This window comes from Adiantum capillus-veneris, chromosome 17 (assembly GCF_014529385.1).
Source record: "Adiantum capillus-veneris isolate H3 chromosome 17, ASM1452938v2, whole genome shotgun sequence".
Taxonomy (NCBI): Eukaryota; Viridiplantae; Streptophyta; class Polypodiopsida; order Polypodiales; family Pteridaceae; genus Adiantum; species Adiantum capillus-veneris.
Window position 1 is genome coordinate 10,675,898 of NC_140947.1, and position 144,179 is coordinate 10,820,076.

The 144,179-nt window shown below is 40.1% G+C and overlaps 2 protein-coding genes, 1 long non-coding RNA gene and 1 pseudogene across 3 annotated transcripts; 2 read left to right on the forward strand and 2 right to left on the reverse strand.

Moving 5' to 3' along the window:
* Nucleotides 1-29,259: 29,259 nt before the first annotated feature.
* LOC147436797 (uncharacterized) lies at nucleotides 29,260-47,767 on the forward strand. Its single transcript, XR_015184763.1, has 3 exons — nucleotides 29,260-29,744; nucleotides 30,271-30,368; nucleotides 47,220-47,767. It is a non-coding gene; the product is annotated as an uncharacterized LOC147436797 (long non-coding RNA).
* Nucleotides 47,768-48,116: 349 nt separating this feature from the next.
* On the reverse strand, nucleotides 48,117-68,267 carry LOC147436798 (NAC domain-containing protein 7-like). Its single transcript, XM_086486213.1, has 5 exons — nucleotides 67,969-68,267; nucleotides 67,628-67,793; nucleotides 67,111-67,354; nucleotides 49,348-49,643; nucleotides 48,117-49,247 (listed from the first exon to the last, which is right to left on the reverse strand). The coding sequence occupies exons 3-5, from the start codon at nucleotides 67,274-67,276 to the stop codon at nucleotides 48,303-48,305; spliced, it is 1,407 nt and encodes a 468-aa protein (XP_086342339.1). The 5' UTR covers nucleotides 67,277-67,354; nucleotides 67,628-67,793; nucleotides 67,969-68,267; the 3' UTR covers nucleotides 48,117-48,302.
* On the forward strand, nucleotides 62,377-62,772 carry LOC147436799 (small ribosomal subunit protein uS19 pseudogene; annotated as a pseudogene).
* A 33,574-nt stretch (nucleotides 68,268-101,841) lies between the features above and the next one.
* LOC147436800 (uncharacterized) lies at nucleotides 101,842-102,384 on the reverse strand. Its single transcript, XM_086486477.1, has one exon. The coding sequence runs from the start codon at nucleotides 102,382-102,384 to the stop codon at nucleotides 101,842-101,844; it is 543 nt and encodes a 180-aa protein (XP_086342603.1).
* Nucleotides 102,385-144,179: the final 41,795 nt, after the last annotated feature.

Sequence of the window (144,179 nt, forward strand, 5' to 3'; positions counted from 1 at the left end):
TCCCCTTAACCCCCTACCAATTAGAAACTTAATCCCAAACCTTACAAGGCCCCAAAGAAGTCCAATATTTTCCTAATGAGTTCAAAAATTATCCATTTGAAGATGCTAGATAGATGCAAGGAATACAACTTAAGGATAGTATGAACCTTGTCAATGCTTACAATGCTGCACTAGAGTAAGCAAATGTAAATGATTTCTAAATGAACAATGTGTTTTTCTTATAATACTAATCCTCTTTTGTGCACAAATTTAAATAATATGCATGCTTAGAATCATGTTTGTGATGACGACGTCACTCAAACACCAAGTAGAATTTATCACTCTACTTTGGGAGTATGATATGGGCTAAAGAGCAGACATGCATGCGGCAGCTACATCTCCCAAGCACCAAATGGACTAGTCATCCATTCTAGAATGATGTCGTAGGGTGAAAAGGGATCCTCTACCCGCTAAGAAACGTAGACTAATGACCAAGAATTTATCCCTTCTACCTCATAGTCGAGGACGACTATGATTTCAAGAGAGAGGTAATGTAATAAAATCTAATATCTAACCAACCCAGATGACTTTCTCATGTTGAAATCATCATTTAATGTGGGAGAATAAACGGGAACAAGGGTTAGAATATATACATGTGCTTATGGATCTGTCTCAACAGGGGGCAAGGTTAAAGGGGTACAAATGAGAGATGGTTTGTTAAAGAGAAATGCTACCTAATGGAGCTTAAAGACCTTATGATTATCTCCATTAAAGACCTCCAAAATTTATTGTTAAAAAGTCCTTTGATCTTAGGCAATCTAGGGCTGACCTTGAGGTGGAAATCCTACCCAAGCATGCGGTGCTTGTCGGTGTGCTAAGTGTTAGTGGGAACCTTGCCCAAAAGCTTAAGGTGTTTCTCACATGCTTAAATGACTAAGGTTCTTGAAGTGTTCAATTCAAAGATAAACTCTCAAGAGGCATCAACATTCCCATGCTTGATTGACTAAGTGTTTGACGTTGTCAGGAGTTTTTTGGAGCAAGGGATTGCGCATATGTACATACCCATGCATGGTGCATCAAATAAAGAATTTCCCATTTTCCTTAGCCAGGTGGTTATGTGGGGCCCACATGTGTACAGGTAGGACACCATGTACATAGTGCATCGATTTTCATCGTTACTAGTACCATTGTGTTTTTCTACAATAAGGAGGAGTTGGTAGCGCGTAAAACTTCTCGAGGAAGCTATCCGCGGGCCGACGACGTGAGGTCAGCAGGTGCGTCAGATGGCATCTAGTGGCGTCAGGAGGGCGAACGAGGTCAATATTTGCACGCAAATGAGGACGGACACAACGTGGGTGTTTGCTTGTGAGAATTATGCAGAAAGGTCATCATGAGGACCTTTTTTTGGGGCCACTTCACGTGGTGGCGAGGTGCATTATTGGAAAAAAGCTGAGTGCCAGGTGTGCGAATGATGCAAAAAGGTGACAATTATGCACTGCGAGGTCAGTTTTTGGCCTGTTCAGGGTCCGTTTGAAAAAAACTGAGAGAAGACCAGAAAAAACGTGGAGAAGAGAGGAGGAACAGCCGCAGGTGTGTTTTTGCCCATTTTGGAGCCTGTTTTGGCCGAAAACTGCTCATCCGAGGTCGGATTTGAGCACTTTGACATTGTAGACTGGGGTTTTGGGCCGTTCCGGACGCGATGGCGCTGTCCATTTTGCCAAATTCCTCACTCTTTTCCTGCTGTTTTTCTGTGTAAGTTCCTCCTATGAGCGAAGTTTCTGCTCCAGTTTGTGATTGTATCTGGTTTCTTTCACCCATAGTGTGTGAGCTATTTGCCCCATTGGTGTTGGCCCAAGCTCAATTGTATCTAAACATCAGAAATTCTCCTCTTTTGAGCTGAGTTTTTTGGGTGTGTGTGTGTGTGTGTGTGTCTGTGTGGAGTGGGCAAGTGGATAGTCTCTCTCCTCTCACTCCAGAGGTGTGTTCCCTGTCTCGGCCAGGTGTGTTGTCTAAGCCGAGTGGTGCCCCATAGTGTGTGTGTGTATCTTCCCAAGAGTGTGTGACGGGTTGTTATAGAGGCGCTGTGTGTGTTTTCATCCCGCTCACATTCTTTTGGCGCCCCCACGGAGGATCTTCTTCGAGTACCTTCTGCTTCGAGCTTCAAGCTTCGAGCTTCGGGATTACAGGTTGCAGGTTGCAGATTACAGGTTACAGGTTACAGGTTACAGGAACAGGGACAGGGACAGGTACAGGTGATTCACACAGGTACAGGTAGCTGGAGTACAGTGATGTCACTTGCAGTTGTTGTGGGAATGCATCACTTGGCGCCTATTTGAGCGCATTGTCTGTTGGATTGTACGTTACTTGTGGAAACTGCCATTGTACGCCTTTGTGGAGCCATATATGGTTTTATTTGGCAGTCCCAGCCATTTCTGAGACTTGGTCTGGAAGATAGTCATTTCTGAGACTTGACTATACGCGATTTGCATTAGCTTTCGTGTGAGGGTCGATAGCGTGAGGTTTTTATTGAGCTGGGGGATTCTCAAATGTGGAGATCCTTTCGGTGATACAGGTAGCTGGAGCACCCTTTTCGTGACCTCGCCATAGGCTATGTACTAGTGAGTCCTACTTGATGCTCGGGTTCTATTGTTGACAGTTTATGCATACATAGACAGTCTATATTTTGGGTTCCTACTGCTCTACTTCTGGGGAAACTCTGTCGAAATTTTCCCAAGTTATGATGGCTGGTTTTTTGGTATTTTGAGCCATTTATGCTGTTATGCTGCTGAAATTTTGGCAAAATCAGAGGTTGAGTCAGGTGTGCCTTCTTGGGAGCTTCATGGTTGGCTTTAATGGATGATCAAAATGGCCCTCAGTTCACTCCTTTTCATTTAACGCAAAGAATTCAGATTAATGTTCATGTGTCCAGGAAGATCTTTTTCCAGCAGCGCATAGTCTTTATGTTTGGGCCAAGAAGATTGAGAGAGATCCTGGAATGTCCTTTGCCTGTTGTCATTCCGATGATCAACTATGAAAACTCATTTGATGTGCATGTGTTTGTCCTTATCTAAAGTTGAGCTCCATTGAAGTTTCTGGGGATTGGGAAGTGAAAAGTTTTGGGTTCTTGCACGTGTGTTCGAAGGGGTTCTCAAAGCATCATAATTTGGGTAGCCATGGCTTTCTCTTATCCCGAGTTTCATGGAAGAAGTGATGAAGATGTGGAAGAATTTTTGGAAAAGATGGAGGTTGCCTGCATTAGCAACCAGATTCATGACCCTACGCAAATGTTACGCCTTCTCCAAATTTGTCTGAAGAGTGATGCACGAGCTTGGTCCAAAGCATTTGAAGAGGAGTTGCGTATGGCTGATCCACCTATAAGATTGAGTTGGGACAATCTAAGGCATGGATTGGAAGTGGAGTTTGTGAAGATAGAAGACCCTGACAAAGTGTGGCAAGAAGTACAAGGTTTGGTGCAGAAGGAAGGTGAGCCAGTAGATGCGTACATACGTAAGTTTTCATTGGCATGGGAGCGAATGTGCAAGGCTTTAGCACCACAGGTACCCCCGCCTGACATGATGAAGAAGGACAGGTTCTTGGCTGGTCTTTGGGAGAATATACGTTGGAGAGTAGAGCTAAAGAAGCCTAGGACATATGAAGATGCACTAGAGGTAGCAAGGAACAAAGAGTGGAAGCTGAGGAAAATGAGCCAGTTAGGGGTGGAGTCTTTGCCAATGAGGTCTGAATTTCAGCCTGTAGAGTCTTTACAAGGGCGCATGTCAGGGGTTCATCATGAACCAGTGGTTCCTGTTACTACTCAGGTTATGCCAGCAGTGGTCACTACAGCAGTGCAAGATGATGGCCTAAGGCAAGACATGAGGCAAGTGGTTGATCTGATGAAGAATCTCAGCCTAAACATGCTAGGTCAAGTGGGAAATAATCGAGGTCGAGGGCGGTTTGCAAATCAGCCAGGAGGTGAAGAAAGACCTAGGAATGGTGCTGGACAAAGTAATAGTAGGTTTTGGAGGCAGACGCCCACATGTTATAATTGTGGAGAGTTGGGTCACATCAGCCCGCAATGTGATAAGCCACCAAGGATGGGGGGAGACATGTATCCATTGCCAAGACAGGTGCTAACTAGATCAAATGATTATGGCATCGAAATTAAGGGAGACGAAGGAACCAGTGGACTGACCCAGGAGGAAAAAGGGAAGACAAAAGTGCTAAGTGTAGTCACCTTGGAGAAGGCATCAAAGCTAGAGGATACATTAGTGATGCCTATTGGGAAGAGGACCACAGAGGATAAGGAAGGAAGAAGTGCCCCAGGTCCTAGTAAGAAGAAAGGAAAGAGCCATGAAGGCGAGGATGTCAAGGCCAAGAGGAAAAGGAGAGCTCGTCGAAAGTTTCATGTTTCAGATTTTCCACTAGGGGATGGGCAATTAAGCTATGACTTGAAGGAGGATCTGACGAGCAGGAAGGCAGATGTTACTTTTGGGCAGCTTATAGAGATGGTGCCTAAGCTAAAGCGACAGTGGAAGAGGATGGTTAACCCAATGGAGAAAGAGCCAGAGAGAGGTTCAGTGAAGGTGTTGGCAATGGACGAGCTACCAGACATTTGTCCAATAGTAGATGTGTGGCATAAAAGGAAAAATTTGGGACAAGGTTATGTGGATGGCGGAGCCCAAATATGCGTCATAACACACTCATGCGTTGAGAAGATGGGTCTCACAGTGGCTGGGGTGTCAGGTTTTCGGATCAGATTGGCAAACCATCAAAAAGTAAAATGCTTGGGTGTTGTAAAGAGCTTAGAAGTGGAGGCATATGATGCAAAGACAGTGGTTGATTTTCATGTGATGCCAGCAGGGTTGGGAGCATATCCTATTATACTGGGCAGACCATGGTTACGTGCAGTGGGAGCTGTTCAAGATTGGCGACATGGTACAATTAGCCTCTATGGAAAGACAGGTACCAAGAAGCTTTATAATATGGACACAAGGAAACGATTAGAGGATCTTTATGAAGATGAGGATGAGTCTAGTGATGAAGACTCTTCCCCGGTGACAGATGAGGACAGTGATAGCACTACCAGCAGTGATGAGGATGCTGATGTTGCATTTCTTTTGATGGATAAAGAAATCCAGGAGTGTGGTTTAGTCGCATTTGCGAAGGAAGTTGAAGATGAAAGTGAAGGGCCTTGTGAAGTGATTGAAGGGCTGATGCAAACCAAGGTTGAACTGTCAAAGAAGCAGGAATTGATGACACAAATGATCAGTGGTGGAGACCTCTCAGCTATGGAGAAGGGAATATATTTGCACATGCCGGTCTATGCCAAAGTATTTGATGCTTTTCTTGATGCAAGATTGATATATGGAATCTCTACACGTTTTCCTTGGGAATCAGGTGGAACCTTGATTAAGCTTTTCATGCAGCGAATGCAAAGTGTTTCTGTGTGGGATCCAGGTGGAACTCATATCTCTTTTTGTTGCTGCTGAGCATGAATGCTCTAGCAGGCTAGGGGATGGGCAAATTATGTCAGGAGTTTTTTGGAGCAAGGGATTGCGCATATGTACATATACATGCATGGTGCATCAAATAAAGGATTGCCCATTTTCCAGAGCCAGGTGGTTACGTGGGGCCCACATGTGTACAGGTAGGACAGCATGTACATAGTGCATCGATTTTCACTATTACCAGTACCAGTGTGTTTTTTCTACAATAAGGAGGAGTTGGTAGCGCGTAAAACTTCTCGAGGAAGCTATCCGCGGGCCGACGACGTGAGGTCAGCAGGTGCGTCAGATGGCATCTAGTGGCGTCAGGAGGGCGAACGAGGTCAATATTTGCACGCAGATGAGGACGGACACAACGTGGGTGTTTGCTTGTGAAAATTATGCAGAAAGGTCATCATGAGGACCTTTTTTTGGGGCCACTTCACGTGGTGGCGAGATGCATTATTGGAAAAAAGCTGAGTGCCAGGTGTGCGGATGACGCAAAAAGGTGACAACTATGCACTGCGAGGTCAGTTTTTGGCCTGTTCGGGGTCCGTTTGAGGTCATCTAAAAGGCCAAGGGTGCCCAACTAATAAAGCTAAGTGTGGGAACTGAAAAAACTGAGAGAAGACCAGAAAAAACGTGGAGAAGAGAGGAGTGGTGCCGCAGGTGTGTTTTTGCCCATTTTGGAGCCTGTTTTGGCCGAAAACTGCTCATCCGAGGTCGGATGTGAGCACTTTGACATTGTAGACTGGGGTTTTGGGCCGTTCCGGACGCGATGGCGCTGTCCATTTTGCCAAATTCCTCACTCTTTTCCTGCTGTTTTTCTGTGTAAGTTCCTCCTATGAGCGAAGTTTCTGCTCCAGTTTGTGATTGTATCTGGTTTCTTTCACCCATAGTGTGTGAGCTATTTGCCCCATTGGTGTTGGCCCAAGCTCAATTGTATCTAAACATCAGAAATTCTCCTCTTTTGAGCTGAGTTTTTTGGGTGTGTGTGTGTGTGTGTGTGTGTGTCTGTGTGGAGTGGGCAAGTGGATAGTCTCTCTCCTCTCACTCCAGAGGTGTGTTCCCTGTCTCGGCCAGGTGTGTTGTCTAAGCCGAGTGATGCCCCATAGTGTGTGTGTGTATCTTCCCAAGAGTGTGTGACGGGTTGTTATAGAGGCGCTGTGTGTGTTTTCATCCCGCTCACATTCTTTTGGTGCCCCCACTGAGGAGCAGGAAATGTTGGTGAAGGATGAGGAGACTTGTGATGCGGCGAGTCTCATATCTCTCTTTGCTGCTGCTGATCATGAATGATCTAGCAGGCTAGGGGATGGGCAAATTATGTCAGGAGTTTTTTGGAGCAAGGGATTGCGCATATGTACATACCCATGCATGGTGCATCAAATAAAGAATTGCCCATTTTTCTTAGCCAGGTGGTTATGTGGGGCCCACATGTGTACAGGTAGGACACCATGTACATAGTGCATCGATTTTCATCGTTACTAGTACCATTGTGTTTTTCTACAATAAGGAGGAGTTGGTAGCGCGTAAAACTTCTCGAGGAAGCTATCCGCGGGCCGACGACGTGAGGTCAGCAGGTGCGTCAGATGGCATCTAGTGGCGTCAGGAGGGCGAACGAGGTCAATATTTGCACGCAGATGAGGACGGACACAACGTGGGTGTTTGCTTGTGAGAATTATGCAGAAAGGTCATCATGAGGACCTTTTTTTGGGGCCACTTCACGTGGTGGCGAGGTGCATTATTGGAAAAAAGCTGAGTGCCAGGTGTGCGAATGATGCAAAAAGGTGACAATTATGCACTGCGAGGTCAGTTTTTGGCCTGTTCGGGGTCCGTTTGAGGTCATCTAAAAGGCCAAGGGTGCCCAACTAATAAAGCTAAGTGTGGGAACTGAAAAAAACTGAGAGAAGACCAGAAAAAACGTGGAGAAGAGAGGAGGAACAGCCGCAGGTGTGTTTTTGCCCATTTTGGAGCCTGTTTTGGCCGAAAACTGCTCATCCGAGGTCGGATTTGAGCACTTTGACATTGTAGACTGGGGTTTTGGGCCGTTCCGGACGCGATGGCGCTGTCCATTTTGCCAAATTCCTCACTCTTTTCCTGCTGTTTTTCTGTGTAAGTTCCTCCTATGAGCGAAGTTTCTGCTCCAGTTTGTGATTGTATCTGGTTTCTTTCACCCATAGTGTGTGAGCTATTTGCCCCATTGGTGTTGGCCCAAGCTCAATTGTATCTAAACATCAGAAATTCTCCTCTTTTGAGCTGAGTTTTTTGGGTGTGTGTGTGTGTGTGTGTGTGTGTCTGTGTGGAGTGGGCAAGTGGATAGTCTCTCTCCTCTCACTCCAGAGGTGTGTTCCCTGTCTCGGCCAGGTGTGTTGTCTAAGCCGAGTGGTGCCCCATAGTGTGTGTGTGTGTATCTTCCCAAGAGTGTGTGACGGGTTGTTATAGAGGCGCTGTGTGTGTTTTCATCCCGCTCACAACGTATTCAATTCAAACCAAATGACTTCAAAAGCATGTTCAAATGATCCTCCACATGTGTGTTAGGTTTTGGATCGTGCTAGCTATGGTGGATGAAAGAGAAACATGGTGCAAGTGTGTGAGTGTGTGTAAGCAAGCTTATCACTCAAGTGAATTAGGTTCCAAGATAGATTAGTTTGGACTCATGAACACAATCTTGAGTATTGACTTAGCTTAGCACAAGCTCACCATAGACAAGCATGTAGTGCAAAAATGAGTTGTTGTTTATTGATTCAAGAAATGAGCTTTAAGTAGCTCTATAGCCTTGCTCCACAGTATGTGGGATAAATCCACTCTCCTCTCCTTGACTCACACCTTAGGACAAAGCTCACACTTTACAATCCTCCCCTTGAGGTTTGGACTAAGACAAGATACTGAAGATGCACGATCCACACAGGCTAACGAAATCCACACAGTATGGTCAGGATGGTAAAATCCACAAAGGATGGTGATGTCCACACAGGATGATAAGCTGGTATCCACACAGGAAAAAGTCATCCCCTACAAGTAGAGAGTCTGCATCTTCAAAATGGGTCTTCCCAAACCCTACCTTCGTCTTCTTCATTTTTGTCTTATACTATGTGAGCTAATCCTCTGTCAGGTCTCTTGCCTTCGTTGCTTCTGCTGTTGCTTCTACCGTTGTTGCTTTCTCCACTGCTACTGCCTCCACTTGAGTAGCACCGAGAAGGAGGGTGTCCCTTCCTACCACATTTGTTGCAAGGTTTGTTTGTGTAGCAATCTTTCGCTACGTGTCCCATTCTTCCACATTCATAACACTTTCGTCCGTTTGTCGATGTTGATGGCGAATATCTTCCCCTTGAAGATGTTGCGATGAAAACTCCTTCTGATGGGGTAAGTGAACCTCTTTGCTTTCTTTCTTCTGCTTGGACTGAGTTGATGACATCTTGAAATGGTGGTGCCGGTTCTTTTTCTTCAAGAATTGTGACTAAGTGGCCATAAGAAGGTGGAAGGGCACTTAAAAGTATAGCCACTTTGTCATCTTCTGGTACTTCAACTTGGATGTAAGTGAGCTGCGTGACAATGCTCTTAAGCCTGTTCACTAGGCTAGCAATGTCCTCCCCTTGAAGCATAGTAACTTTGTAAAGTTGTCTTTTAAGACTAACTTTGCTTCTTTTGGCTCGAGCTCCAAAATTACTTTCTAGGACATGCCAGGATTCATGTGCATGCTTACATTCATCTATGAAATGCACATAGTTATCATGCAAAGAAGTGATGATAATTCCCAATGCTTGTTCGTCTTTGGCCAAATTTTGTGCACTTGCTATGAGTGTAGATGCCCTAGTGTGTACTCCATCGGGTTCGGCTTGTTGCTCTAATGCAGTGCTAATGATAGACCACAAACATTTTTTCATAAGATAGCCTCTTAACTTCGTTTGCCAAGTGTGAAATCCCTCCCCATTGAATTTTGTTATTCGCTTGTCCCCCATTTGTGCCAATAGAGGGGTCTTAGCTTAGGAGACTCTCCTAGCCAGTGTCTACCTCTTTACACGATGCACAATTTATGATAGAAATTTAATTTGAAAAATTATGCTTGGTTGCAATAATTTTAAGGGTTCATTGTAAGAGAGAGAGAGAGATAGAGAGTGAGAGAAATCCCCCTTTTAGTGAAGCTCCTCTTCACCGTCGGTGAAGCCCCTCTTCACAGATAGGGAAGATAACCTTTGTTTTTGCTTTTGATGCTTGAAATAACTCCCACTTTGAAGCTGTTGAAGTGGGTATTCTTTTGAGAGCCTTGGAGAATCTTGATGAAGCCTTAATAGTTTGAATTCTTCGACTTTATGCCTGGATGAGCATTCGGTGCTGCAGTGGGAACAGACTCTAGTGGCCTTGGAGGCTTTTAACTTCTTGGAGGTTGGGAGCAGCATGGGAATGGGGTTTTGAGTCGGCTTAAGGCTTCGAGCTTTTGTGGCCGCGGGATATGGGGCTAAAGCCAGTTAGCTAAGGCCTTTGAGGCAAGGGGAATTTTGGGCATGCGGGGCAGCCTGTCGGGCAAGTGGGGCAGGCGCGGGCAGGGCGGGTGGCGGGCAGCGCTCCCGGGCAAGCGCGGGCAGCAGGGCAGGAGGTTCGTGCAGGGCGCCGGTCGGCAGTGAACAAATGAGCATCCGTTCCCTAATGGTGTCAAGAGCCGCCGGATGCCGTAAGCAAAAATCAGTTGGCCGGCCGGGATCCGTTCGGACCCGAAAAGTCCATGCAAGACAGTTTGGCGCAATTTTTCAAATTCGCCAGGGTGCCCAAAGTGTGGGTGGCTCTTTGCCTTTAAAAGGGTCAAAGGACCCCCAAAAAAAGGAGGTTCCCACGTGCTGCTTTGAGGGCTTTTGAAAACTCCTCCAAAAAATTCTTTTGTGCATTAAATGCTTCCCTCTCACACACACACAACTCTTGAGTTGCTGCAGGACATAAATTCTAAAGAGCAAGTGGAACTACTAATCTTGCAAAATTAAGTGGACAATTAGGTACAAATTAGAAACCCGATTATAGCAAACAAATAGTCATCGGATAGCTCTCGAGACGGGCTACACACACACACTAATTGAAAATGCCAATTAACCTAAAATAAGGAGCAGCCGTTGAATGTAAAATTCAAGTTCTTGATGGAAATTGAATGCAATCTAATGCTAACTCTCTCCCTAATCAAGTCTACCTAGCCATGGAGGGTAGTGGCCTCTTGGGTGTGCCAAGGACATGCCCACACATAACTAGGTTAAGGCCTAATTAGTGAGATACAACTAATCATGAAGAATGTTAATGGGCCGTGATAATGAAGTGCAAATCGATCTAATGGAGATGCTAATGATTAACACACACTAATGCATAATGGAAATCCTAGCTAGCACACCATAGCTCTGATACCAAATGTTAGGTTTTGGATCGTGCTAGCTATGGTGGATGAAAGAGAAACATGGTGCAAGTGTGTGAGTGTGTGTAAGCAAGCTTATCACTCAAGTGAATTAGGTTCCAAGATAGATTAGCTTGGACTCATAAACACAATCTTGAGTATTGACTTAGTTTAGCACAAGCTCACCATAGACAAGCATGTAGTGCAAAAATGAGTTGTTGTTTATTGATTCAAGAAATGAGCTTTAAGTAGCTCTACAGCCTTGCTCCACAGTATGTGGGATAAATCCACTCTCCTCTCCTTGACTCACACCTTAGGACAAAGCTCACACTCTACAATGTGGCCCTCATGAGGTGCTTGAATCCTATTGGATAGGTTTTAAAGGGATTCAATGAGAATTTAGATGCATGTTCAAATGATCCTCCTCATGTGGCCCTCATGAGGTGCTTGAATCCTATTGGATAGGTTTTAGAGGGATTCAATGAGAATTTAGATGCATACAAATAAATAATTAAGTTCTTTCTCTCAAGGAGGAAAAAGAGGACACATATCCAAATGAAATAATTAAATAATACAAGAGAGAGAAGGGGGGGGGGGGGGGGGGGGGGGTGACCAAGCTTGAGAGGGGGGTGTATACCCACACACAAAAACACTCTCTCTCCCTCTCTCATTCTGAGAAGTGTAAAGTGCAAGAGCTTCATCTCCTTCTCCAAGCTTGTTGAGAAGTGGGGAGCCTACAGCAACACTCTTGGCTATAATATGAAAATCCAACCAAGCGCCATGCTTCAATGCTTAAGCTTTCCATCTTCTTCATCTTCATTACTATGCTATTATGCTATGCTAAGAAATAATAGTGATGATAAGTGAGGAACTATTTCTTTCTCCTATGGATGATTCTTCTTCCTCTTCCCTACCCTCATTCTCTGCTAGCTCTCTCTACCTTTGAAGGTGTTTGAGGCCTTGGGACTGAGACTTGGGATAGTTAACACTTTTTGCAAAGTTTATGTTATGATCATGATACATGAATCTTTCCATCTTCATAGCATTCACCAAGGTCACAAAGAACACAAAGATTTTATTGTACCAAGTCTCTCTTGATGGGAGAATCTATAATACAAACACCTTTTGGAGGGGGAACGATGGCTCCAAGTAAATCCAGTCCTCAACTATTGTCATGTTCTCTAATACTTTCTCTCTTGCAAAAGTATTGTTCATGCCGAGTTAATTAAGTACTATGTTCATGTTGCTACCATCAATTAAGTTCACACTCTATGTTCTCAAAGTAATATCACAAAAATGCTCAGTATAATTCTCTTAATTCCGCTATTCTCAAAGTTCTTAGGCCATTTCCATTACACAAATTACAGATACATTGTTTCCTATGCAACAACAACCTCACAAAGTCCATAGACTCCTAGCCATACCTAGTGTCATTCAAGAAGAAAGTGACTTAAAGTCATGTGGAAGTGGGCATACTCACTTCTTGTTGGAGAGAATGTTTACAGAGGGACTACCTGATCCTATTAAAGAAAATTGAGATCCCATCTTCCCCACGTCAAGGGACTGAAGTACAAAAGGTGCCATTAAATATTTCCAAATTGATGGATTTCATGGCTTTGGAATTTAGAACCACCACCATGTCCAAAATATGTGGAGACCCCGAGTTATTCTTAGCTCTTTGAGCTTTTCTCAATGGAGAACTGAAAGTTGGGATACCACAATTTGCACAGATAGATGGAGCTAGGGAGATGCCAAAAGCGTAGGAATACTTAGATCCACAACCCAACCTAGATGATAACTCTATTGTAGAAATACCTGTTAACAAGTTGGGACAATACTTTGAAGGCGATGAATCCAATGCGACCATACCAATCACTACCAAGGGATTAACTTTGAAGGGAATCCTTGATAGTGGTGTTGGGGTTAGAATTGTGACTAAAAATTGATGGGAAATTATGGGAAGACCTCACCTTGGGACCACGTACAAACATAGTAGTAAAGATGGCCAATGGGACTATTGTTAAACCTATTGGGATGCTGGAAGATCTCAAGATCAAGGTCTTTGGACACAAAATGAGGAATACCTTCATTGTTATGGATTTCTCCAAGCACACTATGTCATCTGAGATGGTCTTGGGACATCCTTTCATGAGGGAAGCAAAAATGGTGCATGACTTGTTTAAAAACCATGTCTACTTGCAGTTCCAAGATTTTGTCATTCAAGTGGATCTTATAACTGGTCAAGCACACCATACTATAAAGAGTAGATTGGTCCAACAAATAAGGAAAACAATGCAAAATTGATTTGACCTTTGTTAGTGCCTGATTTATCAGGGCTTTCAGGGCAGTCAGGCTATTACTTTTTGAACTGTAACTAAAACCTTTATCTTTGAACCTTAGGGATAAGTGAACATGGGTATTTTATATTTTGGGGAAGTTAGTTGTGTGTCTTGTGAATTCTCAGGACGAGAAGCAGTTATGTCTATGCCTGTTGATGCAGTTGGCTCTCTCCTGCATTAGTTCTGTGTTTTTTGCTGTATTACTGAATAATGATGATGAATGACACACTATTTTCTCTCTATCTATGATGTTATGTACCTGTTTCCTTTGCAGTATGGTGTTTGAAGTATGCAGTTTCCTGCTTCCTGTTTGATATGAAGTGTATGTTTACTGCATTGGTTATTTGTTATGGCAATGTGTGCCTAGCATTTGGCGATCCTGCTATTGGTTCGAATTTCGCCTAAAACCATATGGGTGCTAAGGAATGAATCACAGCGGCGACCTATTCCCTGATAGTGACCATTTGCGGGATTTTGCGAACTGGAAAACACCGGGGGAAGAGTCTGAGGAGTATGCATCACAATTCTTGAAAGAATTCTACCCACAAATGCCCAGCGAAGTCAGAATTCTCATTCTCGAAAAGGTAGTTACAAAACTGTTACCCTTTGGAGCCTGTAATTTACCTTCAAACTACAATGTGCATAATCAAAGAATGCTAGTACAGTATTCTAGACAAGGGAGAAGCAGGAATGCATGAGTGAATCAGGGCAGGGGTCCAATGTACCACAACATTATGGAACAAGGCTTATATTAAGAAGGGAGTTCTCTGCAAGAGGAAGACAAGGAGAAGAGTCAGGTAATGATGACCAAGAAGAACCAATAGGGGAACTTACTGCAAGGGCAGAAATTGTTGGGGAGGGGACTGAACTGCATGAACCTGAAAACAGGCTGCAGAAACCCTACCTGCAAACCAAGAAGGCCAACAAACAACTTATCCCACATCAGACCCACTTTTGGGACCATTGGTCAATGTATTGTTAGCCCAAACAGTTTTGCAGTCTCTGTACAGTTTCTGTGCAAATTATGTGCAGTTTGTTGCAGAATGCAGTTTCAATTTTTCAGTTTGCAGAATGCACTTTCAATCTTTCAATTTACATACTACAGTTTCAGGTATTTCAGTTTGCAATGCAGTTTAAGCAGTTTCAGCAATTTCAGGGTTTAAAGAGGTACAAATTCTCTCTATTCTTTTGATGGGTGATTAATGGCAAAGAAGAAGAAGAAAAAGTGTGCTATTTGTCAAAAAGATGGGCACTGTGCAAAGCAATGTCCTTACATGTGTAAGCCCTGCCAAAAGGAAGAGATATGTGTCAAATATTGTATGCATAAACTGTGCAAGAAGTTGTATCGAATTGTCAGATCTTTTCGAGATGCATCAGATCATGAGGAACTATGTGATGCACAAGAGGATTTGGATGATTTTTCTAATCTTCTTGACAAGGCAGAAGACTGGCATGAAGTTCGTGAAGGAAAAAGAAGAAAGTCGTGCCCTAGTATGCGCAGGATACAGGTGTTACAAGAAGCAATCGAAGGCTTGACAGAGAAGTATGAAGATCAGTTTCAGGAGGAAGACGAAAGTGATGATGACTGGGGAGTTACAACACCAATGTTCCCCTTGGTTGGGAACAATCAGGTACAATCATGTTTAACTTCTCCAAATGCACTTGTTGCAAGTCCCAAATCAATGAAAGAAGCTCAAGCACAAAGCCAACCTGAAGAAGTTAAGAAGGTGATGTTGGAAAGGGCAGAAGAAAAGGAGCATCCCGAGAGCCAAAGAAGCCAAAAGGAGCACTTAGTATCCCAAAACCACACTCCAGATAGACTCAAGGGTTTGCACAATGTTGAAGTACCAACAGTTTTTCAGGCACTTGTTGTTTCAAAACCTGAAGTTTCAAAGCCTGAATCTGATTTTTCAGCACCTGAAGTTTTTCAACCTGATTTTGATGTTCTTGAATATGGGATCAAAGTTGTAGATACTCAGATTATTGAAGAAAAGAAGTTGATTCAGGAAGGAGAGTTTGTTCAATGCAAGGGATATATAGTCCAAAAGATGATGAAGGAAGAAGGAGGAAGCCAGGAGCAACTCATGAGCCAAAGGAGCCAAGAGTATTGCCAGCTATCCCCAAACCTCACATCGAAGAGACTCACCTCTTTGCAGGAAGAGAAGGAAAGTTGCCCAAAAGAAGAATTACTGATTGAGAAGAAGGGAATACAATTGGGAGTGAGCGAAAGAAGACACCAATATCCCATACAAACCCATATACCAACATTTGACATCAATCTTGAAGATGTTGAAATTCAGGGAGACATCAGATTTCAGCGTAATGCAATGGAAGAGTTGAAGATAGATAAAGACATAATGTGTGCTAATGATGAGGATGATGTGATGAATCAGTTTTTGATGAATCTTGATGAGGAATATTTGACAGGTGACAGTCCAGAAGGTGTTTGTGTTGATGGAGAAGAGTTTTTTGGAGTTTTGAAGAGTGAAAGCCAATTTCCGAGAGTGGATATGAATTATTCAGGTTGTGAAGACAAGGATCTTCAATTTCAGATCCCTGAATTACCAGTTTTGATACCAAAGGTTCTTGATTTACAAAGTTTCAGAATTCAGGTCCCTGATCCGCAGATTACTGATTTGCAAAGAAGTTATGTGCCTGAACTTGCTGAATTTCAAAGTCTTGTTCTTTCCCAAGTGAAGATGATCAATAATCTCTCATTAGAGCTAGAGAATGAGAGACATTCAAGTATGGTTGCGGAAAATGAAGCGCTTTCCAAAATCAATCAGCTTCAAGAAGAAAAGACATCATTGATGGCGGAGATTTCTCAGGTTCAAACTGAAGCCCACTTGCATATTTCTTACTGTTGTGAAGCTCATGATGCTCTTCAGAAAGCTGTTTTGGATAAGGATAATCAAATTGAGGACTTGAAGCTTCAACTTACTCAAATCAAGAATGTGGAGTTTTCTTCAAATCTTGATGTTACAGAAGGTTTCTTGAATGATGATGTTGTTATCAATGATCTTTATGATGTTGGTGCTTTTACAAATTCAGTCATGGATATTGGAAGTCCATTTTTTTTCAGTGAAGTTTAGTTTATTGATGATATTCTTGATGATTTATACCAAGTTTCTGATGTCAATGGTTTTGTTGATGCTGAGGAGATGATTTTGACCGATGATTATGCAAGTCTTTTGGAAGTTCTTGATTCTTGGAGATTGTTCTACATTTCTATGTAATGTTGTTGATGAACACTACAAGAGGCTATTCATATTAGCGACGCTCAAAAAAAAAATTCCCGGCGTCGCTATGAGCGTCGCAAATTTACAAAGAAATTTGCGACGCTTATAGCGACGCTCATAGCGATGTCGGCTGGGCTAAAAAATAACCGAGCGCGCCCAAAAACTCAGATCTCAGATCTGAGTTTTTCGGCGCCCTCAAGCAAGGAGCAGGTAACGCTCTCCCTCTCTCTCTCTCTCTCTCTCTCTCTCTCTTTTTCTTCTCCACACACACACACACACACACACACACACACACACACGAGGAGAGGAAGGAGAGCCAGGTATGCTCCTTCCCTCTCCTCATTCTCATGTTCCCTTCCCCTCTTTCTCTCTCCCTCTCTCTCTCTCTCTCACACACACATAGTGTTTTTGAGAGAGAGAGAGAGAGAGAGAGAGAGTACAAACAAAAACAAAAACGCACACACACATACATAAACAAAGAATGCACACACACATTGAGAGAGGAAAAGAGAGAGAGAGCATGCATAAACAAAAAACGCACGCATTGAGAGAGGAAAAGAGAGAGAGAACATGCATAAACAAAAAACGCACACATTGAGAGAGGAAAAGAGAGAGAAAACATGAATACGATCCAAAAAAACGCACACATTGAGAGAGAAAGAGAGAGAAACTAATTTAACGTCGTAGGAAACTAATTAAAATTAAAAGACCTAAAAATCTAGCCGACAAGGAGTTGAACTCAAGACCTATTATTCAAGAGGGAAATGGCATAATCAATCTATCATACTTGGCATGGGTGATAGAAAGGTTATACCATTTATCTCTTTTTATTGGCACACACATCCACACACGCGCACACACACAAGAAGAAGAGAGTTATAACGTCGTAGGAAACTATCTTAAAAGACGTTAAAGATTAGGTTATATGTAGACTTACATTAAATTAGATTTAGGTTTATTTTTAACTAGATTTACGTTTATTTACGCTAGATTTAGATTTACGTTATATTAGATTAGATTTAGGTCTCCATAGACTGCGATGCTTGCATGAAGCGGGTGAAGAAAGCCCTCAATGGAATATAGGGTATTGATGCCTTCACTCATGGTGGGCTCCGTCGATCCAAAAGTACTGGTGAAATGTCTTCAGAAGATAGGGAAGAAGGTGGATCTTCAGGACGGCAAGAGTCACTACATCTCCGACACAATGACCATCTAGACAACCTCTAGTCATTCAACAACAACTTCAAAGTTAGTAACAAGAGCAAGAACGGTCTAAAGGGCCAATTGCTGTCGTCAGATGTGGATGGAGATGAGGCAGCGTCACCGCCGGAAGTTAACTCTCACATCTTTAGTGATGAGAATGCCAACTCTTGCCGAGTTATGTGAAAAATTATGTGTTAAATCAGTTTTAAGGTTCTTATAATCCCTGTTAGTTTAGTTCTTTGTTTTTAATATAACATAATTTATGTTAGATTTAGATTTATGTTATATTAGATTAGACTTATGTTTATTTAGGTTTACCCACACACACACACACACACACACACAAGAAGAAGAGAGTTTTAACGTCGTAGGAAACTATCCCAAAAGACGTTAAAGATTAGGTTAGATGTAGACTTACGTTAAATTAGATTTAGGTTTATTTTTAGTTAGATTTACGCTTATTTACGTTAGATTGAGTCCACGCAAGAATTACTTACGGTTTAGGGTTTAGAGTTAGACGAACAGTGAAAAGATCTACTGTGAAAAGATGTTAAGATGCTGTGAAGTGCTACAGCTAGAGAAGAGGCAAAGGGGTTTTGTCCACTACATGCAGTATCATGTAGACGTGGGTGTGTAGATTTCTTGTACCCACAAATATAGGTATTGACCAATAAAGACGAGATTATAACCCGGTGGTTCTGATCTCCGTGCACCTCTAGACCGAGGTGTGCGGGGATTGGACATGACTAGAGACTGTGAGGTAAAGAGAGAGAGAGAGAGAGAGAGAGAGAGAGAGAGAGAGAGAGAGAGAGAGAGAGAGAGAGAGAGAGAGAGATAAGACGAAGAATGAAAATAGAATATTAAATTTGTTGTCCAGGTTATAAGTTTTTTATATATCCTCATTATGAGTAGTGACAAGGATGTGGGACCGTCCAACCGAAACACCTATCTCTCAACGAGGGTCTTATGTCCTTGTAATCAATGCAAGAATGCTGTGCGACGGACAAGACGTGTTTCTTTGCAACACGTTCGCGAATTTGGCGAGTTCGATCCATCTATTATAGATCGAGTTGTTGCCAATTATAACTCGTCGGACTCTGACGCTGGCCAACAAGCAGCAATCTTGCAACCCAATAGACGTGTTCGCAGGCGCTTTGGTCAAGCAGCATATGTGAGGCCACAAGATGTAGCCTCTGACAGCTCGGGGGATGATCATGCAGAGCACATTCCCAACGAGGCAATGTTTGAGCCCGAGATTGATGAAATGATCGAGATGATCATGGATTCAGAAAGGCTTATCTATGATGATATGAAAAGTGAAGCCGATACGCCATTGTATAATGGAGCACGTATGTCTAGATTGAAAGCACTCCTGGTTCTTCTCAACATGCAGGCAAAGTTTGGATGGAGTGACACTAGCATCACAGCGCTTTTCAGGTGATCTATTACAATTAGTTTACTTTAATAAAACTCTAAATGTATAATGATCTGATAGATTTTTACACGACTGTATCATATTTTTATGTTGTGTAGATTGCTGAAAGAGCACATACTACCAGCTGACAATGTGATGCCAGATTCCCGAGATGAAGCAAGAAAGATTTTGCGAAACTTGGGGATGGATTACAATTCTATCCACGCTTGTCCTAATGACTGCATTCTTTTCAGAGGGGAATACATAGACATGGAGAAGTGTCCGAAATGTGATTCCGAAAGATATCGAGTAGATCTCCACGGGACAAAAATTCCACAAAAGGTTTTGCGACATTTTCCTCTGCTTCCTCGCATCAAGCATTTCTTCGAATGTAAGTCCATGGCCGCCCTAGCATCATGGCATGAGGAGAATAAATCTTCAGATGGTGTGCTACGAATTCCTGCAGATTGCGCAGCCTGGAAACATATAGATGGAACATGGTCGGATTTTGCCAGGGAAGCTCGAAATTTGCGCTTAGGCCTGGCTATGGATGGCGTAAATCCATTTGGTCAAAGATCAACATCTTACAGTGTATGGCCCGTTGTCATCGTCAACTACAACATTCCCCCGTGGTTGACTACGAAGAAGGGGCACCTATGGCTAAGCTTGATTGTGCCAGGGCGATATAAAGTGGGGAATATGGATGTGTATCTTCGTCCACTATTGGAAGAGCTACAACAATTGTGGATTGGCATAGAGGTGGTGGATATGAGCCGACACACAGGACGACGGAATGCTTTGATCAGAGGCATTCTAATGTGGACCATGCATGACTATCCCGGGCTAACAGAATGCTCAGGTGATCTATTGACACTCCTCACTCAGACACTGTAAATCTTGTTTTTTCCCATAGTTGATCTATTATCATGTGTATACATGCAGGGCTTCAAACAAGCGGATACAGAGCATGTGTCACATGTGGACCTAGACTGAATGCACGTAGGGCACCCTCACTAAAGAAGCAAATCTACGAAGGTCATCAAGCGTATCTTCCAGAGAATCATGTGTTACGCGACGGCTTTTTGGGAAGAGAGCCACCAAGGATGTCTGCACAAGCATGGTTAGAGCAGAAGGAGATGTGCGATGACGGATTGCCTCCAGGGATGAAGAGACTATCTCTATGGTACGAGTTACCATACTGGCCCCGACTCATGATCAATCACTTGCTCGATCCAATGCACATATTCAAGAATGTGGGTAATCTACTATGGGACCATCTGACCGGCAAGAAAGATACTTTGGGAGCCAGAGTTGACCTTAGAAATGTGGATCGTATGGAGCAATATTGGCCGCAAACAGCGTCTGATGGATCGATAAAACTCCCTAAAGCACCATGGATTTTCACAGGAGCCCAAGAACGCAAAGTAAAAGAGACCATTCGATCTTTGCGGACCCCCACTGGCGTAATGCACTCGCTCCGAACGTGTTTTACTAAAGAAGGAAAGCTTACCGGTTTGAAGTCACACTATTGGCATAAAATGTGTCAGGTACGTTCATAGTGGAATTTAATATCATTGCATAAAATGTGGACTTTAATATCATTGCTGCACATACTTTACAGTTTATTTTACCGGTTGCCATTGAGGGATGTTTGTCTCTCGACATCCGTAACACAATCTACAAACTTGCAAAGCTGGTGCAATGGATCTCACAAAAGGAGATCAACGTAGACTCCATACCATTCGCCAAACTAAATGCTGCGGAGCTTGTGTGCATGTTTGAGAAACATTTTCCTACTACAATGCTAACCATTCAGGTGCATCTTCTTGTTCACATAGTTGATGAGGTGGAAATAGCTGGCACAGTTCATTCTAGATGGATGTTCTTCTTAGAACGTTTCATGAAAACGCTTAAGGGATATGTGCGTCAAAAGGCATGTCCAGAGGGTAGCATGGCAGAAGGTTGGTTGGTATCAGAGTCCCTAGTGTACATTGGAGAGTGGCTAGACGGATTTGATAAAGCCCGGGACACGCTATGGCGAACCATAGATGATGAGCGCATATCTGGGATTGTCATGTGCAATCTCGGTGTTGAGAAGAAGATGACGGAAGATCTAGAGGCTAAAATCAACCGATTTTGCGTGCTTCACAATCCAGTGATGCAAAAGTGGATTTCACAATATGAGGATGCAAAGCAAGAGCGACAAAGGGCACGAATCGAGTGGAGACGGGGAAGACGACCACCGATGCACTATCCAACGGTTCTGGAGAGCCTACCAACCTTCATGAGCTTAAGATGGTTGCACAACCAATTGAAAAGCGCACAACAATGCGGTGACGAAGTGACTGAGGAAGAGTGGGAGTACTCTCGGGGTGCGCGACCAAGGTAAGTTTGCAATGTACGACTAGCAAGTGACTTTATTTATAAACGTTTGAACGGCCACTCATAATCTTTTTTCGTTGTAGTATAAGTCATACACAGCAGCATGGTGTAAAGGTCGACATTTTAGGGTGGAACGAATCGACAAAAAGCGTTTTACTCAAGATTGTGGAATCATGGCAAAATTTGAACAGTCTAGTCGACGACGTTCCTCTGATGCAGATCCTGTGGTGGCGGAACTCACTTACTTCGGCACGCTGCAAGAGATTTTGAGGATCGATTACAGAGGATTTTTTGTCGACTTGTTCGACGTACAATGGTTCAAGATAATCATGGAGGGTCGCAACGCTACTGTGCGTAGAGGAGAGTCTGGTTTTCTTGAGGTGGATTCTACTAAGAAATGGACTGACCTAAGAGACACTTTCGTACTACCCGAGCATTGTGAACAAGTAAGTATGTAAATAGTTAACATCCCCCTTTTACAAGTTATGTGCTTGAAAGCTCTCATGTAAGTTATGTGGCTCTGGCAGGTAATATTTCATCCTACAAAGTCTACATCAAACTGGTGGTACGTCATAGAGGTAGCCCCTCGTAGTGCAAGGACGTATGAAGGCTACCATGTGCCAATCACAACGGCATCAATGGAGGAGATCAGAGAAGATGCTCAATCAGAAGCCGCTGCGGTGGTGCCAGACGAGCATCAAGATGCTACTACTCTATATGGGGTGCATGCAGAGGAGCTACAAAATGAAACAGAGGATATGTGTTTAAACGGAGAGCTCTATATAGATATAGGAAGTTATGCTGAGTTATGCGAGGATGAGAGAGAGATCTCTTAAAGCCACAAATATTGTATTTGAACAATTTTGCTCCGTGTTGTAAAAGCTCTGGCTCTCTAAGTACCTTCCATGGTGTATAACGCTCTTTTCTACTCGCACTCACATCTTTTGATTGAAAATTATGAGTTTTCGACTTGCCTCTTCTATCACTCAATTCATTGCGTCATTGTATTTATATGCGTCATTACGTCATTGTATTTAATGGTCTTTGCGTCATTGTCTACTCTATTCATTCAATATTAAGTTTAAATATTCATGTGTTTAATGCAGGTATGGATGATGAGGAGTTTCTTTCTTCTTTGTCACCGCAGCAGAGACAGTGGTACGTGGAGCGTCATCACTCTGGCGCATCATCGCGCGTTCCTACTCCATCCACATCTCCCTCTCTTTCGGAGCATTCGGCGCGCTCCGAAGCTTCGGCGTCGACGAGACGAGCTTCACACTCGTCTAGACACCGGCGCTCTAGTGGTGGCGGTGGCGGTTGTTGTGGGGATTCCGCCACTGATGCCTCCACACCGCCTCGTGTTCGACGAGGCTCTTTACCCTCCCCTTCTTTGCCCGCCCCCACACCAGCCACAGCATCGCCATCTACACCAGGTTTTGCACGGCTGACTGTTCCTAGAAGCTACACACCTCTACCTACTCCGCCAGGAGCCACTCCACTCGACACTCCTCGCTTCGGGGCCCAGACGCCGGTGGAGACACCTGACGTCCGTACCCCCATCGACACGCCGCTAGAGAGCCCTGTCGGGACACCCAGGTTCACGCGTCACCGGCCAGAGGGCTTGTCTTACTCCATCGACTTCAGCGGCGGCATCATCATGGATGATGACGGCAAGAAGGTGATCTCGCGCATGCATGGTCTTTTCTCTCAGCTGTTTAGACACTACATACTAAACAAATGGAGTGAAGTACCAAGTGATTTAAAAAACAGAGTCATCAGCATACTTCATGATGAGTTTCCCGTTCCAACACGGGATCAGCGCTTCAATGAAGACCTGATGAAGATTCGAATGCGCGAATACTGCAAACACAAGCGTTCCGAAGTGCAAAAAGCAATCAAGAATGGGTGGAACAGACCAGATTGGCTGGCCAAAGAAGATTGGAAGAATGCGAAGAAAGCAGCGCGCGAGAATCCCGACAAGTGGAAGCAACAAAAGGATGCAGCCAGAGCGCGAGTAGAGGCAGGGAGCTCGCACCACTTGGGGAGCGGTGGATGGGCATGATTTGAGGCCGATTTTGTAAGTGTTTTCACATTGCTTTTTATGTTCGATAGTTTAGGGTTTATGAGTTTTTTAATTCTAACATAATGAAATCTTTGTATGTTTTGACAGTGGTCGATGACAGGACGTGATCCCACACCATACAAGCGCGAGTACGCAGGCAGGAAGGGCTTAAACGCCCTGATGGACATTCTCAGTTCTCGCGACGGCATGGTTAGTATTAGGGTTTACTCTTTTTTATTTTTTGTATTGTTTTATAAATGTCGTTATATGTTTATACTTACTGAAAGCTGTCTTATTGTCTTTTTTTGCAGAATCCGACAGATACGCCGCTTGGACACGATGAGATGTCTGACTAGACGACGTCAGTTTAGCCGTAGCTAGATAGCATTAGTTTAGGGTTTCTCATAGCTTATGTATCATGAGACAGATTTTATACGTCTTTTTGAACCATGTATATCATTACATTTGTCACCGCAGTTCCTTTTGCCAATCAATTCTTTATGCCTATGATGTTGTACAATTGTCATTATTACATTTGCCAATCAATTCATTTTGCCTATGATGTGTACAATTGTCAATTTTGCAAACAATGCGTCTTGTGGGTGACTATTTTGGGTCTATTATCTACCCTTGCACTTTTTTTAAAAAGTGAATCAAGTACAATATGGTTGATGGGTTGAATGCCCTGCCACCAAAAAAAAATTCTCTCGGGCGTCGCTATTTATGGCTCTGTAGCGTCGCTATGAGCGTCGCTATGGTCTTCAGTGTAAACGTCGCTATAACCGTCGCTATGAGCGTCTCAATATAGCGACGCATATAGCGACGCTCTCGTAGCGACGCTCGTAGCGATGGTTTTAGCGACGCCGGGGGTTATAAAAAACCAGTGTATTTCCGTCGCTAACAACGTCACAAGAGCACACAACCTCTTGTAGTGGAAGGAGATGATGTTGATATTCTTATATCTCATTGGTTTTATATCTTCATGCTTAATAAAATAAGGGAAGTTTTTCAAGGAGCAGAAGTCAAAAGTTTTCAGTTTCAGGGAGATATCACTGATTGGACAGTTTTGCAGCTACATAGTGAATTTCTTTCTATTTTCAAGGAGAAATGTGAACAAGCCATCTTGGTGGTGTTTTCTATGTGTAAAGAAGAGTTCACTTTGTTATTTTTAAGCCTTGAATCAAATCAGTTTGATGAAGAAGCAGATCAATTTTGGTTTTTCTTGAATCAAGATTTTCAAGGAAATCAATTGTTTTGGCATGCAGAGTCTAAATCAGGTCTTCGAGTGTTGCATCTACATGCAGAGATATTGGATGTGTTCAAGAGACAGTGTCTAATGGTTGCAAAGATTACCTCCTACCTTGAATCTTTCTTCATTCTTCTTGAAGGGAAAACTGAACCTAAACGTGAACCTGACCCTAAACCTAAACCTGAACTTGTTACTGAATTCGGATATGTATTTGAATATGAAATGGGCCTAAAGATCTGAAATCACTTGAAGAAGAGGAGATTTTTCTATTTTGTAGAAGGTATCTCAATTCAACAGATGTTGAGAAAATGAAGACTGAAGTGATGGAGTACATGAAGGGAGTTTGGGAGAAAATGAAAGTCATGGTGTATGATGTGGTGAGTAAACCATATCAGATGTTTGCAGAGGAGGAGATGAAGGAGGAAAACTTGTTTATGGAGAAGCAGAATGTTGACCTGACACAGCAGTTGGAGACTTTGAAGGAAAAGTTGCAGCAGCAAGGAGCAAATCAACCTGACCAGGTGATTATTACTAAAGATTCTGACATGTTTGCAGGGATTAAGGATGCAGCTACCATTCAGGAGCGTGTTCCTGAAGATTTAGGGGGAGCAGTAATTGTAGGAAAAGATAAAGTTGTTGAAGCTGTGAAGGATCTGGAGGTTGCTAGAGAGGAGCATAGCTTAAAGGATTCAGTTCAGAACATTGTGGCTGAGATACTTTCTCAGGAGACAGAGAGTGCTAAGGAAGCAGTTACAGTTCAAGTGGAGGAAGGTTTTGAAGAGCCTGACAAAGAAGCTGTGACTGCAGCAACAGTTTTACAGGGAATTGAAGGTAAAGATAACCTGGAGGAGGATTTGACTAATCAAGGGATGGGTTCTCACAAGGTTTGAGAAACCTTGCCCACCAGGTGTGCCAGGTGTTAGTGCCTGATTTATCAGGGCTTTCAGGGCAGTCAGGCTATTACTTTTTGAACTGTAACTAAAACCTTTATCTTTGAACCTTAGGGATAAGTGAACATGGGTATTTTATATTTTGGGGAAGTTAGTTGTGTGTCTCGTGAATTCTCAGGATGAGAAGCAGTTATGTCTATGCTTGTTGATGCAGTTGGCTCTCTCCTACATTAGTTCTGTGTTTTCTGCTGTATTATTGAATAATGATGATGAATGACACACTATTTTTCCTCTATCTATGATGTTATGCACCTGTTTCCTTTGCAGTATGGTGTTTGAAGTATGCAGTTGCCTGCTTCCTGTTTGATATGAATTGTATGCTTACTGCATTGAGACTATTTGAGCTTGGTCTTGTCAACCAGTTGGCCTCACAGAGAGTTGAGAGCGAGAGAGAGATGTTACTGTGGCAATGCGAAACAACACCCCAGCTGAGTCCCATGCTATTCATGTCCCCGAGCACGGGATTTTTCGTCTCCCTGGCATCACATTTCTTTACACAGATGGTAGATTATCCCGACGTGTGTCTTGGGGCACGTTTCCTCTTCTGCTCTTTTACACCCTTTAGCCTAGGCCATGCAGGCCCTTTCCCATGTTGTCTGCATCATGGCAGGGGTTAGAACTGGCTCCCTAATATTCTTGAGGCCCTCCCGTGGACCTCTAGCTTGCCCGCAGAGCTTGTGCTTCTTTGCAGCAATCTTTGCATGCCTCACAAGTTGCCAATAGCGCCTCACAGAAGGCGGCCAGTTGCACCTTCCGAACAACCACAAGCTTGTCATAGTTGCGCACTTTCTAGCTAATGCAGGTCAATCAAATCCAACAAGCGCATCTTGATTGGAGTATGCTTCTGCTGCAACATGGGTCTGCTGAATGACTCATGACCTACTGCAGCACACCTACAAGAGTGTTGAAGTCGAGGTGATTCCCGTGGAGTGCATGCAGCCAACGGACATAACCAGAGCTGGGCATGCATCAATTACCCAAGTTGGTCTAAGGCGCCACTAGTTGCTGGGTGGGTGATGCCATGCAGGCAACTGAGAGAGGGAGAGTTAGAGAGAGATGTTGGCGCCAAAAGTAAACGAGGGGGGAGGAGAGTATCTCCCACGTCTTTGCATGGCTTCTGTGAGCCGGAGGGAGGGGTTGATTAATGTGTACTGCAGCGGCCAGTGGACAACGAGAGCGAGTGAATGGCTGCATGGAGAGAGAGAAACAGAGCGGTTGCATGGAGTTGGAGGAGTCAGGGTGGCCAAGTGGTTTAAGGCACCAGACTCCACTTCTGGTTCTCATGAGAGAGCGAGAATGGTTGAGGTTGGTCTGAGTGAGCATCAACAGAGACATAGGGACAACTAGCCGGCTGCATGGTGCGGTATGTAATGGGTGGTAGGGAGAGAGTGGGAGAGAGAGAACTTGATTGTGCCTGTACTGTGTGGCTGTGAGGTTATGAGAAAGAGCTGCTCGTTAACGCACCACAGCCACATGCTGCATGGCAACTAGCCAAAGAGAGAGAGAGAGAGAGAGAGAGAGAGAGAGAGAGAGAGAGAGAGAGAGAGAGAGAGAAAGAGAGAGAGAGAGAGAGAGAGAGAGAGAGAGAGACTATTTGAGCTTGCTCGTTACCTGTCAGCTGCAATAAATCATAAAATATCATTTCTATAACACTACCTCCACTCATCACTTGGGTAACCTATTCATCTGGTATCACTGATTTTCTTGAGACAATGAGGAAAGTAGAAGTTAACATCTCATGCTCATGCTGGACTAACGTTGCAACCTTAGCATGGATTCAACAAGTTGGTGGAGAGAGAGAGAGAGAGAGAGAGAGAGAGAGAGAGAGAGAGAGAGAGAGAGAGAGAGAGAGAGAGAGAATTTCATGCCAGCCTCCCTCTGAACAGATTCCAAATGTGTGTGTATCTCCTTGGGTGCTCAGCCTTTTCTTCACGCGTTGGATTTGGTGCTTTGTAATGTACTAAAATAAGGCAAATCCTATTCCATAATCATAGCTATTCATGGTAGGCTGTCAATTGTGGTTGTTTTTAGCCTTTAACTTGGGGCAAGCTTATCATAGGAATTAGTCTCACTTTGATGGTATGAGTGCCCTACTTGTATTTGAGGGGGTGAGGATAGGCCCTCTCTTTTGTTCTCCTTACAATAAACTATGGAGATTGTATTATAAAGGAATGTAAAAGTACTATGTATGCATGTTGTGATACCTCTTCGCTTTTAATGCTAAAAATAACTACAGACAATGGGTTTGCAATTCGTTTCCTTCTCCTTTGATCGGCTTTAACCATATTACCTATGTATATTAGGGGCATTTTGCACAAGCTAGAGTTTTGCCTGTAAGTTGATGAAAGCACTCTTGGCAAAGTTATATAGAAACGCAAAAGGTCCAAGTGTTCATATAAGCTTGTTGTTTGTGTCAAAAGGGGGGCCGGGAGGGGGGGGGGGGCAACTATGTATAAAACCTATATATCGCATATGCATTCAAAGACTATAGTTATGAAACCCCCAAGCTGTGAAATTTTTAGTAATAAATGGGACCCTTTTCGTGTTCAATTTGAATTTTTCTTTCAAGATCCTATTTTTAACACCCTTTTGCATGTGAGCATGCGAGAAAATGTAGAAAAAAATAATCTCTACTATTGAACACGCGATAGACACTTTTTTTTAAACTTGTAGTGACCCGCCCGAGGTTACTGTCAACATTGAGTATGCCTTGCTATGTGCAAACCCTCTCTTAACTAAGGCAATGATCACACGAGGTATAGTTTTCAATTGTTTCCACACAAAACTATGTCTCATTCGTGGTCACGCGAAGATTGAGTAGGGACTCAAAAGAATTATGCTTATGGCCTTTTTGACTATGCCGAATTTGGTATAGTTACAATTGTGATCGGTTGGTAACTTAATGAGGATGATGGCTTTCAGGTTGCAAGTAGTGACAACATGGTTCAGTTTACAGAGATGTTGCCTGTGACAAATGAAGTGCAAACACGTGGGCCATCAAAGTTGTAAGCTCAAAAGCAACCTACAGCCGACCTTAAAGAGAGTAACCACGCGTTGATACAGGTCGTCCGTAGCACCTGCTAGACCTATAGTTGGCAATCGGAGAGTGCACTATCCAAAACTTGCCTATACAACGTGCGTTCAAGGGGTAATTAAAAAAGTCCTTTTTAAACATGGTCGAAAGAATAAAATGACCTTTTATTATAGGATTGTTTTACACAATGATATATAAAAATGTCTTTTTTATGTTTCGTGTGACCACCGGAAGTTTTGTAGCTGTAAGGATGACGAAAGAATGACACACCCAATTCAATATACGGTGTGAACAGAACTTTAGAAGGTTTGGAGGTAAGGTCAAAAGTCAGCGCATGCCGAGGTGGGGCATATATATACCTTCGCTTCACGAATCACTGCCTCCTGTGGCTAGCCTATCATGAGCCTCACCATACACGCGTGCCAATTCCAGGCAACCACAAGCAACCTCTCTCTCTCTCTCTCTCTCTCTCTCTCTCTCTCACCATGTTACACAACTGTAGGCGCATGCAGCCGTGCGCATGCTTCCTCGGATCCTCATCATCGACTCTGGTCTGGGCTGTAGCTAGGCTTGCGGTGCCTTGCGACTCGCGAGGATCGCCCTTCTCGTTGGCATCTGGATAGACGCCGTTATAATGAGTGCTTTTTTGCGTGTACGTGAGGAACAGATTGGAACACAAGGAAAAGGAAGAAGCTGCTGCAAAGTGATCAGAGCGTAATAGTTATAAATAACGCCCTTGCGTCCAGCGTCCCGTTCTGAGGATCTTTTTTTTTCCTTTCTTTTTTTGGTTGGGGGAGAGAGAGAGAGAGAGAGATGAAAGGGGCTTTCTCAGGTTCTCACATTGTTTCCTGTGTGGGTGTGTGTGTGTGAGAGAGAGAACACAGGATGTGTGTGTGTGTGTGTGTGTGTGTGTGAGAGAGAGAGAGAGAGAGAGAGAGAGAGAGAGAGAGAGAGACTGTAACTATTCGTGTTTACTCGCGCGCTGTGCGCATATTCGCAGCATCGGTGCCCTGCGATGATCGAGCTCAACCTCCAAAGATGGGTAGGCGACTCTCTCTCTCTCTCTCTCTCTCTCTCTCTCTCTCACACACACACACACACACACACACACACACCCGCACGCAGAGAGAAGACATTGGCGTTTGCATACAATTAGACTCTCCATTTTTACACACAAGTAAATTACACAGATGTCATATGCGAGCAAAAAAGCAGGCCTTGACATAAATTGATAATTACATAGCGAGTGAGAGAGTAAACATGGATCTTACATTATTGCTTAATTAGCATATCTGCAAAAGTTTCTTCTTAGTTTTGTGCTGAGATGAAATTAAATTGACACAATCTGTACATTGTTAATATGCATGAATCAGTCTATAGACATTAGTGAATGTGATGTGTGTATTTATGGTTTTTCTGTAAGGAGCATTGTATGGGTTGTTACTGAAAGCCTCTAAAAGCCTCTAAAAGACTTGTAATTTTCTCCTCAAAGGAGATATAAAGGTTGATGTGTCAAGTACTCCCACTTTGTAGTTTGATTAAACTTTTTTTAATCATGGCCCTTGCAGGTAGTTTAATGCATATTTGTTGGACACATTGACACAAAGGTAAATGTGGAGAACCATTTTTGACAACAGAAAATATTGATGGGGAGCTTCATGAAAAGGTATGGGCCTTGCCTTTTCCAATTTGGTTCGACACAATCTACAGCTTTTTGCGGTGTTATTTTTCATTTGGGTTCAACATACAATACTGCTCAAAAGAACTTATTGTAGCATGAATGTTTTAATACACAATGGGTATGAAAAACTACTAGAGAGGCCTTACATTTGGAACATCACATCCAAGCATCATGCTTTGCCATAAAATTTCAAATCTAGCAATATACCCTAAAACAAGGGACATGCAACAGAAATTGTGTTTCACCATTTAATTATGTAACTGCGTTTTTGGATGTAATATACATGCGCAGAGGTTTTTGATAGTCTCACTAGTATTTCTGTGATGAGATGTTTGATTAGTAGACATACATGCTAACAGCTCATGGGATACACCTTCGGAGGCAATGCAAGTTCAATAAGAAGCAAATTTTCATCCACAATTTTGTGAAGAACTAGATTAATAGAATTTATTTTTTCAACAATTTAAAAGAAAGGATCAAATTATATGATGAAATGGTAATTCAGACAGACATAAAGAAAGGTTCAAATTATATGATGTAAAAGGTCCAAAGGAGTTGATTGAGCGTCCGTCCTCTGTGACCCGGGTCATGGATTCGAATGCGGCCAAGCGACTTGGTAGCACTCAGTAACGTCTATCACCGTGCACACAAAAACAAGAAAGGTTCGAATTATCCACCAAATGCACATACAAGACTTTTAGGTTTTGTCTCGAATGCATGCAATTAATAATTATGTGACTATCACATGAGTGCAACAAATTAAGGTTTTATTAAGATATATTTGTTCTCACACTTTTGTATACAAAAGAGTATCGTAAGATGGAGTAAGATGGAATTAGAAAAACAATCTATAGATCGAATAGGAAATGAATGATGCAATTAATTATTTATCAAAAATTCATAATAAAAAGGTTCGGAAAGTCATTGAATGCACGTGATATACACAATTCATGCATAGTCATGACTCCCCTAAAGATTTTATGCATATACAAGACTACGGTGGAGTCCCAAACTCAACAGTATAACTTTTGGATTAATTATATAACAATGTTAATAATCACTTGAAAGCACATGATGCCAGCTTCGGACACCCATGCCTCTTGTGTAAATCCTAATTGCAAATTTTAGGTTAGTATAGGGTAAAGGAGCCACTTTAGAGGCATTTTGTGGAGAAATGGTATTTTTTAGGGAGATTCTTCAAATCCAATCATTTTTCATATTTACACATTGCACAAGATTCCTCATGAAAAGGCAAGTCAAATCAAGATATTTTTTAGATTTTTCTTGAATGCTCCATTAGAAAAAGTTTATGTTTTGAAGCTTTTCGAAGCATTAGACACTCAAGGCCCAGTAGTGATACACTTGTCAACAAATTGCAACATGACACATAAGCAAATTTCTAAGAACATTATAGATTTCTTGTCTCTAAATTGGGGTTGTATATGTGTTCAACCTGTGGGGGAGAGGGGCCGCGCCCGGGGGGGGGGGGGGGGGGATTTCTATCTCTAAACTCACTCATTTACCCTAATCACTCTCAATTTTCTTTTAGGTTTGCAAAGTGAAAAAATGATTGGAAGAGGGTAACTCAAGGATAAAGCTTGCTAAGGCCATAACTAGTAAGGTTTAAAGAGCCTGCCAACAAGAAACAAAGCCCATATCATTCTTCAGAAACTATCCAAAAATATATATTGAGTTAAAATTTATCAAAATACATCTAGTTTGAAACTCTGCAAAAACAATATCTATAAGTTGAACATGATAACCCAAACATTTACACACACCAATTGTAGAATAAGTATTCAAGTTTGGATTTTAACATTACAAGAAGATTCAAACAAGCTTAAGTCATAAACAAGCTACTAACCATAGATTTTCTACCAAACGTCACCAATTTCATCCTTATGTTTCATTAATATTATGTGTCTTTCTCCAAATTTGAAAGGAATCCAACCCTTTCTATTTTGTGCTTTCCCTAAGATTATTGCATTTCAAGGCTATTGGGCCTCACTATTGTAATTATTTCAAGCTCGATGGGTTATAGAATTAGCTCTAGCCAGCTTGAGTTCATCATATACTCAATCGCATTGTTAAACACACATTAGTAGAATTTGTTGGCATGAATAATTTATTATCTAATTTGAAATCGCTAGTCTTTTTGCATACACCCTTGAGCAACATGCATGCTCATTGCTTAGATTCAAGTTAGTTGGAAAAGGGAAATGCCTCCTTGACGTAAGGTTAAGTTTGAGACATTGATCAAGACTTGGGGGCCAAAATGTGTAACCGTAGCACGTGAGCTCATTAGGATTTGTTTCAAGAGTTGCAAACTTACAGTTATAGGCGAGGTTAAAAAATGGATTATTGAATATAGTTGCTTGAATTTTTTGTTTGAAAAGAGAAAACTTAGAAGTTTACTTCAAAAAGCAAGGTATTTTCTTATAAGCTTGTGACCAACCATACTGGTGGTACAGCTAAACAAAGTACATAGAGCAACCCATTGCATAGCGGATGGTGAGTGCATCTGAGGTGAGGGAACCTAGGGTCATAGTGTCATGGGCAGCCAAGATAGCGCATGGACAAGTAGACCACCATGATATAGCCAGACTTTGAGGTGTTAATAGTGTATTGTGATGATATATGTACTTGGGGGGGCGAGGGATCTTTATGTGTAAATTGTGCATATTGCATGCATTCAAAATACTTTTAAAACTCCTTATCTGTGAATTTTTTATAGATAAAACATACTCTTTTCCTATTCAATTTGTAAATTTATTTCCCACATCTATTTTTGGTACCCTTCTGTAAGTGAAAATGTGAGAAAAAGTGAAATTTAATAATCCCTTCTGGTGCACTCATGTAAGTAGATGCTTCAACAAAATTGTTGTTAGCCATCATATAATCCATAACCTTTTCATGTCACACTTTTTTAAATTTATCCTGAGAGGTAAGCCCATTTTTTGAATGTGGTTTATTCTTTTTTTTTCTTTTAAACAACATTTTTCATGAAGATTCATGAAATTCATCACATTGATTGTCTTATTGGGTAACCATAGTTGTGGGTACCGGTTCTTCTCTCATGATATGAAACTATGAGACAACCCTTTACAACTAAAAGCCCATGTAGAAAATACCCATGTGATTATCCATGTGACTCGATGTGATGCTTTACTCTTCTGGCAGATCATGACCTACATGATGATGAAATCATTGCTTACCTACCCCCGACATAAGCACTAAATGAGCCTATATATCCAGCCTTGTATTCACTCATATTAATTCAATTATCAATAGCATTTGATTTCACATGAATGTGCTACTCCAATCTTTACTCTCTCTCTCTCTCTCACACACACACACATACACTCACACACGTGCACACACACAATGAATGTTCCATTAATCTATCCACTCTAATCTTTACATGTGGTATTACATCTTGCATGTGGTGATTAATACTTATTAGTCACTCCTCTTTCATCCTAACCTCTCTATAAGTCTAATTAGTTTTGATTGTCAATTTGAGATTGTACATCTTTTTGGCTTTACTCTTTGAGCCACTACCCCTTATGTTAATTTGCAACCAATTACTGTGTACATGTAGGTTGCATTGCATTGTAGTTACTCCATTGTATGCCGAGGTCACACTTTTGAATCTATTGAATTAAAAGTCACAGATTAATTGGAAGAGCACAATTATGCGTATACATAGCCACATCACTACATTCCATTTGAACCCATACACAAACATTTTGGGCTAAGCACCGCAAATTAATGATCGGATTAATATCAAGATATTAAGCTCAGTTTCTAGTCATTCTATAGTAGGTCAAAAGCACTGTTGTGTGTCTATGCGCACGCGCCTAAGGGAATATAGTTTTAAAGCCTTTTTTGGTGGGGGAAAGCTCCAACTCTACAAGTCTTCAAAGCTACCTACAAGACACATGGAAAAAGACCTTATTTTTAGGGTCAAAGGCACAAGAGAATCGCCCTTCTAATTTGGATGTCTAGCCAAAGTAGATTCCAAGTAGGTGCTAGGTCATTTTGAATAATCCTCTAACATCCATCAAGCGCTGCTACTTTTTATACGGGAAGAGCTCACCACCGAGCCTCTCCTATGTGCTCATAGTGTTGTCCTCAACCATCGCCCTTAGCATGCAAAGCTGCCTCATCAAAACATCTAACATCAATACCCCAACATATACACCCGCCACTGTTGAAAGGTCAAGGGGAACCTCGGGGGGTTCACCATTTAGTACCTCCCTATATAATGTGCATTTGCAAGGTATTAAAAACTCCCTCTTTTAACATGTCTGAATGAATAAAATGATCCCTTATTTTAGGATTTTTTTTAATAAAATGAATATTAAAACCCCTTATTTTAATGTATCTGATCTGTTAAATTTCCTAAAGTTTTTGCATTTTAAAACCCATCCTTTCTAACTCACGTTATATATTAACATGATTACATAGTGCACCCCCCGAGGGGGGAACTAGCAGGCGTAGCATTCTTATTAACATTATTGATAGAACACTAATTACTCAATGAGAGAGAGAGAGAGTATAGAACTAAATGCTAACCTGATTGATAATAAACTGATAACAACACTTGAAGTGTACAAGAACTAGTTACATAGTAGCTGGATATGCCTGGGTGCACCTGTCAAGGGTCACATAAGCATATTTTCCGAGGATCAAGGGGAAACTCCCAAAGGTCAACTCCATAGAATGGGGAAAGGTAGGGATATTGGGAATATCTACAATGTTTTGACTCTTTTACAACTCACCATGCCATGTATCCTCACATGCCCATATGAAAACTAAACGGCTGACGATAGAAGAGGTGGTTCACACACTAGTTGTCGATATAGGCCAAAGGCCACAATCACCAACAAACTTCCCCTTGGACTTTTGACGACACTAGTGACCGGCTACAAAGAGAATTTTGCCACAGAGAACAGACCACAAAGGCTATAAGGATTCAATGGACTATTGTGCCATTAAGGCCAAAGACACCACCCCTTGAGCCACAAGTCTATTAGGACCAAGCTGTCAACACAGATCGAGCTGTCCTCAAAAATGTCTCCAAAAAATGAGGTTGGGGTTCACCTATATTTTGTCTACAAGTTGCCACTATCAATATCAAGTCACTTCACGTTCATGTCTTCTAGAGTACTACTCTCTGGATGTTGTTGCTTCTTCAATACTTCGAAGAGGGATGTCCCATCTTTCACAATGTATACACTATTCAAACCTTGTACAATCCTTTTCTATATGCACAAGATTTTTATAGTTGTAACATTTCTTGATACCTTTATTGGATACAAAACTAGATGTACTTGGAAATTAAAAAATAAATGTAGGGTTGGTGATGGTGATGATGCTCCTTCCCTTAAAGGTGGATTTCTATTTTCCCTCATGGTGCTAGATGGAGCGATCTTACCACTTGAAGACTCTTCAAGGGCAGTGTCTATCTCATCATAGTAGCACAACATTGAATTATTGTCAAACACGAGAATGACTACATACATTGCAAAAGTTGTTGCCTTGGAGTGCAAAAAGTTTTAACTTTGAAATTTTAAAGAAAGAGAGCAAGGGTGAGAGAGAATTCCTTCTTGCCTTGAGATTATTTTGAGAATTGGAGCCTTTTACTGAAGCCCAAAACAAAACCTTTGAAGGCCCATTGAAAGCCTTTGCTTTTAAATCTTAAAAGAAGTCTTTGAATGTTAGGGAACTTCTTGATGTGCCGCTTGTAGGTGAGACAAAAGATCCTTATTAAAACAAGGTGAGGACTCACGATGGCCTGTTGAAGGTAAGGGGGGAGGAAAGATTTATTCAAGAGGGAAATGGCATAACCAATCTACTACACTTGGGTGATAGAAAGGTTATACCATTTTCCTCTTGAATAACAGGTCTTGAGTTCAACTCTCCTCATCGTCTAGATCTCTAAGGTCTCTTGGGATAGTTTCCTACGACGTTAAAATTCTCTCCTTCTTCTTCTTCTCTCTCTCTCTCTCTCTCTCTCTCTCTCTCTCTCTCTCTCTCTCTCCCCACACACACACTCACATGCACACACACATATACATGGAACCTCTCTCTACTCTCTTCTTCTCATTGATAAGTGCCCTTTTAATCTCTCTCTCTCTCTCTCTCCACACTTACTCACACGCACACGTATACACAAATACACAAGCACGTATGCACGTGTTGAAATTGACCTATCTACCATCCCAAAAGCTGATTTACACAAGAAGATGTACTCTTGCTAAATCTAATAGTGGGTTGTCCACAAAATTCCTCTCTTTGTCAACTCTCTCTCTCTCTCTCTCTCTCTCTCTCTCTCTCTCTCTCTCTCTCTCTCTCTCTCTCTCTCTCTCTCTCTCTCTCTCTCTCCGGTTACATACTTGAGTTGCATCGAGATCTACCCCATGGATGTCCGAGCTTTGTCATAAGCAGGCAAGCCCTCCTCTCTTTATAAAATATACTCAATGTTTGAGTTTTTGTTAATGTCTCTGTCATGTGCATGTACATACATACATGCACTCACTAACCAATAAATTGAGAGAGAAGGGACACCAACACAGGTTCGCAATGCCAACAATTTTTCAAGAAATTTCAGAAAGGGTATAGAAGTGTCTCTTTATAGTTATTTTTAAAATTTTGAAAATACACTTGTTTGTTTCCAAAATACATGGACGCCGTTGTGGCAAGCTACAGTAAGTAAAAGTTTGTTAGTATAGTACACCTAATTTGTTCTTGGTAGCCTCTGGGAGAGAACAAATGTGTAATCTTCAGCACCTCAAGGCTCGGCTAAGCTTGAGGTCTTTTTGTAATTTCTTTGAGATTTAAATACATTCACTCACTATTGTGATTTTGGCCAAATTTTTATATTTGAAAATACACTTTCACAAATTGTTAAAAGATATCAATATTGGTCTTTAAAAAAACCCTTTGAAAAAACAAAGGCAATTTTATCTTTAAAAATTAAGTTCTCATAAAACAATAAAATATCCACAACAAGTGTCACATCAAAAAGCTCAATAATTCATGTATCAACCACCTCTTCCAATTTGTGCTCTGTAAACATCCTAGGAGTAGGAGGTTTCTTGAGTGCCAGTTTGAGGGGTGGCTTTGTGGCCTTCTGCCACTAGGTGTGTACCTCGTCGATGTATGAGTCAAAAATTTTGCAAATTTCGGATCCTTCACAATGTTGATCATCATCTTTGTCGCGTCGTCAACCAATTGTTGACGTTCCATCTCTTTAATCTCTGCTTGAGTAGACCGAGGTGGGTTGTACTCTTCGTGATCTCTTCCCGCATCCCCAGATACAGAGAAAGTAGATTGTCCTTTGTTGGAATCCATAAGTGTCGCGAGAAAAGGATCGAATTTCCCGGTAGAAGAGAAATTGGTCGCACTATGATACCACTGTAACAGACACTCCAAGTCAAGATTCTACCACGACACAACAGAGATTCACTTAAAAACGTTCACAATTCACACTTGATTCAACATGGCTCGGCGGGTTCCGTGCCTAGAGATATTGGCCCCAAAGACTGGTGCCCTTTTGGTTTTTGTATTAATCTGTGTTCGAAGTACAAGAGAGTGGGAGGGCTCTCACTCTCAGACTCTGCGTCCAGATGCTCTGAGAAGTGAGGGCTTTGCCCACCAATTTATAAGTTATAAGGGATGCCCAAAAGCAGAGCCCCAAAATCAAAATCCCTTAGGCTATTTAAAATAAAGCAATTGGTTCAAAAGCTACCAAAATCAGCCTACGTAGAATCAGCCAACTGCTTTTTCGTACGCTCTGCCACATCAACAGCTCATTGCAAAAAGCGGGACTTTCGTACAGCAATTAGTGTGGAAAGCGAAAATCCGTACGGTACTGCCTGCTGCCGTGTTTTTTGGGCCGATACCCTACTGGGAATACGTTTGGGTATGCGACATCACCAGTTTATGACAACCACAAGGGCCATGACACCAGATTTCTGGTCAATTGGCACTTGCGACACTAGCTTCAGCCAAGGAGAAGCTTGTGAGTGGAAGGAAGGGGTAAACACTGATCCAAATAAAGAAGTTGGACCCTCGCGTTGGAGTTCAAGTTATACATGTTTGAACTCATGGGACAGAGTTCACTCTGCACATGCATTTGGCAAGGAACCAATCAGACATATCTAAAACACTATGGATGAGTGCAACAGTTTATTTTTGTCAACCAAATTATGGACAGGATGTGTTTCAAAATCCATTTCTAGAAATTTTAGATGTGATGTGTTCACAGTCTACGAATGGGAATTCTTGGATGTAGTGTGGTCTACAATTCGATTTTCTATCGGATAATCAATGCTCAAGATGGTATTCTTCTAACGTAAAAAGTTGAGCGTAGCAAAATCGAGTTGTACCTAGTTGAAGGCGGCCTATTCTGAGGTGTCCATGGTAGATTCTTCATCGACTTGGTCTCACTATTTATGTCACTATGAGTTGTAGAGAGTGTGTTAAAGTTATGGTGTCTCCGAAGTGAATTGCCCAACAATGTGATCCCAGTGATCGCATCTCACGTGAACTTTCCAATGTATTTATTTTACTTAATTGTCAAACTTTTGATAGGGAAATTGGCCAAGGTGACTATAAACGTACGCATATCCTCCATTTTAAAATCATATCAATTCATTGCCAAGGTTAGTTGGTTCAGCACTCTCTCTCTCTCTCTCTCTCTCTCTCTCTCTCTCTCTCTCTCTCTCTCTCTCTCTCTCTCTCTCTCTCTCTCTCTCGTGAATATTCTCCCCATTGCTCTATGCTTTTTAATCCTTCACTTTGACATGGTATCAAATGTTTGTGGTCGGTTATCACAAGGGAGAGGATAAGCACCCATTAAAGAAAAGGATTTGGGCACAAAAATGATGAATCGATGTCTTCATTATAGCATTTCTTGTTGTCGGAATTCTAGATGACACACTATTTTTGCAACATTTGAAAGCGCTAGGAGTGATGGTTGATTTTCCAATAGTTTTCAGGTGCTTGGAGTTTTGGTAGCATTTCAATATGCAGGCAGTGCTAGGAGGTAATCTTGACAATGCTTCTTGGCAAGGACTCCGTTGCGTATTGATATGTTGTCTCTAGTATTCCTCGATGTTGACAACCCCCCATTCCCCATTTTTGGTGTGTGGATTAGCGCTTTAAAATGTTGTGATCCATCTTGTGGTGGACGGGGATAAAGACCGCCAAGAGGGAAAAAGTCACCGTTTTGGTCACTTGCAAGCGAAGGATTTTTGAAGACCTTTGTGTAGATTTTGTGGAGCATCTTGGGAATCTCCAAGGACCCTTTTGGAGTATGATAAGGAAGTAACTTTCTAGATCTTGCAACTTCAACATGACCCCCCTTGCTTGAGCATTAGATACAATGATGACCAACACCAATTATCAACTTTAAAAAGTAGATCAACCAATACCTAGTTAGCAGCCTAGCTATGCACGAGCAAAGTTCTTAAGGAATCCATCATTTTTTTTGGCTCAAGATTGTGAAGGCAAAAGAAAATACACAAGTTCAGTCGAGGACAAAGGCCATGGCAAGCTAGATAGAGATAACGATGATAAATAATTGACATAGGATATTGGTGTGGCACATGTGGCCACAAGGGCCACAACACCAAATTTCTAGTCAGTTGGCAAGTGCTGCCACAATCTTCACCCAAGCTTGTGAGGGAGGGGCAAATAAGGCTCCCTATCAATAATTTGGACCCTTGTGTTGGAGTTCAAGTTATTGATGTTTGAATTTGTGGGTCGTAGTTCAACACACATACAGGTGGCAAGGAACCAATTAGACGTAACTAAAATACTATGGCTGAGTATACCAGTTCATTGTTGTTGGCCTAATCATAGACATGATTTGTTTCAATGTTCCATTTTTTAGAAATTCTGGAGGTGATGTGTTCACAGTTCATGAATGGGGATTCTTGGATGTAGTGTGGTTTACAATTCAATTTTCTATTAGGCAATTATTGCTCAAGATTGAATCCTTTTAAGGTAAAAAGTTGAGGGTGGTAAAACCAAGATGTATCCAATTGGAGGCCTCTTCTGGAGTGTCCATGGCAACTTCTTCATCGAGTTGGTCTCACTATTTATGCCCACTGTGAGTTGTAGAGAGGGTGTTAAATTTATGGCATCTAGTGAATTCCCCAATGTCATCCAAATACTTATTTTGGATTTACGTATTTATTTTACTTATTTTTCAAACTCTGGATAGGGAAATTTTCAAAGATGACTATAAGTACACCTAGCCCCCATTGTATAATCATATCAATTCAGTGCCAAGGTTTAATGGTTCAGTAGTATCTCACTCTCTTTCTCTCTCTCGTGTATTGTCAACACTGCCTTACGCTTTCACATAGTTGACTTTGACATCCCCCCTACAACAATGTTTTGAAAGGCATACTGTCAATTTCTTCACAATCACCAACATTTTGTGATGCTTCTAGCTACGTTCAAGGATTGTTAGCCCCATTTTGGTGTGCATTTTGAAACATAGGCTCATAGGAGGGATTAAGTGCACCGTTTTAGATGCTATTTAGAAAAGTTGATTTGAGACACTGAAGGGAGTTCCTCTTTGAATTCTCCTTTGGGGCAACCTTGGGAATGAGGGCCAACCCCAAGGATGATGTGCCTCTAGTAAGTTCCCTTGAGGTATCATTCTCTCACAAAGCCTTAGCATTTCAAGCAACAAATGTGAATCAAAATCAGCACACGGATGTGGAAAGTGACTTGGACTGAGTAATTAGTAGGCTCTACACAGGAGTAAGCAATTCATTTGGCTTAGAAATCAGGATTATAAATCCAAAGTTAACTGCACGAGATTGCAAAAGAAAAGTGGTAAAGGCAAGCTTTCCAAGAACGGCAAAGATAGTGATCCCACCCAGAAGATGGGCATGGCATAAGTGGCAGTGGCCATAGTGGCTACATTGTCAAATTTCTAGTTAGGTGGTGACGGGCTGCCATAACTTGCTTCCGTCAGAAAGAGGCATGTGAGTGGAAGAGAGGGGCAAAAGGAGCGCTCCCTATGTATGATTTGGACCCATGAATTGGAGTCCAAGTTATCGGTGCTTGAACTTGTGTGTCGGAGTTCAAGCACATGAATCTAGCAAGGAACCAACACTATGTATACAAAACACTATGGATATGCACACAATTCATTGTTGTTGGCTTGATTATGAGTTCGATGTGTTCTAAGAGTTCATTTTCTAGAGAATTTTGGACGTGGTGTATTCAAAGTTCATGAATGGGGATTCTTAAATATAGTGTTATCTCTAGTTCAATTTTTTTGTGAGGCATAAGGTGCTCAAGATCATTAGGAAAATTTTGGACTCTCAAATGGGCCCTATAAAAACTTTGACTTTCTCCCTCTTGTCCAAAACGAGCGAATGGTAAAAATTTTGCAAACAAAATCAAAACTTGTCAGACCTTTTGGATTAAGAATGTACTGATCGAGATCTATGTATTGATATATAGTATCCCATCAGATTCCTTACATTCTAGAAGATTCTATTTTTTAATGTGACAACTCCATCTCATAGATGGAATCTTTCCTCGCATTTCAGCTTCAGTGGGGAGGCCATAGCTTCTACAAATCAACTCCGGTTTTTTGGAGTTTGGGGATTAGAACATACTTTCTAAGATCTTTCCAATGATATGTTGGTTGATAGGGTTTTTTATGTACTTCACCGGGTTGCCCACTTTGGACAAGAGAGACAAAGTCAAATCTTCTTACAGGACCCCTTCGAGAGTCCAAATTTTCCCTAATGGGAATGCTCTCAGGTAATTTGGTCTTCCTACATATTTCCACTATGAGTGCAGAGAGGATTTTAAATTCATGGCATCTCAAATGACTAGCCCAATGTGACCCCAATAATTATATTGTCTTTAGATATTTATTTTACCTATTTGACAAGATTCTGGGTAGGAAAATTTACAGAAGGAAGCAATTAAGACCCCGGGTCAATATATAAGCACATCCAACCCCCTTTGTATTATCTATCTATTTTATTGCTCATTTGGTTGGTTCAAAAGTGATCTCTCTCTCTCTCTCTCTCTCTCTCTCTCTCTCTCTCTCTCTCTCTCTCTCTCTCTCTCTCTCTCTCTCTCTCATTTTCACATCGTCGACTTTGACATGAATTTACTCCAAGGAAGCAACAACACCACCCTTACCCCTCCCCCCTTGTTGTAAAGGGATGCACAAAACCTTTTTAATATTCTATAAAGCACCACATTTGGCATACATGTATATTAAAACTTCACCAAAGTGAAAACATTTCTATAAATGCTTTCACGATGATATTCAAGATTCTGAATGTGAAGAATCACAATGCTGTTGAAGAATCCAATGGAAAAATTGTCGAAAAGGCGAGGATAGTCTTCATTGGGCTCAAGCCTCAAGTTTTCTTCTCAAGGTGGAACCTTGAGAAGAAAACTTCATTGGGATCAAGCCTCAAGTTTTCTTCTCAAGGTGGAACCTCGAATGAGCCGCCCTCAGTTATGGCTTCGTTAGATAAACTACCCTCACTATCTTTGTCTTTGTCCAACTCTCCACTGATAAAGGTGATCACACACACACCCAAAGAGAGAGAGAGAGAGAGAGAGAGAGAGAGAGAGAGAGAGAGAGAGAGAGAGAGAGAGAGAGAGAGAGAGAGTCCCCTAATCAATGCTACCTAGTTTTCCCAATGCATGTATCATAGTCTCAAACAAGGGGTGATTAAACTAATACCAACCAAAATGTTCCCTAAAACTATGGGGGAGTGGAGACCCATCACCATGATGGGTATATTGTATAAGCTATCCATGGCAAAGGCTTTAGCTCTCAGAATTTCTCGCTTCCTCAAGAATCATATCCATCAGTCTTAATCTGACTTTATAGGCAGGAGATCCATTTTTTGTAATATTCTTATGGTCCATTAACTAGGAAGAGAACATGCTCTCAAGACAAAACAGGAAGTGATCTTGCTCAGATAGATTTTGCTAAGGATTTTGACACTGTCCTCTAGGACTTCTTGCACTTGGTCTTGCAACACATGGGTTTTGGGCCCATAGTTAGTGCTTGTATATCCTTTCTCGGGATGGGTGCTTGGTCCAGAATTTTGGTGAATGGAAGATTTTTATAGGAAGGGGTGCCCTCTAAGACCCTTTCTCTTTGTAGTCATTACTCATCCTTTGTTCACATACCTAGATTCATTGGTTAACAGAAAGCATATTCAAGGGTTGAATCAGGGCTCTAAAAAGCTGGTTGGGCAAAGTTTTGCTGATGATATGCTTTTGTTTTTGAAGGCTCATAACGTCAATATCAATTGATTCATGGGCGTCCTGCATACATATGCATTAGCTTTATGGTTTTTACATTAACTTGCAAAAGATAATTCTCATTGTCTTCTCATCTAGAGACTTTCATGCACTAATGTGGAATGGTCAAAGACTACCGTGGGGTTGTTTCTTCAAACACCTGGGATATCCCATCGAAGAGAATGTATCAATGAACCAACTTAGAGAGGGGGCGGTGAGAAGGGTGTTGCCTAAAAGATCTACATGGCACTGTGGTGGGTGGCCATTGCATGTCAAATCGAGGATTGTGCAAGCTATAGTGGTTTCAAATGTCATGTACTACCTTCCTTTGTTGCATTGGACTGAGATATCAATCCAGCTAGTCAACTTAGATCTTGATAGGTTTCTCGGGGGGGGGGGGGGGGGGGGGGGGGGAGCATGTTGCATCTTCTCCTATAGCCTAACAATTTATCTCCTTGCCTTAATCATTGAGTGGACTTGGAATTAAAAACTTGGTTGTACACTAGCATGCTAGAAGATGCACCATGCTAGAACATATGCTTATATATGATAATTTTTTGGTTTGGATGTTTATGGAAACTTTTCACTTTTTCTGTTATTTATTATGGGGGAACTTGGATTCTTTCTTCTCGGGATAAACTTATGTCTGTTGCTTCGGTTAAAATTGGGTTTCCTATCTCTTAGATGCTTGTTGATGTCATGGAAACTGGTTGTTGGTAAATTAGTTTGGTAGGGTAGAGTTAGAGATACAAGGTATTCACTTGGGGTGGAATTTGTTTTTGCAACTTTGCTTTTAAAAAACCTCCTACCCTTCTGCTAGGGAAGAAATCTCTTTCCATGCATAAGAAGGGCATGGGACGATAAATCACATTCTCAACGCTTTTAAAAAAATCTTAAATTGCTTTTGGTAGACAAAATCCAATTCAAGATTGGGAATGGCTTTAGGATTTCTTGGCATAAGCTATGTGCACATGTCCACAACCTACAAATTCCACACACTCCTCGGGAGCAGGATACATGTAGGGATTTGACACTACCTAGCACAATAACAAACTGGTGGACATCCAAAACTTTAGTGTTCAATGCTCATTTGATAGAGCCTGATTCCTTTGAGGATAGATGTAACAAACAATGGTCTACGCAACAATCCAATGACTTGGGGCTGGGATATTGAAAAACATATGGAGCTTGTACCTACCTTTTAAGCTTAAGGACGTATTCTTATTGAGGACTGCAATTGGAGCACTCCCTTCTGCTACTCTGAAAGTCAAGAAAGGATTGGTTCTTGGAAATGTATCAGTTGTGGTAGAAATGAAACCATCAAACACTTGTTTTGCAGTTTCACGCGGGTAACAAAATGGTGGAATTGGTTTAATCATTGGTGGATGCTTCTTGGGGTCTCAACTTTACTAAATACACATCAACCTTTGGGTTTTTCAAAACTCAAGATTCAACCTAGCTCTTTGTGTTCATTTAGGGCATGGTTTCTCTAGTATATTTGGATGACCAAAAAAAATTCTCTCTTTGATGGTTACAATAGATCTCCCTCAGCTATCCCATCTAGGCTGGTGGAAAATAGAGTCTTGGAAGGTGTTCTCACCATCTCTAATTCAGATTTTAGGGTCAGGTGTATGCTCATTTGAGCAAGATGCAACATATCACACATTGTAATATAAGAAAAAAATTTAGAGAGAGAGAGAGAGAGAGAGAGAGAGAGAGAGAGAGAGAGAGAGAGAGAGAGAGAGAGAGAGAGAGAGAGAGAGAGAGAGAGAGTTGGCCAGGAAAAGCATAGGCAAGGGAAATGTGAAAATGGGAACTCATTTTTTGTGTATCATCTTGATGTGATTGCCTGAGAGAGAGAGAGAGAGAGAGAGAGAGAGAGAGAGAGAGAGAGAGAGAGAGAGAGAGAGAGAGAGAGAGAGAGAGAGAGAGAGAGAGAGAGAGAGAGAGATTTTGGATAGGAAAGCATAGGCAAGGGAGAATATAGCATCTGTGGCAAACAAGGACATTTGTTTTGGAACATGTCTTAGCATTGTAGAACTAGGCTACTAGTGGTTTGATGCATGGGTTATTAAAATCTCCAAATTTACTATCACTTTTGTTCTTTTTAAGCATGCAGATCTTGCCATGCACTTTTGTTTGCAATCCTTTCCATCTTAGTTTTTGTGATTCATTTGGCCTTTGAGAGATGTTGTAGTTTTTGAGAATCAGATTGATTCTTCTAGATCACTTTTTGTTAATTTAAGATTGCTAGAGACAGGGTCCTTGTAGATATTCATGATCGGTGGGATAAATAGAATAAAGGAAAGATTTTTATTTAGACTAATGTCTCTATTATGTTCTCCTTTTCATTCTTATCTATTTGGGGCATGTTGCTAGATTCTTTGCATGCAACAATGTCTACCATGTACACAAACAAGGTACATAGTCTGCAGTATACATCTATCATAGCTGGTCTAATTGGTGGTTGTCTTATAATAATTCTTTATCTAAGATTGTCACATGAGGCCTGTTGTTTATATTATGCCCCTTTTTCTCTTTTGCAAAAATGGGGCTGATTTCTATACTTGAGAAATCATTCGGAACGCCCAAATGGTGGCAATTCCAAGAGAAACACGTCTAAAGGTGACACTCTGAAAATTATAGAAACTAGATACAACTAGCCACATAGAAACTTTAAAAACCAAAAGCCATGGTAAAAGCCTCTTCTAATGAGAGTAAAATGTGCCCTAGAAAACTAAGTGGAGAGAGGATGATAACAACCTCTAGAAGATAGGCACTTCCATCAAAAGAATACTTTGGCAACGTATGTTAAAAGCTTGAACCATAAAAACTCACCAATAGTAAAGAGAACAAGGAACATTTGCAATGGCAAGAGCTCAAACGTTAGGCATTGCTCACCAACTAATAGGATCTTCTTTTGTTTATATGTAATATTCCTTTTGTGCTAGTCTTCTAGCTGTTATAAGAGATACCATCATCTTACTATTCATATGACATTTTGAGAGAGAGAGAGAGAGAGAGAGAGAGAGAGAGAGAGAGATGCGAAGGTGCTAGAAGATTGTCACGCCATCTCTACATCACAGATGGCATCTCTACAAATTTTTCAAGCTTTAAAAATTTATAGATGATAAAAAATGTATGTATGATCCCCCACCCGCACCCCCCAACACACACACACAGAGTGGTTTGGTGATGACATTGTTCTCTCTTTGAAGCTTCAAGCCATACATAGTAATGTGTACAAAAGCATTGGTTATGTGATATATACTACTTGGCTATTGGCTATCTTAAAACATTTGCTCATTGATACCAATGCTAGGAATTTTATAATTCGAAATTAGCTTGAAATGGCTAGCAATTAAGGGCCATTTATTCATGCAATGGGGATATGATGTGGCCAACAAAAAAATTATTGGGTTTTCCCTAGTGTGGAAACTACAAGTATTGCAATGGATGATCCATTCATGTAGCACCAAGAATTGTGTAAGCCCCACTTACTCCTTATCTTTTTTGCAGCTTGTGGATTGGATTTTATTTCTACAGGTAATTAATTGGACTTTTTGCTACTTAGATTTTTTCGGTTGTTAAAAACTTGGATCTCGCTCATTCTAGGATGACAAGGCTCCTGAGAATTGCCACTATAACTTAAGCTTTCCACACATGTACCTATTGAACTTGGATGCATCAATGCTTGCATGCTTGTTGGTTCTGCAAATACGCATGCTCACATTTCGTTTGACAGGAAAGGATGAACAATGACAAGTGGTATATAGGGCTAAGGATTGGTGAGCCATTAGAGTGCAATCCATATGTGAGTCATTACATTGCAAGCCATTCAACACAAGGTTTTTTCTTGCAGGGGAATCATATGAGATCTTTCTACAAACAACACATCGATAGTAAATGCATCAGGTGAGAGTCACAAACGTGAATCAAAGAGTGATGTCTATGGGCATTGAACTCAAAGAAACTATGTAAAAGTTTGATAATGTGAATACTTTTGATGATGATGCTATGGAATTTTTTATCTTTTCATGTAGAGTGTTGTTTTTTTTTTCATTTACTGTATCAAAGATTAGTGGTTGTTTTGTTGCTTGCCTTGAAATATACTACATATAAAAAGTGGAAGACCCATTCGCATCGATTGACAAAATGTGTGTGTGTGTGTGTGTGTGTGTGTGTGAGAGAGAGAGAGAGAGAGAGAGAGAGAGAGAGAGCTTTAACCCATAAACAAGGAAAGAGAGATAGAGAGAGAAGAAGAAGAAGAAGAGGAGAGAATTTTTAACGTTGTAGGAGCAGTCCCAAGGCTTGGTTAGTAGAGAGAGAGAGAGAGAGAGTTACTCACTTAGAGAGATCTTAAAGAACTACCCTTAAAGAGAGAGAGAGAGAGAGAGAGAGAGAGAGAGAGAGAGTCTACTTAGAACTATGGACTACCTGTCATATAGAAGTGGTGAGTTTTACAATGACATCTGGTTCAATGTGTATGAGTAAAGACAAGTTATTAAGGCTACATATGGTTCAATAATGTCGTAAGAAAGTAAGAAGTATATATGGTTTTCACCCCCGTGGTATTATAAGTAGCTGCTTCGAAGTTGTCATCTAGAGCTGCTTGGATGCCAGGTCACGCTTGGCGAAGCTCCAGAGATCAATGTCATTGCTAGGGTTGTACGTGGCTGACGATGGTGGTGAGGAGGGAGCTGGTCCCGGGGCGCTGCTGGCCGGCTGCTCATGCTGCTTATCTGAGAGCTGGTCCGCATCGGCCAGAGAGGAATAGAAGAGGTGTTGGTGAGCTGAGTCGGAGGGTGCATTTTGGACATCCTTGCAGGTGGGAGCTGCATCCTGGCTGAGTTGGGAAGCCACAAGGCGGTCTAGTACGCGCCAATCGGTGACGGGGTCGACCTCTTTGGAGGCGGCCAGTAAGGCAGTGGCGGCCGCTAAGCTGTTGTTGTCGGCACTGCTGCAGCTACTGGTGGTGTTAGCACTGCTCGTTACTGCGCCCGACCGGTGCAGCTGCATCGCTGCAGCTGCCGCATGATTGTCAAGCTGCATCAGGGCCCTTACGTGGCTCATATTGGACCCCGTATTCATAAAGCAGCCAGGCCCCGCCAGCTTCGGGCTCTCCAGCTGAGGTAGCTGCATAAAGGGATCGTGCGACAAATGGTAGTCCGCCAGCTGGTCCAGCTCTTGCTTGCACGCAAACGCCGTACCTGCATGCAGATGCCCCCCCTGCATGACGTTGTTGAAGCCCCCAAAATGGAACAGGTTCATTGCATCTGATGAAGGTAGCTGCTGCTCTTGCTGATGCTGCTGCTGATGGTGGTGCCCGTGGCCGTGGCCGTGGTGGTGCATGAGACCGCCGCTGGCCATCTGCATCATGCTGGTCATGTGGGCCGTGGCCTTGGGCGAGTCCAGGCCCTCCGCAAAGAAGCTGGACATCTGCTCCTCGAAGCAGCAGCCGCCCATCATGGGATCCCTCTCATGGAGCATTGCCTTAATGTTGGGGCTCCTCTTCTTAAACACGCGACACACTGCCCACCCTTCCTCCTGCAAAACCAGTCTTGTGGACATTAATAATAGACCTGCTCCATAGTTTGCAAAATCATAAAGAGAAAAAAAGGCTGCAGTAAGACTCTATTCAACTTACACTGGTTTGAGAGACGCTGCCCATGCCACTGCAACCATTTTCACAATTCTCAAGGCGGTACTCATGCATGATCCAATCTGTCTTTTGGCCATTGGGGGCTCTTCCCCTGTAGAAGACAAGTGTTTTGCGCATGCCCACTAGCTTGTGCTTACTGTAGATGGCCTTGTCTCGACCCGTGGCCTTCCAAAAGCCCGCTGCTGTGGCCCTGTTGGTTCGTGTGCCCGTTGGATACTTCTTGTCTTTATGGCTAAAGAAATACCACTCATCTTGATCCGTTGACCCAATTTTACATCTCTCTGTGCCACAAAAACCACAATGTCATCAAAAGTTATACTATTAGAAAATGAATATAGAAAAGGCCTCAAGCACCGAAAAGGAGCCAAAATATATAGAAAGGGGCAAGGACTTTTAACTTTTGCATAGTTATTTACACAGTTTTGATTGAGAATGTATATGTAGCCCATAGTAAATATTGTCTATGTTTGTAATGTCAATCTTAAGCACTATCTGAGTTTTTGAGTTTGTAGTGACCAATCGTAGGCATTAGTGCTAATATTATATCCAGGAAAAAGAACCTTTGTCTTTTCTAATAGATAAGAAACCTTTGTCTAATAGATAAGAAATTTAAAAAGTTTATACAACAAGATTTTTACATGTCATTTTGTACTCCGGATGAGTCTCATCAAATTGAGAAACTTTTCCTTTGTATTAAACCAATCTTTATCTATCATTGATACTTAACGTGATAGGCAGCTCCTGAATTGATGCATTTGAAGGTAGGTGAAGAAAGTAGACTTGAAGGTGGCTAAACAATGAAAGGGATTTGTTTTATTTTTTTGGTTATACTCACAATTATGAGTAGAGATGTTGCATGTACAATGGATCTCAAGCACTATAGTGTGCGTTCAATGACTATTTATAAAACCCCTTGATTAGCTACAAATTTTTACTATTAAAAGGGACACTTTGCTTACTCGATTTGAGCAGTCTTTTGTATGTGAAAATGTGAGTAATTAACATAGAATAAAATAATCCTTACTATTGAACGCACGCGATAGGTAATTTTTTTGTTGTAGTGATCCCTCTAAGCATGTTCCTTGAGGGGATAACATTTGCAAAAAAGAGCTCCACATTTCATAAGCAAGAGACCTTGTTTTTTTCTTACCAAACAGTTCCTACCATCGATTAGCACTTTGCAATTTCCTAGAGGGCACACAGTCGATGCAGCTCATTGCATGTTTTCAATTCTTTGACTTGCACAATTGACCCTATTAAATAGATAAGGTCAGTTCTTTTGCTCACGATAAGTGAATTGAACTACAACAAAGTTCCTCTCAAAGACTCGGACGTTTTGGGCTTTCCAAATCTCCTTCAGGTAGCACTATCTGGTTATTTTGTGTATACCAAAATTACTTGGTTTCAGAAATCTTCTCCCTCCGAACGCCAAGTCATTAAAGTAAAACACCTTCCATGTCCTCTACGTCCATTGGCATATTTTGGTAGCAAGACCCTGCAAAGAAGGTCTAGTCTTTAAACAAACGTAGGGAATCCTTTGAAGCTGCTTTGAACCCTAAAGCAAGTGTCTCTGCCAATCCGCCTAGCAAGAATCCTATTCCCATTTGGGATAGTCCCCCACGTGATGAATTCACCCTCCAAAATGTGATGAGCGGAGTGAACATATCTGCTTTATATATGAGCTTGGTTTATGTTTTCAATGTTTTTGGAAGTGCAAAAATCCTTTCTTTGTGCCAATGCCAATGCCAAGCTATCTAATCAAGTTGTCCTTCACCCCATACGCAGCTAGTATTAGACTATTGCACGAAATGTTTGAGACTCTACTGATCAAGAATCTTTCATTGGAAAGCTTGGCCAATGCCAAGATTTCTAATTGAGCTCTATCTCAACGGCTAGTATTGGACTACTGCATAAAACTTATGAAATTCTACTAATCAATAGTCTTCCATTAGAAATCTTGGCCAATGCCAAGCTTTCTAATTGAGCTCTATCCGGACGGCTTATGTTGGACTATATATTGCACAAAACTTTTGAGACTCTATTGTTCAATAGTAGTTCACTAAGATTTAAGGCTATATTGTACCACCGGTTGGTCCACATCCTTATAGCAGAATTTATTGTTGTCCTATAAAAATGTCAGCTTGGAGGTCCTTTATTATTCACCTTTTTGGACATTTTACTCCAAAAGGAATTCAAGGATCCTCCTTTTAATGTGAGCACCATTCTAGTGACAATCGCCCTTTGTTGCACTGATTGATCTTTTTTGTTTAAGTATTCCCACAACTCTATGTTGAACCCAAGCTCAAAGCAAATACCCTCCCCTAGTCCTGATTATCGTGCACGTTTTGGGCCCAAATCAGACCACACGACTCTATCATATGGCTTGCCTAGGTTGAGTTGTAGGAAGATACATTCTTGCTTCATGAAATTTTGATACTCAATGCCAATCATTATCACAAAATTTTGTTTATATTGATCTTCTTTTGATGAATCCATGTTGATGGGGATGATTACTTTGTCTAGGATTGGAGCAATGCTTAGTGCTATAACCTTGGCAAGGCTAATGCCAGCATTGATATAGGCTTCCAGTGTTTTACTTGATCAAACCATCTTTCTATCTTTACAAATCCTTATTTACCATCTGAGTTAGTTGGATTTAAAGATTCTCCCAAAACTCTTTGAAAATTTTTGTTGTTAGTCCATCCCACCCAAGGGATGGACTAACATTAGTATCCATCTTCCGTTTAGCAAATCCTTATTTACCATCTCAGTTAGTTGGATTTAAAGATCCTTCCAAATGAAAACTTTTGTTGTTAGTCCATCCCACCCAAGGGATTTTTGCTTTCCCACTGCCTTCAAGATAAGCCAACATCTATCATCTCAAATGGGCTTTTCCAACAATGTAGGGGATTGGTTACACATGTGGTTGTTGTGCCTTAGCATAAATAGTACTCTTTCTTCACTAACTAATCTCCATGGTGTTTGGTATTCAAGCATTCATTCAATTGTGTGTCCTTATGAGATGCCATTTATCTTTATAAGTGCTTTATAATTGATATTTATTGTGTGCAAATAATCTTTCTACATTTTTGGAATGTGTCTCACATCAACACACCATTATTAGAAATTATCTCACAGTAGTGCACCATTTTTGGAATGTATAACTAGATAAGTAGGATAGTACAAGCCTTCAATTAGTGCTCTAAATTATCTTGTTGAACAATGAAAACAATCTAGTGCTAAATCAAAAGTATTCACAATGAGACATATGTAAACTTGTTTTAGTGTTTTGACATATTCTTTAAATTATTAATGTGAGAATTTGTAAACTTCAATGTCTTCTCATATCATGTGATACATAGAACAAGAGCAGTCATGAGGTGCATCTTGTAGATGTAGGTGTATGACATGGCCTCAACAAGAGAGTGTATTATTCTTACTAAAATCTACAGGGTTATACTAACAAGAAGAGGTGTCAAATCCAATTCCCCAAAGAAGTTGCAAGTTTGTAAAGAAAGAGGGGTGGTTTCATTCAAAAGTGAAAAATATGTAGAGAGGGGTTTGTTTAAACCCTTGATCACACATGACACTTAAGACTTTTTAAGGTGCACCCTCAAGAGAGAACCATACAGACTTTGGGCTAATCACCAAATAGAAGTCCATATTGATCAAGCTCAATAGCAGGGTAGTTTACCTAATAAATCCTAACAATGTTATAGGTTTATACATAAAAGGTGTTGGTTTGTTGCATTTTGGAAAAAACTCATTTTGCAATTAATCTAGGGAAAATTTTTAATATACTTTAAGTGTAGCTGATATATTTAATCATTTATTGGTGCACCCTTTGGGGAAATATACACAAACTAGCTTCGAATACTTTTGCATCACAAATATGAAAACTCAATCTACCAAGTGTGAACTATTTGAGGATAACTATTTGGCACAACTGGGATTAAAACAAGGGAGCTAGCATAAAATTTTCCTTGTTAGCTTGAAGCTTCTATGGTAGTATCTCCCAACAAGGATGCAAAGTTCTACTTTGTGAATCATATCCCAAGCCATGACCACCCAATCCTACCTTTGATTTGTTTAGGCCACCATAAGCTTTGCACACATGGATTTTTCATGTGGCACTGGGTCCAGGCTCCCAATGTCACCTTGGCTCTTGGACTCCCTATGCTTCTCAATTTTCCCCATTGCCATGGAGTTGTGTTTTTATTGTTACTCTTCCATAGGAACCATTTGAAGGGTTTCAGAATTCTTTCCAATTGCATTGGTTCATTTTAAAAATATATGAGACAAAGGATCTGTATGAGATCATTAAGGATTTCCCACATTCTCATCTTATTGTTAATTTTGCTCAGGATCCAATTGTCTAAGATATTGACCCTTATTGGGGAACAGAGATATCCGAACACTTTGCCTTTTGCAATAATCTCCCTCCTTGACCATCCAACAAAGCCAAACGAGTCATTTCAATGAGTGGAATGAATCTTGATTTTTTGATGTTATAGTTTGATCTTGATGCATTGCAAATATTTGGACGTTCTTGAGTACTCTTCTTAGCCACTAGGAGTTGGTTTTTATGAAGAGTAGAGATTCATATGCGGAAAACATTTCTAGTAGTTGTTCTCTCCCTGATAGTGAGAGACCTTCGATCACCCCCTTTGGCAGCATTGACATCAAGTGGGGTCACAAGCAGGTGTGAACCATTTGCAAAGAGTAGCGGGGCAACCAGGAAACCTTGCTTGATTTATCTCTTTAGGTTAAATATTCCCACAACTCTATGTTGAATAGAAGCTCAGGGAAAATACCCTCCCCTAGGGTGTGCACTATCGTGCACATTTTGGGCCCAAATCCCAATGCCTTCATGATCACTTCAATGTAAGACCACAAGATTCTATCATACGGCTTGCCTAGCTAGGTTGAGTTGTAGGAAGATTCATTCTTGCTTGGTGAAATTTTCATACTCGATGCCAATCATTGCCACCAGATTTTGTTTATTTTGATCTTCCTTTGATGAATCCATGTTGATGGGGGATGATTATTTTGTCTAGGATTGGAGAAATCCTTAGTGCTATAACCTTGGAAATAATGCTGTAGGCCAATGTCATCATTCAGATAGGCCGCCAGTGTTTTAAGATAGAGAAACAAACCAATTTGGGAATAGGCTTCATCAGAACTTTTTTCACACTAGTAGCCATCTGTCCGTCTAACAAATCCTTGTTCACCATCTGAGCTAGTTGGATTTAAAGATCCTCCCAAAAGTCTAAGACTTTTTAAGGTGCACCCCTCGAGAGAGAACTATACAAACTTCAAGGTCACCAAAGAATTCAAATAGAAATCCATATTGATCAAGATCAGTAGCAGGGTAGTTTACCTAATAATTTTGAAAAGGGATCATTTTGCAACTAATCTAGAGAGATTTTCTAGTATACTTTAAGTATAGCTAATATATTTAATCCTTTATTGGTGCATGCTTTGGGGAAATATATGCAAACTAGATCCCAATAATTTGCATCACAAATATGCATACTCAATCTATCGATTGTGAACTATTTCAGGATAACGATTTGGCACAATTGGGATTAAAACAAGGGAGCTAGCATAAAAATTTTCTCGTTAGCTTGAAGCTGCTATGGTAGTATCTCCCAACATGGATGCAAAATTTCATTTTAGCTGTGATTATGAGAAATCTACTTGCATGAGGTTTTGGTAGGACCTTTTGTGAGTCAAACTATTCCTAAAAATGCTTCTATATGTATGAAACAGGCTAGGAGAAACATTAACACAAATCTAGTACTTTGCACCACCTTGCTACTACAATGAGAGCTAAAAAGTGAACATTTTCAAGGAGGTTTCTCTAAAAGAAAAGTCTTATTCTTGGATAAACATCGTATTCAATTATCGTATGATTTGTAATACTGGCCCCATGGCTCAAAAAATGATTATTGGTGGCAATTAAGGAGTCGTGGGATCAGAATATTGTCAAAATTGCTCTAGAAAAGCAATATTGCTGATCGAGGGGATGTATGGTTAATATTCTTATTGAGGCAAAGATACAAACTTCGTAGCATATAACTTGAAAGTTAAGCAATATAGTCAATCGAGGGGATGTATGGTTAATATTCATATTGAGGCAAAGATACAAACTTCATAGAAGGTAACTTGAAAGCTAAGAAGTAAACATTTTCAAGGAGGTTTCTCTAAAACAAAATTCTTATTCTCGGAATAAACATTGTATTCAATTTTTGTATGATTTGTAATAGTGGCCCCATGGCTCAAAAAATGCTTATTGGGGGCAATTAAGGAGTCATGGCAAGGATCATAATATTGTTAAAAAAGCTCGAGAAAATAGCAATATCGTCGATCGAGGGGATGTATGGTTAATATTCATATTGAGGCAAAGATACAAACTTCGTAGCACGTAACTTGAAAGTTAAGAGAATATGAAAAGAAAATTGGATTCCACATCAAAACCCTCTATTGTCCCATATTTAGAAGAAAGGAGGTCAAATTAAGGTCATGGTGACTACCCATTAAAAAAATGGGAATTAAGGTTTATAAATTGATGATATCACCTCATACTAAATCTTAAAGTGGTGGCCTAGTGGCCTGCATGTCGAGATGGCAAGAAAGAATATCCTCTTTAAAAGAATTGAGGGCCTATGAAAGAATACCTAGTAATTCTAACTATGTTGCACTATCTATAGAATATACATAAAAGCATCATCTTGAAACTTTATTAATTGCATTTTTAATGATTTTATGGCTGCTTAATGATTTCTACAAAATAGCACTGCGTCCATAGCAAGTAATTTCCATCAAAACTTGAATGCAAATATCTCAAACTATGATTTAACTACATGTATTCCTATCTACATGGCAACTACGATTAACTACATGTATATATCAAAATAGCAATAAGTTTTATCAGTAATTTTCATTGCAAATATCTCAAACTATGATCTAACTAGATGTATTCATATCTACATGGAAGCTATGATTAACTACATGTATCTGTCAACTTACATGTATTTGCAACAAGAATATTTCTTGTATGGAGATATTGCTCCATTATTGGTAAAAAATATAGAGTCTAGACCCCAATTTCTTGTTATTAGTATATACTAAGTAGATGCACATGTGGTGTTTATATATGCATACTAAACTAGATTTTTTAATTATGCTCTATAAGTTGAGATAATTGCATCATTGCTAGGGCAACGTGCCTATTAGGCCTCTCTAAAAGAATAATGACATAGAGTGGACACTGGACACAAGTTATTGGATGAATAAACATGATAAACTTGTATGTGGTGATATTCATTTGAACTTGAGTGGATTTAGTCCTTAATTTTTAGTTTTTCTTGCTTATGTGAATGTAAACTAGTCAAAGTATAGTTGATAATTTTGTTGCTGCCAGCTTACATTCAAACTCATATGCACATACTTCCTCACTTGAGGGACATGAGAACATTTTTGAGATACAAGAAAAACCGTAGTACTGTAACACAATGAGATACAATACTTCTTAAATACTTTGAATGGAACCCCTTTGGTAGCTCATGAAAATTTGTACCTAAAATCTTGTGCATGTCTAGAGGCTCACAAAAAGCCTTGTCTCATTCATTTCAACCGATGATATTATTGATTGAGGTCCTTGGTTTACTACCCATAAATGGTGTCTCTATGTATGATAGTATACACTTTAGAGAGCTGCTCATCATATTCATGATATTCTTGTGCCAATTTGGACTAGTATCTTTTAACAAGATCGGTGATACTATGGAGGGCAAAGCATGATACAACAAACAAGATTGTATAATTTGTTGGGACCTGGCATTCCAAATTTCTCACACTATGTGGGGCCAAGCTATAGGTTTGAATTTCTCATACAACAACTATGTGTATGGAGCAGTGTATAAAGGTATACTCTATTATACTCTAGTTCAGCATGGATCTGTCGACAATAGAGGTCTCACAGAGCGTAGGGATTATGTAGACACTCTTCCCCTGTCAATTTTTGAGGCATGCAAACATGTTGTAACATTACAAAGTGGTCCTCATTATGTAGCCAAGCACATTGAACTAATTGTGTCTTGGGCTATAAATATCGCTATCAATGTCTTAGTATCATGAAATTGAAAATGTAGATGCAAGAATGCCCAAGTAAACCAGTTTTACCATTGCTATTGCTTACAAATACACAAGTAATGGAAAGCTAAATGAAGAATCTGGGCAACCAAAAAGTGCTCAAAGTGGTACCACCAATACATGCCATCACCCATCTAAGATCAACCACATGCTATGGATTCTTACTTGCAAAAAATACACCTAAATAAACTATAATTCATATCCCATGGAAGGGTGTGCCAATAAAATAATTTTGGAGTGACAACTCAACCTCAAAATCATAACTTTATCAAGAGAATGATAAAACCATAAAGGGTCACTTAAAATCTTATGTTTATTAAGTAACTAGCTAAGAGTGATTCTTATAATCCCTTTTTGGGGATTTTTGCCAAGAGATTGGGATGGGTGCAAGATCGAGTACCCAATTTACCTTTTTTGGTATAGAATGTGACATTTAAACATGCCCCAAATATATTTTTTTGATGTGGAATTCCCATTATATGTGCTTGCATTGCCAACTAGAATCAAGAGGCTATGAAAAACACTTGGATGACATAAAAATGTCAAAATCCTAGCTTTGACATGATAACAAACCTAAAATCTATACCATGGGTGAACTTTAAAAATATAGTTAATTGAAATAGGTGGAAGATGGGCTTAAGTTGCTTGATTACAATCAAATGTTCACTTGGTTGGCCTAAATTGATTTCTCCATCAAAATCGAGCAAGACATGCAGTCACTTTGAAGTTTGCACTATAAAAAGCATTGACTAACCGCACTATCCAACAGTTATTATAGATGATCCATAGACATTGATTTTCATGATGTCCAACAACCAACATAACCAGTGTTGCGCGATGTTTTTCTTGAAGTCTAAAATTGAGGAAGGAAGTTATAATTTTCATCCGTCTCTGCTATCGATGCTATTGTGTGCATACAATATCCTTCTGAGATGAGGCCTCGCATTTGGATTGAGACAATCAATGTGTTGTAATGAATCTCTAACCAAAGCTTAAGAGGTTGCTGCCTAATCATGGCATACTCTTCATCAATATCACAAGCTCACACTGAAAGGGAATGTGATTATGGTAGAAATGTTAAGAGCGGTTCATAGTGTGATTGAGAGTTAATTATATGAGATAAAAGAGAGATGGACACTTATAGCGATAGTGAATCATGAGTAGATTAATATAAAAATGAGTACAAAGTGGGTTAGAGTGATGGGGTAGTGATACAGTGCAAAGTGTATACAAAGTGTGTAGCTTCGGCTTCTTATATAGAGTTGGGAGAGAGCATCTGCTGATGTAAGCAGTGATGTCAAGTGTGTAGGCTTCCAATGTAGAGAAGGTTCTCACTTGTGGTGGTGTGGATGTGTCACACACCCCAACATGCATATGCTAGCCCATGTTGGCAGTTGCAAATAATTTTTTTTGCTCTTGGTCTGTATACAACCACAATGATTTTGATGAGCTTTGCTTCATCATGTGCGGAAGGGTGTGGATGAGTTGAAAGTTTTGGAGTACTTGACCCTTATTTCAAGGTCGTACATAAGGATGTAAGCTAACGCCATCTCTCCTTTGATGATAGCCTCAAAGAGGATAATGTTGGGCTTCCTGAGTACTTTTTCACACCGACATAGAAGCACAGAAGGAGCATTCAGATTTAGCCTTGCCTAGGCTTTCTATCCTGATGACACAAGGAGAATAAAAGATCTACATACAAAGCTGGAGCATTAGCCTAGGAACAACCTAAAAGCACTTGTGATGGTAGACGTGATAGCAGAAGAAAACACAAGTCAACAAGATGGCACAAGTTGTAGTAAAGAAGATGATAGATATTGTAATGGACATTGTTGCCATAATGATGGAGATCGTGGTAGATATCATCAACATGAAATAAGTATGATATCGTGGAAAATTTTACAAAAGATATCATGATGGATACTATAATAGACATGATCGACAGATCATGATAGACATGATCCACATTAGAGAAGTATGAAAGACAGAGATACCATGACACAAAGGTTGAATGTCATAGGAACGGTGATCAAAGGACTCATATAGACTATGATGATTGTACAATTAGATACAATGGATATCCTAGCAATGTGACAACGATAATGAGCACAAAGATGGAGTAGCAGGGATTGAGATGATAGAAACCCTAGCTCTTCAAAATGACATCAACATCAACCACATGGACTTGAGCTACTCAATATTTATTCAGGTGTTTCATGTGGCACGGATAATGGTTTCTTTGTGCATCTTGTGTGCTTGCTTCATTGAAAGGAAGTGAGTGTGAATGTGTCACAAATTTCCACAATATGTATGAATTCTAATCCAAAAGATGTTGTGAAGAGATATCAAGAGTTATCGATTAATCTTGTCTCCACATGATCAACAAATTAGAACATTAACATAATCTACCAAGTGTTAATACGTGAGGCTGATTGGTTTTCCCTTTTAAACAAATAGTGGAAGAAACAACGGTCGGAAGCTCAATGGGTTGAGGTCACGAAGAACATTTGGAATCCACAATGGCCTCATTTTATGAAGGTATTTTTGTGGAAGGTATTGTGGGATGCTTTGCCAACAGGCTTCAAGATTCAGGCATGTGGTATCGGGTCCGATAGATGTTCAAGGTGCAAATTGGCTAGCGAAGACCTCACCCACCTTTTCATTGAATGCGTAGCAATTAGAGGCCTGACAAGGAAGGTGTGCAAATGGATACAAAGAACGTGGAAGATATAATCTTTCAAGAAAGATATGTGCCTTGGTGGAAAACAATTTCAAAGTCATGCATTGCTAATCTACACTCAAACTGTCAAATCTTGTTTCTTCAGTAATATCTAGAAGACCAGGAACTGCTGTGTCTTTGATAGCGATCTCTCCGTGGCTAGCTTCTTAGAGATTGTTTAAGAAAATAAGGAGATACTATATGTGTTAGGTAAAAGGAAAAACTCGGATGGGTGGCTTAGGGCGATCCTCACCATCTAGTCAAGCCTTGTTGTGTAAAGAACTGAGCTTTTGGTAACAATATGTTATTGAGTACTTATAACTAGTTGGCTCGGATGTAACCGTCTGCCCCTCAAGGCTCAGCAGGAGCTTGATGCTCATTTTTAAATTTCTTTGTGGCATTATAATACAATCACTCACAATTGTGAGTTTTGCAAAAAAAAGACTTGACTATTATGAGGCGTAACGGCAATGGAGAAAACATAATTATAAAACTCCAAAGTCTAAAGCAATTGTATGCCCAAGCCAAATTATATGGAGAACTATGAAAATTATTCATCCATGCATGGCTCTCTTTAGACACTTAATTATAAAATTTTCCATATGCATCCCAGAAACAAGATATCTACACATGTATAAGAAAGACGGACACCATGTATTGGTCCATAATGGCACATGCTTTCACTCTTGTCATATCAACGTGAAAGAAAACTAAAAAATCATCTATGTGATAATGAAATCTAGTGACTAAGCTCAGGGAAGTCACTATATGAAAAGCCTATATGTCGCGTACGTTCGAGTATTACTTATAAAGCCCCTTAGTTGTGAATGTTTCACCTATAAAACAGACCCTTTTCTTTATTCAGTCTATAATTTTTTTTTTAAAGATCATGTTTTCAATACCCTTGTATGTGTGAAAATGTGAGAAAATATAGAATAAAATAATCCTTATTATTGAATCCTCATCATAGGCATTTGTTTAATTGTAGTGACCTCCTGACTGAGTAAACAAGATTGTGAAGGGAGAGCACAAGCACTAAAGCCTCCACATCCAAGTCAACCATCAAAAAATGTAGGGCAAGAACTTGACATAAGTGTCACAAGCTGAGATGATCTTAACTGATTTTAGAGATAAGCGTGCTTTTTCCCTTTAGGTATAGAGCACTCAATGCAAGATTCCTTGAATCCTAATCCAAGCTTCACAGGAGATCGAGTATTTTAAGGATGTCAGTTTATGGCTACATATATTAGGTCATATTAAAAGATAATAAGCAACTCATCTCCATTAGGCTACACAGAGGCATAAATGGTAAGGTAAAACTAGAAAGGAGATGCATTGATTATGGGGTATCAAAACTGTGCCAAAGAAAAATAGGTGCATCATCAGCCACACTCATCTATAAGAGGAGATGCATTGATTGTGGGGGATCAAAACTATGCCAAAGAGAAGTTGTCATAAGTGTCAACCTTCTAGACATTGCAAAAGTCAAGCCACTTCTCATTCAATGGCTATGACAAGGACGCTCCCCATGACTCACATGAAGATAATAAAATCAATGGTAAAGTGAAGGTAAACGAACAAGAAGGTGTTACTCGTTTTTCTCCGGTTTGAGGATGACAATCTTTAAAATGCAAAGGCATGAGTATATGACAAGCTTCAAAGTGCAAAATCATGATTAGATGGAGATTTATTTTAGCTACCATAAAGAAGACATATTTAAAAAGTTTTACCAGCGAAGTTATAGTTATGTAGACCTTGTATGATGACACAACATGTCACAAAAAGGGTAATACGAGACCTAAACTATGAAGAAAAGTCAAGTAAAATGGGACTATTTATAGACTATGCACATATTTAGGTTATTTGTTTGTGGTTTCTAGTCCTCACTATTAGAAGGGAGAGGGAGAGGGGGGGGGGAGAGAGAGAGAGAGAGAGAGAGAGAGAGAGAGAGAGAGAGAGAGAGAGAGAGAGAGAGAGAGAGAGAGACTCTCGTCGTGTCTGCAGAGGGTTGTTGTTCAACACGTTCTTGCAACTATAGCGGATGTGGAGGAGACGGGGACTCGAGTGCACCCGAAGAAGAAAACATTTAATAAGTTCTCGTTTTGAGGGGTGGATCCTGATGCCCTCCTTGACATGACATGACATTTGATGAGGTGGTCGAGATCTTTCATGCCTATGGGCACCAAAGGTTTTAGTGGGGCTTGAAGAGAAAGACAATGGCTTTGATTAACAAGCTTCGGAAGGGGAAAAGGGAAGCACCTACTAGGGAGAAGCCCGAGCCTATGAGAACTCAACTAAGGAACATGATCATTATGCCTGAGATGATCACTAGCATTATTGGCATTTATAATGGCAAGACATTCAACCAAGTTAAAATCAAGCTTGAAATTATTGGCCACTAGTTGGGAGAGTTTTCCATCAGCTACAAGTCTCTTAAGCATGGAAGGCCCGGTATTGGTGCCACCCACCTTTTTGTGTCAACAATGTACTCTTCAAGGTGTCAACTCTTGTTGGATTTTGAACATGTAACATGAGATATTGATAAAGGGTTAAAATTTTGTCTAATAAGACTAGTTTAAATGAGTTTTTTTTTGCTTTAAAAAAAGGGGAGAGAGAGAGAGAGAGAGAGAGAGAGAGAGAGAGAGAGAGAGAGAGAGAGAGAGAGAGAGAGAGAGAGAGAGAGAGAGAGAGAGAGAGAGAGAGAGAGAGATTTGGCACAAGATACAAAATTCGTCAGTATGACAACAGACTATAAATTATTGTAATATAAAGATAAAGTTTTTAGAGAGAGAGAGAGAGAGAGAGAGAGAGAGAGAGAGAGAGAGAGAGAGAGAGAGAGAGAGAGAGAGAGAGAGAGAGAGAGAGAGAGAGAGAGAGAGAGAGAGAGAGAGAGAGATATTTGGCACAAGATAGAACATACCTAGACTATGGAACTTGAACTACAACTACCAGAACAACGAGAGTGTACAAGAGGTGACTGTATAGCCAAGATGACACTATGAACTATCTAATAGGGTGTTATCCTCATTGCTTAGGTCAATGCTAGAATGATAGCACAAAGAATGGTTCCAACATGTAGCATTCCCCCATTCATAGTGGAGCTAACCTAGGAGATGATACTGAAAACAAAAAAAGAGTTCAGATTCCAAAAAAATGGAAGGAAAGCCAACATAGACTATGATAGTTAGAGGTGATGATGCATGAACATGAGTATATATAAACTAACCATGCATGGCTCAAAGGATAAACAATAGTGAGGTTGTCTTAGAGGCATGTCTTTAGAAGCATAGAGGCTGGGCCACACATATCTTTATGATGACTCAGAGGCTCAATGAGCTTGTAAGCATGGTGATAGTAGGCAATAGCAATATGTAGTCGAAACTTCACTTTGAATCACATAGTCACATGAATTTTTGTAAAACCAATGTACTTCTAGTCTGTAGATGTTTTGTGCTCTCAATACTCGCAAAATCTAGTAGCTCTCTTACTGTAGAGTTCGAAAGTACTTAATAACAAAATTTATGTGAGCTTCTTGATTTGAGTAAGTCTTTGGAAATGGAGGATGGAACCATTGATCATGTGCTGTTCATGTTCCTTTTCCATTCACAAAGTACTTATAAAAAAAAAAGTGATATTGGAAAAAGGTGTATATGATTCCATGTTTGCATCCAATTGCAAGATATCAATCTGCCACATGTTTTTATTCATTCTTGATCAAACACATTCTATATGTTGTGTTTACACTATGTTTGGATCTTAAAGTAATAGAATCTGTTACAAAATAGTGTAGAGACTTCTCTATGGATCTGTAAGTTTGGCCTTTCTACTATATGTATTAGGCAAATTTCCACATAGGTATTTTTTAACTATATTTTCATTCAATAGAAAGGCTTCTTTGCACCATGTTTGGAGTGAAAAGTCCAAAAGATGGCATGTCTATGATGGTGACTATCTCCAAGTATAAGGGCTAAGCTTGTCTTTGTGAGTGGTTTTCTAAAGGGTGGATATTAGGCTCCATTTTCATATTGTCTACATAACATTTGAAAGTTAATGATGAATCTTATGGGTCATCCAAGTTATTTATGGTATGCCACAAAGATGCAAAAATGACATCAAGAAGGAATGAAGAGAGAAGATTCACCTCAAGCAGGTTTTCCCCAGCTTGCACAATGCTTGTTGTAATGTATGACAACATGATGAATATCAAAGAGTAAATAGATGGAAACAGGAGGCTTATTACCTTTAAGAGAAATAATCGCTTTAATTTTCCCATGGACTACAAAGTCTCTAGAATCTCTATAGTGAAAAATACCAAAGCTATCTCCCGCGTATAGTGGACTTTTCATAATATCAAAGGAGGTAGATTAGATTGCCTACAAGCAACAAGTACCTCGTAATTATTGTCTCCATAGAGTGTTACATATGTGTTGTTTAAATAAGGGCTCATATTGGTAATATAGTAAAGAGGGTTGTGTTAGCCGATGGCATTGAACCTCTGGCTTAATTTCATAATCTAGTACATATTCAAGATTTGACTTATGGAGGCTACTAGCTATGCTAATCAAATGTTGTTTGTTGTGATCTATCAAGTAGTGCCTAATGAGATATATGGCTAACATTACTCCATCACTAGCATCCAAGGAAATGAGCTATTGAGTAACCTAGTTACCCTTAATGCACATCTCTCGTACTCCTCAGGCAATTCTGTAAGTATAAAGGCAGCTAATTGAGTACTAGTGAATGCACTTTCCATAAAGGAGAGATGATCATTGATCACCTTGGTATTCATTAGAAAAGACTTTATGGAAGTTCCAGTTTCAAAATTTATGGAAAATAGCTGCCCAAGAAGGGTTACCACTCACATCACAGAGCCTCAATCAAACATTCCAACAAGCTTAGATCACATCCCACTAGGTTTTTTCAAAGTTTGTAAAGTTGGAGAGATTTCCTTTGTGAGCGACTCTACAAATGCGGACATCACCTTTGCATTGCTCACATCCTATTATTGCATGATGTGAGATACACCTCGTCATGAAGTCTGGTGTAACTTTTGCCTCCATGCCATCGATGATGTTCCATAAGCCTTTTCAAGTGAATTAAAGCCGCATGCATGGTCAACTTCCAATGAGCATATTTATTGCCGTTCAATTTGTCATTTGCATTTGACCATGGCAGTGCCATCGCACATGTTTCTCCAAAATCCTTTTAGTAGACCAGGGCAGAGAATGTGGAGCTCTTGTTGCCCCAAGGCTGTAGAAAAAGCTATCCAAATAGACATACTATACTTTCTTAAAAAGAAAAACTTCAAGTGCCCAAGGCCAACTTTGAGGCCCCTCTCCAGATGCCCCCAACCTCACATGCAAAGCCTTGGCAACGTTTCAAAATGCTGCTAGTAGACAAGTTAGAGAAGAGGTCATAGCCGTTGGGAGAATTACAAGACGCCTTGAAGAGAGAGAGAGAGAGAGAGAGAGAGAGAGAGAGAGAGAGAGAGAGAGAGAGAGAGAGAGAGAGAGAGAGAGAGAGAGAGAGAGAGAGAGAGAGTTTTTGAACCAACTAACTTGGCAATGAATTAGTGATTTACAATGGGGGCATGAGTTTGCTTATATACTCCCCGAGAGAATTTCCCCTCCCTAAAATTGTGTCAAATAAGTAGAATAAAAACCTAAAAGACAAATGGTTAACTAGGCTGACATTGGGCATTCACTTGAGATGCATAGCTCCTCGATGGCATATACTTCTTGCATGTAATGGGTTTCTGTCCTATCACTCTAATCCAAGGGGAGGGGGTGCCCTACAACCTTTTTGTTAAAGTCATCTCCAAGTAGGACAACTATAACCATTCCGTCAAGGTCTAGGGTCAAGGGGCATCAACCCAATTGGGTCGTCCATCTGTTGTCCATTCCTACTGGGAATGCCCATTGTGCATCGTTGAATGAATGACGCATTACCAACCATAATATTAAAAAACACTCTATGTGAGCCTATAGCGAATGAAAGCATGACACTTGGGAAGCCTACATCTAGGATCCATCCCAATTTTTGGAAATGCTTCCACCTCATCTTGCTTGCTCCTCGTCCTTGGACACTTGACAACCAAGAAAGGACCGTTACCATCCTTTCCCTCGTAATCATTGCTCCCACCATGGCTAGCAGCTCCCCGCCGAGAAAGAGCCATTAGCATCCTTTCTCCTGTAATCATTGCTCCCACCATGGCTCGCGATTCCCTGTTGGTCTCTATGTGATCGCAATGGTTATGGGGAAAGGACCGTTAAATAACGTTCTTGTCTCTACACCATAGTCACACATTTGCAATATAGTACCACCAATTAGGATGTCATAAGGCTTTGAATGAGACAACCTGCTAAAATTAGTTGCTAGTAAAAGTGACTCGATAGCAACAACTATAGAAAAGTAAGCTTTGTAGCTCTGAAAATTTTATTCGCAGAATTAACGCTAAGTAATTTCTTCCCGAGCTGATTTTAAATTGAATTTTAAACATCCCATGGATACCGAGATGGAGGTTTATCGTCCTGTTATAGCATTAGCTTGGTAGGCAAAATGTGAGAATATTTTTCAAACTCTATCTCTCTCTCTCTCTCTCCAACTCCAAGTTGGACTTTAGGAGCACTGGTCTTTAATTATGTGTTTTCATTAGCCTTCTAGATACAAAGTTCAAGAACATAGAAAATAGATTGTGTACTTGTCAATGTTGTGGAGGGAGACACGTTATAATGGCTGTCAGAGCGAGCTAGCAGCAATGTATGTATTTATTTTCAGAATGCACGCGCGCGTGTGTATTAGTTATTTCTGAAAATGTGAAGGCGTGCGCGCGCATGCGTGAAGAAGGGAAAGAGTGGGCGAGAAGAGCACACCTTGAAGGTCCCATGGCTCGATTTTGTACAGGTCGATTTCGCGGATGACGTCCAAGTCGATGCGTTGGGACTCGACTTTCTTCTTGAGGTAGTAGTCCACCAGCTCTTCGTCAGTGGGGTGGAAGCGAAACCCGGGGGGCACTTTCGTGGCCGTGGAGCTTGCCATACTTATACTGTTGCAGGCGCCAATGGACACTAATTGATGCACTGCAGCGCTTCCCCTCGACTAGTATTGCTTCGTTGCCTGCACGTAAAATGAGTAAACTGCATTAGGGCAAGCGAAACATCTATTTTTGGTTCTTTTGAATGGTAAATATTTCTATGTGTGTGTGTAGGAGTAGCCGCTAGCAGAATCTGCACATAGAAAAGGTTTTCATCTTTCTTTTCAGCAGACTTTAAGTTTAAAGGCGTCGATAAGCTCGAAGTTTACTGTCTCCCAGATTCCATCATCCAATCCAGAATTTAGAGAAACGTAAGCATGCATGCAGGAGCAAGAGTGGAAACTTCTTCTACGGACCTTCCAAATGGTCGCTGCTTGCCGCCGTCGCCGCCGATGAGTCGTCGGCCTGTGGCGCTAGTGTTGGAGATTTGGCGCGAGAGGTTCGTGATAACGAGAGGACAAATAAGCATTTAATGCGATGATATGTTGTCCAAAAAGCGGCGGCCTCTGTCGTTTAGCGGGGCTGTGCATGCAGCAATTAAATAATGAGAGAGAGCAGCGGCACCTGAAGAGAGTAGAACAGAAGAGAGAGATAGAAAGAGGGAGGGGGCTAGCATTGCAGACGGTGAGTGTGTGTGTGTGTGCGCGCGCGCGCACAGGCAGCAAGAGAGAATGAGTACAAGGGGGTGAGGCGAGACCTTATTTTTTTGTTTTGCTTGGGCTAGTACTGATCGATCAGTCGCGGTGGTGGTGGAGTTGGTGGTGTGCTTTCTTTTGGTTTGGCGCTTTGCAGACGGTGGTGGAAGAGAAGCAGAAACACATGCTGGGATGGGAGTTGCAATTGATTACCCTCTCGCTTCTGTCGTTACAGGCCAGGGTAATTAACAGCTCGAGCCGTGACAAGGAGCCGCTTGGCCACACCGCTTCTACCCAGATCTGTGCCGTTCAATGAAGTGGTTATAAGAAAAAGGAAAGAGGTTGGGGGGGGGGAGCTTGTCTCACTCGTCTGTGTGCTTGTGTGTGTGTGAGAGAGAGAGAGAGAGAGAGAGAGAGAGGGGGGAGGGGGGGGGGGGGGAGAGAGGTGATAAGTGGACTTGCATGATTAGGAGAGACTAACAAGAGGGGTTGAGAGGGACTTTGGGGGGGGGGGGGGGGGGGGGATGACGTGGATAGTGGGGTCTAGCTTCTCAATCGATGAGTAGTGGAGAGCAAGGGAACACAGAAGCCCACTCTCCCCTTTTCCTTGTTTCTATTATGCATAGGGCCGCTTCCCACGTTACATCTCTGTTACTTCCCAACATAAGGTGGCAAAAGTACTGTAGTGGAAAACAAGCTACAACGGCAGAGAGCTCAGAGCGGCAGCCTGTAGGCGAATGCATGATGGATGGGTGCAGTTCCTCCCCCCCCTCTTGCTCCATGCACGTGACCTGGCCCCAAGTGGGCAAGAAACACATTGTCACGCTCAAGTGCATCTCCGAAGTGGGCCAGAAAAGGCGGGTGCCCAACTTCTATCGTGGCGTCATCCTGCTGGCTGACTGCTTCCCTTTAATCATCTCTGCGAATCATGAACTCGCAAACTATTGCACGTGGGGTCCGCATCTTTCCAATTGTTTTCAAAAGTTTTGCATGCGCTGGTCCGAGGTCCGGCGAGATGAGTAGCGAGTGCCGGGTAGCACTCCCTTGCTGCACTCACGCGCTCTTGGCACCGCTTGATCATTCCCTAACGCGTTGAAAATGGTTCTTTCTCACTCTCAATTGTCTGGGCTCTGAACAGAGAGACCAAAAGAAGGAAGGCCTGAAGGCAAAGGAAACATCAAGGAGAGCTATCTAAGGATTATGTATATTCTTGATGGCTCATAAATAGAAAGATTGGCCTCCATCTCTCCCACCTAAGGGCTTTTTGCAGCTCCTTAAAATCATCTTGGACAGCATCAATAACATGACCATAAATCTCTTTCATTACAGCAACGAGGCTAACGGAGAGAGGACCAGATGAAGGAGAGTGAGGAAGGCCAAAAGTAGCTTTCTTTCTTTCTGACCAAATATGCCACACGAAAGCATCTTTGAGACAATCTGCCATAGGAAAGCACGTGTAAGACAAGTCAATAGAGGAACATCTAGATAGCTACATTCTCCTAGCAAGAGAGATTTCCATGTGAAGTGAGCAGAATTTGTAGCAGGTTTTTTAGAGTTCTCTTTTGAGCAAAATGTTGTAGTTGTAGCTAGCAAACTTATGTGTGGGAGAGTCGATCTCTTCATGAATATTGCACCTACTACAACTTCCATCCGATGTCCCAATGTTTTTAGCTTTTGAACATGTCCATATACCCTGGTGATCAATAATGAGCCACATGAGACATCTTTGTTGATACTAGACAGCCTTACGTGAGCAACTCCATCCCTATATACATATTTCCAAATCCTAAGGCCTGCTTTGAACCATTTGTGTGCCCTTTTGGATAGCTGGCATCCCTTTGAGTTAGCATGCCCGCCAAACTAGATAGAGTCCTAAAACCAAAACTCAACAGAGAATGCCCAATACTTTGGAGGTAACCATGTTGTTTTTTTACAATTCCAAAACCTACTAACAAGGTCAGTACCCTTGGGAGTGAGATTAACATTAAACACCAGAACCTCTTCAAGTGAGAGTCCATTTCAAGCTCTAGAATCGGCCTTGAGATGAGAATTCTACAAGTTCTTTTGATCAGAATTGCCCAAAAGTCTGTGGAAGAAGTATCTCTCATAATCCGTTTGCTTGCCATCTTACTTGATATTTGTTGGATGTTTAGGATGCCCAGATCTCCAAATTCTTTATCTCTACAACCAGTCTGCCAAGCCACCTTAGGGAACTTGTTTAAGTCTTCAGTGTTGCCCCAAAGAAACCTTCTTGCTAGGGACAAGATTTTATTCAATTGAAATTGAAAAGGTAGCCAACAAGACAAAAAAAGATCAATGAGTACAACAAATATTGATTTAACACAAATACCCTTGTAGAAAGATTAGGCTAGTGGTTCTTCCAAGCAAAAAGCTAGTATCCTAAACTTGTCAAGTACCCAGTTCCATCCATGATTGAAGGAATTCTTTAAACCCATAGGAATGCCTAGCAATCTAAAAATATGTCCATCCTCAATGGCCTTACATCCATACAGAGTGACTATTGCAGGGCAAACACCTTGAGAAACTTTGTAACCTGTTTTTGAATCGTTGATCATGGAACCACTAGCCAGGCACAAGCATATTTAAGCATTCCCAGAAATTCTCAACTAACTGTGTATGCATCATTTTTAACCAAAGCATTAGTGTCACCTACAAACTGTTGTAAACAAAACTCGTCAATAGAATGTGATCCTTTAATACTCATGGCCTTCAATCTACCTTGATGGAGCATATCTTTGACCAACGCCCTAGGGCATCAGATGATATGGCATAGAGCAGAGGTGAAAAAGGGCATCCCTGTCTGATAGATTTTTGTACTAGAATTGCATCGGTCAAAGTTTCATTTATAGATATCCCAGCAGAAGCATTGCCAAACAATATCTGCACAAATCTTATGAATCCTCTACCCAATCCCATGACATGCAAGCTCTGAAGAACAAACTCCCGTTCAGTTCTATCATAAGATTTATCAAATAAATTTTAAAGAAAATAAAACCTTGATCGATATCCTCTGCATACTCTATTTTCTCCCAAAGGGGGATTATAGCACCAAGAATGAATCTTCCCTTAATGAAGCCCTTTTATGCTTTCAGAATGAACTGGTCCATGAGTGGGTTGAGTCTTCTAGCCAAGGATAGGGACAACATCTTATAAACAGAAGTCAAACTTGTTATAGGCCTCCAGTTGGACAAATCCTCCCCTCCCTTGATCCTTTCTTGTAAATTATATTGACCACACTAGCATTAATTGAAGAGGAGAGGGACAACCAAGCCTTCTTGCTAGACCACCATCAATAAAACAAAAAAGAAATACATCCTTGTTTAATTCAATTTTTTTTTCAATTCCATTTTACGATGTCCTTTTGTATGTGGAAATGTGAGAAAAAATATATTTTATTAACCCCTTTTTTTACACTTATGTGATAGTCGCATAATTATCTAGTGACACTCTGAGACTCTAGGTAGATAAAGTCAAGCTACACTTGAATATTAGTTAACCATTTCTTCATGCTTATAGCCCTTACACAATGAGCAAGAACTTTTCAATTAAGTGACAAAACAAAAATTATCATATTTATTTTTTAGAGTTTTTGGAGGATTCAACTAAAGACACTAAAGCTCTTTTAGGATCAGAGAAATTCTACTTCTTCCTCTTTGATTTACTAACTTGAAGAGGGAGAGTTTCTTATTTTGCTTAAATAATAAGGATGTCTATTGAGTTCAAAAGTAAGAGATTAAGCGTATTGATTTCCTCTTTGTCGTGCTTGCAACTCCTTATTGAAGTCATCCCCTTCAAAACTATCATTGTGTCTCGCTTCCTAAGGTTAACAAGTGGAGAGTTGAACTGAGTGGTAGAGACACAGTGTCCACCTTCATCAAAGCTATAAGAGTCATAAGACATACCCTTAGCATTTTTTGAAGGTCTAGTAGGAGGTACAAAAGTATCATTATTAACATGTGGTTGGAAAGGATCAGGTTGGGGTAGTTCTTTGTCCTCTTGGGCTTCATTTGTAGGTTGGGAGGTGGAAGCATTTTTGGCTGCCTCATCAACTCCCTCCGCACCAGAAGGATCAAAGTCTTCATCTAGCAATGCCCCAAATCATGTGTTGACAAATCTATTACCATTGTTTATGGTAGGGGGTCTATTTCTATTGCTTCCTCTTCTATTTACCTACTACTAAAACCCATGACTATTATCCTTCACTTCATTTTCCTTGTTTGTCTCCTTTTGAGACTTGTTTACTAGATCTAGAGAATCATTAATCAAGTGACTTGTTTGAGGCAATGAAAACAAGCATTAGGCAAGTTCCTATACACATTTTTTTGGACATGCACAATTTGACCACTTGATCCTTCAATTGTATAGTGCATGTCCTTTAGAGGAAATCATTATCACCCTCAATGAAAAACTGATGGTCCCATTTGGGATTAATCCCATTGGAAGGTTTTTGGCCCAGTATCTTACCAATTTGGGCACCCTACTTGCTTCAATCAAGGAAATAACTTAATGGATAAATATGTGAAATCAACCCACATAGGCACCTTTGAGGGTTTCTTGCCCTTGGGATCAAAACCCCTGTGCTACTTAAGACAGACACATGAGTGTTTCTAATGATCCATGGCCCCTTTCTTATTATTTGTAAAGCATTGTCAGCATCCTCAAAGAAGAAAAGATAGTTGTTGTTAGGCAAGTACTGCACCTGGGATGGGGACAATTTTTTGGCTTTCCACTCTTGAGAGATCCATTGCTTGAGAACCTCTATAGGTGGCCTGCGACCATGGCATAAACCTATGACAACTCTTTCCTGCAAATGTTTGAAGCAATTATCTAGTTCAACAACCCCAACAATAACTTAACCTTTCCCTCCAAGTCTCATATTAGGTTTTTCCCTAGCACCGTCTCCTTCAAGAGGAGTACCAGATTTGCCATTCCTTGATAGTTTCCCACCTTCTTCAGAATGATTAGGAGCCTGTTCATTATGGGCTCCTATCTTTTGTAAAATGTTGTTTAACTTTACCAGTATTTTTCAAATTATTCCAAACATTTGAGATCAAAGGGAACTAACCATTGTGCAGAGGAGGTTGAATATTTACCTCATTGGATCACTGAATAGAGAAAGGATGAACATGGAAGTTGCTAAAATGCCCAACAAGTGTTGGAGTCAGAGAGTTGAAGAGGTCCCATTGATGAATCTACTATATAGTAGGGATTGCATTAGGACCTGACTGCATTTAAAGGGCATGTATGTAGTAGATAGAACCTTGAACAGGGGACCTATGAGAAATAAGTTTTCCTCCTGGTCATCTTGATGGAGAGGGCTCTGTTTGCGATTGCCCCCATGAGGAGTACTTACGTATTGCAATGGGTCCAAATGGTGAGGAACAAAGTGCTCTACCCACGGACTATATAATTATTCAACAAAGCGTCATGTAGCGCCAAGCTACCTCCCCCAAAGGGGAAGGGAGTAGGGGGAGTCCCCCACACTTTAAGCCCTTTACCCTCTCAGGCCTCACTCTTCAAACAAGTTTTAGCTCCCCCACACCTTAAAAGTAACACTGTAACATAAGACTCTGATCTTTCATGAAATGTATTTCTATATGTTTCATGAGATGTATTGATAGCACTAATCTAGTAGCATAATGAATATTTTATGAGAGAGCACCTGCCTCATCATAAAGATCTTCGCTTACCTATTTCATAAAATTCTACCATGTGGAACTACTAAGAAAAGCAAAGCAATTATTAAATAGTTTATCCTGCAAAGTCTTACAGAATGAACATTAATAGTGCATTGACTACTAAAGTGCCATACAAAAATATGGTAAAGAGTTAGCACTATATGTCTCTTTGAGATTTATAAGGAATAAAAATCGTGCCCTACCTCTTTGTTTAGTATGTAGTCCAATCTAGGGTATACACATGGTAATGTAGAGTAGGATAACAAAATTTTATGCCTTACCACGCTCAGAAAAGGCTAGCCCCATGAAAATGTACGATTGTTGTGGCACATAAGGAACAATTAAAACAAGCCAAAAGGAGTTAAAATATAACTAAAGGAAAATCCTAGAAAACAACAAGAAATTTTTTTGGTTCAATAGAATGACCAAAATAGAGATGTAGTATCCCTGCCACCTAGGGTATGACAAAACAATTGGGTGTCCCATGAGACACTTTCTTTAAGCATAGGAAGTGTAAAATTCTAATAAGCTACTTGGGTTTTCATAGCTAGTGATGTATCTAGGATTTCGACTCGATAGCCTATCTTGGCCTCTTGTGTTCCTCTATCATGAACAAGTGCAAATTAATTTTGAAACTTCTGGCAATCACATTGTGTATTGAATGAAGCATAGTTAAGGGTCTAGATTGTCATGGTTCAATCTATCTTCATACTCAAGATAATCATTAACAAAGATCAGCCCCAGATAAGAAGACCTATAGGATGTCTATGGATTTTTGCAAATTAAAGCATTTCATACAATGCCTTGACCACATATAATGGCGAGTTTATAAGACATTAGAGTGCTAGAGAGGATGTAGTGGGGCATCTAGAGACACTAATTCCTTTCGTGGGGACAAAAGCCTTAGAGTGAACCTTGAGAAAACCGAGGTCATGGCATCACTTTGGAAACATGGTTGACAAGATCCATGGACGGATTCTTATTCGGAGGTGAGATAATGGAGTATATTATTTACTTCCCAACCATCATTTTACAATCTGACTTTTTGTTGTGTATTTATAGTAGCACGGAAAACAGGCTTTAGCACTAGTTTGGTACCAAAAAGGACGCTTTAGTGTCCCTTTTTTGCGAATTAAAATAAAATGGTACATAAAATCTAGAACATCTCAAGAAATGCTTTTGCAAACTTATAAAATGTTATTCAAAGTACTCATAGAAATTATAATCCCTCACTTTTGATCATAACCTCAATAGTAACTACACTCATGAAAAGAACGTATGCCGCAATGTTTCATTAAAACTCATACTCTAAGCCTAAGAAAAAATTGAGCAGGGTGCATGCAATAATCCGTGGTAACTACTTATATATGTGTTTGATATTTTTGCAATTGTCATGTGAGAAAAAAATCCTTTGTGACTAGAATTAAATATAGAAAGTCCTGCGGGTCAAATATGAAACATTCACAAATTCAATTAACGATCACAAAAAATATTTAGTTCATCTAAAACAATATCTTATGATGCATATACACTAGATCTATGACTCCATTGCATAAGGTGATAATTTTTAATGGTTATGCAAGCCACATTTGATGATTTATGGCCTATCCAAAAAATTGCGCATGTTGTAATTTGATTTTTTATTTATCAAAGATAAGCCTTAAAATAAAGTCCACTTTTGGATTTTTTCGTTCATCTCACTTATTTGTATACAAATACCTCATATGGATACAATTGGGAGATTTGTATACACACTTTTATTAGTTTTTCATAGCAATGTTTTTTTTGCAAGAAATTGTGCACTACAAATTTTTTTAAATGAGCTTAAAGTACAAGATGTCTATGAGTTTGAACCTTTGAAAAATGCTTGGTTGTTGGGTATTGACCTATAGATACATTATACACCCTTAGGTTTTGTCCCATAATCTCATCATGTTAATGAAAGAGGCCTTGAAAGACCAAAATTTTCGTCTTTGTCAGCATTTTCAAGATTTTGGTCTTTTAATTATAACAAAAATCTAGTCCCATAACTAAGTTATGAAGCTCAATTTCCTGCTATAATAAGTTTTTTCCTATCCATACACCTTGAAATCTATGCAAAATCTTATTTTGATGAGAAGTTATATTGAATTTATGATAATTTTTTCAAAACTACACTAAATTTCTATGATTTTTTCATCTTTAAACTTATCATTATAATCTTAATCTGGTATTAATTTTGGCAAAAGTAAAAGTTGGCTATGTTATTCACTTCATAGTTGACCTAAGATATGAACGTGACCTATGAATTTTTTTTCTAGATTCACCAAATAATTATGACAAGTTGCTAGAAAAATAGGACACTTTAGTGTCTCAGGACATTTGAGTGTCCGATTACAGCACTAGTGTTAAAGGTTTTTCTTCTTTTTTGAATGGCAATTTATTTATAAACATCCCATAATTCGTTTTAAAAATTCTAGGCATTTTATGGTTTTCCTATAAAAACGATATCATAAATGCATATATAATGAAATTTTCAATTTTAGATATAAATGTGAATCTCATAATTGTGAGTGGATGTGTTGTATCAGCCTAGAAATAAATGTACAATTATCCTCAAGCACAATAGGTGCCTTGGGGGGCCATAACACCTGTTTCGGAGCTACACGGACGTTGATAGATGAAAGCTACTCAGACAGTTACATTGTGTGGACTAATTCATGTTAGATTAAGCATGAAGTTAACACGGGTATAGGAAGATCTTCATTGACGGGCCCATATGTTTCTTGCTACCAATGTTCATTTGGATCATGGCCGATGCTTCGGCCCTTGCTTATTGAGTGGGACAATCAATCTATTGGCAAGTTCAGCTCATGTTAACATTTGGAGAAAATCCACAATATTAGTTTTCTCATAAGTTTCTTTATAAGAGGAGAACAATCTTGAAAAATGTATTTTCAGCTTATAAGAAAACATGTCTTTTGACACTTGAATATCTAGTTACAGAGCTTGTATTAATGAGATTTGCATTGAGGACTATGGTTTGATGTGATTGTTGCTTTGCTTTTTTTCATGTGACGAGTTTTTAGCCTTGTGAGTCGAGGTTTCATGCTAGTGAATTAAGGACCATTGGTACCTTAAATAGCTCCATCTGACCTTTCTTGTTTCTTAAAGTTGAAATACCAGGATTATGTGATTTTTTTTGGGGATTTATCAGTAAATGGACCAAATTTTGACCTCGAAAATTTGGGTGGCAAACAGGAGCGGCCCCGCGCGGGGGGGGGGGGGGGGGGGGGGGGGGGGGGGGGTGATTGTGAGAAATGTAAATTGACATCGAGCGTGTTCTAGGGATAGTCCAATGTGACCTTTGTTTTTTTGGAATATGGGTCTTCCCACCGACGTGAAGGAAGTTAACACCATGGAGGCCACGTCGGACAACGATGACAATGTGTCGAGGGCTTTCCCGACCGGTTGCGCGTGGGACAGTCCGCCTGGGGCCCTTTTGGGCACACGTGGAGCAGGCGCCAGCGACAGGAGTCATCATCGTCGCCACTCACGCCTCCGCTAGCGGGGCTGTGCCGGCGCATCCCCGCACGCGAACCTCCCTCACTCTCACAATCTCACTGTTTGTCGAACCTTCCTTTCTGCGGGCGGCGGCGGGCAGCCGGTGCCTCCTGCGGGTCCCGTAGATCGAGTGGCCGGTGCCGCCCCCTGCGCATGAACCAGCGCTTTCGGACCTCTCCTCTAACCACCACCCTACCTTACGGGCAGCTATTCATAAAAATTGGCGCTTAAGGAACCCCACACCCACCACTGCTAGTAAGCGACTCTCTCTCACCCAATAAGCTCGCCCGCCCCTCCCTAAACCTTGCCATAATCCACTCTTCATTTCGCCCTTCTCACTTGCCTTCACCTAATCCCAAAAGCCCAAGTCATGTGAGCGCCTTCATGCATCCTGCGGGTAGCTTTCAGTCATGCTGTAAATGGATGTTTTTGTCTGTATCTGTACCACCCCAAATTATCAAGCACTCCAATGTAACCTCACAGTCATCGACCACCTTTTCAAAGTGCCACGGTTCGATTCCCACCTCTCTCAATAGGCATCATGAGCATGAGGATAGCCAATATATGAGCCGCACCACTTTTTCACCTTCTAAATCTCGTCCAAACACTTCAAAAAGGTCACCAGCTCCTTCCCCACTCCGCGTATTAGTTTTTCTTCTTGATTGACAACAATACCCCTTTACATCACATGCATGATCCCTTCTAGACTGAAGTACCAAGCTTTTTACTATGAAGGAGTGCACACATTTCCCACTGCCAAGTCCGGAATTCAGCTATCGATTTTGTGCATTTTCAACCCCATAGCCAACAACCACTACATAATATCACAAGAAGATTTATAATTTTTTTCCATGTTGAAAAACGGAGTGTTTTTCATACAATGCATAACATCATGCCCCCACCGGGCCGGCGGTCCGCTGCCCCCAATCGTACCTAGCTAGGTATGCAGTGCCTCCCTCACAGAAGCTCATGATGTTGAGGTAAGTTGGAATGTGGGAATTATTGTGAGAATTTGTCCATAATTTATTGTGTATATCCAAAGGCTCAACTCACTACCAGGAAGAGCAATAATATTTAGCCACCAGAATCCAAAAGAGGTTCTCCCCCTTCCTATTTTATTCGTATTAAGCCACCAGAATCCAAAAGGGGTTCTCCCCCTTCCTATATTATTGTATATTGGCCTCCCAAACCATGGAATGCTGGGCTTTGGACTATGGATATGAATTGGCTTCACGAAAAAGTACAATTGATGGAGATCTCCTCTTCACATGTCATATCCTTAGAAATCCCCCATTACTCATTCTCATGGTTCATTCATGCTCTCCACTATGTGCTAGACGTAAGCTAATCATTCTAAAGTACTTGGTGATGTATAAAAGCCTTTGAGGATAGATTATTAGAAACTACCTTAGGTGACCCCAAGGACACATGAGGAGGCCCACACTAGTGGTTGGTTGTTGAGACATGAGATTATTGTATTCCACATAAGAGTTGCTATGCAAAATGGGCTCATGAGTGTCACATAACCTCCTCTAGGTCATTCTTCACATGATTCCTTGAATCTCGACAAAAAGAGGTGGGGGCTCTAAATTGTGTATGAGAATTAGAGCACCCTTCATGGACCTACTATGGATATAGAAGATCAATGCAATGGAGCTCTATAATTTGTCAACACGATGAGAAGTTTCAACTATCGCCACCTAATCAAGGGCCAGTCGATCCACCAAGGCACTCTTGATATCATATAGAATTCAACACACAAAAACACCAAAAACTAAGGATAATTTTTGCTCAAAATTATCTTAAATATGGTACGATTTGTAGGCTACATGTTTTTCGAAATTTTGGGTTATCTAACCACATGGATGGAAAGTAAAAGGCCCATGAATATGTGCAAAGGCAGAGTTGCATCAATGATTTCATAGCTTTAGGAGGCACTCAATTCTTAATGGGAATGGACATTGATGGGTTTTACACTGGCATTCAAGTGGCTTCAACATTACACCAAATTAAGAGCTCTGTTAAGAATGTCCAAAGCTATGCTTGTCAATTCTTTTCTATTGCTGAAGGAGCTGGCATGATGAACCATGAAAGCTGGTCGATCAAATATCACACCTATTAATGTGTTACCCTACGTGCAAATTATGAACTAAGACTATAGTCATTGTAACGGACCTTTGAAATTGACGAAATACAGTCACAACTTCACAATATAATTAGCTTGGGTTCCAATGAATATATGTGGAGGTAGTCGTGTCACAGGACCACTGGCTTTCGTAGAATGTCCCTTGGGCACTTTTCCAAGACGTGTACACACACACACAATGCTGTGTAGAACATGACACATGAGTTTTCCATTCTTACCTTTATGTTCTATATGTGTTAAATTGGTAGTGCTTCTTTTATAAAACCTATTTGAAGTTCTCCCAAAGTTCACTTTTTGATAACGAGCGAGATAGCTTTGGTAATCAGAGGAGGTTCTAGATCAGCTTTCCGAAGATTCTTGAGGAATATTCATCGTGTAGATATGTTTGAAATGAGTATGGACAAAAGTGGCTTTAATTAACATTGGCAGTTTAAACAAAAAATTTAGTATACTTAATGAAAAGCGCCCGGCCCTTGTTTGCAAATCTGATAAATTCATTTTTAAGAGGCACTCTACTTTGGTTTCACACATACATTTATAAGGCACATCAAGAAGGTCAGGGGTGCTCCTTTTAAAACAAGCTGGTGTGCATGCACAATGGCTTTCCTCAAAGGATTATTTTGAAGTTAGCCTTTCCCATCTCTCTCCCTCCCCCCCAAATAAAGATATTAGTCTTTTTTTTTTCTTGTCTTCAAATAGGTAATTTTGCTTTTTCAAAGTCTTTTCCTTTTTGCTTTTTTCCATTCCCAAAGTTGCTATGAATGGAGGTGCTTTCCACAAGATGGCTGTTGGTAATTCTTTTATAAAAAAAAAAAACATAAACACATAATAGCTTCATGCTGGTAATTTATCATTGAGAAAAACCAAGAATAATTTATAAGAAACTAATTTTCATTGTCACTACCTGCAAGCAAATATAATTAATGAGGAAAAGAAAGAATTCAACGTAGCATGTATAGATAAAATACATGATTTTTGAACTAGTAGGCCCATTGATTTCCTCTTCAAATGCATCTTGTGAGCCTCCATTCCATCTTTGCAATTATGCATGTACATGGAAAATGAAACAAAAATAGATGTCTAATTACTTTTGAAGACTCCAACCTTGTTGCTAGTGCTTGTAAGAGCCATCTAAGACCAGTAGTGCTTAGACATCTGAGATTACAGATGGATGTACAAATTCTGGTAAAATACATCTTCATATCATTACCATTGCCTAACATTTTGAACCAACCAAAAGGTGTCAAACGATGCATGAAATTTTTTACCAAAAAGCACCATGGATATTTTGAGGGCAAAATAGAGACTCAGTTAATGCAAGCTGACAATGCAAAGCAAGCACCATGAAAGCGGTGTTAGAGCATGCATTAGTCAACAAAATCCAAGATTTAGAGGTGATTTCACATGAGGTTAATGAGCAAGAAGCTACCAAAGACCAAAGAAAATAGCTATCTCAAGGAAAGCACAAACATGGTTGCCACCATAGCTGGTACTAGTGAATCTAATGGATGAGATCTCTTGCGACCACAACCTGCTAACAAAGTAAAGGGAGAAGGACCAAAGGGACCATGCCAAAGTTGGATCCAATCAACAAAGTAAATGGTTTATCTCTTCTACAAAGTGTCAGGTTTGGAACTCTTGGACAAAAATACTATTTTGTCAGGATCAAATCAACTCAGAGCTAGAATAAAATCTCATGTCATATGATATTTGGGTGTTTTTTGGTGAATCAAAGATTGATAGTGTTTCACATTTCATGTTTATGTCCAAAAATATCTTAGCACAATGTAGGGGTGGGTCAACTCTTCCATTACTATTGATTTTCATATATTGGAAGATAAAGTTGATGTGATCAAAACTAAAAATTTGCAAAAGAATCTTGTTCTAGGTATGTTTCTAGCACCCAAACCCCAAAACTCTCAGCTCTTCAAAGGTGTCAAGCCATGGAGAACAAGAAGATAATTATGCAATCGGGAACATATCAAAGTCATGCTACTATAAATAAAGCTCCAAGCATTGCTAAACCCACAATAGATGAAGGATTAACCAAGTATAGTCCTCCTCAACTGGTCACAACTAAAGAGATTTCTTAGTGGTCACCCAAGAGTTAAAGGAACCAATCAAACATACAAACAAAATGACACATCCCACAAATAAGATAACATGTGTGAAGGATAAAGCAAAGAAATAAGCATTCCAAAACAATAAAAAGCAGAGAATTTGGAATATCAAGTGATGGATACAAGACAAATTATTAAAGAGGTGGTTCTTTGTCAACAATGATGGCACAATACTAGTGCTATTCAGGAACTAATTCACATTTCCCCCCCTTTGAACTAGATAGAGCTTCATATCAAGGACCTCTAGTGGAAGATAGGCCCAAGGAATGGCTCACCAAAACAAGCCTCAAATAGGAAATATAAGGTCTATCAACCAAAGTATCCCTCATTATATCTCAAAGAAAGAGACAAATCCAGAAAGTGTTTAAGTAGTTATGGTCAAGTCAATGATCAAGAATATTGGATTGAAAATCCACACAACAGCACGGGTGGAAAAGCACATGTTGGATGGATAGCTTCTTAATATAGCATGGAAGAGACATTGATGGGTTCTTATAAAACCACATGTCACATCCTATGTAGAGAGACCCCACACAACTAAGGCACCACCAAAACATCAAGCAGGGAAGGGATAAGTTTTGGCAAAGCTAGAAGAAAGCAGCAAAAACTTCGAAGCTTTTTACCTCTCAACACTTGAATACAAGAAGAAAAGTGGATTTGAAGCTCCCATGTAGTACCAAAGAACAAGAAGCCATCTACAATAGGTCAACAGGATCTTATGCTAAGTATTACAACAACAAATTGTTCGAGTCAAGCTACTTAAATCACAAGGGTTTTACAAAGGTAACACATGCATATGGCTTCCCAATTCTTGTAATAAGCAAATTCAAGATCCAAATAGAGGACATCATTTAAGGCCTACATCAGCATCAAAGTCTCCTATACAAATGCCTATCTAGAGGTCAAAGCTGAAACAATGGAGTCTATAAATTCCAAGACATCAAAAAAAGTATGCATTTATTGTTAAATTAATCCTTTAACTACCCATGCAGTAATCAATACCCAATAAGTCATCTACACTAGGTCAATAGGACCTTGTGCTAGGCATCAACAACATATTGTTCCAGTCAATCTTCTTTAGAGCACAAGGGGTTTACAATGGTAACATGTGGATATAGCTTCCCAAGTGTTGTAAAGAAGCAAAATCAAGTGTTAAATAAAATTCATCAAGCAAGGCTTACACCAACATCAAAGAATCCTATACAAATGCCTATCTAAAGATCAAGCAAACAAGGGACTATGTAGATTCCAAGAAGGATAGGCCACTACTCACGTGGAAGAATCAAAGACAATCAAACAAGTATGGATCAACTGTGAAATTTCTCCTTCAACGTTCCTCTATTTGAAGATTCAAACTAACCAATTCTTGATGAAAGGTTTGTGGTAGGATTGACAATTTGTCACCACCAAGATGCATAAACATCCTTTGGCATAATTAGAGTTGGGTAGCTCATATAATGGATGATCAATCTTCATGTAATATTCACTATGATATAAGAGTATTATCTTTTTCAGTAATTCCTCAAGCTCGCAAAATTGAGGATAATTAACTTGTGTAAATCATGCTAGTATAGGTGAGAAAATTTGTCAAAGTCAATGTATTTTAAGTCTAATGGAATGAAGGAGAAGGGTTTGAGAGAAAATCATGCACATAGCACTATGAGTTGTGAGTGGAGAATATTTTACATAAAAAATCCTTCTTGAAAGAGTGGAAACTATTGAGACAACTCTTGATGTCACATGTGCTAATTTTGTTCTTTGAAGTCCAATCAACTCCACTCTCACTGTATTACATGGTTTTCTTGAAAATTATTTTGAATGCATATAGACCATCACATCCTTAGTACTTGCATTAGGCACCCCTGTTTTGTTTCTCCCAAGCACTCACCTTGCAAGAACATGTATTTCAAGTCAATTGCTCAACTCAATAAGTTCATATACCAAAAGGCATTTTTCTCTCATCAACTTTTGTCCCTTTGGTCATCCATGTTTTATGTTCTAGTTTAGAAACACTCACCCTTTGCATGTCATGCTTCTCACTCTCTTCTTCTCATATTACCCTTGGATACATCAAAAAATTTGCATTCTTGTAAGTTGTTAACCAAAACATTTTCCAAGCTAGACTTGTTGGTATGGTCAATCTAGAACCCAAACTCAAACTCCTACAACTGCAACACCTACTTCATGATACACTTCCCCAACTTCAAATTTAGAACTTCAAGCAACAGATTATTGGAAGTGAGCATATCAAATTTGCAAACAATAAGGTACACTTTAAGCTTTTGGCCTACAAACAGTAAGTCATCACCCACTTTTCGGCCTTAGTGTAGGTCATCTCTCGAAAACTTATTACCCTACTGACAAAGTAGATGGGCTTGTAGCACTTACCCATTTTCTACAGTAAAAAAACTCCAAGAGTAACAATATCCGCTTCTTAGTGTAGGCACATCAAGAAGGTCAGGGCTCCTTATAAAACAAGCTGGTGTGCATGCACAGTGGCTCTCCCCAAAGGATGATTTTGAAGCTAGCCTTTCCCATCTCTCTCTCTCTCTCTCTCTCTCTCTCTCTCTCTCTCTCTCTCTCTCTCTCTCTCTCCCCCCCCCACCCCCCACACCAAATAAAGATATTATTCTTTTGTGTTTTTTTTTGCTTGTCTTCAAATAGGTATTTTTTCTTTCTCAATGTCTTTTTTTTTTCTTTTTTCCATTCCTAAAGTTGCTACAGGTGCTTTCCACATGATGGCTATTCATGTAGTTGGTAATCTCTTTATAAAACACATAATAGCTTCATGCTTAATTTTTCATTGAGAAAAACCACGCATAATTTATGAGAAACTAATTTTCATTGTCACTACTTGCAAGCAAATATAATGAGCAAAAGAAAGAATGCAATGTAGCATGTATAGATAAAATACATGATTTTTGAACTAGTAGTGTCATCAAATATAATATCTAACCAACCCAATGATTTTCTCATATTAAACTGATCATTTAATGTGGGAGAATAGATGGGAACATGGGTTAGAATATAGACATGTGCCTAGGGGTCTATCTCAACACGGGGCTAATGGTAAAGGCGTCCAAATGAGAGATGATATGTGAAAGAGTAAGGCTAGTCAATGGAGCTTAAAGATCTTAGGGTTAGATTCATTGAAGAACTCCAAAGGTTAGTGTTAAAAGTTCTTTGACCTTAGGCAAGCTAGGGCTCAGCTTGAGGTGGGAACCCGGCCCAAGCTTGAGGTGCTTGTCATGCTTGCTAACTAAGATGCTTAAGGTGCTTGTCATGCTTTCCGACTAGGGACCTTGAGGTTCTTGTGGGAACACTACCCAAGACTGAGGTGCTTTTTTGTTCTTGGTGACTAAGGTGCTTGTGTTCCAAAAGTCAACAACCTCCCAACTCATGAGCGGGCGAGTCCTAAAGCTAGGGAGACGAGAGAGAAGACACACACACGCACGCGCGCGCGCGCACACACACACACACACACACACACACACACACACACACACACACACACACACACACACACACACACACACACACACACACACAAGGTAAGCCCAAGCCTCAAGAGGCAGCAAGGACACATGTCAAGAACCTACCCATGTTTCCCTCATGGTGTGCCTAAAGCCTATTGGTTCGCCTCCCAAGGGGTCCAATGTTAAATTAGTTAATTGAATTAATTTTTTTTGCATTTATCAAGTCCTCTCTGTCAAAGGGGAAAGGGGGACACTTGTCCCATGCCTTTTCATGTGATTGGCTAGTCCTGGAAGGGTCCAATGAGCTTCAATCATGAGCTACAAGGGGAGGTCGACCAAAGCAAGAAGGGGGTTGCTTGGGGGGTATAGTCTCCCACACACACTCACACACCCCATCATTGTGTGAAGTGCAAAGTGCAAGAGCTCCATCTCCCTCTCCAAGCTAGTAGAGGAGTTGAGAGCCTACACCAACACTCTTGGCTAAAAACCCTCCTGATATGCTTAAATATGTTAGCTAGAGGATCTTTGAAAAATATGACCTTGCATTTTAGAAGCTATCATGATCAAGAAATATACTCATCAAGTGGACCCTCATAAGACTGTGATTGATGCTTTGAACAAACCAACTTTATAAGCTCAAGGAAAAATGAAGCGACCTTGTAGGAAATTGTACACAACTTTTCTACAATTGTGCTATAGATAATTGCAAGTTTCATGTGCAAAAAACTTTACTTGAGAGTATATAAAATAATGGGAACTTCTTATACGTGTTTGATATGGATATTTCAAGCATGTAGTTGTATGCTTAGAAAAAAATATGTTTTTGATGTGTTTTAGAGTTTTAGATGCGGTACATTGCTTACCTTATCCAATGAGGACTCAAGGTGGCAAGTAGAAGTGCTTTGGTAAGAAACAATTCTTTGATCATTTCCAATATTCAAAACTGCCTGTGCAAAAATTTTGATATTTTAATTTGTGATACATAAGTATTCAAAACCTCCGATAACTTCAAACTTTCCACACATATCAACTAAATGTATCAAAGTGCATGATATGAATACAAATGGGATACCTAAAACCTTGGTTCAATGTTATTGTGGAGGACTCAAGATTTTCAAGAGTTTTTGCACAATCAAAATTTCAAGATAGGGTGTAAGTGATAAGATTTTGTTACCATATACATGTGGTAGTGATGTGTGTGAACACACTAGGATACGCCCATCACTCTAGGGCTATCTATCTTTCCATTGCACACTAAGTAACACACTCTCTATTGTGTGCCTTGACCTTCTTCACCTTCTCCAAGCTGTGTGCGTTTCTCTGCAACCCTAATTCCAAGAATTGGTATCAGAGCAGGTTGGGTCCTCCCAGGCTTAGTCGCCAGCTGCTCCAGCACATGCCTGCTCACTTTCTTCGATTTCAGTGAGCTTTGGCAAGCATTCGCAGGTCGACAAAATTTTTGGGAGTACTCGTAGAGCTTAGTCTGCTCACATTCTGATTCGGGCTCATTTCGGCCTCCGTTTCCACTATAGCAGGTCTGCATAGGCAATTTTGTCATTTTGTGCAGAATTTTTGTCAGTGTTTGTTTTTTGCATAACAGGTGCCTTTTAGTCTTCTACGGTTTGTGCTATATAGCACGTGTTGTTCCCGCTCCGTTTCTCCTATTTTCGGGCAGTTTTCACATCAGGTGCAACATTTACCATGGCTGACAACAACACAGATGTGTTCAAGATGTTTGCTGTTGAGGACTGGTTGGATGGGGACAACTACCCTATGTGGGCTTATATGATGCAACATGTTCTTGTGTCAAAGGGTGTCTAGAACATTGTGCAGGGCATTGATGTACGTCCTGGTTCTGAGGATGTAGGCGATGTTGAGGATGTTGCAGGTCTTGCTGCAATGATTGCTGCTATTAGAGTTGTTTTGCCTATGGCAGAACAAGCTCGTTGGGATGTAAAGGATGCGCAGGCTCATGCATTGATTGTGTTGTCTTTGAAGCGCACCATTGTTCCTCACATTCGTTTAGCAAAATCTGCAAAACAGGCTTGGGATATTCTAGCAGGTCTTTATGCAAGCCGCAATGAGGCTAAAATTGCTTTGCTGCGTAAAGAGTTGGAGTCGAAGATTATGCATGAGGAAGATGATATGGACACTTTCCTTGCTAGTGTCAAGGATATCAATGAGCAACTTATTTCTGCAGGTTGAAGTTATTTCAGACAATTCCCTTGTGCATACTGTTCTTGATAACTTACCAAATTCTTACGAGACTTTTGCTAGTACTTGGAGACTTATGACCCAAGGAAATCCAGAAGTTGTCAAGTTTGATGCATTATGCACATTGCTGTTGCAAGAGTCACTTTCCAGAAAAAACAGGACTAGACAGTGTGCAATTGAACATGATTTTATTGCTTCTCAAATAAAGGGTGGTAACAGCAATGCAGCCACTTCTTATGGTTCTGCTGCGAGTGGAAAAACTTCTGTTCCTAATGCTTCTACTAACAGAACTTCGTCTGGAAATTCTGGTGATAAGGGCAAAAGGAAGATGCGTTGCCATTATTATAAAGCTAACGATCACTTGATCAAGTCGTGTCCTAAGTTGAAGGCCAAAGAGGCTAAGAAGAAAGAGGGTGGTTCCACTGCAAATGCTGGTTCCACTACAAATGCAACCATTGTTGAGTATTCTCTGAAAGGAGACTGTGTTGCTGATGTTGATGCAGAATGGGCTTTTAGCGTAGAGTGCACTTACAATCGTGTTGTCCATGATGCATACTTGTCAGTTGCTGCAGATTCACATGTGTGGTATTTCGACAGTGGTGCTACAAAGCACATTACCTCACAACGTGAATTGTTTACCTCTCTCGAGCCTGTCCCTCATGGGAATTCAGTCACTTGTGCCAACAATGCCTCTTATCCGGTTCAGGGAGTTGGAAAGATTGTGCTTACTGCTGCAAATGGCAGTTCCTTCACACTTGTTGATGCACTTTATGTACTTGGGATCAAGAAGAATCTCTTGTCTGTATCTGCACTTGCTAGACTTGGACTTGTAGTCAAATTTGTGGATGACAGATGAAATTTGTTCATGATCTCAGTTTTGGTGATGAAATTGTTGCATCTGGCCTTTTGTGCCATGGGATGTATAAGCTCACTTTGTATGACAAGTGTGGAAAATTTTTGCAAATGTTGCTGTAGATTCAAGGGCTATTCAGATGCAAAACTTTGGCATGCATGTTTTGGTCATCTGAATTGCCAGTTTGCTGCGTTTGCAAAAATATGATATGGTTGCTTCTTTGCCGCCTCTTGAAGCACTTGTCAAACGTGTTTGTGAAGGCTGTATTTTGGGTAAGATGTAGCGTTCTAAGTTTCCAAAGGATGGTTCAGTCCTGGCCACATGCAGGTTGCAGCTTGTTCATAGTGATGTTTGTGGGCCCATGCAAACTCCGTCCTTGGGCAATTACTTTTACTTCGTGACTTTCATTGATGATTACTCCAGGCATGCATGGGTATTTCCGCTTAAAGCGAAGTCCGTAGTTTTTATGTGCTTCAAACAATTTCTGGCTATGGCTGAAAATGTCTTGAAATGTACTATGCGCACCCTCCATTCCGAACGAGGGGGGGAGTATATGTCTCATGAGTTTAATGCATTTCTGGCTAGTCGTGGGATAAAACACCAATGTACAGTGCCTTATACACCTCAGAAAAATGGTGTTGCTAAGAGGAAAAACAGGTCACTGATGGAAATGGCACGATGTATGGTCAAAAGTCAAGCTTTGCCGCATTCTTTTTGGCTTGAGGCCATCATGTGTGCCACTTATGTACTTATAACAGGTGTCCTACAAAAGCTTTGTAGTCTATTACTCCATATGAAGCATGGCATGATAGAAAGACTTCTATTGAGCACATGCATGTTTTTGGCTGTTTGGCATATGCTTTGATGCCACAAAAATAGCGCAGAAAATTGGATGATAAGGCTGTCAAATGTATTTTTGTTGGTTATAGTGCTGAAAGAAAAAGTTACAGGTTATATCATCCGCAAACAAAACGTATTCTGGTTTCACGGGATGTAGTGTTTGTGGAAGATTCTGTTCAGTCCTTGCTGTCATGTACTAGAGACAGTCATGTAAGCTCACAAGACATTTATGACACTTTGTTGCCTCTTTTCAGTGGTGGAAATACGAATGTAATTTCCAATGAGGCAAATGTACAACCTATGGGGGTTTTTGAAAATGTTACAGATCAGCCTATTACTGATGCAGATGTACATGATGTACTTGATGAGGAAAGGGTTGAAAATGAGCAGGCTAGAGGTATGCCAAAATGGCTGGTGCACACTTTGTGTGACAGTAAGTTGGATGCACCTTTGTCTAGTCATACTCGTTCAGGCTCTCGCCATGCATCTTATGCATCAGATTGTTATGCTTTGGCTGTGTCTAGCTTACATGATGTTGAGGAGTCTCTGTCTTTTGATGAAGCACAGAATTCAAAAAATTGGATGGCTGCCATGCAATCAGAATATGATACACTTATAGAAAATGACACATGGGCTTTATATGATTTGCCTCCTATCAAGAAGACTATTGGTACGAATTGGATCTACAAGTTGAAATGCAAGCCGGATGGTGAGATCGATTGAGATAAGGCTCGACTTGTTGCAAAGGGTTATGCACAGCAAAAAGGCATAGATTACGAAGAGACTTTTGCTCCCACTTGTCGTATGACTACTGTGCATTTTCTATGTGCATTGGCAACTCATTTTGGTTGGGATGTACATCAATCAGACATTGTTACTGTTTTCTTGAATGGTGACATATTTGAGGAAGTTTATGTAACGCAGCCTCGCAGTTTTTTCATAAAAGGACAAGAGGACAAAGTGTGCAGATGTAAGAAGGCTTTGTATGGGTTGAAGCAATCTCTCATGCTTGGTATGAGAAAGCTGACACTCATTTGGTCAAACAAGGCTTTCGTAATAGTCCAACAGAAAGCACATTGTATGTAAAGCGTGAGGGTGATGTACTTCTCATTGTGGTTCTTTATGTTGATGATTTGCTGATCACTGGACCAAATGAGAGACATATTGTTGAATTTAAGGCTGATTTGAATTCTACTTTCAAGATGAAATATTTGGGGCTATTGCATCATTACTTGGGTATACAATTTAAGCAGTGTGATGGTGGTATTGCCTTGTCTCAGAAAATTTACATAGAGACATTTCTATGTAAGTTTGGACTTGAGGATTGCAAACCTATTGCCACTCCCATGGAAACAAGTTTGAAGTTGAGTCTACATGATGCTGGCGATCCTGCTGATGTCACTCTTTACCAAACTGCTATTGGCTGCCTCATTTATGTATGCAACATGAGGCAAGATATTCAGTTTGAAGTCTCACAGGTCAGCAGATTTATGCATAGCCCAGGGTCTAAGCATTGGCAGGCTGTCAAGAGGATTTTCCGCTACCTTAGTGGCACTTTACATCTTGGCTTGTTTTATCCCAAGGGGGGATCATTGCCGCCAGACTTACATGCTTTTTTGAAGTCAGATTGGGCTGGTTGTTTTGACATGCGAGCGTCCACAAGTGGTTTTTGTTTCATGCTTGGCAGTTCATGTATATCATAGTTGAGCAAGAAGCAACCTACTGTGGCCACTTTGAGTTGTGAGGCTGAGTACTCACAGTTACGATTGAGTGTGTATGGCTCAGACGCCTTATGATTGATTTGGGTGTTGGACAAGACACTACCAACACTATCTACACTGACAGTTAGAGCGCATTGGCAGTTCGAGGAACCCAGTTCTTCATGCTCGCTCAAAGCACATTGAGGTGCATTAACACTATGTCAGGGAGAGGCTCTCAGCAGGAGAGATATGCTTAGCTTATGTGCCAACACAGGACAACCTTGCAGATCTTTTCACAAAGGCATTGTCTCGTGAGAAGCTTGAAGCTTTCCTCAAATCTTTGCGCTTACTCCCCTTTGTGGACTGATCATGTCCTCAAGGCATGGCACTTCCTTTACTCATGTGCCAGCTCTCGTTCACCGCATCACTCCAGGGGGGATTTGTTACCATATACATGTGGTAGTGATGTGTGTGAACACACTAGGACCGTCGGGGAATTTTTTCCCTCTTTAAGAGGTTTTTTCCCCTGAGAAACATATATACGCCCATCACTATAGGGCTATCTATCTTTCCATTGCACACTAAGTAACACACTCTCTATTGTGTGCCTTGAGCTTCCTTCATGTTCTCCAAGCTGTGTGCGTTTCTCTGCAACCCTAATTCCAACAAATTTAAGTAAGTTAGGGAGCCAAAAAAATACGTAGTCTCTTAGTTTTAACATATAAAGTCATTTGATGTTGTCAAATTGCAGTAGAGTAGCCCCAATTCCATGAGAGGACGTACCTTTGAAAGACCAAAATTATGCTCTTAGTCAGCATGTGCTCAAGTATGAAATTATGTTTATAACTTGCACTTCAATTTGAAACTATTTCTTAAAGGTCATTCCATTGTTTTGTAACACTAAGTACTAGCACTTGGCTTTTAAAAACATAAAAAAGATTATCTCTACAAAAAGATATAAGAACTTTATGGATTTTTTGGTAAAACAACTTGAAATTTTACAAAAACTTACGACTTAGAAATTACTACAATTCTATCCATAGGGCTTATATTTTGACATGGAGAAAAATCCAATGTTTTCTTCCCCTCATAAGCAACCTATGGTAGAAGTAATGTGTACAAAACTTCTTTCTAGCTTGACAAATAAATGGCCAAAACTTCGTTGAAAAACAGGACACTTTAGTGTCTCGGGACACTTTAGTGTCCAATTACATAACTAATGTTAAGAAGAGGTCCTTAAGTAGCCTATTAGTGGTTGATTATGTTAATTATATTTGGGTAAGTGGGACTGGGATCTATTATCTATTTTGTTGAGTCCACTATGTGGGATATGGTGCACACCTCGGGAGATTTGGTCATAATAATGGGGTCTTTTTGGACTTGCCTAAGGCTTTACCATTATTGAGCCATAAGAAGTTTGAAAGGAGCTATCCCTCATCAATTTTGCAATATTATACCCACCCCACTACTCTCTATAATTAAACAATTCGAGTCGTGGGTGTAGATACTTAGGTTTTGAATTTCCAAAGAATACACTAAGTAAACACATAAGTTTTATTAGCATGGATGACAATAACCAAGAGAGTAGAATGAGCATTGATAACTTTGATTTTCACATGAAGATGCTAATGATGATGCCCCCATGTTTGTCAATTATCTTGTTACTAGGTTGCAGCAAGCTATGGGCAACCTTGCTTTGCAAGCCGAAGTTACTCAACAACTTCGCGCTTATGGTGTTTCCCTTCCGCTCCTAAGCCCTCTCTCCTCTTGGAGAGAGGGCTTAGGAGGCCTCTTGAAAGACCCCCAAAAGAAGACTCTCTCCCATACAAGAGGAGGAATCCAAAGAGCAAGAAAGTAATGAATCTTTAAGTTCCTCTAAAGATGTGGCTCCACGAAGACGGCGGTCTAGACGATCGCCAACACCTCCCAAGAGGAAACGATCAAACCACAATCCTTCTCCTCATCACTCCGAAAGGGAACAGAGGAAACAAAGGAAGAAAAGGGAAAGAAAGAGGTAACCCTCTTCTCCTTCTTCTTCACCTTCGTCCTCTTTCGACCAAAGCTATGGCTATTCTCCTAGAGAGTACAAGAGGAGAGGACATCGCAAATCATACATTGCATGGTGAAGGTCAAAAAGTCTCAAGAAGTTCAAAGAGGGAGGAAAGAGTATGTCTTTTCTCACGTATGATGACACCTTTGGTTCTACCGACAAAGTATTGGCCTTCATCCAGAAATTTGATGCGGCCTTTGGAGACGAGGGCTTCACGAAGTCCTCCAAGCTACGGCATGTAGCTATGCACTTCCAAAAATTGGCTCGTCAATGGTGGGCTAGCTTTTGTGGCAACAACGAAGCCCCAAAGACATGGAAAGCTCTACGAGTTTCCATCATGAAGCAATTCCTTGCAAGAGATGCAAAGGACAAAGTGTTAGGAAATATGACGTAGCTAAATAGATAATTGAGTAGATTACTTAATGGAGAGAGACAGATTTACATACACGAGATTATAGAGTAGAGAGAGAGAGAGAGAGTACAAACGATATACGTGGTTCACCCAATGTGGGCTACGTCCACGGGAAAGCAACCACTCAATGGCTTTAGTAATTCAAAACAAGAAGTAGTTTACAAAGGGATTATACCCTTAATGGAGCTCCCGCCTTGCTTCACTCTCACCACCTCAAACTCACCTTGTTGCATCAACTTCACACTATGAAATGTGCGTAGAAATGGCCTCCTTTTATAGGCCAAAAGAGCTGCCCTCTCTCATGAGAGGCAGCCATGGCCCTTGTGTAGATAAGTCCAAATCGGACCCTTCAATCCGCCCATGTGTGGCCGCCCTTGAGAAGACAAGTCCGCTTTTGAATTCGGCCACCGGCCACCGGCCATTGACTTTCGACTACCAGCCACCGGCCATTGACTACCGGCCACCGGCCAACGGACGGTTGTTTTCTGACCACTTTTCGGCCGCCGTCCGGCCATAATATTCCGGCGAAAAGGAATATTCCGACGAGGACCCTAAAGTTGCCCCTAATTCTTGGTCGTTGTCGTGTAGCTCCGCTGTCATGATGAGAAAAAGAGCAGAGAAATGCAAGCTAAGCTTATTTGAAGCCTACACATTAAGTGAGCAGTGATCAGGGCTTGTTAACAGGCCAAGTCCAATGATTAATGTATGCCAGATGCGGTTTTAAAGGGCCAATTGATGCCTTAATGATGCCAAAAATGGACTATAATTAAAGTGAGCACATGTAGAATATTATGATCCAAAACTGTAGTGCTTGATGAGCTCTACCGGCCTGTCTTTACGGCTCGTCGATTGGAGCTACGGTGAAGAAGTTATGGCAGTTTAAAGTTCAAGTCGATTGCAGATCCGTACCAGATTGGGCAACTGCAGCTGAGGTGACAGAAATGAAATGAATGCACGGGACTGAAGTGCTCACTTTGTGGAGCACGTCGGTCTTTTCAGATCAGTAATCGGAGTTACGGTTGCCAAGATATGGGCAGTTAAAGATTCACCGAGGGCCGGTTCCGTGCCAGTCCGGTCCGCTCGTACGGAGTGCCATCTGGGAGATTTTGGCTCTCGCTCGAGATTTGGAGTGCAGCAAAGTAAGTGCTCGAGGAGAATCTTGTCCAGAATATTATCTCCTGCAGTGTGTTGATAGCAGCTACATGTACGTCAAATGTGGTGTACGTCTCATTAGGTGCAAAAAGTGCTTGAAAAGCTTCATGTGTTCGGAATGTCAACTTTTTTTTTTCGACCACTTTCCGACCACCGTCCGGCCATAATATTCCGGCGAAAAGGAATATTCCGGCGAGGCCCCTAAAGTTGCCCCTAATTCTTGGCCGTTGTCGTGTAGCTCCGCTGTCATGATGGGAAAAAGAGCAGAGAAATGCAAGCTAAGCTTATTTGAAGCCTACACATTAAGTGAGCAGTGATGAGGAGGGGTAGCATGTATGGTTAAGAAAGGATTGGAAGATTTTGTATCAATTGTGAAAGATGATAAGTACAAACGTTATGTATGGTTGAAAATTATGACACCAAAAAGAGCACTATTTTTGTAGCTGGTTGTTACATTCCTCATGATGAATCACCCTTTTATGCTTGCATGGACAGAGATCATCCATTTTTTTATTTAGAAGAGTACATTGCTCATTTCAAAGGTGAAGGTGATGTTATTGTATTTGGGGATATGAATGCTCACACAAAAACATTGCAACAAGATGCTCAACAATTTGATATGCCATACGTTTCAAGGGAGTTGGAGGAAGTTCACTTGTATGATCGTACTTCAATGGATGAGAAAGAATCGGATCACTATGAGAAGTTACTTTTACACATGTGTAATAGCACGGGTATGCTCATTGCCAATGGTGTATCTTTGTGGAGTGGAACGAATGGATTTACATGTAGGAAACATAATGGGGACAATGTGATTGACTATATGCTACTCTTTGAAGCCATCATGTATTGCATAAAGAATTTTATGTTTGGACAATGGACCCCGGAATCTGACCATCGGACCTTATGTATTGACCTTTCATGTGGAGAAGCAACTAAACATGATAATCTCATCCAAAGGGAAGAGAAATTATCTCTATGTATGGATTTCAAACGGGTATCAATGTACATTGAAATGGTTGAGAAAAAGTTATGGATGACAAAGCTTCAATATGACGCACCATTGGAAACTAAATGGGAAGCATTCAAGAAAGTTATTTTTTCTTGTGCCAAAGAATGCTTTGCCATAAAGCATCTCCACGGTATCAACAAAGATAGATCAAGCAAAAGGTGGTTTGATAAAGAATGTCAAAATGCTCGAAAGTCCTTGATAAGCTCGATGCAACTATGGACAAATACAACTATCAAAGTCATTTGTATACATACAAGGCATTTATTCAAAATAAGAGAAGAAGATGGGAAGTAAAGCCACAACTTTTTCATGTCCAAGAAAAGGTACATGCATGTGGAAGATTTTGGAGAAACTTGAGGGGCAAGCGGGTTGAGAATTTTGATAACTTGAGTCTTGTGGATATGTACACACATTTAGGCAATTATATGAGCAAGAAAATGCTGAAAAAATACCATTTTATGGTTCACTCCCATGTATGCCCTCTTTTTTTTACTATTGAGGATGTATGTGGTGGGCTTGAATAGTTGGCCACTCGCAAAGCGGGAGATCTTCAAGGTATCAAGCCGGAGATAATCAAATGGACGGGAGATTTTACCCATGAGTGGATGTGTGATATGTTCAACCTTGCACTTCAACATGGTATGCCTTATTATTGGAGTACTAATTGGGCTAAGAATTTGCATAAAGGAGGGGATGTAAAGAATGTAAACAACTACCGAACTATAATGATTGGGTCTCTTATGGAAAAGTCGTTTGGGTGCATAATGGAGATTGGGCTGAAGAGAATGAAAAGCGTTGCCGTAATGTGAAACTAAAATATCTACCTCACTCTCAATGCTTTTGCTGTGTGGGACCAAATGCTATGATGTACATAGTGTGATGTATGCAAAAATAGATGCCACGGTTACACTCATGTACATACCTTGCCAGGCAGGCGAGGCCCTAGATGTGGCACTGTGGCATGCCTTTTCACATAAATATATGCATATTGTGCTTTAGAAATGTACAAATTTCAAGTATATCGAAGTGGCACGCTTGTTTTGCCTAGAAAGTTTAATGCGGGTGATCTCAACCAAAAATAGCAGGTTTCATGCGCAGGCATAAGAGATGCATCCAGAGTGCTTGCCAAGTTGAAAAATGAGTTTCAAGATGAAATTTAAGCCCAATGGGATTTTTTCACAATTTTAGGGATTTTTCCCAGCTCGTTTAGGCTTTTTACGGGCAAAAAAGGGCATTTTTGGGCTAAAAATGACCCAAAATTGGTAAAAATGGCTGAAAATGCCACATCATTCATGGTGCCGTGACTATGAGGAGTGAGGGAACATTTTAGAAGTGAAATATCAGCACTATAGTCTCCTCTGTGAAGGTATACAAAACTTGCACCTATGGTATGCTAGTGCAATCTCGTGCTGTTCCAACCCTGTATTTGAGCTGTGAGGCCACCAAATAGGGTTTTCCCTCTTCAAATACCTACTTGGAAATGAATAATGAAGTTATTAAGTTTCCATGAAATGGCTACAACGGAGAATTGAAGTGTATGTATAGCCCGGGTAGGTCACCTAATAAAAATGTAACCTATCACGTGAGTTCAACAGAAGGGTATTTAAAGTTCTTGAAACTTACAAAAATATATATATAAAAGGGATTTTTTTTTTCAAATATGAAAAAAACTTAAGATTTTAAAAGAAAGGGTACATTATATTCTTAACAAAATTCACAGATAAGGGGTTTTACAAACATGCCTTGAACGCACGTGATATGGTAGTTTTACACATAGTGAACCCCCTGAGATGTATAGGGTTTTTATCAGGGCGAAAGAGCACTGCAATTGTGTAATTGGTAGTGAGGCTACACCAAGTCATCATCACACACACAAGAGTTTTAAGTTAATCTTGGTTCTTTTTCAAAGAGAAGATTTGATGGTTGGAGTTTTGTTCTTTTTTAGTGTGTTTTTAGCCTCAAATCTTCTACGACTTGCTTGATTTTGCTATGAACTCTCACAATCAGAGGCTCGACGCTTTCCTAGCCGCACTCCGCACTTCTTGACACAATTTTGGTGAACCCGACACGAAGTGGACTAGGGTGAGGGTTCAAAAGCTTCATTGAAGGTATAAAAACAAAGGTTTAAAGCTATGGAGCAACAAGAGTATTAGGGGGTTCTGTTTGATCTAGTCATAATGCAAATGTTTCAAGATTTTGCAGTGTTTATGGAGCAGCAACAAGCTGCAAAAAGGGGGGAGATTTCCTCAACCAAAGTGCTTCAATCTGTGGTGAAGAAAGTGGACCAATTCAAAGGTAAATATGTAGAAAAGTATCTTTGTGGATATGTAAAGGAGATGGAGCTTCATCGAGTGCCCGAAACAGAGATAGTGCAAAGTTTTGAGCTAGTTGTGGTTCCTGAGGTCAGAGAGCATGTAAGGGGAGTTATAAATGAGCATGGGGCAACTTGGGAAGCATTCAAATTAGCCTTGAAAGAAGAGGATTTTATGGAAGACTTCCAAAGGGTGACAAAGGGGACTTTTTTAGAGTGGGTAGTTCGGCCAAAAGAGGGACTTTTGCCTACCAAACTGCTAAGGGAATTTGAATTCCGCTATGATTAACTTTCAAGGACTGAGAAGGCTACCCTAAACTCAGAGAAGATAGAGCTCCTTTTGCAAGATTTAGGCAAAGAGATCCAAGAGAAGCTGTAGTTACTGCTTGAGGATAAGGATGCAGAACAGGGCTTAAAGACTGATTGGAATAAGGTCAAAGATGAAATTTCACTGCTAGCCAAGTGACAACAAGAAAGAGACAAGATAATCGTCAACCCTGCTCAAGCCCCAAAAGCCCCAAGTGTTCTCGAGAGTCCCATGAAGCCTGTGATTGTGGTTCCAAAGAGTGACAAATCCATTCTTGATGATTGTTAAAGGAATTCAAGAGCTAAAGTTAAACCTTACAGGGCTAGAAGAGAAGGGGCAACCAACAGGTCAATCTACAGTGCAAAGACCTCAAAACAGAGAAGGATTTGTAAATAGATGCATATGGTGTGATAGTACCGACCATGTAAGGAGGGATTGTGAAAGTTTCAAGATGCTTTGAAAAAGGAGCTTGTTTTCTTTAAAGATGGCAAGATTCACTTAAGTGAAACAAGTAAGCTCTTGGGAACAAACTTTGGCAAAGGCAGGATGAAGAAGCTAGTTGAGGACATGGCTATTAGCCATGCCATTTCAATGGTTGAAGCAGCTGCCTATGGGCTAAAGGTGGAGCCTATTAAGGTAAAGGATCATTCAAGACTAGAGAAGAGGAATCTTATGGGATTGGAGAGCTATGGCCATGTGCAATAGAATATTCTATGAAGGGTAAAATGAGTAAAGAGGTTTTGTATGAAGCTGGAGATTGTATTCAGCTAGAAACAGGCTAGAATGACCTTGTGGACTCTTTGTCAGTGCACACATACATTGCTAAATGTCAAGCAAATGAGGCCACTGTTGAAGAGAAATGTAGGTGTGAGAATGGGGATGAAGGGTCTTCAAAACGGGCGACGAAGAGTGGGGGAAAAAATAACACAGTGCCTCCTAGATCACCTTAATTCCCCACAATAGATACCTATCCCCGAAGTGCCTATGCAAGAAGCCTCTAAAGAAAAGAAGAAGGATGCAATGAAAGCTAAAGCAAAGGGTCCGGCCTACAAACTCCAATCTATATAGAGGCAGCAAATGACCTCAAAAAGGTTTTGGAGGAGAGGATTTTGAACAGTAAGGTGGAATTTACCTTGAGGGAGGTCCTTGGAATAGCAAAGAGGGAGTTCCATGAAGAGATAATTGATTTCATCAAGAGCAAGCGGCAGTCTCTTACTAAATCTATCCATGTACAGGGTGAAGAAGAGACTTTAAATGCACAAGGAGTACAGGGCTATGGCAATCAAGGTGATGAAACTATTGTTAGATGCTACAAGTCTAGGGGAGGAGTAAAACATGTTCACTTCTTGGATGATGAAGATGAAGTCAAGACCATTCACAAGACTTAATACTTGAAGAATCACTTGACAAGAGCAATTATTGAGACCCTGGTTAAAGTGGAAGACTTAGAAGAGCCATATATTGCGCTGATAGATCATGGGTCAGAGATTAACCTTATGTCAAAGAGTCTTTATCAAAAAGGAAAATGGCCAATTGATACAAATCATGGATGGATGATTTGTGCAGCAAAGAACTCATCAAGGGAGTTGTATGGAGCTTGTCCAAATGTAAAGGTGACTATAGAGGATGTGAAAGATTACCAAAATTTCGAGGAAAAGAGTGGTCGTATGTGGAGGAAAAAGAGAGAGGCAAGACCATTTCGTTTTTGGAATGCAAACATTGTGGGCATAACGTGCCATGCAATGCAACTCACATCAAAGAACATTTATTCGGCACGAATCCCAATGTGAAAGAATGTTGAGCACCACCTAATGACATATGGGTCCATTTTGCAGGGTATGTAAAGAAATGCAAATAGGCAGGACTTCTTCCTAAGAGACATAAGGGTATGACAGATGCGTCATCAGTCAACATAGAAGAAGTGAGTGTAGATCAAGAAGACATGCGAGCTAACCAAGGACCTTCAATGTGATAGATGGGTAAGCATCTTTTCATGATAATGTATCTCACTTTTTCTCACTGTAGCTCCCTATCAAGCTATATATCTCACTTTTTTGATTTAGTAGCAACAAAGTAAAGTATTGAAGAGAATTTGCATAAACATAAGTATTGAGGACATTGTTAGGCAATCAAATAAAAAGACATTGCTTGACTCTCAACGAAGTCATCAATTAGCAACTCCAAAACAAATTCATTGCCATAATACAATGCGTCTCAAAAAAGGATGAAATAAATTGCCATTAAAATTTTCAACTAAAGTCTACAATGTCTTTAAGAAATTGTGATATCCAATGCTTCTTCAAGATCTACGTTCAATGCTGCCTCAAGTATATCCACCGTTTCTTGAATATTTGCCTCGTGACTTGGTCCTGCCTCCTTAGGCAAGGGAGAGAGAGGACCGTACCATGCTTCATATCTGGCAAGTTTCCTCTTTAAAACAACTACTTCTTCTTCTTTGGATGCCAACTTCTCTTGTAGAGAGAAAATGCTGTCTCCTTGGCTAGCTAGTGTAGCCCCTTGAGACACAATATTAACAATTTGTTCATGATCATCTGGTAGGAGCAAAACTAGCCTCTTTCGTGCAAGTGGATCTACCTCCCCACGACGCGCTTGTGCCCTTTCTTTAGCTCTTCCAAGTCCGACACCAGCTGGATGAAGTACATGGAAACTTGATTATTGTTAGGTAGACTGTGCTTCTTTTGGATGAAGCTTAGGAGCAACACACACGCAATCCCTTTGTGTTGCAAATCTAAGATTTTCAATGGTGCCATTGCCTTGGCACGACCTGACCTCCTGAACAGTACATCTTTCACAAGAAAAGAGGGACAACACTTGTGTACGCCTTCCAATTTCATTGGTTTGCCCTCCAAACCTTCGGGCTCCGTGGCCTCAACAAAGAATGAGGAGAGGTCTTGAGCCCCGTAACCCATGCTCTCCTCTCTGAGGATGTGTTGAGACTCGTCGTGATCGAGCTCACCGTTGACATTGGGAGGAGCGTATGAGGCTACCATTTCCTGTCGAATCACATGACAATAAATATTTAGATTAAAAAAATAGATACACATTGATTAAAAAACTACAATCAATGTTAACATTCACACAATTTTAAAATTCACATCTCTCTCATCAATTGTCAAACAACAATGTAATAAAATAGCATGAAATTTCAAATCAATGGACATGAGACAAGACAAAATTGTATCATTGCAAAGTATAGACACGTTTGCAAATTACAAGGTATGATTTCAAATTTCAATCATTGGATGGCCTCAAGCCTGCACTATCTGGGAGTGTCCAACCAACATGCTTAATGCCTTGTAACATGCTAAGGAGATCATGTGAGGACTTGTGCTGGGTGGGATTGGTAGATACACAAGTGCGCAACACTTCCTGAAAGCGTCTGAGGAAAGCGATATAATTAGTGTCATCATCCTTAGGTAGATATTTCAGGATTTCTTGAATGTATTTACAAAGGAAGTAGATATCTTGGTTGCACGTGAAGACTGGAGGATTTGTTGATATATATTCGGGAGCCACCCACCAATATCGCTTGCTCCCACGCTTCCCTTGTCGATGGGAGAAGATCTGGAAACTTTGGAAATGTGTTCTCTGTGGGGAACAAGGTTGCACTACCCCAATAACATATGCCTACATATGCTCCAGTTCATCCAAAATGCAGCAAGATATTACTCCCATGAACATCATTGTGAGTGATGTTATTCGCGTGCAAAAAGATGAAGGTACGGAGCAATCCATTAATGATAGCCCATATATTCTTCTTGATGCCTTCAACGGTCCCCTCGGTGTCTCTGAAACCCTTGCTCATGACCACATTCTTCCCCTCCTTTTAGAGTCTCTCTAGCCAGTGGTCGAGGTTTCCACCGTTCCACATCTTGAATATGAGGGTGGACGCTTGCGTGGTGTGCCTCGCCAATTCTAGAGCAGTAATGATTCCACTATGAATGATATTCATAGTTGTGGCTTCATGCAACACTATGTCATTGGCACTCTTCTAGCCATCACCCTTCATTAGCTTGTCAGCGTAAAATTCATCTGTGAAGGTTTCATGGTTGACTTTCACCTTCATGACCATGCCGTATCTACCTTCTCCAATGCTTGCCAATTTGTGGAAATTCAATGCAAGCCATCCGCATGATGACGAGGTTGCATGGGTTTAAACTTCCCATGTTGGGCAGCATTGGATCATTGCTAGAGATTGGTACTTCCGAACTGGCAGGCACTTTGGGTACATCCTTGGGATCTTCTTCAATCCTTGGTCTCTTTCCCTGTTGCTTCATGCTTCTGTAGAGGACCTCTACTTCCTTCATGCGGTCCATGAAGCCAGACTTCCCTTTGATTTGCTTCTCAAGGGTTTCTGCAACTCTGCAAACTTTCCGTATAATTCGACTCACATCGTGGCCCAACTGACCACCTGTAAGGACTTCAATCCCACCCGAAGCACCACAAAATTTTGCAACTAGTGCTGCATATGTAGCACTACATAACTCATCCAAAAATGAGTTGTATGAGGACTCTTGCAAGACTTCCTGGAGGTGATTACTTCGTAATCCATAAAGATGAGTGCATACGAATTCTTTGACATATTTGTGCTCAAATTTTGTTATCTTGCTTGTAGTACCCATGATGTGCGTAGAAGCTAAAACAAAAAAACAAAAAATCAAAAACTTCTCAGCTGTATAAGTGACATGTAATACAACACATTCTAGTCATTCTTTACAACACAACCATTGGGCAATCACCCTAAACCCTAAACCACAGGTTTACATGAATGTAATTTATGACTAATATACACAAGAACATACACACGATTATGCATGATGTTAATTATGATTTTTCATATCATAAAGAAATATGTTATGATTAATATACACAAAAACATGCACTCGATTATGCATGATGTTAATTATGATTTTCATATCATAAAGAAATATGTTATGATTTTTGAAACAAAAACCTCGCATGTATGAGACATTATCAATAGGAATGTGACGAAGTCATAGAAATACGCATTATTTTACAAATTACAAATATTAATGTAAAATATGGTGTAATGTGTGTATCCTTCTCATTGTAAGGATCTAAGCAAGTCCTAAGCACTAGATGTAGGGGTTTTATTCCTGTGGTAAGAGCAAAGGATAAACATTCGATCCAGACGTCGAGAATGATTACACTATAAAAATCAGTAGCTCATGAGATAATGGTTTTTTTTCATAAATTTTGTCTGAGAGAAACTCCTCCTGTTGTAAGAACCGAAGATCATGACGCGGGGAGTAGTTTAAACATGTAAGGTTTCCAGTTTTTGAAACCTTAAAAATTGTACAAATCTTGTAAAATTAAATAGAAAACCACTGTTGAAGGATTTAAACACGGCTAATATTGGTATTTTTGGAATCATAAGCAGAGCTTTACTATAGTTAGTAATTTTCAGAATCAGAATCCGATAAAAACTGGAAAAGTTACAGACCCTCGAAGGTTACAATAGAAATTCAATTAGTTAATAAAAATTGGATGGTTTCAGTAATAATTATTAACAAAGACTTTTTATCCTAAGGTTCTAGAATTAATTGATATTTCAAATTTTCATCATTAGAAATCTGCAAAATCAACCAAAATCGATTCTAGAAGGTATGAGGGCAGTGTGGAGCTGGGGGGAACCTGCCAGAGACAGATATAGTAGCAGTTGGCGCCATTTGCAAGCCGGGGGACCTGCTTGGGGTGTTAAAATCTGCCAAAAACTGCCCGGTGCCCAGAAAAAGCTATAAAAAGACCCCCTTCTCTTCATAAAAATTTAGACTCGGAGCTTTTACACTCTCTCTCTCATCTGGAGAGAACGCTACACAGAAATCACTAGAGATTAAGCTCTAGTCGATTAACCTAAATTGTAATTAGCCTAATCCTTCTTAATTAGCAAGGCTAGATTAATCTAATTTGTTAATAAATCAACGATTAGGCCTATGTATACTCATAAACCCTCTCTTAATTACTATTCTCTGCTAATTGTTGTAATTAATCTTAGAAATGTTAAGCTCATTAAATATTCTATCATATTAGACTGAAATTAGCCAAATTAACCATTGATTAATGGGAAATATACTAATTAGGCTCATATTAATTTAAGGTAATTATCAAAGTTGCATTAGACAATCATTAAGCTATGAAAATTATCCTATACTTTTTTGAGTGATTTTGCTAATTAATTAGACAAAATTACATTTTTTTAAAAGAAAAATAATAAAATTGATTCAAAGTGCTTTAAACTATTTATCACTAGTTAATTATATGTTAAGGAAACCTTGATAATAATGTTAAGCTCAGATCATTAATTTACTTAATTACTTTAGCAAAAATACTCTAATTTTAAGACCAATTAAATAGGGAAAAATTAGTAAATTGATTCAAAATGATTTGAGTTATTTATCGGTGGTTAATTATATGTTAAGAAACCCGTGATAATTAGTTCAAGCTCAGATAATTATTTTGTCTAATTACTTTAGCAGAAATACTCTCTTTTGAGGACAAATTAAATAGGGGAAATTAGGAAATGGATTCAAATTGATTTGAGTTATTTATCATAGGTTAATTACATGTTAGGCAACTTTTGATAATTAGATGAATTTCAGATAATTAATTTATCTAATTACTTTAGCAAAAATACTCTATTTTTAGGATAAATTATAATACGGGAAATTAACAAATGGATTCAAATTGATTTGAGTTATTTATCAGAGGTTAATTACACGTTAGGAAACCTGTGATAATTAGGTCAAGCTCAGATAATTAATTTATCTAATTACTTTAGCAGCAATACTCTGTTTTTAAGACAAATTAAATAGGAGAAATTAGCAAATGGATTCCAAATGACTTGAGCTATTTATCAAAGGTTAACTTTATGTTAGGAAACCCGTAATAATTATGTGAAGCTCAGATAATTAATTTATCTAATTACTTCAGTGGAAATACTATGTTTTTAGGATAAATTAAATAGGGGAAATTAGCAAATAAATTCAAAATGATTTGAGCTATTTATCAAAAGTTAACTATATGTTAGGAAACTCGTGATAATTATGTGAAGCTTAGATAATTAATTTACCTAATTACTTTAGCATAATTACTCTGTTTTTAAGATAAATTAAAAGGGGGAAATTATCAAATTTATTCAAAATGTCTTGAGCTATTTATTAGAGGTTAATTATACCTTAGAGAACCTGTGATAATTATGTTACTCTCGGATAATTAGTTTATCTCATTATCCCAATAAACTACATTATTTTTAGAGAAAAATAAAAGGGGGAATATAGTAAATTAATCCAAAAACCTTTGATAAAATTTTCAAAGATAGAACACACCTTCTAGAATCCATGATAAATACCTCAACCTCAGATAAATAGTTGAAGTATTTATCTTCAATAAAAGTAACCAATTTTGCGTATAAAATAGAGAAAAGAAATTAGTAAATTAATTTATCTAATTACCAAATAAATACCTCAGGTCTAAAATCACTATTGAAGGTTGGGAAAATTACCTCAGCATAAATGGTTGGTATAACAAATTACTATCAGTAAACTTCTGCCTAAATTAGACCATAAGTATAGGAGGAAAAGGTTATAAATCAAATTTATGAAAATTCCTAAAGATAGACTATTATCAATTACAATTTAGGGTGAGTAATCCATTAGCCGATAGGAATTTATAATTTACTAAGGCTAAAATGGAATATAGACTTAGGATAAACCTAGTTAAAGGGCTTCCCAAATTAAATGGTAATTATGGGAAATTATTTATAGTATAAATAAGTTACAGGAGGAATATCTCATCAAATTGACTATTAAAGATACCTACTTACTCCAAAAATCCTTATTTTTGAGAAAAAAAAAGAAAACGAATATTATTCAATTTAACTTCTAATGGATTAAGTCTTTTTATAAGGCGGCCGACATGGCTCCAAAGAGAACCAGGGGAAATCCTCTTACCGAGGAAGAGGATGTTAGCAACAAAAGAAATAAAGTCACTAATGACCATGAGGCTTGGCCTAGCCATAGGCTGACGGAGGAAAGTCTACAGGCTCCCGCCCAACAGCACATGGACGAGCAGTCCCAGGTGGATTTCTATCTTGTTCACTAAAAATCTTTTAAAGTTCATTTTTAAGTTAACATTGCATACGTAAGGTTAGGAAAAATAAACTGACTGAAAACGGAAGGTAACTTCCAAAGTGCATTTGTTTATAATGTAGGAAAGAATTGTTTGGGTTAAAAATGATTGAATTAGGAAAGATATGATTGATCATCCTTAAGTCAGCTTGTCTCAAGACACCTTCGAATCCTTAGTATAAATTGATGATAATGATTGGCTTTCTAGCCACGGATAAGTCGGTTACCCCCATGAACGTTGAGTTTCTAATCCGTGTCATGTCTTGATGTTTCTACATAAGTTAGGATGCCGTTTTTTATCCTAGGGGAGCTGTCCGGTTGTATGGGCAACTGGTTTGGTGTATGGGTACCCGAAACCTTGGGTGGGGGTTTATCCACTCTGGATTATGAATAAGGAATGGGTGCTGTTTTTTTCACCCTTAGGTGGTCTTGAGACAAGACGAGTACTAGTCATGGTTATTATGGATAATGTTTTGATTGACAGTACCCTGTGTTTAAGTTTAAAGATGTCTGTTTGCGAAAAGAATGTTTTCAATACTGTTTTAATAAAATCCTGTTATGAAGGATAAAAGGAATCATTATTTTAATTGTGATAAGAATGTGGTAGTAATTAAATAACAAAAGAATCAAGTGTGAGTGCGGGGTGGTAAGTGGGGATTGACTAAGGTTGTCAATCATAGACGGGTGGACCTGGTTAGTCAGGTAACTATCCATTCCCGCGCACTAAAACGTTTAGAAACTTCTTCAATTGGAAGAGGAATCCACCAATAGCTGCGCCCTCACATATGTTAGGGGAAAAAAAGCGTTGGTTGAGGAAACCAAAGTCTGAATGATGAAGTTATAGGGCCGGAATTTTTTTGAATGGTCCTGTTTCCACTGCGAGCTGACAGGACTAGGTCTCTTTCTAGGGCTATAAAGCTAAACCATTGTCAATGGTAAGGGTGAATTCCCTGGAATTTATTTTGTTTAGGACTCTGACTTTAGTAGGCATAGAGACCTGTCAAGGGTACCATACCGTTTTTGGTGTCGGCGGGATTGGGGACCTTACAAAAATTACACTTTTCTCATTATACATATCTACAATGTAGATCTACAAATCATGTGGTCCATGACTACGTATATTGAAAAGTGTATAGCTCAAAGACTCACTAGATAAAAAATTTATTTATTTGCATAGATTGTGTCTAGGAGTATCTTCTTCCGCTGTAAGAACCAAGGCTCAGACGCAGGAAGAAGTATGTTTTTCGTAAGCTCACATTTCATTGGAACTTATTTTACCTAAAGTATTGTACAAAGTAAGAGTGTTGTGAGACATATTAAACAAATGCACATGATATCTAATGGTCTCCTAAAACACCGTACAAAGTATGAGGGCCGACAAGCATTTCAAAACAATGTACGATGTTATCTAAATTCCTAAAACATTGACTCATGTAAGATTTCTGCAAAGCATATCAGAACAAGAGTCAATGTTTTCTAAATTTTTTCTTTACTATGGAAGTAAGATATAAAATGAGACAAGCCATAGTAATTTCTATATCCTAAATTTTAAACTGCTATGTGACTAAGAGGGCCCGAAGGCATATCAGAGACACATACAGTAATATAATCACATGAAAGTAAAATTTAAATTATTTGTGTATAAAAACACGAATTTGAAGAGAAAAGATGCTTACCAGTACGCAAAGCGGACCTGCTCGAGAGTATGAGGTAGAGAGTGTGAGCTATAGACAACTAGAAAGCTCCAAAATTGGTTTTGATCGAAAAAGTATCGAACAATGATGCCCATTTTTTTCTATATAAATCTAGCATATCGATCATAAACTATCGATCGATAGATTATAAATTATTCAAAAATACCTTGTATTTTATGATAATATGCGAATAATGACGAGTTATTTGATATAAATTACATTATTCGATCGAATAAATGCAACGCAGACAAAGATAGCAGCTTATCTTGTTGGAGAAAGAGACTCACGAGAGGATGCCCTAGGTAAAGAAGTAGGTAGCACCTTCTACATCAGCAAGACACACAAGAGCAAAGAAAACAACACAACCCGAGTATATTAGGGATGAAGGGGCCACTAGATCTGAGTAAGTTGGATCAGGGACTGATGAAGAAAAGATAGAGGTCCAATAGGTAGATTCCTCTACAAAAGAAAGAAATCTAGCATCTACATACACCAAGAGAGTGGAGCAAAGAGAGCAGAGAGCCATGTATGAACATGAGAGAAAGTAGAAGGCTGAAGAAGAAAGGAGGTAAAAACAAACGGAAACTACTCAAAAAAGAAGAGATATAGAAAAGCTTAGAAAAGAAGAGCAGGCTCAAAGTTTTTCAGCCACCATGACGAGGGCCAAGATCAAAGAACAGATGGGCCAAACCTCAGAGAGACTAGCAAAAGAAGAAGCAAAAAGAGAGGAGGCCAAACGAATCAAGACCCAAGAACAACAGAAAATGCCTCCTTCAGAGAGCTAAGAACAAAGAGAAGACTTGATCGCCAACGTACAGAAGAAGAATCCTTTGATAAAACCCAATAAAACAATGTTATAGAAATGATGGACCAAATTTATCAGCAAGAGGAGCAGGAAAGTCAAGGGCAACAATAAGAAACTCAAGAGGAGGAAGAACCAATAATACCATGCCCTGTGCCTACCAATCTAATCCACATGGAGCCCCTCCCCACAGATATAAGCCTTCAGTGAGAGCATGCCAACCAAGTCCATATGGAAAGTACAAAGGTGGGAACCTGGCTGATGGTTTGGCATTTGACATAGAGAGTGCAAGAGACGTTTGTTTTTCATTGCCCAGTGGTGCATCTTATGTGCTATAACATGTGCACTACGTTACTCAGTTGAGATAGAGCTTGATCTCAATGAGACAGTTAGCAGATTTTGGTTGTTAGACACTACTTAGAGATGAGTCTTTCTATATGCATTGCAATTCATTATTGACTGCCAAGGGAGCCCGTAGTGGCTTGGTATATCCTATGCATGTGTCTAAGGTTCAAGATGACATAGTCTCGATTTTTGTTGTTGGCATCCTTTGAGCGAAGACAAGACGTTGGTGCAGTCAAAGTTGGTCAACTATAGAAGATGGCATGGGTAGGTATGTGCTAGGTAGCAGATGCATGGCAAAGGGCTGGAGCAGTTGCAAAGATCCTCGACAGGAAGTTAGCAGCGTATGTGTATGGCATATGCGGTTTATAGGCCAAGAAGGGCTCCAAAAGGGGATAAATTGGGTGGAAAATGAAAGAGGTTCAAGGTGGAACCTTTTTGATCGCAAATGTAGATCTTTAAGTGCTGAAGAAGTAGGTCTAGATGGCTTGTTAAATAGAGCCACGGTGCCCAAGTTATGGTAGTTTGAAGCCGGGGATGCTTGTAGATTCTAGCCGGAAAGGGCAGGTGGAGCTAGGTTGTCCAAGCTAGTTTGGAGCTCTAAGTGTGTAGTGCTTGATTTTTGGAGCCTGCTGGTCTTTTTAGATCGGCAATCTGAGTCCTGGATGTCAAGTTAATAGCAATCAAGGTTTTGTTGGGGGCTAGGTTTGTGTTGGTTGGTCGCATCGATAGACATTCCATCTGATGATATTGGAGCTTTAGGAGGAATTGTATGCATTCTATGCACGGTATGGAGCTGGAAAAAAGTGATGGCATGTCCAATAGAATCCTGGTCGGCAAGCTACTATGAGTTGAAGTTTCTGCCAATTCACGGGAGTGTGATGCGAGATAGAATTTTCCTAGTTTGGAGTGCATCTATTGACGGGCTCGACGAGATCGGAATGGGTCCGTGCTTGCACATACCAAAGTTCCAGATTGGATCTAAAAGCATGGTTTTATTGGTTAGCAAAGGGGAGCCCTGAGCAATAAGTGGTAGTTGTGTGAAGTTGGGGGAAAAAAATGGTATTTTTTAAAGATTTTGTGGTGAGTTTTTTGGAGTTTGGAGGATGGCCTTCCCTTGGAGTGCCACGTGGTTGGGCATTCAACCCACATGTGGGGTATTGAGATGGACAACTAGTGTATAAAGGCAGGGGCATGGCTCCTTATGGGTGTCTAATGGGGAAAGAGGGGAGCTCCCTCACCCCGTGTCTATGGAGGGGGCACCTGGTGGCGCTATGCGCGGCTATAGAGGTGGTGCCTGGTGCTATTTTTGGTCGAGGAAGGTGACGGGAGGTGATGAATGCCAGTGGCTTGTGGCCAACAATGACAGACCTAGGGCTTGTAGCTGTGATGAAGTGGAAATTGCGCCTGCTAAATGGTGGTTTTCACGGGCCCGTAAAAGGTCAAATTCTTTAGAGCAAGGGGAAGCCCCCACTAGAGACGTCGCTAGTGCTTGGGGGGGTATCCTGTGGCAGTTGAGAGAGAGAGAGAGAGAGAGAGAGAGAGAGAGAGAGAGAGAGAGAGAGAGAGAGAGAGAGAGAGAGAGAGAGAGAGAGAGAGAGAGAGAGAGAGAGAGAGAGAGAGAGAGAGAGAGAAATCCAAGTCCAGATTCCAAAAGGGTAAAGTGGGTGGCCAAGCTGGGCGGACAAGAGCAAGGGGAGGTGTCCACCATGCAAACATGCTTAAAACAAATATGCCACTTGGGTGCAATGCAAGTAAAATGCTCTAAGGAGCTCAGGTTGGAATGCATGAGCTAGAAATCCATTTTTTTCTTTTTTTGGTCTTTAGCTACTCCTATAAAAGGAGATGTACGTGATCTGAACGAGCTTCTTTGCCACAGGCTTTTTGGCCAATTGAGTTTCTTTTGCCGAGGACTGTCGCTGGCATAGAGTTCAGTATAAATGATTGTGTGGATGTAAGGAAAGCCATCATTGCTGTCTCTTGGCATTGATTCCCTCTTCCCCCTCTCTTCTTTGCTTGTGTGTGTGTGTTTTTGGGTGTGCGTCGGTGTGTGTGACCCCCGAGTTCTGTTGTGCAAAGGGAGGTAGAGAGAGGTTGTGTGTGTGTGGAAGGCTATGAGTTGGGTAGAGCGCAATGATTGGGTCTATTTGGTGCATTGAAAAAATCATGTGTGCATACGGTCGTGTGTAAATGGTGGTTTGCTTGCAAATAGTGTCAAGTTTTGAATTTGAACTCTAGTGGATTGGGGTGATGTGTATACCCTGGGCTATAATGAGGCATTGTGTTGTGTTCTGGGTGTGTTTCCCTTTGCCCCTCTCCATCTTCTGGTGCCCCCATGGAGGAGCTCTCTAATGCTCCAATTTTAAGTCTAAAGCGATGTTTGTTAGCCAACAAAGTGGTTGGCTGATGGTCAAAATGTTTGATGGTTGAGTTTGAAGTTGATAGAGATGGTGGAGACAAGTTTTGGCCCCATATTTACGGGCATTGAAGATCCTGAGGATTGGTTAGTAGATTCCGAGTTATGGCTGCTGTTGATGCATATGTTGAAGGATGTTGAAAAGCTGCAAACGATGCCGTTGTTGATGTGTGGTTAGGCCAAGATGTGGTTCGATGGTTTAAAAAGCAGTGATCAAGGATCATGGAAGGAGCTGTAAAATTAGTTTTTGGAGCGGTTTCGAGAAGTGTTTACACCAAAAGAAGCTGGTGCAAAGGTAAAGGCGGTACGCCAGGACGTGAGAAAGAATTTTTTGAGAAATTTGAAGCCTGTTGGAAGCAGTTAGAGATTCCTAATGGGATAAAAGGAAATCAATATTTGAAGCTGTCAAAGTTGCTAGAGTGATTGCATCCGAGGATTAGAGAAAAGGTTGAGTACGGTGCGGATACGTATGAGGACATGGTCTATCTGGCCAAGATGAAGAGCAGAAAGGTAAAGCAGAAGCTGGAGTTGGGTGTGTTGAATCCTGCAGATTATGTGCCTGTTGCGGTGATAAGTAGACTGTTCATTGGTCCGAGTTCCAATTGTTTGACATGCATAGCCTATTGAGGTAAGGCCTATGGTTGGGTATGCTCCTTAGAGGTTTTCAATTTATGATGTGTGTGTACCAAGGGTGGACGAGCTGTCAACAAGGAGAAGCCCCATGTTGAAGTGAACCCAAGTGCAAAAGTGGTAGCAAATGTTGAGATTCTATATCGGATTAAAGAGGTAAGGCCTGTTCTTATGGAAAGTTTACATGAAAAGATAGCAGAGTGCAATCAGGTTGTAGAAATTGAGGGTTTTGAAGAAAATGGAGAAAGTGTGCAAAGTCATGGAGATAGTCAAGCATTTGCAGAGAAGCAAGCGGATGAAGATGCAGACACGGAGTTGGTATATGATGCCGGTGAGGGAGAAGATACAACCTCGAGTTACTGGGAAATGAGTGAAGAAGATAGAGTGGATGAGTCCACATCCTATAACGAGGAAACGAGCTTTGACAAATCTGAGCTGGTAAAGTTAAAGCTGCGTTATTATGCATATAATGATATGGTGATAGCCAATGTTCAAGAAGTGCAGGGAACAGAGTTAGCCATTGTACTTGATGGAAACCAAATGGAGGAGTCTATGCCCACAGAAGGAGGTATGCAGGCAAAGATGGTGCAAATTCTTGTCCTAAGGGATGAAGTGGCCCTACCTATGGATGATGACCAAGAGGATGCAGTGTGGGGAGAACTTCTCTCTACCTTGGTAGAGCATGATGCAGCGGTAGAAGAGGTGATTGACAATCAGCTGAAGCTGATAGGCAAGTGGAGCTGATTGACCTTGAAGAGCAGCTAGTTGCATTAGGAGGGATCGATGATGCTATAATTGAGTGCGATGTCAAAGAGGATGTGGTGGTGTTGCCAAAGATGGTGGAGATTCTAGTACAATAGACACGTCCAATGATGGGTAAGGGAGAATCCTAGTGATAGCTTTGCTTCCATTGAAGGTATGTGAGCTCTGGTTGATGAATATGGTGGTAGATACTACTGTGTGGTGGATGGTTTGTCAGGTGCATGGGTCTATGGTTGAGGCCTCCACTTTATATAGATGGGAGGGAGGGTCAGGCATGTATTCAAATATGTTGTCAGGTATATGTTTTTTGAATGGTGGTATGCTTGATGCTGCTTGGTTTAGAGTGTATGCTTGTTTGTCAAGGGATGCATGGAGTGTTGAAGGCAGGATATGGGCAACCTATATACTAATGATGGTCTATGTGCTAGGGTGCAACAGAATACTATGGTGTTACAAATGGGTGGAAGGCACCAATGGTAGGTTTTTGATATAGGTGGAAGCTATGTGATACAGGGGGTGGGGCAACCCACTTGAACGTTTGGCAGCAGGATGCAATAAAACTTTGTATATATGATTTTGGTTTTTTGATAGGGTTTGCCAAGCTTTTGTAGTTAGAAGTGGAATAAAGCTCTTTTTGGGTTGAACATAAATGTTTAACTAGGGGGTGGGCAATGATGGTGTATCCAAAGTTGGTCAACAATAGAAGATGGCATGGGCAAGTATGTAGCGAAGATGGTATGGGCAGGTATGTGTTGGCTAGCAGATGCATGGCAAAGGGTTTGGAGCTGATACAAAGATCCTGGGTAGACAGGTGGCAGCTGATGTGTATGGCATATGCGGTTTATAGGCCAAGAAGGGCTTCAAAAGGGGACAGCTTGAGTGGCAATTGAAAGAGGTTCAAGGTGCAACCTTTTTGCTTGGAAATGTAGAGCTTCACGTGCTAAAGGAGCAGGTCTAGATGGCTCCTCAAACAGAGCCACATGCCCAAGTTATCGCACTTTGAAGTTGGGGATGTTTGCAAATTCTAGTCGGATAGGGCAGGTGGAGCGAGGTGGTCCAAGCTAGTTTGGAGTTGTGGGTGTATAGTGCTTGATTTATGGAGCCTATTGGTCATTTTAGATCGGCAATATGAGTCTCGTATGTCAAGTTATGAGCAGTCAAAGTTTTGTCAGGGGCCATGTTTGTGCCAGGTTGGTCGCATCGATAGACGTGCCATGATTTTGGAGGTTCACTAGGGTTTGTATGCATTCTATGCATGGTACAGAGTTGGTAGAAAGTGACGACATGTCAAACAGAATCGTGGTCAGCAAGCTAATGTCATTTGATGTTTTTGCCAAGTGAGAGGGGTGTGATGCTAGATAGAATTTTCCTAGTTTGGAGTGCACCGGTTGATGGGCCCGACAAGATCGGAATGAGGCCGTGCTTGCACGGACCAAAGTCACCGAACGGGTCTACAAGCATGGCTTTACAAGTTGGCAAAGGGGATCCCTAAGCAATAAGTGACAGTTGTTTGAAGTTGGGGCAAAAAAATGGGATTTTTAAAAGATTTGTGGTGAGTTTTTTGGAGTTTGGAGGATGGCCTTCCCTTCAAGTGCCACATGGCTGGGCATTCAATCCACATGTGGGATATTGAGATGGGCGGCCAGTGTATAAAGGCAGGGGCGTGGCCCCTTATGCACGTGGCTATAGAGGTGATGCCTGGCGTTGTTTTTGACCGAGGAAGGTGATGGGAGGCAATGCACGGTAGTGGCTGGGGACCGACGGTGGTAGACCTGGGGCTCGTGGCGGGGATGATGTGGCAGTTGCGCCCACTAAAAGGTGGTACCCATGGGCCCGCAAAAGGTCAAATTTTTGAGAGAAAGGAGGAGCCCCCACTAGCAATGTTGCTAGTGCTTGGGGGGGCATCCCATGGTAGTTGTGTGTGTGTGTGTGTGTGTGTGTGTGTGTGAGAGAGAGAGAGAGAGAGAGAGAGAGAGAGAGAGAGAGAGAAATCCGAGTCCAGACTCCAGAAGGACAAACTGGGTGGCCAAGCTGGGAAGCCAAGAGCAAGGGGAGGTGCCCACAATGCAAACATGCTTAAAATGAATATGCCACTTGGGTGCAATACAAGTAGAATGCTATAAGGAGCTCAGGTTGGAATGCACCGGCTAGGAAATCCAAATTTTTTAGTTTTTTGGTCTTTAGCCGGCATAGAGTTCATTGTAAATGGTTGTGCGGATACAAGGAAAGACATCATTGCTATCTCTTGGCATCAATTCCCCCTTCCCGCTCTCTCTCTACTTGTGTGCGTGTGTCGAGGTCTGTGTCCCCCCAAGTTTTGTTGTGCAAATGGAGAAAGAGAGAGGTTGTGTGCATGTGGAAGGTTGTGAGTTGGACAGAGCGGAATGATTGGGTCTCTGCAAAGCATTGTGCATATGGTCGTGCGTAAACGGTGGTTTGCTTGCGAATAATGTCAAGTTTTGAAGGTGAACTCTACTGGATTGGGGCACTATGTATACCTTGGGCTATAGCGAGGCATTATGTTGTTTTTAAGTGTGTTCCCCTTTCCCCCTCCCCAACGTGTTTTTTTCATAGCTGAGCTCCATCATGCTCACGAGAGAGAACATTCAGTTGTGCAGGACGTGCCAGTAGACTTTGTAGAGATTGAGGTAGAGTGGTAGTGCTCTAGTGATATACAACATGTTTTTTTAGAGTTTGTGTAGGCAGAGGTAGAGCAGGTCTGCTCCTTAGAGACACAGACAAAGATGACAAACATGGAGTTCTTTGATATGCTCATGCTAGAGACTGATGAGTTGGTGCCAGAACGCACAATTTTGCATATGGGTGAGAGGGACGTAGCTAGACCAGTGTCGGAATTGACACATCCATATGTGAAGGGTGGCCCTGCCTGATGATGCAGTGATTGCAAATAGCGCGGGGGAGGAAAGTACAACTAGGTTTGTGCACATTTTGTCAGCATTCGGGCATCTCATGTTTGACTTACTAATGTTGAGGCCCGACCTAGCAGCTGTAATGGGAGCATTGCAGCAGGGAAAGTACAACTAGGTTTGTGCACATTTTGTCAGCATTCGGGCATCTCATGTTTGACTTACTAATGTCGAGGCCCGACCTAGCAGCTGTAATGGGAGCATTGCAGCAGGGATTGTCATAATAAAATGACTGAAACTATCATGACACTTCGTGGATCTTTGCAGACCTCACGCTTGCCTACCACCATAGCCAATACGACTGTGTGTAGATCGATCGAGTGAGCCACTGGGCATAGGTTGAGAGTCTCTCTCACCTAATTTCTTGTACAAACTAGTAGTTTAGCTAGTAGATCTCACTTTTCGGTGCACCATCTCTCATGCTCCTCCCCTTCCCCACATGCACCGTACCGCGCATGCACGCACACATCCGCATATACGCACACTCACAATGAGAAATTGTCCAAAAGTAGCAAAGGTTGGTTTTTTCAAAATCTAAAGCACGTCATTACTTCAACCAAATTTTTTTGAGCCAAATTTAAACAAGAACCAACCCATGAATCTTTACTGGGAATTTCATTGCTACTTTTTTTAATAAAATAATTGGAATCTTGGTAGATATTAAGGTAGATTTTGGTATCTTGGTAGATTTTTCCATTAAGCAAAAAAGAAAAATAAAATTACCAGACTTGAAAATTAACCTAGGTAGGTGCTTGGGAGGTATCAGGACCATTCAGGTGACTGAATTAGCAAAAAAGGGTGCCCCTTTGAGTGTGGGGATATAGGGGAAGCTGTTGTTTAGCTGCTTGGCTCTGCCAAAAGCTATAAAATGGGCAAGAGGTCTCACATTTGCTCTCAGACTCGGAGACCTTAGTAAAATCTCTCATGCTTATAGAGATTCTTCTTCTCTTGGGATTAATTAAGGTAGTTAGTGCTAATCTTGATTGATTAGTAAAAGATGTATTAATCAATGCCTAATTTTTTAAATAATCTAATTAGTTAGAAAAGATTAAACCTCTCTCTACTAATAATTACACTATTATATTCTATTAGATTGCTAATTACCTAATTTATAATTATGATTAGTAATCTAATTAATTATTAACCTATATTAGGATTGAAATTGCTTACTTTTGGTCTTAATTAAGAGAGAATATATCATTTAAGACTAGTTAATTAGGAGTTAATTTTCAAAGCTTGTACACAATGTTAGAAAGCTGTGAAAATTATGTCATAATTTTCTAATTAATTTAAATATTTAATTAGATAGATATTTTCTATTTTTCAAACTAAAAGTGATAAGAAAATTTAAAAGTAGTTCAGTAAGTCATAAGATAATTTTTTGAGTGAGATTATAATGTAAGGAACTTCTGGTAATTACCTCATAATTAGTTAGTTAGTTTTACTAATTATATTGATCTAAAAAAATTGTTTTTAGAAGAAAATTAATCAGGATAGTTAGAAACATATTTAGTAGCTAGTAAGATGATTATCAAAGAAATATTATAGTGTTACAAACCTGTGATAAAAACCTCATAGTTAGTTAGTTAGTTTTATTAATTATCTTGGCTTAAAAACTCTTTTTTTGGATGAAAACTAATCAAGATAATTAACAAATGAAGTTGATAAGATAATTATTAGAGAAATATTATAGTGTTAAAAACTTGTGATAATTACCTCATAGTTAGTAAGTTAGTTTTACTAATTATCTTGGCCTAAAAACTCTATTTTTAACTAAAAATTAATCAAGATAATTAGCAAACATCTTTAGAAGCTAGTAGAATAATTATCAAAAAATATTATAATGTGTGATAATTACCTCATAATCAATTAGTTTATTTTACTAATTATCTTGGCCTAAAAACTTGAATTTTATCAAGATAATTTACAAACATGTTCAGAAGTTTGTAAAATAATTATAAAGAAAAGATTATACTTTTAGAAACCTATGATAATTACCTCATAATTAGTTAGTTAGTTTTACTAGTTATCTTGGCTTAAAAACTGTATTTTTAGCTGAAAATTAAGCAAGAAGATTAGAAATCACATTTAGATGTTACTCAAATAATTTTTTATAAAGTATATAGTGTTAAAAACTTGTGATAAATACCTCATAACTAGTTAGTCTATCTTACTAATTATCTTGGCCTAAAAAAAATATTTTTAGCAAAAAACTAATCAAGATAATTAGAAAATATGTTTAGAAGTTAATAAGATAATTATTAAAGAAATAATATATTTTTATGAATTTTTGATAATTACATCATAATTAGTAAATTAGTTTTCCTAATTATCCTAGCGTAAAAGCTCTATTTTTAGCCAAAAATTAATCAAAATAATTTTAAAAAATATTTAAATTTAGTGAGATAATTATCAAAAAACTATTATAGTACTAGAAGCCTGTGATAATTATCTCCTAATTAGTTAATTATTTTTACTAATTATCTTGGCCTAAAAGCCCTGATTTTATTATCAAAATAATAGAAATAATTAGTAAATCCATTGAAAATTTTATGAGATAATTACTAGAGGTATGATAACTTGTTAAAAATTTGAGATAAATATATCTTTATAGGATAATTACTATAATAATTATCAAGCAAAAAATAAGTCCTTTTTAGACTTAATAATTTTGATTTTATTATCAAAATAATAGAAATAATTAGTAAATCCATTGAAAATTTTATGAGATAATTACTAGAGGTATGATAACTTGTTAAAAATTTGAGATAAATATATCTTTATTGGATAATTACTATAATAATTATCAAGCAAAAAATAAGTCCTTTTTAGACTTAATTAAAAGTAGAAAATTAGGAAAATGACTCAAAAATTTATAAGAAAATTATTAGAGACTAAATATCTTTGAAGAAAGCTAGGATAAAAATATCTTACAGATATAAATAATTAGTAGATCACTTTGCTGAGAAGTTACTAATTTTGACTACAAATAAAAGGGAGAAGCTAGCAGATTAGTTCCAAAAATTAATCATAGATTCTTATGGCTAAATTAAGGTATAAAGAGTTATGAGAATGATATCAATCCACAAGAATCTACTTATAATAAACAAATAAACTGGCCAAGATTTCAATAAAAAGGGAATTTAGGTTAATTCATGGAAGTATGTTATGGAATTTCTATGGTAAAGTCAAGTTTTGATAAATCACCTAATGGTTAGACATCCCTTTTATAAGGGTAAAAGTCATGGCTCCCAAAAGGACCAGGGGAAATCATCCTACTAAAGAAGATGATAGCAATATGCAGTGGGCCAAGGCCTCACATAATCACGAGGCTAGTCCGAGAAGTAGGCTTACAGACGAGAGTATTCGGGCCCTCGAGTTTTAGTAGATTCCTAAGCAATCATCACAGGTGGGTCTTGGTTGTAAATTAAGTTCATAAGTAGTTCAAATTATTTTTAAATCATAACATTGCATCCGTTAAAGAGTGGATAAGGACTTAGGAAATGTTAAAATTGGCTAAAAACCGCAAGGGTATCTTTTAACAAACAATCGTGAAATTGTTTGTAGGGCCTAGGAAAGAAATGGTTGGGTTAGCCTGGTTGATCTAGGAAAGAATTGGTTGATCATCCTTAAGGCAGCTTGTCTCAAGGCACCTCTGATTCCTTGAAATATTTCACTTCAGGTGATGAGCAATGATGGCTTTTTAGCCACTAATGAGTCAATTATCCCCATGTACGATGAGTTTTTACTCCGTGCATATGTATGTTTGTGTATATATATTATGATACCGTTTTTATCATAGGGAAATCGCCCTGTTGTATGGGCAACTGGTTTTGGCATATGGGCACCCCGAACCTTGGGTGATGTTTTTCCACCTCCGTCTATGAATAAGAAAGGGTGCCATTTTTCACCCATTATACGTGTGCTTGAGACAAGTTGAGTACGGGTCAGGTTTTTCAAGGACTATTCTAAGTGATCCTACCATTGTCTTAAGTTAAAGATGTTTGTTTGTTAAAGAAATGTTTTTCAATGTTGTTTTTTTATGACTTGTTTTAATGAATCACCATGACGGGAAGTTAAAATGAACCATTATTTTTAGTGTTGAAAGATTGTAGTACTAATTAGAAAACAACGAAGCATGTGTGGTAAGTGGGGATCGACTAAGGTTGTTGATCATGGATGGGTGGACCTGATCATTCTCGTGCATTAAAGTTGGAAGACTTCTTCAGTGGAAGAGGAGTCCACCAACAGCTATGCCCTCACTCGCATAGAGGAAAAAAAGAATTGGATGAGGATACCTTAGCCCATTTGCAAAAGTTATAGGGCCGAAATAGTTTTTGAATTTTTAGAAATTGTCTTGTTTTTGTTTGCGAGACAGGACTAGGTATTTTCTAGAGTTATAGTCCCAAGCCATTGCCAATGGAAAAGGTTTTTTCTCCAGATTTTTCTTACGTAAAGGATACAAGTTTTATTTGGCCGAGAGACCTATCAAGGACCCCATATCAACCTTAGTTTAGGCGGGTTGGGGACCTTGCATTTGCATTCTTGTGTTGCACTGAAATGCCCTATCCACCTAACTTATGCTTCTTTCTGGCTTGTACTGACTGACCTCTTCATAAAAGTACATGGTGTGGCCTCGTTGGCGCATGGAAACTTAAACATGTGAGCTATTTCTCATGTAGTGACTTCCAACAGTGTCCCATTCACTTTACCTAGTATCCCCTTGTTAGGATTAAATGTTTGTATTACTTGTTTGGATAATCTTAGGATCAAACGAATTCTTTGGTACCTGTTGGCTTCCACAACTACCAAATTCCAAAGCTCAATGAGCCTCTGTTCCTTCTCTAGGAATACATACTCCTCAGGTTTATGGTGTGCTACCAAACAAATAGCTTTTGTTACCAATGCCAAAAGGGTTTCATTTTGCAATGTCATCGTGTCTATAGTTTATTTCATTTTCTCTGACACATTAGGAAGGGAATGGGGTCTAAGGGGGCCTCTTTATTTGCCATGGGATTAAAAAGGAGATTATGGAAGGGGCAAATGGGTGGATGCCATGTGGACTGAAATGGTGGGTATGGTAGGTCCTAAAAGTAAGTGGTCAAACTTGTGATCTTTTACAAAATACAAAGAGAAAATCTCTTATAAATTCAAAAAAATGAACTTTTCTCTAAATAGTTGAGTAAAAACCAATACTTTATCTCTCTAGTGGCCGTAAGTTTCTCCCCCCCTCTCCTAAAAAGGGGTCCCTCCAAAAACGTGTTGATCATTCCCTCCCTCTCTCTCTACTGTACCATCTCTCACTTCTCTTCACTTCACTTTCAGTTTTCCGTCCCAAAAGCTCTGCTGCTCTTTCCTTCCTTTCAATTTTCCCTCCCAAAAGCTCTACAGCAGAAGTTTGAACCTTCTTTCCCTCCTCAAGCTTACTGCATTCTCTTCAAGCTGAAGTTATCCATTTCTCCATGAGCCTCACTAAACACCTCTACCTAAAGTTGAAGATCTATTGCATATTCTTCTGCTAGATCATCCCTCTTTCTTTCCTCAACAGGTTTCCTACTCCTTCTCCATTGTGCTCTCTAGAGCGGATCTACTTTCCTCTCAAGCTTTGCAACATTATCTTCCCAATTAAGCAACAACTAGGTGGAGTAGTATAACAGTAAGTGGCATCCTTCGTCTGATGTACCATCAAGAATCTTGCTCTATACAACTGAGAATATGGATGTGCAATCTCTAATCGTAAGTAATTGTCTGCAGGTTGTGCCACTATTCTCCATGGCATCATCGGGTACTCGATGACCTAGGAGTGTCATTGACTCCATTTCATGCAGCAATGTACAAGACGACAGTGGATGTTGGGTGACAATGGAGTTCAAACAATTGATGTGGGTGACAATGCAGCTCAGCTCAAGAGGTGCACACAAGGTCTCAAGGAGACACATGGCTTCTTGAGCACACCATTGGAAGGGAAGGATCATGGAGTTCAAGCAAACCCATGATGGCAAGCGTCTTGCAAAGGTGCAACATGTGTATGTTGCTTCACAACTGAAGCTAGAGACAACAATAGCTCCATCGAGGTTTCCTGCAAACTGTAATTTGACTCCTCTGTCAATTTTTCAGATTGTATATTTTGTATTTGTGTTGTATATATTGCTTTGATGTCTATAAGGCTTTCATTGCTTGTTCATGTTTGCAGCTGTATTCCCATTTGATTTTGTAGAGTGGGATCCAATAGAGTCCTCCACAGGAACTTTTGAGGCCATCCACGTTGACCTTGGCAAGCTTCTCTATGATGGTTGTCCATCTGTGGAGCTTGTCTCACGGGATATTTTTTTTTATAACCATACTTATGTAACGCCTAGGAAAACTGGGTATGGTAATCTTTCTCTAGTTCATCCACCAACCTTGTAGAGTATGGAATGGCCTAAGCCTCATAGTGCCTTGATCACAACAACTAAAAGGAGAATAGAGGCGTATGTGTATTCAACAATGAAGTGTACCTATGGTTCCCATAAAGCTTCCGTAACTTGGTTTATGTCCCTTCATGTGTTCGTGTTTATCTTTCGACTGTAGAGTGTTCACAGGACACCAACAATGTGGACTTACAAAGGGGAAAGTGCGATCAATAGTTTCCTTGCAGTTGGATGGCAGACTAAGGTGGTCAACCACCAGGGAGATACAATCAAGTGCTCTGTAGTTTGCTGAGAATGTGGTGTGCAGATACCATATTACGAAGCAGATCTTGTCAATTGTCTTTCCCTACAGAAGATGGAAGCTGACGAAGGGAGAATGGGAGGCACTAGACTCTGATGTTGCTCCTAGGGAATCAATTGATCTGCAAATATGTCTCCACAATAATGCAGTGCATGACATCTCGATGAATAACGACTGGAATCTCAGTCACCTTTGCGAGTATCTTAATCTTAGATATACCTTGCCCAATCAATATGTTTTTGTAATCAATGAAAAGGTTGTACGTTTCACAAAAGAGAAGAGCTTTTTGTGTGAAAACATTGGTTTTCCGCGATGTATTAATGACCTCATAGACTTGGGCATGGGGTACATAGGCACCCAATTCATCTCTTGGGACATGGTTCTGGTATTGCTTGTGGTTGAGGGCATGGAGAAGGGAAAATCAAAAGAAAAGGCAGACCAGAAACCTCCTATAACCATTGTGGAGGAATCAGATGAATTTATTGAAGAGGTTGATGAGCAGGCTAAAGCATCTATGGCACTTTTCCTCTTGCAAGATCCCAGCTCCACTAAAGAGGAAGATGGGATGATAGAGGGAGACGAGGTGCTGGAAGAAGCTCCTGACCTCAAAATTCTCACTTTGCATGCAGTGGTGGTGGATGGTCGTCACTTCTTGTTCCTTGATGACATTGCAAAGACACTAGGACTCATAGAAGATGAGTCGCTCTCAGTGCTCGCTATCTATGCGGGCATGAAAGATCCCAGTGGAAGGCAAGAGAAGGTCAACTTTCAAATTGACTTTGAAGACCAAGGTCTCCTACCAAGCCTCTCATTCCTCCCTAGTGAAAACGAGCAAAATTTGGTACAAACCGTGGAAAATACACTTATGGAAATCAAATTATGTGCCTCATTTTACCAAAGCGTCCCGAAAAGCGCTTTTCTTCCACACAAACTGCTAACCATTATGGGTGGAGAAGATCGCTCTAGCATCGACCTTACAAGGAAAACTCTTGAAGAGATGGATGAGGAAACTGACGTATCCACTTTTTAACTTTATCGATAGTAAATTGTTTCCTATAGCAAGTGTCGAAGTTGTTTAAAATGTTTTGCAGACCTCATACCATGTTGATAAGTTTGCAATGCGTATTGGAGGTTCAGGCAACAATCCTATGGCTAGAGATAGCTCGTTGTGGCACTACCTTGACCATCTGGGGCCATCCGTTTTTTGAGTTGCACACACAGAGTTCTCCAAGCATGGTTCTGTGGAGCTGCTCAAGTGCAAGGCATTAAGTGCCATCCTTGCTAAAGATTCCCTTACCCTTAATGCTCACAAGTGTATCTTGGTGGATCGAGAGGCGGCATTGTATGCTTTTACATGAAAGCACCCTGGGTCAGTCATCTCCCGCTGTGCCTTTAGCCTAGGTCAAGGGGTGACAAACCCAGAGGAGATTGTCAAAACTTTTGGTGTCAAGTCGTCCATTCTCCCTATACCAAAATATGTAATTTACAAGAAAACCAACCAGCCATGATGTAATATCAAGAGCAATATACAATAATTTTGTCTTCTGTATTTTGTTTGTCACTTTATGTACTTTTTTTTTTCTATTGCACATATTGGCCAATAAATCTTTTTCTTCAACGCGTTCACACCTCCTTGACCATCCAAGCACCCGTCAAACGTGGGATGTCTACCTGTGAATATTTTGTGAAACGGAGCCATTTCGGGTGCGTATGGAGGCCGTGGGATGACCAAAAGACACGGCGATGACCAACGACGTGGAACGGGTTGCAAAAATTCCCTATGCGCCACGGCACACAGGTCAAAATTGCCCCATGCATTTTTGCAGCCCGTTCCGTGTCGTTGGTCATCATCGTGGCTTTTGGTCATCCCACGGCCTTCGTACGCACCCAAAACGTCCCCGTTTCACAAAATATTCACCGATAGGCGTCCCATCTCAGACGGGTGCTTGGATGGTCGAGGAGATGAAATCTAACTACTTGATTAATTCAAATACTTCAACAATAGAAAGTACACAATTAAATATTAGAGTTACAGTGAATGAGAGAAAATCAAGTCATTTATATTATATCGAAAGATTACAAATCTGATAAACAGAGGTTACATGGGAAAACTAACTCTTATGGAGGCACCCTTCATTCCTCAGATTGAGCGCTAGAGCTAGATCAGTATTTTTTAATGTAACTTGCTTTGCATGCACCATACAAGATACACCATCTTGGAACAACTACACCAAAATGTCCTCGGCGGCATCCTGTAAAGCCAAAAGAGCCGCACGATGGGTACGTGCAAATCTCACATAGAGCAACTGTTCTAGGCTTCCATCACCTTTTCTTCTGCGTTGTTAGTGGTGGTGGAGGAGCTGCTTTTTTGGACCATTGAGGAGGGTCATTTTTATACTTCTTCCTCCTCTCTTCTTGGGCTTGCTGCTCTTCAGGTGTGAGCTTGTTCTTTTTCTTTTTCGCACATTTTTTTGCTCTCTGAGGAATTTTTGATGGTCTGGAGATCCCAACCTTTGCTTGTTGGGCAGCCTGAGACCTGTCCTCTTCTGCTCTCTTCTCGTGCTTGTAAATTAGCCAAGCGGGCTCTCTCAGCCTCGGCTCTCTGCCATTCTTCCTTCTCTCTCTACCTTCTTTTTTCTTCATGCAATTTATGTGCTTTTCTATCTGCTTCCTCTTTCTTTTCTAACTCTCTCATTATCTTCCTCCTCTTGGCATCTGGTGCTATTGAAACAGGATCACCGGGTAATACCTTGACCACCCTTTGTTTGATTCGCAAAGGGAATTTCCGCGGCATAGTTGCGGGTGCTTGAGCTTCAGGTGTTGCCGTTGCTTAATGTCCACTTGCTGGCATTGCTTGATCTTCAGCTTCTACCGTTGCATGAGCTCCAGTCCTGTTTCTTGTTTTGGTCTGTTAAGAGCTGCAAATGCTCTGAGGTCTAGTAGAGGTGTGCGATTTGCATGCTGTAGTGGCTGGAGATCACCAAAAATCTATCGCGTGGTGTTTTGATCCTCTGTAGCTGAAGGTTGGGGGAGTGGTTGGGTGTTAAGAGCTGGTTCTTGTGGTTGAGGCTGTGGATTTGAAGCGGTGGATTCTGTACGAGGTGTTGGTTGTGGATTTGCAGTGTTGTCAGTGGTAGTGGTGTCATCGTTGTGCGTGGTGGTGTGCTCTTGTGTAAGATATGAATGCGTGTACGTTTGGGCTTGAGAGGATCTTCTAAAATGTGCAGACAAGAAATGAATTTTGAGTTGTGAGTTTTGACTTATACAGTACTTCAACTTTTATTTTATTTTTTTAACTCAATAAAATCACTAAAACTTAAAAAAGACTCTAAAATAGATGAAACTTGATCCATGGGACTAATAATTGTCGCCTTTACAAATCACTTTGCATGAAAATGCATGTTTACAATAGAAATGGTTAGTGTCAAAAGGAAATTAAATTTTCACCCAACGCTTGCCATCATGTCGCCTTGTCTCCAACCAACGTCGGAATCGATCTTTTGCATTCAAAGCATGATATGATTGTGATCCCCTCAAGCTAACCACTTTTTCTATTCTACATCTCAAACTTCTTTGTTCTCTTGTCTTTTTTCTCTCTCTCCCTGCTAAAACTCTGTAGAACCAATTGAACATCTCACGAAGGGCATTGCTCTTTTTTCTTCCACCTCCATGTCGTGTATTTTTAAAATACACTGCTTTTGCTTGATAGTGTGAGTGCTCCATCCCTTGCCTGCTCCAAATGGCTAATGAACCATAAGTGTCAAGGAAAAAAACACAAATGTGCAAAAAGAATGTGCTGAAAAAAAACCAAAATTTAGTTTCACATACAGATGTATTTTGATTGAAAATATCAAATGTGCAACACACCATGTAAAGTGTTATGTGTGTCTCCCCCCAAGCATCCACCATTTGTGCCGTAAAACTATTGATTACAAACTTTAGGGTGGATATCTCATCATCGGTTAGCTTTGCCTTTTTGAGAAGATAAAAAATATCATCAGTAGATTGCCACACATGAGCACGCTTAATTCCTAGGGCTGCTTCATTACCTTTGTAGGTGGTAATGTCACACACCTTTTTCGACAAATGAAACTCATTGGGACTTTGGGAGTCTGAATAGTTTGAAAGAAAATATCTAGCTTTACTACCACCCATACAAACTTTATTAGGGTGATCTTGTGTACTTCCAAACACCTTCTTGTCTTTTGATAGCTCAACTGCACCCCCATGTAGACCAACACTTGATAGAATAGATTCTAGTTCTCGTATACACTCTTCTCTTCTTTTTGCATGCTCCATATTCCAACCATAATTAATATGGAGCATAAGAAACTTGTCAAGAATTTGTAGACGGTCATGAAGGGTGCACACATGCACATTTATCAGTGGTATTGAAAGAATAGGATCCCAATTTGGATCATCCATGTTTCGATTAGGAGGTACTTGCTGGTCACAATTGAGGATACCTTGAAACCATTGTTGTAGTGCTTTACCCACTGCTTGTGTAGTGGGTACGTCTTTTGCAGAGTTGACTGTAACTTTGCCTCCCTTACCCTTACCACCTTTCAAATTGCTGGCCTTTGCACCCTTGCCATCAGTTCTCATTGAGACTTTATTGTGGCAGCAATAAATGCATGGAAAGAGGGTCATTGCACCTTGCTTGCACCCTAACATACACTTGAGTGTTTTCAAGCCTCCTGCCAAATGCCACTCAACTTGGAACATTCCAAGACCTGAAACATGCAATCTTTGTCCTTGTTGCTGTTGTTGAATGACATCAACGATTGTCATGTGATTGAAATACCATTTGAGAGTTTCATGTGTCTCATGTGGGAGATGAAAAGCTGCCAGCCACCAAATATTTTTCTATGACTGAACACCTAAACAATTGTTTCCCTTCTCATTGGCATTTAGCTCCACATCGACACCCACCAAGGCCCTGCTCATCAAAATAACACTTACCCTTTTGAGCCTTTGAACTTTAACAACTTGGCACTCATCAAACTTCATAACAAATATCACTTTCCCATCACACTCTTCTTGTGTCAACCCATAAAATCTTATCATTGACTCTTGAAGCTTCAATAAGTCAACATACACATTGTTGAACTCGTTGTAGCGGAATAATTTGTTGTCATCTAATGGCATGTCATCCTTCACATACTGAAATCCACCCAACAAGATTGCAACATCCTTATTGGAGAACTTTTTTGCAACACTAACACTGTATGGCATTGGCAGAAACCAAAACAAACCTTTTGTCTGATGACCGAGTGTGACACTTTTATATAAAGCTTCATAGGCCTTGAAAATTATTCTTGTGATGTCATACACCTCCATCATCTGTTGAGGCGACACAATGTTCTTTAGCTCACTGAAATACTTCTGCCGCAAAACATTAGCAATGCCAGTGTTGGATGGATCATCTAGTAGCTCAACCAACTTCTTTGGCTTGATGATATTGTGTAGTAGAGCACGTACGATTGTTTGAGCATTGCGATCAATTCCCATCATCATTCGAGCCAAGTTTCTGCATATTGAATTACCGTTACAAAAAACTGTAGAACATATAGAAAATCAGAATCTTGCATCAGTATTCTTACGGAGTTTGACGGACATGTTTCTTTTGAGCTCCACCACTTGAGGATAGCAAGGACATTGCTTGTCTCTTGCGCGTACGAATGTGATAGCCGAGGGGAATGTGTGTGAGATGATCGATTTGCCGATGCATATTACGTGAAGTGTGTTGTAGTTGAACATAATTGTCTAGCCGACGCTCCGGGTCTTTTTTTTGTTGCTGTACTTTTTCATTGAGATTTGCCATCTCATCGTTCAGTTGCTTCATCTTCTTGTTAGCTTCCTCTCTAACTTACTGTAGATCTTTCATAGACTTCTCTTGTAGTGATGAATATGCAGCCAAGAGATATTTACTTGCTTCCCTTTCATTGACAAAAGCTGAATACAATCTCCAGCAGTAGCCAAACAGTCCGCCTCTTCCATCTCCAATAAAATGCAGAAGCTCAATGACATTACTAAAGGTAGTGGTGCATTAGTCGTTGGATCACCTGGGTAAATGTGGCCATCAATCCATAAGTTGATTGACTTGAACCCAATGCTTTGTAGGTGATCTGCAGCATTGGGATTCGATGTGCCAAGTCGCACAGTAGCATACTCCTGCTCCAAATCAGTGTTTATTCGATATCATTTTGGCCTGTTAGTAATGTCTTGCAGTGGAGGGAGATTGAATGACATGTTTGTTAGCTAATCAAGAAAAATAGTGAGAGAATGTGTAATGGTGACTACTACAAGCAAGAAAATCTGGCTATGGAGGGAAAAAGTGAAAGGTACTCAGAGATAGTAGAGAAGGATTATGTTGTGGAGGGAAGAAAAAGAGGGAGTGTAGCTCAATCTCTTTTGAATTCAAAATATTGATCATGAGGGATTTAGAAGAGAGAAATACAGCTGCACACAGAGGTAATGGAGTTCTCCATTGCTCTGACTTGAAGCTGGAATGGGAGGAGAGAGAGATTGAGAGAGAGAGATTGAGAGAGAGAGAGAGAGAGAGAGAGAGAGAGAGAGAGAGAGAGAGAGAGAGAGAGAGAGAGACATAAAGGAAGAGAGTGAGAGAGAGAGAGAGTAGATATGAAAGCTTGGAGGATGTGCACTTTCTGTCAGATGTAGGCAGCATAGAATGTCCTCTTGATGATTGGGAGGTGGAAGTGACAAGAAAGAAAAGGGGGGAAAGAGAAAGAGTTGGCTCATGTTTTAGAGAGAGAATGCAAAGAGAGAATATGTAAAACCTGCTTTTTGGGCAGGGGGTTGAAAAGTGATTCTTTTAATGAGAACTAAGTGAGAGCCTGAGTGTTTTATATGTTGGAGAGAGAGAGGAGAGAGATGGGGAAAGACATTTTAAAGTTTAGTTACCCACCTCTCTTTTGTGTTAAAGTAGCCTATTTTCAAAATACAAAATATACAAATGGTATTTTTAAAAATCTCAGCATAGGCCTTTTTTCCCTCTCTTTTAGGCTTGGTCAAACTTGACTTAAGCTTTAAGCATTTCCTTAAACTTCCAAATAAAGAGGCCCTCCTATACCCCATTCCCTTCCTAATGATCTTCTTCTGGTCAATACACAATTCGTGTGAACAATCTTGTGTGGAGAGAGATTACTCACTTGTTGAGTTGGGGGAGTCAAAATAAGAACATCGAGGGGTTTTTGGTACGACAATAGCTACTGTGGATGAAGAGAAAGTGAGTGGAGATGAGGGTTGTTGTGGTGCACGTGATGTCATAGAAAAATGAAGAGGAAGCTGTATAGGCCACGGCATGAGTTGCACAAGTTTTTGTGGGTAAAGTGAAGGATTTTGTACTCATCTCATTGTTATATGTATATGTGCCATGAAGGCTCCACTTTTTAGAACATAGCTAACATTGGGAGCCTATAAAATCAGCCTTTGATGTAATTTTTTACTTTCTTGATCATTTTGGACATCCATAGACCTAAGTCGTTGTAATTCTTTTATTTCCATAATTATTTTGTAACCAGTATGTGATTATGAGACAAATAGAGTGGGGCTACGTGCTTTTAGATTGTATCAAGGAAATCCTAAGCTAGCGAGAGTTAGAATCGTTTCTCATTTTTGAACCTTGAACCTTTGGCTAAGGTATCAAAGACATTTTTTGTAAACCTAAAGGAGACATTTTGGATAATAACTGTGATGGGTGACTTACAGAGCACTGTGTACTCTCTTGCTTTAATCTCAAGCTCATAACTCCCTCGTGAAGTGTTCGTTTAAGGTGTCGTCTACTTCATTGCATTGGCATGTGAAAGATATTCACGACATTGTATTTTTCTTGTGATCAAACTATGTTTTTGTTATTGCTCACCTACTCCATAATCTCCTCATAACTCTAGATTTAGTTAACATAACTGCATTTTATGCATAGGAGGGGTGTAGGGGCATCATAGCTAAGGTCTAGGGTTTATTTGCGGATAATAAATAGTTAGGTCAAATCTGAACTATAGATAATAAGCGCGATTTTGGCAAGTGGTCAAAAGGGGGATTTGAGGGTTCATGCATGTGTCTTTAGATGATGTCAACCCGTTCTATAAGTTTTGTCTTGTTTAGAATTTGTTTGCTTGGTGAACCAATGAGATTTGTCTACGGATTCAAAACTCCAAGCAGCACATTGGGCATATGAGACGACGAGTAACTGCATATGCAACTCTTCACCCAACCTCGCCATATATAGAGTCTTAGCCTGCTTAATATAGCACCCCTATAATCCATGTGAGTTATGGGCCTTGGCATGAAATTACTCGCCCCTTGGAGAAGGGCTTTCATCCTCAAAAACACAAGTGGTGATGTCTTCTTAAGAATACTAACTATTATTATTCATATTTATATATTTTCTTGATTTGGTGGCTTATATGCATTAGTCAAGAGTAAGGGCTAGGAGGAGGTCCTTACATCAGTGGGATTCAAAACTCCAAATAGTGCTATGGGCATATGAGATGATAGGTAACTGCACATGCAGCTCTTCACCCAACCTCGCCATATATAAGGACGGCATGTGAGTTCTGGCCCTTGGCTTGATATTACTATTGAGCTATATATAGTATCTTCATATAAAGCACCGTTGTCCCCTCTATATAAACTAATCTTGAATGATCAATTGGAACACCTTTAGGGCTTACATATTATGGTGTCGTCTCTCTCTCTCTCTCTCTCTCTCTCTCTCTCTCTCTCTCTCTCTCTCTCTCTCTCTCTCTCTCTCTCTCTCTCTCTCTCTCTCTTCTCGTCTGCATGCGCTCTCTCCCTCCAATTCATCATGGTATCAGAGCCTCACAAAGATAAGCGATGGGTTTTGTAGCACCAAGAACTCTGCATGATAATGATATCATGGCATCAACATCACAAAATAATATGGAGATGCCTATAATACTATCATGGCAAAGATCTTGTTGGCCTACTTGTCCAAAGCAAGGTGCAAATCCTAGAGCTCTACATAACGATTTTTCCTAAAGTGTGACACAACTTGAGGAGCATGGTTCAATCACATAACCATGAGAGATTATATTGCACAAAGATATTACTATCCCGTGCATCTAAAAAGGGCAAAATTGAGCCATTACCATTCAGAGAGCTAAAGCTGATTGGTCAAAGTCATACGATTGGTCTGGATAAGCAAAGATTCCCTCCCTACATATGCATTTTGTAGGGAGAAGGGTGCTTAAAAGGCAAAAAAAAAAGCTAGAGACATGTGATCCTTAAGAAGGCGACATTGCAAAAGCTTTCCATGGCAAGATTGGCGGACAATGTTTTTTAACTTGATTGAAAGAGCCCAGCTAAGTATCTTGGTTTTTCTATGGTTTTGCCTGCTAATTTTTTTTTGTTAGCTTTTTATGCTCAAGCTAGGAGTAAGACTTGATGAGAGAATTACACGGCATGTTAACCATGGATGTTTGAAGCTGAGACATATTGCACCAAGCGTCTACTATATAGTACACATGTGGTTAGCGTTCTGTGTACACGTGTTGGCAGGGTGCCGCCTACACAATTATTTCATGAGTGCATGGCAGTGTGTGTTGGGCTTGTTGTCTTTAACCCTTGTATCCGACATAAGCAACATCGCATAACAGGGCTAGAGATGGTGGCAAAATCATAACTTTGCACCCCTATTTTGGACAGCTTGATAAACTTGATCATCTGACATGAACCCAAGGACCATGGTAGCGTAAGAAAGAGAGGAGCTTCTTAGAGTTGGAAACCCGCAAGGAACAACTATAAGTTACGTCTCTATTTTGAGTAGGATAATAAACTTTGATCTTTTTTATTCTATTTTAGAGTGCTTCCAGAATTAGAGAGTCAATTATATACACAATGGCAATTTCATAGGAGCACAGATTGCATAGTGACTTGACATTATCTAAGGATACCACAAGCCTAAACTAATATTAGTGTTGCCTTTATATGTTCCACAAGCAATTTGTGCCGCATCTCCTCCTTGGCCGGCACACATCACCATTGTTGGGTGTCGGGTTGGCCCAACTTTCTTCGAGTTCCACTTGTTATCAGTTTGAACACTCCGTTTACGACTAAATGACTATGCTTTTGGTTCTCCAATCACTCATAGTAGATATGTGCTAAGGTTTCCAAGATGTTATCGAAAATGTCTTTAGGGCAGATCCTGGGGGAGTCCACTATGTCAAAATTGCATATAGCACGTGCAAACAACAGGTTGAAAATTACTACATATAATAATTTTCAACTATTATATGTACCCCTTGTGTATGCACTTTTGAAAAAAAAACTAGCCTTTATGTATAAAAATTTTCACTTTCTCAATAAAAAAACCATTTATGTAAGTACTTTTTTTTAATAAATGTACCTAATTATAAATCCCTTATTCTGTTTGCACATGCTATCTTACATATTTTTTAGTGGGCTCCCTAGGGGAAGATCAAACTCGTCAAATGTGATACACCTCCTCAAACGCCATCAAACTCGTTAAATATGAGTTATTTCACATTCACATTGATAGTAGATGATTGCAAGAGGATCTGAAAATCTGATAGCAACTATGTTGTTATTATCATTACTTTTTTTTTGTAAATTCAATTGGCTTGACTGTTATTATTACTACCAATGGAAATCACGAGTTGGAATAAGGTCGTGAATTAATGTAATTTTATTTTATTTTGGTAACTGCCAATTTTAATATGATTTACATTGCTACATTATTTTTCACCTCCATTCAAGTTTAAGATGCTTCTTCTCAATGTTGTATGTAGTGGGATATATAAGAATTTTTTAACAAATTATAAATTTATAATGACCCTTGACCACTTGAGTTGTTTCACAACAATCATTTGCAACATTGATTTCCTTAATTATTCCTAAAATATCTCACGATTGTCCATCATATTTTGCTGAAGTATCTAAATTTGTTGAAAGCGTGTAATGCCATGGTGCGAACCATGATGCCATGGAATGTGAGCCATGATGATGATTACTACTCCACAATTTTCTTTCATTTGTGAAAGCGTCTCTATTGCCATGGTGAGGACCATGATTCCATGGTACGTGAAGCCATGATGGTGATTATTGTTCCATAGTTTTTCTTAGATTTTTTGAAAGCGTCTTTAGTGCCATGGTCGGTACCATGATGCCATGGTACATGAATCCATGATGATGATTGTCATTCCAAAGTTTTTCTTTGATTCGTTGTAAGCGTCTTTATTGCAATGTGAATATCATAATGCTATGGTAGTGAAGCCATGCCGATGATTGCTACCAATTGAGAATATCTTGAGGGTCCCAATATTATTTTTATTATGTGCTGGATTTGTATACATGTGCACACGTGATTGCATCAATATTATGTTTGTTTCTATGTCGTCTAGAGCAGTGTTGCAACCGTCTCTAAGGACAACGTGATGTGGTCATTTCACGTTTTGTTTTGTTTCTTGAGTTGCTATTGTTTACAGGAATAAAATCACATCAAGTAGCATATATAACAAGGGATCAACGATGCTAAAGCTGCTCTACCAAAGCATTTACAATAGCTCAATTGTGTGTACATATGGTTGTTAGAGACCCTTGAAAGGGTACATTGTACAAGAGGAGTGATGTAGCTCCTTGAACGTTGTAAATGTACATTTGAAATAGAGTTGTGGGTTTTTCCCTTGAGCCCCCAAGGTTTTTTTCATCCATAGTTAGGGACCTTCCTTTGAGTGGGGGTGTTGAACTATATATAGTATCTATATATAGCACCTTGGTCCCCTCTATATAAACTCATCTCGTGTGATCAATTAATACAACTTTGGGGTTTTCATATGATGGTGTCATCTCTCTCTCTCTTTCTCTCTCTCTCTCTCTCTATCTCTCTCTCTCTCTCTCTCTCTCTCTCTCTCTCTCTCTTGTTTGCATGCACTCTCTCCCTCCAGTTCAACAATTACTCCCCCCTTGGAGAAGGGTTTTTGTCCTTGAAAACACAAGTGGTGATGTTTTCTTATGAATACTGATGTTTCCACGGTGGCATCCCTCACTCGGGCCAACTATCCATTTCACTTATACATGGTGATGTAGGAGGTTCAATGAAACCAAGAGAAATATCTTGATTTTCCAACTTGTGTTCCTTTGCAATTGCTTGTATCCAAAACTAGATGAATGCAATAGTGTGTAAACTCACTTGAGTACTATAAATCAGTTATCACAACCAAGAGGTGTCGAGGTTTCAAAATTTTTTAAGGTACAAGAACATGCAAGAATACCTCATCACAATGCTTCTCACTAATGTATGCTCCTAGCATATCCTTTAGCACTAGGTAAATACTTACAAACTGCCCATATGTCTTTAGACAAGTGGTAGTATGTATTGTTTTTGTTTTCTCCCCAATCCTTTACAGACAGTTATCCCGATAATGACTCGTAAAGATGGGTGCTCAATTAATCACAAAACTCGGTGCAATCGATATAAGCTACAGAGATTATGATCAACCAACTTGGCTAAAGAGCGAAACTGATTGAAATAAACATATATAGTCTAGACAATCTATCTACAAACACCAATACTAAGTTCCTACCTCGTATGGTAGTTGGTAGATTTACAACACATTTCATATCCATAGTGTATCTATGGTGAAATATGCGTTGTAAGCTATCTTGTCCATGAATGTGGATGCCCTTTCAAAGAATCTTGTGTTAAAATCTAGGACCATAACATCTAGTATGCATGCATTTAACACAAACCTATCCAAACCAGCATTTTCATGACCAGGCTTTCCACGGTAACTATGTGAAAACCTTGCATGAAAAGTTAGACCATACTAGAATGTGAAAACTCAATCTGGAACATTAACTGAACATAGTCGTGCTACATATGTGAACAAGCATCCTTCAATGCTGCTTATATTATTTATAACCTCAACAACTTTGTACTTAGTACCCAAAAATTATGGCCAATGAAATTGCTCTTGGTACTATATGCTCAAAATGGTCTAATAAATGGATGCGACTAGCACCTAGGGACTCTGTTGTGACACATCATTAGGAAACAGGCTTCGGTGTTAGTCCTAGAGATTAAAACTATCCACATGAGTAATATGTCTCAGAAAAGGATGTCAGAAAAAAGGACATCTAGTAAGTACAAGACATACTTGTGTGTGGAGATAAATACAAACACTCAGCATCAGTAAGAGGGACCCTCAAGAACCTCCTTCCACACTTGCTAAACCAAACTCCTTGAGATCCTAGACCTTGAGAGAGAGAGGGAGGGAGTGGGGGGGAGAGAGAGAGAGAGAGAGAGAGAGAAAGACATAAAGGAAGACAGTGAGAGAGAGAGTATATTGTAGCCTTGGAGGATCTGCACTTTCTGTCAGATGTAGGCAGCATAGAATGTCCTCTTGATGATTGGGAGGTGGAAGTGACAAAAGAGAAAAGGGGGGGAAAGAGAAAGAGCTGGCTCACGTTTTAGAGAGAGAATATGTAAAATCTACTTTTTGGGCAGGGGGTTGAAAAGTGCTTCTTTTAATGAGAACTAAGTGAGAGAGAGTGTTTTATATGTTAGAGAGAGAGGAGAGAGATGGGGAAAGACATTTTAAAGTTCAGTTACCCACCTCTCTTTTGTGTTAAAGTAGCGTATTTTCAAAATACAAAATATACAAATGGTATTTTTAAAAATCTCAGCATAGGCCTTCTTGCCCTCTCTTTTAGGCTTGGTCAAACTTGACTTAAGCTTTGAGAATTTTCTTAAACTGCCAAATAAAGAGGCCATCCTATACCCCATTCCCTTCCTAATGATCTTCTTCCGGTTGATACACAATTCGTGTGAACAATCTTGTGTGGAGAGAGATTACGCACTTGTGGAGGTGGGGGAGTCAAAACAAGAACATCGAGGGGTTTTTGGTACGACAATAGCTATTGTGGATGGAGATCATGTGAGTGGAGATGAGGGTTGTTGTGGTGCACGTGATGTCATAGACAAATGAAGAGAAAGCTCAGCAGCCCATGAATGCTCCACTTGTTCGAACATAGCTAACATTAAGAGCCTATACAATCAGACTTTGATGTAATTTTTTACCTTTTTGATCATTCTAGACATCCATAGCCCCAAGTCATTGTAATTCTTTTATTTCCAAAATTATTTTGTAACCAGTATGTGATTATGAGCCAAATAGAGTGGGGCTACGTGCTTCTAGATTGTATCAAGGAAATCCTAAGCTAGTGAGATTTAGAATCGTTTCTCATTTTTTGAACCTTGAACCTTTGGCTAAGGTATAAAAGACATTTTTTGTAAAACCTAAAGGGGACATTTTGGATAATAAGTGTGATGGCTAACTTACAGAGCACTGTGTACTCTCTTGATTTATTCTCAAGCTCATAACTCCCTTGTGAAGTGTCATCTCCTTGATTGCATTCACATGTGAAAGATTCACGACAATGTATTTTTCTTGCAGTCAAACTATGTTTTTGTTGTTGCTCACCTACTCCTTAATCTGCTCATAACTCTAGATTTAGTTAACAGAATTTCATTTTATGCATAGGAGGGGTGTAGGGGCACCATAGCTAAGGTCTAGGGTTTATTTGGGGATGAAAAATGGTTAGGTCAAATCTAACTTGTAGATAATAAGGACGATTTTGGCAAGTGGTCAAAAGGGGGATTTAAGGGTTCAGGCATGTGTCTTTAGATGACGTCAACCCGTTCGATAAGTTTTGTCTTGTTTAGACTTTGTTTACTTGGTGAACCAATGAGATTTGTCTATGGATTCAAAACTCCAAACAACACCTTGGGCATATGAGACGACGAGTAGCTGCATATGCAACTCTTCACCCAACCTTGCCATATATAGAGTCTTAGCCTGTTAAATATAGCACCCCTAGAATCCATGTGAGTTATGGCCGTTGTCCTGAACTTACTCGCCCCTTGGAGAAGGGCTTTCATCCTCAAAAACACAAGTGGTGATGTCTTCTTAGGAATACTAACTATTATTATTCATATTTATATATTTTCTTATTTTGGTGGCTTATATGCATTAGTCAAGAGTAACGGCTACGAGGAGGTCCTTACATCAGTGGGATTCAAAACTCCAAATAGTGTTATGGGCATATGAGATGATAGGTAACTGCACATGCAACTCTTCACCCAACGTCGCCATATATAAGGATTGCATGTGAGTTTTGGCCCTTGGATTGACATTACTGTTGAGCTATATATAGTATCTTCATATATAGCACCATGGTCCTCTCTATATAAACTCATCTTGTGCAATCAATTCACACACCTTTAGGGCTTACATATGATGGTGTCGTCTCTCTCTCTCTCTCTCTCTCTCTCTCTCTTTTCTTGTTTGCATGTGCTCTCTTCCTACAATTCAACATGGTATCAGAACCTCACAAAGATAACCGATGGGTCTTGTAGTACCAAGAACTCTGCATGATAATGATATCATGGCATCAACATCACAAAAGAATATGGAGATGTCTATAATACTATCATGGCAAAGATCTTGTTGGCCTACTTGTCCAAAGGAAGGTGAAGATCCTAGAGCTCTACGTAACAAGTCTGCCTAAAGTGTAACACAACTTGAGAAGCATGGTTCAATCACATAACCATGAGAGATTATATTGAACAAAGATCTTACTATCCCGTGCATTTGAAAAGGGCATAATTGATCCATTACCATTTAGAGATCTAAAACTGATTGGTCAAAGTCATCCTATTGGTCTGGATAAACAAAGATGCGATCAAACATGCCCTCCCTACCTATGCATTTTGTAGGGAGAAGGGTGCTTAAAAGGCAAAAAAAAAAAGCTAGAGACATGTGATCCTTAAGCAGGCGACACTGCAAAAGCTTTCCATGGAAAGATTGGCGGACAATGTTTTCTTGGTTTTTCTATGGTTTTGCCTATTAAATTTGTTTTGTTAGCTTTTTATGCTCAAGCTAGGAGTAAGACTTATTGAGAGAATTACACTGCATGTTAACCATGGCTGTTTGAAGCTGAGACATATTGCACCAAGCGTCTACTGTATAGTCCACATGTGATTAGCGTTTTGTGTACACGTGTTGGCAGGGTGCTGCCTACACAACTATTTCATGAGTGCATGGCATTGTTGTTGGGCTCGTTGTCTTTAACCCTTACATGCGCCATAAGCAGCATCCAGTAACAAACCAGAGATGGTGGCAAAATCATAGCTTTGCACCCCTATTTTGGACAGCTTGATAAACTTGATCATCTGACGTGAACCCAAGGAACATGGTAGCGTAAGAATAAAAGGGGCTTCTTAGAGCTGGAAACCCGGAAGGAACAACTGTAAGTTACGTCTCTATTTTGGGCAGGATGATAAACTTTGATCTTTTTTTATTCTATTTTAGAGTGCTTCCAGAATTAGAGAGTCAATTACATACACAATGGCAATTTCATATGAGCACAGATTGCATAGTGACTTGACTTTATTTAAGGCTGCCACAAGCCTAAGCTAATATTAGTGTTGCCTTTATATGTTCTCACAAGCAATTTGTGCCGCATCTCCTCCTTGGTCGGCACACATCACCGTTGTTGGGTGCCGGGTTGGCCCAACTTTCCTTGAGTTCCACTTGTTATCAGTTTGAAAACTCCGTTTATGGCTAAATGACTAAGCTTTTTGTTCTTTGATCGCTCATAGTATCTATGCGCTAAGGATTCCAAGATGTTATGCAAAATTGCTTTAGGGAAGATCCCCGGGGAGTCCACTATGTCAAAATTTCATATAGCACGTGCAAAAAATAGGTTGAAAATTACTACATATAATAATTTTCAACTATTATATGTACCCCTTACGTATGCACTTTTGTAAAAAAACTAGCCCTTATGTATGAAAATTTTCACTTTCTCAGTTAAAAAACCCTTTATGTAAGCAAATTTTTTTTAATAAGTGTACCTAGTTATAAATCCCTCATTGTGTTTGCACATGCTATCTTACATATTTTCTAGTGGGCGCCTCAAGGGAAGATCAAACTCGTCAAATGTGATCCACCTCCTCAAACACCATCAAACTCATTAAATGTGAGTCATTTCACATTCACATTGATAGTAGATGATTGCAAGACGATAGGAAAATTTGATAGCATCTATGTTGTTATTATCATTACTTTTTTTTTGTAAATTCAATTGGCTTGAATGTTATTATTACTACCAATGGAAATTGCGAGTTGGAATAAGGACGTGAATTAATGTAATTTTATTTTATTTTGGTAACCGCCAATTTTAATATGATTTACATTGCTACATTATTTTTTACCTCCATTCAAGTTTAAGATGCTTCTTCTCAATGTCGTGTGTAATGGGATATATAAGAATTTTTTAACAAATTATAAATTTATAATGACGGTTGACCACTTGAGTTGTTTCACGACAATCATTTGCAACATTGATTTCTTCAATTCTTCCTAAAATATTTCACGACTGTCCATCATATTTTGCTGAAGTATCTAGATTTGTAGAAAGCGTCTCTAATGCCATGGTGAAAACCATGATGCCATGGAATGTGAAGCCATGATGATGATTACTACTCCACAATTTTCTTTCATTTGTGAAAGCGTCTCTATTGCCATGGTGAGGACTATGATTCAATGGTACCTGAAGCCATGATGCTGATTACTGTTCCATAGTTTTTCTTAGATTTTTAGAAAGCGTCTTTAGTGCCATGGTCGGTACCATGATGCCATGGTACATGAATCCATGATGATGATTGTCATTCCAAAGTTTTTCTTTGATTCATTGTAGGTGTCTTCATTGCAATGTGAATATCATGATGCCATGGTAGTGAAGCCATGCCGATGATTGATACGAATTGAGAATATCTTGAGGGTCCTAATATTATGTTTATTATGTGTTGGATTTGTATACATGTGCACATGTGATTGCATCAATATTATGTTTGTTTCTATGTCGTCTCTAGAGCGGTGTTGCAACCGTCTCTAAGGACAATGTGACGTGGTCATTCACGTTTTGTTTTGTTTCTTGAGTTGCTGTTGTTTACAGGAATAAAATCACACCAAGTAGCATATGTCACAATGGATCAACGATGCTAAAGCTGCTCTACCAAAGCATTTACAGTAGCTCAATTGTGTGTACATATGGTTGGTAGAGATCCTTGAAAGGGTACATTGTACAACAGGAGTTATGCAGCTCCTTGAACATTGTAACTGTACATTTGAAATAGAGTTGTGGGTTTTTCCCTGAGCCCCCAAGGTTTTTTCATCCATAGTCAAGGGCGGGCCTTCCTTTGAGTGGGGGTGTTGAGCTATATATAGTATCTTTGTATATAGCACCTTGGTCTCCTCTATATAAACTCATCTTGTGTGATCAGTTGACACAACTTTGGGGTTTTCATATGATGGTGTCATCTCTCTCTCTCTCTCTCTCTCTCTCTCTCTCTCTCTCTCTCTCTCTCTCTCTCTCTCTCTCTCTCTCTCTCTCTCTCTCTCTCTTCTTGTTTGCATGCGCTCTCTCCCTCTAGTTCAACAATTACTCCCCCCTTGGAGAACGGTTCTTTTCCTCGAAAACACAAGTGGTGATCTCTTCTTAAGAATAGTAATGTTTTCCAAGGTGGCATCCCTCACTCGGGCCAAGTATGCATTTGAGTGATACATGGTGATGTAAGAGGTTCAATGAAAACAAGAGAAATATCTTGATTTTCCAAATTGTTGCCCCTTTGCAACTGCTTCTATCCAAAACTAGATGAATGCAATAGTGTGTAAACTCACTTGAGTACTATAAATAAGTTATCACAACTAAGAGGTGTCGAGATTTCAAAACTTTTGAAGGTACAAGAACATGCAAGAATACCTCATCACAATGCTTCTCACTAACGTATGTTCCTAGCATATGCTTTAGCACTAGGTAAATACTTACAAACTTCCCATCTGTCTTTAGACAAGTGATAGTATGTATTGTTTTTGTTTTCTCCCCAATCGTTTACAGATAGTTCTCCCAATAAGGACTAGTAAATATGGGTGCTCAATTAATCACAAAATTTGGTGCAATCGATATAAGCTATAGAGATTGTGATCAACCAACTTGGCTAAAGAGCGAATTGGATTGAATTAAAGATATACAGTTTAGACAATCGATCTACAAATACCCATACTAAGTTCCTACCTCGTATGGTAGTTGGTAGATTCACAATACATTTCATATGCATAGTGTATCTATGGTGAAATATGCGTTGTAAGCTATCTTGTCCATGAATATGGATGCCCTTCCAAACAATCTTGAGTTAAAATCTAGGGCCCATAACACCTAGTATGCATGCATTTAGCACAAACCTATCAAAACCTGCATTTTCATGACCAGGTTTTCCACGGTAACTACGTGAAAACCTTGCATGAAAAGGTAGACCATACTAGAATGTGAAAACTTAATCTAGACCATTAGCTGAACATAGTCGTGCTACATATGTGAACAACCATCCTTCAATGCTGCTTACAGTATTCATAACCTCAACAAGTTTGTACTTAGTACCCAAAAATTCTGGCTAATGAAATTGCTCTTGATACTATGTGCTCAAAATGGTCTAACGAATGGATGCAACCAGCACCTAGGGACTCTGTTGTGACACATCATTAGGAAATAGGTATCAATGTTAGTGCTAGAGATTAAAACTATCCACATGAGGAATATGTCTCAGAACAGGATGTCAGAAAAAGGGACAACTAGTAAGTAGAAGACATACTTGTGTGTGGAGATAAATGAAAACACTCAGCATCAGTAAGAGGGACCCTCAAGAACCTCCTTCCACACTAGCTAAACCAAACTCCTTGAGCTCCTAGATCATGTTTCTCACCTTGTGATTAAGGACATGTGCCCAACAAAACCATACCATATATGCCTATCACTGCGAAGTGCAAAAATTGCATAGTACACTAATTTCCCAAAGTGTTTTGCTCCATCATGACCTTGTCATGTGTCTGATGAGAAAATGGAAGCAAGAATTGCAACATATACATACTGAATCAAAGTATATACAAACATCATAAAACAACCAAAGTACATATTGAGATTGAGTTAGAAACGTACCGGGGAGTACCAAAGCCCTGCTTCAAGGGGCCCAATACTAACACAACCTATCAATTAAACTCTAAAGAGAAATTAGTGAATAGACACAGACAGTTACTTGACAATCTTTCCTCTTGATTCCAAATATACAACGAATACCCCTTGGAAGATGAGAAGATCTTTCCTTGAAAGTACAAGTTGGAAGGTTCCAAGAAATGACCATCAATGCTTATTGAGTGATTTAGTAATGACAAGTTGGGTCTTACCTCAAAAGTGTGCTCCTATAGAAACTCTCATTGCTATAGATGTTAAGTATGGAGCCTGATTTACCCCTTGTAATTTTTTGTATCAAAAACACACATTTGTAAGGCCCCTGTCATGAGGAGAAGCCATCGTGCGTGAAAAAAAATCACTCACCAAAAACCAAAATTTTCACGGCTAGTGGCTTCACCAAAATATTCCTTTTTGTCGGAATATTATGGATGGACGGTGGTAGGAAAGTGGTCCAAAAACGGCCAGTCATTTGGCTGGTGGCTGTAGTCAATGGACGGTGGTGGATTTCAAAGGTGGGCTTGTCTTCTCAAGGGTGGCCACACATGGGAGGATTAAAGAGTCCATTTGGATTGGTCTACACAAGGGCGACTACACACGGTTGCCTCATGAGAGAGGGCAACCCTTTTGGCCTATAAAGGAGGCCATTTCTACACACACTTTGGAGTGTGAAGTTGATGCAACAAGGTGGGTATGAGGTGGTGAGAGTGAATCAAGGCAAGAGCTCTATTAAGGGTATAATCCCTTTGTAAGACCACGTAGGACTTGATGAAGTCACTTGACAGCCTCTACGAGAAACCATAGGCATCCAATAAGGTATTTCTCAAGCATCAATCTAAAGATGGTTGAGAATGGTCGAGTTGTAGAAAACCTAAATGACTTTAACACCAACATAAGTCAACTTCGATCGGTGAAAATCAATTTTGATGACGAAGTGCAAGCTCTCCTTATACTATCGTTTCTACCGAATAGTTGGGACAACCTTGTGATGGTTGTAAGTAATTCTACCTCTAGCACAAATACTCTTGAGTTTGATGATGTTGTGGGTGTTCTCCTAAGCGAGAGGATGCAAAGGAGAAGCACAAGTGAATCATCAAGTGCTGAACTATCAGTGGAAACAAGAGGAAGCCTAAAGAGAATTTCAAAAAGCAAAGGGGTCGTGATCACTCAAGGTGGAAAAAATCACGCACAAAGTCAATTCTTGAATGTTGGAACTACGGCAAGAAGGGTCACGTTAAGAAGGATTTTTGGTCCAAGAAGAAGAAGGAGGTGGAATCTCAAGACAACAAGCCAACATCGGAGGCCAATGTGCCAGGTAAAGTAGAGCAAGATACTCTAATCATTTCATTAGACAATGTGTCTAAATTGGGGATAGTAGATTCCGGGGCTTCATTCCATTCGACACCACGTAAGCAACATTTCCAAGATTACACCAAAGGTGATTTTGGGTATGTATACTTGGGAGGTGATGAAGCTTGTGAAATTGTCGGCAAAAGTACATTTTGTATCAAAAGTCCTAATGGAAATGAATGGAAGCTTAAAGATGTTAGGCATGTTCCTTCTCTTCGCAAGAATTTGATCTCTACAAGACAATTGGACGATGAAGGTCACAACATTGCATTTGGAAACAAATGGTGGAAGATCTCAAATGGATCTTTGGTGGTTTCCAAAGGAGAAAAGGCTGATACACTTTACTTGTGTACTGTTAGTTTGCAATCTTCAGCTTGTGCAACAACTACAGAAGTCGACATTGCGGTGTGGCACTACTTTCTTGGGCATATGGGCACCAAAGGAATGCAAATCCTTCAATCAGAGAAGCTTCTACCAGGTTTGAAAGAAGTGAACGTAGAGTTCTGTGAAGATTGTGTTTATGGTAAACAAAGAGGGTAAAATTC

Bases quoted from the DNA above. Each gene is read 5' to 3' on its own strand.
- LOC147436798 (XM_086486213.1), bottom strand. From the start codon at position 67,276: ATGGCAAGCTCCACGGCCACGAAAGTGCCCCCCGGGTTTCGCTTCCAC. The intron at 49,644-67,110 runs GTGTGCTCTTCT...TTTGTGGCACAG, and splicing joins CGAGCCATGGGACCTTCAAG to AGAGATGTAAAATTGGGTCA. The intron at 49,248-49,347 runs GTAAGTTGAATA...CTGGTTTTGCAG, and splicing joins GCAGCGTCTCTCAAACCAGT to GAGGAAGGGTGGGCAGTGTG.
- LOC147436800 (XM_086486477.1), bottom strand. From the start codon at position 102,384: ATGGGTACTACAAGCAAGATAACAAAATTTGAGCACAAATATGTCAAA.